General features: G+C 42.9%; 5 protein-coding genes and 8 pseudogenes across 5 annotated transcripts; 2 read left to right on the top strand and 11 right to left on the bottom strand.

The window, feature by feature from the left end:
- Window positions 1-2,733: 2,733 nt before the first annotated feature.
- LOC121436093 (vomeronasal type-1 receptor 48-like) lies at window positions 2,734-3,669 on the bottom strand. Its single transcript, XM_041635751.1, has one exon. It carries the CDS (start codon window positions 3,667-3,669, stop codon window positions 2,734-2,736), a length of 936 nt encoding a protein of 311 aa, XP_041491685.1.
- Window positions 3,670-11,945: 8,276 nt separating this feature from the next.
- On the bottom strand, window positions 11,946-12,639 carry LOC121436088 (annotated as a pseudogene).
- A 578-nt stretch (window positions 12,640-13,217) lies between these two features.
- Window positions 13,218-14,153, bottom strand: LOC121436083 (vomeronasal type-1 receptor 48-like). The gene has a single exon (XM_041635725.1). It carries the CDS (start codon window positions 14,151-14,153, stop codon window positions 13,218-13,220), a length of 936 nt encoding a protein of 311 aa, XP_041491659.1.
- A 22,837-nt stretch (window positions 14,154-36,990) lies between these two features.
- Window positions 36,991-37,391, top strand: LOC121436079 (annotated as a pseudogene).
- Window positions 37,392-42,270: 4,879 nt separating this feature from the next.
- Window positions 42,271-43,826, bottom strand: LOC121436072 (annotated as a pseudogene).
- A 9,724-nt stretch (window positions 43,827-53,550) lies between these two features.
- Window positions 53,551-55,115, bottom strand: LOC121436067 (annotated as a pseudogene).
- A 9,327-nt stretch (window positions 55,116-64,442) lies between these two features.
- LOC121436062 lies at window positions 64,443-65,366 on the bottom strand (annotated as a pseudogene).
- Window positions 65,367-65,668: 302 nt separating this feature from the next.
- On the bottom strand, window positions 65,669-66,607 carry LOC121436056 (vomeronasal type-1 receptor 48-like). Its single transcript, XM_041635660.1, has one exon. It carries the CDS (start codon window positions 66,605-66,607, stop codon window positions 65,669-65,671), a length of 939 nt encoding a protein of 312 aa, XP_041491594.1.
- Window positions 66,608-75,311: 8,704 nt separating this feature from the next.
- LOC121436050 lies at window positions 75,312-76,876 on the bottom strand (annotated as a pseudogene).
- Window positions 76,877-91,964: 15,088 nt separating this feature from the next.
- Window positions 91,965-94,131, bottom strand: LOC121436045 (annotated as a pseudogene).
- Window positions 94,132-100,714: 6,583 nt separating this feature from the next.
- LOC121440563 (vomeronasal type-1 receptor 44-like) lies at window positions 100,715-101,665 on the bottom strand. The gene has a single exon (XM_041641311.1). The coding sequence runs from the start codon at window positions 101,645-101,647 to the stop codon at window positions 100,715-100,717; it is 933 nt and encodes a 310-aa protein (XP_041497245.1). The 5' UTR covers window positions 101,648-101,665.
- A 24,260-nt stretch (window positions 101,666-125,925) lies between these two features.
- On the top strand, window positions 125,926-130,570 carry LOC121436043 (vomeronasal type-1 receptor 90-like). The gene is given in 3 exon segments (XM_041635619.1): window positions 125,926-125,967; window positions 125,969-126,874; window positions 130,319-130,570. Coding segments are annotated over 3 exon segments (1,200 nt in total).
- An 8,000-nt stretch (window positions 130,571-138,570) lies between these two features.
- LOC121465579 lies at window positions 138,571-139,765 on the bottom strand (annotated as a pseudogene).
- Between the last annotated feature and the right edge of the window lie 4,414 nt (window positions 139,766-144,179).

The following is a 144,179-nucleotide window of genomic DNA, read 5'->3' as shown; positions in this document are numbered from 1 at the left end:
CACAAAATATCCTGCTTTGCAAAAAAGGCTGTCGGATATGCTAGGGCTCTAGGCCAAAGATGGATGACCCAATATTACAGAGAAACTTTGGATGACTCTCCAGGCATCCAAATGACTGTTGTTTCAGTCATTACTAATATTTTTTGGAATTGGCCTGCTTGCACTTCCTGTTTACTCAGGTAATATTATTTCTTTCTCAGGTCTCTGAGGTAGTTGAAGACTAGATAGTTATAGTATCCTTGTTTATGAAGCTTAGACAAGAAATTCACTAAGGAAACATAAAGTATATAGGTTTGAGAGATAGTGAAAGTTAGTTTTGGATGGTAACACAAGTTTTGATAGAAATTAAATTATTTTTAGATTCACTAAGATAAGATAGATAATGGAGTATTTTCTCTGAATTTGTAATATGGATTAGACATTGTTGATGTAGTTATTGCCTGTTTATTTTGTATAAAGCTATCATACTTATTGTAAATAGTTTTTCTTATATTAGTTATATTCCTATTTTTTCTTTTAGGCAAAATGGGAAATGTAGTGACATTTTGTTTGTGTTTTAACAAATAAACTTTGCCTAAAGTTCAGAGTGCATAGAAAAGTAGACACTTCTTGAAGCCAAGAGCCATTTAGGTATTTTCTATTCACTGTCTTGTTCACACACCTGACTCTGAATTTTCTTTTTAAGAGGCTGCTTAGGAAAAATAGATGGAGCTAGAAAACATTTTGAGTGAGGTAACCCAGATACAGAAATACAATTATCACATGTACTCACTCACAGGTGGTTTTTAATCATAAAGCAAAGAAAACTAACCCACAAATCACAATCCCAGAGAACTAAGACAACAATGAGGACATTAATAGATCTAATCTACATGGGAAGTAGAAAAAGACAAGATCTCTTGAGTAAGTTGGAAACATGAGGTTCTTGGGGGAGGATTGAAATGGGGAGGGGAGAAGCAGGGAGGGGAGCTGAGAAAAGTATAGAGCTCAATAAAAAATCAATAAAAAGAAAAAAAGTTCAGAGTGCAGAGCTAAGCAATTAGCCACAGAGTCCAGGCAGAGGTGGTAAGCACATTTAATCCCTGATGTGGAATCTCCCTCTGTATACAATGAATATGTTTTCCTACCATTGGTAAATAAAGAAGCTGCTTTGGCTTATGGCAGGCAGAATATAGCTAAGTGGGAAATCTAAACTGAATGCATGGAGAAAGAAGGCAGAGTCAGATAGATACCATGTATCCACCGAAGAAGCAAGGTGTGAGGTAAAAAATACATGATCCTTTTAGTAAAATAATAAAAACAGATTAATTTAAAATGTAAGAACTTTCTAAGAATATACCCGAGCCATTGGCCAAACAGTGTTGTAATTAATATAGTTCTTTTTCTTTATTTTTTAAATTTATTTATTTATTAAGGATTTCTGCCTCGTCCCCACAACCACTTCCCATTCCCTCCCCCTCCCCCGATCAAGTCCCCCTCCCTCATCTGCTCGAAGAGCAATCAGGGTTCCCTGACCTGTGGGAAGCCCAAGGACTGCCCACCTCTATCCAGGTCTCGTAAGGTGAGCATTCAAACTGCCTAGGCTCCCACAAAGCCAGTACGTCCAGTAGGATCAAAAACCCACTGCAATTGTTCTTGAATTCTCAGTATTCCTCATTGTCCGCTATGTTCAGCTAGTCCGGATTTATCCCATGCTTTTTCAGACCTAGGCCAGCTGGCCTTGGTGAGATCCCAATAGAACATCCCCATTGTCTTAGTGTGTGGGTGCACCCCTCGTGGTCCTGAGTTCCTTGCTCGTGCTCCGTCTCCTTCTGCTCCTGATTTGGACCTTGAGATTTCTGTCCGGTGCTCCTGTGTGGGTCTCTGTCTCTGTCTCCTTTCATCGCCTGATGAAGGTTAATATTCCTGAGGATGCCTATGTGAGTGATTATTCGTATCTGGGTGTCTGGAAAACAGAAGTGCAATCTCCTTTCACAAATCCCAGCATTTCGGGTCTTATGCCTTTAATCCCAGGACGAGGAAGGTGGAGACAGGAGTGATATGGCTGGTTGGAGAAGGAAAATATAAGGCAGGAGAAGTCTGAGGGGCAGTGAAATTTGAGGTTTGATGAAGACAGATGCAGACTGGAGATGCAGTCTGACGACAGGATCGCCCCTTTGGTCTTAACATTGGTAGAGGTAAAAGAGCTCTCTAGTAGGGGGAGCAATGCTTCTCTGTTCTTCAGCATTAACCCCTATAAATGCCTCTGGGTTTTGATTACTGATACCAATTAGAATTCATGCTGCAGATGCACTTCTCTTTCCCTGTCTATCTTATCCATCTAGACAAATTCTCTCACTGATTGCAAATCCAGTCTCTTTACTAGCATAACCCGGGGATCCTCCTATCTGATTGTCCAGTTGCTATAGGTGCATATTCATGGCCAAACCCCATGTCTTTGTGTGAGCTTGGATAATGCATTCTGGTCATTGCTTTTGCATAGCAAGTCTTCTTAGCCACAAATTATCTCCTCAGCCTATAAATATGAAGTTTAACTAAACAGAAAAATGTTCATTTAAAAAACACAGTTCTGGAACCCTGAGGCAAGACTGGAAGTCTTCTATGAGTGAGTCACAGAGTGTGGTGTAAACTGAATTTTTGGGGGGAATTATTTGCCACAAAACATGTTAATAGAAATTTTTGAATCTGAATTAACATATCTCATTTTAAGGAAAATTACCCATCACTGAATAATCAAATACACACAGTTCTCTCAAACATGGACCATAAAAGGCCAAATATAACCTTTTCAGTGCTGATGAACACAAAAGGACTGACTGAGGCATAGCTATGGCCCACAAGCATCAGAATAAAATATAATATTCGATCATCTTTGAACATATGCCTTGAGAATATCATAAAGCTATCCAAGATGCACATGAGCACAAAGAAGCATAAGAGCAGCAGGATGGTCCGGGAGGCCCTTTGCTCTGGTGATACTTTTGGAGAAAAGCTGGTGATGTGAAGATGTTGGACCTGCTTTTTGTGTCTGCACAGGAGAATCAGCATGTACCCGCTGGAGAGGACCATGATACCCATAACGAAAACTTCCCTGAGAATGAACAATGTGGATATTATGTATTTCATTGGAAAGCTGAAATGTACAAGAGAGCAGGATTCAGTCATATAGAGTAGGTGCTCTGAGGTCACATTAGGGGTCTTAACCATGTAGATGAATAGGTAAGTGGAAATGGAAGAATAGACAGAACAAAGGGCAAACAAGGACCACAAGTTATGACATGGGGATAATTTTCTTTTGAACTTTGCTAAACAGGAGTTTCTGGGGCTGAGAGTGATGGCCTGGAGCACACTCAGCAAGCAGGTGGCACAAACAGAGAGACCCCTCAAAAATCTGTATAAGAAGAGAAGAGATTTACATGTGATGTCATCCCATCCTTGATGAAACATGAAAATATCAGTAGCTATGATGCTTGCAACCAGCAGCAACAGAAGGTGGATTACAGCCAAGAAGCCAATGGGCAAGTCAGTGAGTCTGGGCTTGTGCTCACTACTGAATGCGAGGACGTGGAAGAGGAGAAGGACACTGTTGCCTGAGATCCCAATGCTTATCTCAGAGAAGAAGGTGTTTCTAAAGTTAGTGTAAGTGTACAGGTTTCTGTTTTGATTCATCTTATGTGGTCAAGAAGCACAGAGTAAACCTTGTGGGAAAAAGCAAAAGACTCCTCATCTAAGACAGCCTTGGCCATGAATCTTAACCAATGCTATCACCTTGGGAATACATGACCAGTTGAGCTCAGTTCATCCTTCTCAATTGGAATCCTGTACATCAGCTCACCCCAACCTCAGAAGACTCCCGTTGTCCCTGTTGTTCTAGTGCTTTCCCAGTGTCATGTTTCTCTGTCCTTTGTGAGGCTCCCTTGCACATGGGCATTCATGGAAATCAACAACAGTGCATCACAGCACACACTGCCGTCCCCACAGCTGCAGTGAGAGCATCCCTATGAACTGTCCTGTTCACCCCTGCAGAGTTCTCATCGTCGGGGACACAAGCAGCTATTTTGTGGGAATATGAATTAGGAAGACTTCATAAACTAGAAATGCTACCTTCACTGGACAGAAATTCCATGGGCTTGACATGAACAGGGTCATTTATTTCATTGCCCTCGTTGTTCTGTTCCTTTACTACCAAATATTCTTTAAAGTTTTATTACAAATGTTGAGAATTGTGATCCCTAATAGACTACTTCAAATTCTCCCTGTGACCTGCCATTGTCACAGAGCATAGCTTTGAGGACTCTGAGGCTTAGTTCCAGTCACCTCCTCTAGATCATGTGGACAGCCATGTTTCTGTGTCTGGAATACTTTATGAGTGACATGCAAAAAAGTCTACACACCCATCATGAAGTGTGTCCAGCATATGATGGTCTCTGTGAAGTGTTGGCTGATGCCTTTCTCATGTATGCCTTATGCGTGTAGTATTGGAGAGTGAAGGCAGCTCTGTTAATGCCTGTTCAGCTCCATCCCTGCCTGAAATGAAAAAGACAGAAATGAGGGAAGAAAGCAAGGGCAATGTAACATCTGCACAAACCTCTACAGAGCTCCAATATGCTTTTCTTTTTTGAATCCTGCTGTTTCTCTGTTCACTGTGACCATGTTTCAGTACAAGCAAACTTTTGGACGCTATCAGATATTAGTCACACACAGGTTCTAATTTTTCCTCACATACTATGAGAATTCAGAATGACTCTATGTGAATTCAAACAAAACTACCATTACAGTAGCTTCAGGGTCATTCCATCATGTGGTTCCAGAGAAGGGAAAAGCACCAAAGCCAACATGAAAGGTGACCGAACTCCTTAGAATTCTGATATCATCTTTCCTGCAAGTGAGTGTTGTTATTTCTCCACACCCAAAGGTCATGAGTCTAAAATTTCTACTAGGAAGTTTGTCAAATGGTCTGCATGCAGATTGTTTCTAATAGAACACATGTGTTGGACTTCATGTAGCATCATCCATACAAAGCAGGTGATGCAACCAAGAACGACTTGTGTGGTGGTGCACGCTGGTGGGCTAGTCTTAAGGGGTAGAGACAGGAGGATCACAACTTTAGACAGTGGACATGAAAGCTTGATCCTGAGTCAATCCTAATATACATGGGAAGTAGAGAGAGAACCGACTCTACAGTGTTTTTCTAGCACACATGAGAGCACTAACATTTTATAGTTTGTCCAGTGAGATGGCATTGAGAGAAATGTCATTGTAAAATTAAAGTTATAGGATGATGCTATTGTATAATAATTTAGACCATGTGACCATAGCATTTGGTATTAAGGGAAAGAAAACATATTAAAATCCATAAACATACGTGTTTATTTAAGAATTCAGAATTGTGGTGAGTAATTGGTGAAAAAATTTTTAAAGACAATATCCAAATATAAAAATTCTATAGTATCACAAGAAGAGTTAATCGGTTAGCAGATAAATAGACTGGGTATTCTATATAGCAATAGAATCTTGGGTGAATAGTTAGATTAAATTATTTCCATTTAATAATGAATGTCCCAATAAAATATAAAGGTATTTCTCAGGTCTAAGTCAATGGGAGAGAAGGGAAGGAGGAGAAAGATCAATTTTCCCAAAGTAAAGAAAAGGAAAATAATTTTCTGCACACATGTATTGTGTTCAGAACGGATTCTCTTGTAATGATCCTGGGAAAATCACAGTGAAGTGGCAATAAAGGTTCTATGAGACTCCAAGTTCCATGTAACACACTGTCACAAGTCCATGATGACCTCTGTAGACTTACAGAATAGATGCTGAGTGTGCAAGCGTGTGTATGTATTTGTTTGTGTGTTGAAATACATGTAGTTCATGTTAAATAACACATTCACTGAAACACTCTAGCTAAAAAGAAAAAGTCTAGCTGGAATGGGCTGGGGAATTGCACCAAGGATAAGAGCAGTTGTTGAGGAAGCAGGAGATCTGAGTGTGGGTGTCAACAACCACATAAAAAGACAAAAAAGACTAGCATGGGAGCTGGACAGAAGGCTCAGCAGTTAAGAGCACATACTGCTCTCACAGGTAACTCAGCACTGGTTGCCAGTTACTGAAAACAACCAGCTTCCAACTGCTTCTAACTCACTCCAGCTTCAGGGAATCTGGTGCCCTATTGTGGACTCTGTGTACATCTGCACACATGTGTGAACACACACACACAAACACACATGCAATTATATTTAAACTAAAAATCTGGGCTGTAGAGATTGCTCAGCTGTTAAGAGCACTGCTGTTCTACTAGAGACCCTGACTTCAATGTCCAATATCCTCATCCTGGCTCACAACTGTCTTTAGCTGTAGCCCCATGGGATCTGATTCCTGTTTCTGATGTGCAGATGAACTTGCAGACAAAATATTCATTTACTGACAAAACATACATAAAGAAAACAAATAAGCAAATAAAATAAAAATCTAAAGTCAAGCTAATCTGAAACATACATTTTAGCCGTGGTATGAAGCATGTTATCACTATGGAATACCCAGGTTTTACTTAGCTCCTTTTAGTTCATGAAAAAAAATAAAGAGCAAAGAGAAGAGAGAAGTGAGAGAAAGAGAGGGGGACAGAGGGAACCTTTATTCTTATACAAATAACTCATTGTCAAACTCCTGTGTGCTATGTTTCATTACCTATAAAATCTCATGTTCACTGTCTCTTCAGGAACCACTGCCCTGAAACCTTAAGTTCTTCAGAAAGCAAGGCAGGTGCAGAGGCCTTGAATCCTCAGTGACATATTGACTTCAGCCAACCCTGCTTTGAAACAACAGGAAGAGCTTTTCTGGAGGTGGAATTCCACAGCACCAAGACAAAGTTCTCTTTTTTTCTACAAAGTACAGACCAAGGATGGGGACATGAATTCTTATAATAATGGGTACCAGTTTGTCAGGAGACACACAACTCCCTAAGTTACACACTACGTCCACATTTTGCAGGACACCCAATTGCATTGATTCAGTTACTACATCAAAGCATACATGGTGTCACAATCTCGACATATTACAAAGTAAGTCTTACAAGGAAAGGTGCAGCAGGCTTGGCTAATGTGTCACTGCTATAGAGAGCATTCTCAGAATTGTGCACGCTTCAGGAAACAAGCTACAGGGCCTCTCGTAGCGTGTCCTACCCTCTCAGATCAGGCACTTCAGTTTACATCTGCCCAGCTCAGCATGGTCTTTGTGGTCAGCAGACACAGCTGATATTCTATGACCCAGCAAGGTGATTTAAGAGGCACTTCTCAATATAGAACTGGAGAGGGAATATGCTGAGATGGCTCTGGGAAGGCCTCTTGTATCATGCAAAGAGAAATTGTTGGTGTTCTGAATATAAGCGCTTAAGTAACAGAGAAATGATGGGGCTTTGTGAAATAGGTACCATGACAGAGGCCACACTGGGGAAGAGAATGAAAAGGCTTAAAGGACAGAAGAGAAGAAAAAACCACACCTGGATGAAGAAATGTCCAGAAGAATCCTGAGCATTTTCTGCTAGAAACAGCTGTGAAGGCTTCAACTGCAAAGGGGAACAAAGCAAGAATCCCCTCCCTGTAGTGCACGGAGCCTGGAAGTCATAACTGTAGAAACCGCATCATTCTGAATTTACCCAAATCATAGACAATCTGAGGTCATTGACATCATTAAATAGTCCTCAAAAAGTGACCAGAGGTCAGGACAATGACCCGAACATGTCATCTCAAGGTAAGTGGAGAGTGGAAAGGAACAAAAAACCTTTGCAGTCCCCAGTGCATGCTGGGTGCCTACTGTATCCAGGGAGAAGACAGTCAGGAGTAATGGCTGCTTCCTCCTTTATATACATATACCGCCCACCCATCATCTGGTGCTGAAAGCAAATAGAGCATGGTTTATGTCAGGGATGAGGGATACCTGTCCACCCTTATTTTTATGGAATATGCCCTTGATTTTGCCATCTTCATACAGCTCACCTCTGCTGTTTTTATCTAGATTTAAATCTTCTGCTTTAGCCAGTGCTCTCACTCTTTGCCCTCTATGGCTAATTCCTGTCAACTAGCCACTGGTTCCACATCCTGACTTCAGGTTTTCATTTAATTAACACAATCTCAGGTTTATAATGTGATCAAAGTCCTGCATTGCACCCTTAGCATGTGATCATCATTCTCACCCCTGCTGTAAGAATATACAAAATGCATGGGGTGGTCTGGAAAGGGAAACTGCTCCTGCCTCCTACATGTGGGCTTAGGAGAAGGTGAGGCCAGTATCCTCTGTGTGTAGCACAGTTCAACCTGTAAAGTTGGAGCTATACTAGAGAGATGGTTGGTGTATCAAGACAGGCAAACCATCACCAAGCAGATACCAGCTCTGTGTTCAAACTGGCCATGAAGTAAATCAACATGAGTAATAGGATGAGCAAAATGACTAAGAAATGACAGCTATTTTTGCAAAACTGGTGAAATTAACCTTAATATAGATTTTTGTAATTGAAATGATTACAGGCCTTCCCAGGACTCAAGCTTGCAGCCAGAATGTTCACTAAGTGTTTGCATACTCCTCCAGAAACTGAAGTAGGGCAGCTTTCCTTTAGAGTGAGAGAGAGAACTCTGTGGAGCCTGGCGACAGATGCCACTCTCAGCTCTGGCAAACTCACATGGGCTGCAGAAGAACCTGCCGTCCTGACCCTCCCCACACCGCAGTCAAAGCTGAGACTGGCTTTCTCCCTAAGTGGCTTTGCCCTCCTTGTCACATGCACTGTGAGTAACAGTAAAAGTATGGAGGATTGAGTTTATCTCTAGAAAGATGCAGTTTGAAAAATATGAAAGCTATGCAAAGAGCAAAGGAAATGAATGAGATAGTCTGTCCCATCAGCTTCTCTGAAGAGAAGAAGGACCATGAATTTCTCCTATCAGCGGAATTGGAAGTGATTTTTATTTCAGTTAATAGAACATAAAGATTGTTTCCCCCAAGCTCTGCACTTACCAGTTCCTGGTTCCTCAGGGTCCAGAGAGATCATCATATTCTCTCTGTGCTGTATAGTTAGTTGTCTGCAGTTTCTCCATGGTCTCCTCCACTGACATTTCTTAACTTCTAAAGTCTGGGCAGGGACCAACACCACCAGTTGGCAACTTCTGAAGGTGAACTGAGGAAGAAAAATATATGAAAAATCTTGGTTATATACTTTGTTGTAGTGAGACAATATTCTCTAAGAGATGAAATTGGGGATAGACTCATTTCAAAAGATCCTGAAATTATTTTTAAATACCCTATCTACAGAAGTCACTTATAATACTCATATTTGGGATATGACAACCACACATGCTAAGAGGGTTTAATTGAAATGTAAAAAGAAAACATTGATTCTCTTATTTTACATATAAAGTGCACACATGGAACATGAATGCTGACACAGCTAGTCAATCTGAAATTTTACAATCAAAAAAGGAATACAGGCTTAAGATTAATGCAATGTAATTGGGAGATTCTAAATTACAGAGACAAACATCCTTCACTGCAAATCCCTCATTTGTGCAGTACACAGTCCCCTGTGCTGAGGGGCTGCCAGAGCTCAGCATCTCCTGCAGATGCTGAAAACCTCCCTGAACCCACTGCTCTTCCTCTACAGCCTGCTTAGGTCCCGAACACCTTCCGAGTCTGCACTGTGTGCAGAGCACTTACCCAGATGGACATGACAGGGGAGGTCTCTGCCTGAGGAGATCTGCACAGACTTGGGTTACTGGTGCCTTATTGCCTCTCTGAAACCTGCAATTCTAATGCCTGTGTGTGACTAAGATCCCGTTGGGGCCCTGAGGAACATGGCATCCCTGGTGGGAATTTTGTCTGTCTGTTAGTTTTACTCCATTGCATCCTAGAAAACATCAAACTGAGGTGGTGGGGCGGGTGCTGGGCTCAAACTTTCCCCATAAACTCCCATGACACATCTGTCAGAGGAGTGCCAGGGTCACATCACATAGGCGACCAAACTTGGCTCATTTTTAACCTCACAGGTAATTGGTCTCTACCAATTTCAGACTTTTTAATTTCTCTGCTTTAGCATGAGGGGTTTGGATGCTCCCATGAGTTGTCTGTGACTCTGAAATTCCCATACCTTTCCACAAAGCTCTTAGCATTTCCATTCCATCTGACACTCAGTGTCGGTGCTGCTCTGGTGTGGGATTGGGGTGTCTCATTGTGTGTTTCATGCTCTTCACCCAGGGGCATCAAGCAATACTAAACCTTTCCCTTGCATGTTGTACATATGTTTATTTTGGAATTTTTAATAAAAATATTCTTTCTTTTTGTTTTTGGTGTTGTAGCGTTGTGTGTTGGCTTAGACGCACTCCTGTCTCTCATGCTGTCTTTGCTCTCACCTCCCTCCTGTTTCCGCTTCAGGGCTACAGACTTGAGCCACCAGGACCCTCTGCTCACGTGTTTTATGCATCTTACTGCTGTGTGGTTTCTTTCTAGTCAACCACACTCTTGATATGTTAAATGTTCTCTCGCATCACCTTGCTAAACACCATTCTGTCAGGTAACATGCAGGGCTAGTCCAGACACTATGACTTACTCAAAGTGTACACAGGATATGGAACAGACCTCCGGTCTTTCTCTTCCCACTCAACTCTAGGTGTGAATGGGTTCTTGTTCTTGACAATGCCTCACATTTTTGCTGGGTGAATTGTGCCTCTGAGTGTGTGCTAAGCAGTGTAAATTGTATCACTGAGTGTATGTTCACTTGTGTGAAGTGTGCCTCTGAGAGGCTTATGAAATGTTTGGGTAAGTGTGTTCATCTGTGTGAAGTGTGCCTCTAAGTGTGTTTAGTTATGTGAACTGTGGCTAAGTGTGTTGATCTGTGTAAAGCATTCCTCTGAGTGTGTTCAGCTGTGTGTCTTTTTGCGGTCCCCTGCACGAAGTGTGTCTCGGAAGAGGTCCAGGATACAAATATGTAGACGCACTGGAATCTGACAGTTCTCGCTGACTTGTATTGATGTTGCAGCTGAGTCATTATCTATATCTAATTAACTATTTAAATTTGCATGTTTTAACCCCATAAAAAGTACTTTGTCTTTTGTCTCTATGAATTTGACTCCTTGAAGCTCTGTCTTTTGTTAATAATTCACTGAGATGTGGACTCCTGTCTCTCACTGGCATGGTAAGATGTTGAAGCTGTTCCTCGTGTACCAAAACTAACATTCTTTAGCATTGGGAGGCCATGTCCTGGCACCTCTAGACAGTGGCTTTCCTACCTTTGACTATGACTATTTTAAATCCAGTTATATGAGCATCATTGTGCAAATAACAGTATGGTCATCTGCATATAGTTTTTTTCTCCTTGTGGTTGTGTTCTTGATCATGTAATAATTTATTCTCAAAACAACATGTGGTTATGTAGCTTTTCAAAATATAAACAACTGCAGCAACTGAATTATTGAAGCTGTCATAAGCTCTCACGTGTTTAAAGTACTGGGCAGTGCCAGAGAGATGGCTCAGCAGGCGAGGAGACTGCTTCCTAGAACACTCAAATTTGATTGACTTCTCCTACATTCCCATAACCCTAGTTCCAGAGTATCTGATAACTATGACCTTATGGGCATCTGCATCCATGTGGACACACACACACACACACGCACACACACAGTTAAAACTTAAAAAAAAAATTTTTGTTTGCTAACTCAGGTCAAGTGAGAATCACCTCACAGGTCTCCTTGAAAAACCCATGGAGAAATAAAACTTCACATGATATCTGAGGGCTAGGCAGTTAATTTTCTTTATGTAACCTACCTTCCACACATAGCAAACAGATTCAACAGAAAAATGATGACTTTATATTTTAATTTAAGTCACAGATTGTTCCCACCATGCCACAATTCGCAGCTCTGATGACAGCATATTGTTTATATTAAGAGATCATACCCATCACTGAATAATCAAATATTTATTGTCCTCCCACACATTGATCTCAAAAGATTAATCATACGCTTTTCAGTACTAATCAGCACAAAAGGACTGACTGTGGCATAGCTATGGGACACAAGAATCTGGATACAGTAGAATATTGAGTCATCCCTGAACTTCATTCTTGAGTGGAAGATAACAATGTCCAAAATGTAGAAAACCACGAAGAAGCTCATGAGCAGCAGGATGGTCCGGGTGGTCCTTAGCTCCGGAGATGCTTTTGGAGAGAGGCTGGAGCTGTGAAGATTCTGGAACAGCTTCTTGTGCCTGCACAGGAGAGTCAGCATGTACCCACTGGAAAGGACTTGAGACTAATAAGAAAGGCTTCCCTGAGTACCAGAGGTGTGGAAAATGTACTTCCAATTACATAATTCATATAAAAGATACTAGAATTTGGTACCATACATATAGTTACCAAAGATCAAAATGTGTGTGGCCGTAATAGGCACTAAGAGGTGATTGCCAATGGCCTACAGGAGACACTCATGGATAGAAGAGCAATGAGATGGGATAGGAAGATTTGTGCATGACCTTTGCTAAGCAAGAGCTTCTGGGACTGAGGATGACAGCCTGGAGGACACCCAACAGGCAGGTTGAACACAGGGAGAGACAGGTAAAAATTCTGTAGAAGTAGACAAGAAATTTAACTATAATGTTCTTATCCATGCCAGGAAATAAAAATGTCTGTAGCTATGACTGCGGTGTTCAGAAGCAATAATATGTGGATTAGGGCCAAGAGATCAGTGGGCAGGTTATCAATTACTTGGATGCCATTTTGTTGATTCAAGTATAAATACTTTACAAAGAATTTTGATTATGCTTGCCTCTGTAGTAAAGTCTGTGGTTTGGTGAAGACAGAGGCAGTCTGGGGATGCAGTCTGAGGGCAGGATCACTCCTTCAGTTTGAGTACTGGTAGAGGTAAAAGAGCTCTCTAATGACTGGCACCCTGCTTCTCTGGTCTTCAGCATTAACCCCTATATACGCCTCTGGGTTTATATTATTAATACCAATTAGAATTCATACTGCAGGTGTTCTTCTCTTTCCCTGACTTTCTTATCCGTCTAGACGAATTCTCTCACTAACACCACAACCAGACTATTGAGTACCAGGACCCAAGGATCCTCCTATCTCTATATCCTGTTGTTATAGGTGCCTATGCATGGCCAAAGCCCACTTCTTTGTGTAAGCTGCAATAATATACTCTGGTCATTGCTTTTGCATAGCAAGTCTTTTTACCCACAAATCAAATAGTCACTGTCCCCTCACACGTGGACAAGAAAAGGCCAATGATATCCTTTTCAGTGCTAATGAACACAAAAGGACTGACTGAGGCATAGCTATGGCTCACAAACATCAGGATAAGGTAGAATATTGGATCATCTTTGAACATATGCCTTGAGAATATCATAATGCTTTCCAAGATACACATGAGCACAAAGAAGCACAAGAGCAGCAGGATGGTCCGGGAGGCCCTTTGCTCTGGTGATACTTTTGGAGAAAAGCTGGTGATGTGAAGATCCTGGACCTGCTTCTTGTGGCTGCACAGCAGAATCAGCATGTACCCGCTGGAGAGGACCATGATACCCAAAACTAAAACGTCCCTGAAGATGAACAATGTGGACATTATGTATTTCATTGGGAAACTGAAACGTATAAGGGAGCAGGATTCAGTCATATAGAGTAGGTGCTCTGAGGTCACATTAGGGGTCTTAACCATGTAGATGAATAGGTAAGTGGAAATAGAAGAATAGACAGAAAAAAGGGCAAACAAGGACCACAAGTTATGACATGGGGATAATTTTCTTTTGAACTTTGCTAAACAGGAGTTTCTGGGGCTGAGAGTGATGGCCTGGAGCACACTCAGCAAGCAGGTGGCACAAACAGAGAGACCCCTCAAAAATCTGTATAAGAAGAGAAGAGATTTACATGTGATGTCATCCCATCCTTGATGAAACATGAAAATATCAGTAGCTATGATGCTCGCAACCAGCAGCATCAGAAGGTGGATTACAGCCAAGAAGCCAATGGGCAAGTCAGTGAGTCTGGGCTTGTGCTCACTACTGAATGCGAGGACGTGGAAGAGGAGAAGGACACTGTTGCCTGAGATCCCAATGCTTATCTCAGAGAAGACCGTGTTTCTAAAGTTAGTGTAAGTGTACAGGTTTCTGTTTTGAATCATCTTATGTGGTCAAGAAGCACAGAGTAAACCTTGTGGGAAAAAGCAAGAGACTCCTCATCTAAGACAGCCTTGGCCATGATTCTGAACCAATGCTATCACCTTGGGAATACATGACCAGTTGAGCTCAATTCATGCTTCTCCATTGGAAATCTCTTTTTGTCAGCTACCCCAGCCTCAGAAGATACCCGTTTTCCTCATTGTCCTAGTGCTTTCCCAGTGTTGTATTTCCATGTCGTTTGTGAGGCTGCCTTGTACATGGACATTCATGGAAACCAACAACTGTACATCACAGCACATACTGACGTCCGCACTGCTGCTGCTCTGAGAGCATCCCTATGAACTGTCCTGTTCTTCCCTGCAGAGTTCTCATCATCGGGGTCACAAGCAGCTGTTTTGTGGGAATATGAATTAGGAAGACTACATAAAACTCAACATGCTACCTACCTGAGGACATAATGCCCATGGGCTTACATAGTCAGGGTCATTTATTTCAGTGCCCTCTTTGTTCTGTTCCTTTACTACCAAATATTCTTAATAAAGTTTTATTATAAATATTGGGAATTTTGATCCCTAATAGACTATTTCAAATTCTCCCCGTGACGTGCCATTGTCTCAGAGTGTAGCTTTGAGGACTCTGAGGCTGAGTTCAAGTCACCTCCTCTAGAGCATGTGGACAGCCATGTTCCTGTGATTGGAATACATCATGAGTGATATGCAATGAAGTCTACACACCAGTCATGAAGTGTGTCCAGCACATGATGGTCTCTGTGAAGTGTTGGCTGATGCCTTTCTCATGTATGCCTTATGCATGTAGTATTGGAGAGTGAAGGCAGCTCTGTTAGTGACTGTTCAGCTCCATCCCTTCCTGAAATGAAGAAGACAGAAATGAGGGAAGAAAGCAAGAGCAATGTCACATCTGCACAAAGCTCTACAGAGCTCCAATGTGCTCTCCCTTTTTGAATCCTCCTGTTTCTCTGTTCACCTTGACCATATTTCTGTACAAGCAAGATTTGGTCACTATCAAATATGAGCCACACACAGGTTCTAATTTTTTCTCATTTAGTATGAGAAATCCGAGTGACTTTAGGTGAATTCAAACAGAACTACCATTACAGTAGCTTCAGGGTCATTCCATCATGTGGTTCCAGAGAAAGGAAAAGCACCCAAGACAACATGAAAGGTGAACTCCTTAGGATTCTGACGTCATCTCTCCTGCAAGTGAGTGCTGTTATTTCTCCAGACTCAAAGGACATGAGTCTAAAATTTCTACTAGAAAGTTTATCAAATGATCTGCTTGCAGATTGTTTCTAATAGAACACATGTGTTTGATTTCATGTAGCATCATCCATACAAAGAGGTGATGCAACCAAGAAGAACATGTGTGGTGGTGCACGCTGGTAGGATAGTCTTAAGGGGTAGAGACAGCAGGATTACAACTTTAGACAGTGGATATGAAAGCTTGATCCCGAGTCATTCTCAGAACCCATGAAAGGTAGAGATAGAACCAACTCTACAATGTTTTTCTAGCACACATGAGAGCACTAACATTTTATAGTTTGTCCAGTGAGATGGTAGTAAGAGAAATGTCATTTTAAAATTAACCTTATCAGATTAAGCTATTGTATAATCATTTACCATGTGACCATAGCATTTGGTATTAAGGGGAAGAAACATATTAAAATAAATAAACATACATGTTTATTAAAAATTTAAAATTGTGATGTTAATCGATGGAAATATTTTTAAAGACAATATCAAAATATAAAAATTCTATAGTATCCCAAGAAGAGTTAATAGATTAGCAGATAAATAGACTGGGTATTCTATATAGCAATAGTATCTTGGGTGAATAGTTAGATTAAATTATTTCCATTTAATTCTAAATGTGGCTATAAAATATGAAGGTATTTCTCAGGTCTAAGTCAATGGGAGAGAAAGGAAGGAGGAGAAAGATCAACTTTTCCCAAAGGAAAGAAAAGGAAAATAATTTTCTGTACACATGTATTGTGTTCAGAATGGATTCTCTTGTAATGATCCTGGGAAATCACAGTGAAGTGGCAATAAAGGTTCTATGAGACTCCAAGTTCCATGTAACACACTGTCACCAGTCCATGATGACCTCTGTAGACTTACAGAATAGATGCTGAGTGTGTAAGTGAGTGCATGTGTGTGTTTGTGTGTTGAAATACATGCAGTTCATGTTAAATAACGCATGCACTGTAACGCTCTCAAAGATCGCTTGAAGGGGCCGGGAAATTGCGCCAAGGATAAGAGCAGTTGTTGAGGAAGCAGAAGATCTGAGTGTGGGTCTCAACAACCACATAAAAAGACTAACGTGGAGGCTGGAGAGAAGCCTCAGCAGTTAAGAGCACATACTGCTCTCACAGGTAACTCAGCACTGGTTGCCAGTTACCAAAAACAACCAGATTCCAACTGCTTCTAACTCACTCCAGCTTCAGGGAATCTGGTGCCCTATTGTGGACTCTGTGTACATCTGCACACAAGTGTGAACACACACACATACATATGCAATTATAAATAAACTAAGAATCTGGGCTGTTGAGATTGCTCAGCGGTTAAGAGCACTGCTGTTCTATCAGAGGTCCTGAGTTAAATTTCCAGTAGCCTCATGGTGGCCACAATTGTCTTTAGCTGTAGCCCCATGGCATCTGATACTTGTTTCTGATGTGCAGATGTACATGCATACAAAACATTCATTTACTGATGATACGTATATAAACAAAAACAAATGGCCGGGCCGTGGTGGCGCACGCCTTTAATCCCCGCACTCGGGAGGCAGAGGCAGGCAGATCTCTGTGAGTTCGAGGCCAGCCTGGTGTACAAGAGCTAGTTCCAGGACAGGCTCCAAAACCACAGAGAAACCCTGTCTCGAAAATCAAAAAAAAAAAAAAACAAATAAACAAATAAAATAAAAATCTAATGCCAGGCTAATCTGAAACATACATTTTAGCTTGGGTATGTAGCGTGTTATTACTGTGGAATATTACTTAGCTCTTTTTAGTTCATAAAAAAAATAAAGAGCATACAGAAGAGAAAAGAGAGAGAAAGAAAAGGGAACAGAGGGAACCTTTATTCTTTCACATATATCTCATTGTCAAACTCCTGTGTGCTTTGTTTCATTACCTATAAAACCTCATGTTCACTGTCTCTTCAGAAACCACAGTCCTGAAACCTTAAATTCTTCAGAAAGCAAGGCAGGTGCAGAGGCCTTGAACCCTCAGTGATAATCTCAACATCTTCTCTTCAGGGAACCCTGCTTTGAAACACTGGAAGAGCTTTCCTGGAGGTGGAATTCCACAGTACCAAAAGAAAGTTCTCATGCTTTCTACAAAGCACAGATCAAAGATGAGGACATAATTTTATATAATAATGGGGACCAGTTTGTCAGGAGACACCCAACTCCCTAAGTTACACACTACGTCCACATTTTGCATGACACACAATTGCATTCATTCAATTTCTACATCAAAGCATACATGGTGTCAAATTCTCTACATATTATACAGTAAGTCCTGCAAAGAAAGATGCTGAAGGCTTGGCTAATGTGTCACTGCTAAGGAGAGCATTCTCAGAATTGTGCACCCTTCAGGAAACAAACTATAGGGCCTCTCGTAGTCTGTCCTACCTTCCTAGATCAGGCAATTTAGTTCACATCTGCCCAGCTCAGCATGGACTTTGTGGTCAGCAGACACAACAGATATTCTATGACCTCAGCAAGGTGATTTAAGAGGCACTTCTCAACATAGAACTTGGGAGGGAATATGCTGAGATGGCTCTGGGAAGGCCTCTTGTATCATGCAAAGAGAAATTGTTGGTGTTCTGAATATAAGTGCTTAAGCAACAGAGAAATGATGGGGCTTTGTGAAATAGGTACCATGAAAGAGGACATATTGGGGAAGATATTAGAAAGGCTTAAAGGACAGAAGAGAAGAAAAAAACCACACCTGGATGGAAAAATGTCCAGAAGGATCCTGAGCATTTCCTGCTAGAAATTGCTGTGAAGGCTTCAACTGCTCAGGGCAACAGAACTACAATCCCCTCCCTGTAGTGCACGGAGCCTGGAAGTCATGACTGTAGAAACTGCATCATTCTCAATTTACCCAAATCATAGACAACGTGCGGTCAATGACATCATCAAATAGGCCTCAAACCAGTGACGAGAGGTCAGGACAATGACCTGAACATGTCATCTCTTGGGAAGTGGAGAGTGGAAGGGAAGAAAAAACCTTTGCAGTCCCTAGTGCATGCTGGGTGCCTACCGCCCTGTGGGTGCGCTGCATCCAGGGAGAAGACAGTCAGGAGTAATGGCTGCTTCTTCCTCTATAGCTATAGCATATATACAGCCCACCCATCATCTGGTGCTGAAAGCAAACAGAGCATGGTTTTTGTCAGGACTGAGGGATACCTTCCACCCTTATTTTTATAAAACTATGCTCTTGATTTTGCCATCTTCATACAGCTCACCTCTGCTGTTTTTATCAAGATTTAAATCTTCTGATTTAGCCAGTGCTCTCCCTCTTTGCCCTCTATGGCTAATTCCTGTCAACTAGCCACTGGTTCCACCTCCTGACTTCAGGTTTTCATTTAGTTAACACAATCTCAGCTTTATACTGTGATCAAAATCCAGCAATGCACCCTTAGCATGTGGTCATCATTCTCACTTCTGCAGTGAGACAATACGAAATGCATGGGGTGGTCTGGAAAGGGAAACTGCTCCTGCCTCCTACATGTGGGCTTAGGAGGAGGTTTGGCCAGTATCCTCTGTGTGTTGCACAGTTCAACCTGCAATGCTGGAGCTATACTAGAGAGATGGTTGGTGTATCAGGAGAGGCAAACCATCACGAAGCAGATGTCAGTTCTGTGTTCAGAGAGGCCATGAAGTAAATCAACATGAGTCATAGGATGAGCAAAATCACTAAGAGATGACAGCTATTTCTGCAAAACTGCCAAAATTAGCCTTCACGTTTGTTTTTGTAATTATAATGATTACAGGTCTTCCCAGGGCTAAAGCCTGCAGCCAGAATGTTCACTAAGTGTTTGCATACTCCTCCAGAAACTGAAGTAGGGCACCTTTCCTTTAGAGTGAGAGAGAGAACTCTGTGGAGCCTGGCCACAGATGCCACTCTCAGCTCTGGCAAACTCACATGGGCTGCAGAAGAACCTGCCGTCCTGACCCTCCCCACAGCACGGTCACAGCTGAGACTGGCTTTCTCCCTAAGTGGCTTTGCCCTCCTTGGCACATGCACTGTGAGTAACAGTAAAAGTACAGAGGTTTGAATATTTCTCTCTAGAAAAATGGTTCAGTTTGGGAAAATATGAAAGCTATGCAAAGAGCAAAGGAAATGAATGAGATAGTCTGTCCCGTCGGCTTCTCTGAAGAGAGGAAGGGCCATGAGTTTCCTCTAGCAGAGGAATTGGAAGTGATTTTTATTTCAGTTAATAAATCATAGAGATTGTTTTCCCCAAGCTCTGCCCCTACCAGTTCCCGGTTCCTCTGGGTCCAGAGAGATCATCACATTCTCTCTGTGTGTGTTCAGTGTTTTGTTGTCAGCAGCCTGATCTCCATGATCCCTCGCTGACATTTCTTAACTTCTAATGTTTGAGCAGGTACCAGCACCACCAGTTCCTACCTTCTAAAGATGAACTGAGAGACACAAATATAACAAGAAAGCATGGATAGCTGCTTTGTAGCAATCAGAGAGTATTCTCTAAGATGTAAAATTTGGGTGGGACTCACTTCAAAATATCCCAAAATTACTTTTAATACCCAATACTCAAATGTCACTTATAATACTCATACTTGGGATATGAGAATCACAGATGCTAAGAGGATTTATAATTAAAATGTGAAAAAGAAATGTCACTTCTCTGATGATATGCTTGTAAAAGTACACTCAAATAATATGAATACTGACAGAGTCAACATGAACCTTTACATTAAAAAATACAGGCTTAAAGTTAATGCAATATAAACAACAGGAGATTCTAAATCACAGAAACACATATCCTACGGTGCAAATCCTCACTTGTGCAGTACACTGTCCCCTGGGCTGAGGGGCTGTCAGAGTTCAGTGTCTCCTCTGCAGATGCTGAAAACCTCCCTGAGCCCCACTGCTCCTCCTCCCACAGCCTGCCTGGGACCCGACCACCTTCTGAGTCTGCACTTGGATGCAGAGCGCTTACCCAGATGGATGTAGCAGGGGAGGATTCTGCCTGAGGAGATCCTGAACAGACTTAGATAGTGAGGGTTTGAATGCATCTCTGCAGTTTGTAATTTTAGTGTGTGTGTAAGGTGACAAGTTCCCGCTGGGGAGCACGGAAATGTGGCATCCCGGTGGAGCACCATGCCTGCCTATCACAGTACTTCCTCTGTGCTGGATAACAGGCATCTGGGGATTGAGCTCCTTTGCCACACTTTAAGGATGGATCAGAAAATGGGCACCAAATCAACAACCCTAAGTTTTCTCACTTTACTCCTTAGACTAAATTTGGACCAATTGCATCACCATGATGTGTTCTGGGATGTTACCCTATTGGGCCTCCTATAAGTTCCCTGTCATAGGAGGATTCTATCTCTAAATAAATGACAGGCAGCCTCCCCATGAGTCAATTTTCCCATGGAGTAGAAAGTTGGCACCAAATAGACAAACCTAACTTTGCTCATTTTACTCCTTAGACTTAATTCAGACCAATTTCATCCACTGCGTTGTCTTTCTGGGAAGTGGAGCTATGGTTGTCACATGACTTCCCATGGCTTCGAGGGTTTCCTTGCATCATGTAGACTGAGAACCTATTGCTATCTCAGTCCTCCCATGGAGTACCTGGTTTCCAAGTATTGTTGATTCTTTGTTCCCTGATTTCTGAAGTCTATTTCAGAATTCAAGATGTGAGTAAAGTTTGGAAATGAGTCCTCTGTCAGATGATGATTTGCTGAAGTCTCTTCCCATTCTATGGCTGCTGTTTTGCCCTATCAAGGTGTCCTTTGCATTCCAAAACTTTTCAAGTTCATGAGGTTCCATTTACAAACTGTCCATCTTAGTGCCTATGCTCTTGGTATTCTGATGAGGAAATTGTCTCCTGTGCCAATGAGTTTGAGATTAGTTCTATCATGTTCATTGAGCTGATTCCCAAAATGTATAAAGAACTCAAGAAACTAGACATCAACAAACCAAGTAACCACATTAACAAATGGGTACAGATCTAAACAGAGAATCTCAACAGAAGAATCTCAAATGGCCAAGAAACACTTAGGGAGATGTTCAACATCCTTAGCCGTCAGGAAAACACAAATCAAAATGACTCTAAGATTCCTTCTTATACCTGTCAGAATGGCCAAGATTAGAATCTCAAGCGACAGCTCATGCTAGAGAAGATGTGGAGCAGGGGAACCCTCCTCCACTGCTGGTGGGAGCGCAAAGTTGTACAGCCATTTTGGAAGTCAGGGGTCATTCCTCAGAAAACCGAGAATCAACCTACCACAAGACCCAGCTCTACTACCTTTGGGCATATATCCAAAGGATGCTCATTGTACAACAAGGACACTTGCTCAACTATATTCATAGCAGCTTTATGTCTTGTAGCCATTACTTGGAAACAACCTAGGTGTCCCTAGTTTACTTAGTTGTTAAAAACAAGAACACCAGTAAACTTGAAGGCAACTAGATGTAACTAGAAAAAAATCATCCTGAATGAGGCAGCCCAGATGAAAAAAGAAAAACTTGGTATGTACTCACTCATAAGTGAACATTAGCTGTAAAATAAAGAATAACTGTTCTTCAATTCACAGACCCAGAGAGACTAGGTAACAAGGAGAATTCATGGGGGGACATCCAGATCTCCCTGAGAATGGGAAATAGAAGAGATTTCCTGAGTGGACTGGTAGCAGGTGGGGAAGGGAACATGAGCAATCATGATGGGGGTATGGTGAGAGAGAGTGCTGATGGGGATTGCCGGGGGGCATTTTGGGGTTGGGCAGAATCCTGGTGCAGGGAATCTCCCAGGAGTCTATGGGAAAGACCCCAAGTTATACTATTGCTAGTGTATTACTAGCAATAGTGGATAAGTAGCCTAAACTGGCTGAAGCCTGTAACCACAATGGTTCCTAGCCCATTTGCCATCCAAGAGACATCATCCCACAGATGAAGGAGGCAGATGGAGAGACCCACAGGCAAATATTAGGTATTGCTCAGAAGTCGTGTGGAGGAGGAAAAAAAAGTGTAGGAGCCAGAGGTGTCAAGAACACCTAGGACAGGGTCATAGGATCAACTAAGCTGGCTCATAGGGGCTCACAGAGACTGAACCGATAACCAGGGAGCCTGCGTGAGACTGACCTAGTCATCCCGCATATATGTTACAGTTGTGTAGCTTGGTCCTCTCATGAGAATCCTAACTCCAGAATCAGGGGCTGTCTCTGAGTCATGCATTGATTTTGGGACTCCACTCCCCATACTGGGTCACCTTCCTATATTAATAAACACTGTGGGGGTAGGTGCTTAGTCTTACTGCACCTTGATATGCCATGCTTTGTTGATACTCATAGGAGCCCTGCCCTATCCTAGATGGAGACAGAAGAGGAGGGAATTGAGGGTATGAGAGGGGAATGGGAGAGACAGACTGGGAGGGAAGAATGGGGAGGAAGGCTAGCACTAGGATATAAAATAAATAAGCTGATAAAAGTAAAGATGAGAGTAAATTTTAAATGTGAATCTAAAAAGTGAAATGAAAAACAGAAAAGTAGAGGCACAGCTCAGCGCTGAGGTGCTCTGGTGTAGGAGATCCTTCTGTATTAATGTAGCTTTCATTGGTTAAATAAAGAAGCTGCCTTGGCATTTTGATAGGGCAGTACTTAGATAGGCGGGAAGACAGAACAGAATGCTGGGAGAAAGGAGGCAGAGACAGAGAGCCATCATTATGAAGCTGCCAAGTCAGACATGCTGAATCTTTCCTGGTAAGCCACAACCTCGTGGTTCTACACAGATTATTAAAATGGGTTGAATCAAGATGTGAGAGTTAGCTAAGAAGAGGCTAGAGCTAACGGGCCAGGCAGAAATTTAATTAATACAATTTCCATGTGGTTATTTCAGGGGATAAGCTAGCCAGGTGGCAGGACACATACCGCTGCTCCACATTACTGCAGAGTGGCGTTCCAACATGGTAACTAACTCCACGTAAAACCTAAGAGGGCTTCAAAAGGAATTCTAGACACACAGGGGAAAAAACAGAGTTTAACACAGCATTTTGCTATTTTCTAGGGTGTGCTGCAGAGAGATTTCCTTACTCAACAGCCGTACCCAAAAAAAGCCATACTATTTTAAAATGTGGCTTCCTGGGCCCTGCTGCTAGTGCAATCTCCGGCTACAGAGCATTTCTAGGCCCAGACGTTTGTGTGCCCACTCAGGGTTGGGAACAAAGTAGCTGAGACCATGCCCATGGCTCTGCTCTTCCTGCCTGAGTAGGCAGCATGATCAGGTCTACTAGAAAGTGGCAGTGTTGAAATACCAGTTTCTGGGCTGTACCACCATCTCGATCTCTGTCTGGCTCCTGCAGGAAACAGAGCTTTTCAATGGGGTTTGTGAGTAAAATGCTATGGCTTGCTTGATGGCAAACTGGACTCACTGTGTGCCTGAATAGGGAGCACTATTCATGGCTCAGAGGCACAAGTGACTCAGAGGCACAAGCAGCTCTGCCATGTTAGCTGTGCCGTGCACATGGCTCAGAGGCATGAGTGGAGAGGCTCTGTCATGTTGAACTGTGCTGATCTCAGGTAGAAACTATCATAATTATCATAATAACAGCACAGTTAAGGTTTAGACTGGGCAGGAAACAGTTGGTAAACCATATTACCTCTACATGGCGCAACTTAAGTTTTTAAGAAGTGCTTAGCATTTTAAGAAGTGCTCCTGGATAGTAAAGAATTACAGATTCACAATAGGACAGATTCAGACATAAAAGACCTCTAAATGGGTCATAGTGTTGGATGGCTGTATGGAGGCTTGGGAGAGAAAAAAAAGAATATAGAGAAGAAAGTTGATGCCTTAAAATAAAGTTAATGCCTTAAAAATAAAGGGTAAAGTCTTAAAGAGACACAGTACAGATAGTTATAGATTAGAAAAATAAGCCACATAAAAATGGAAAATTCACAGAGTTTGGATTCTGTATACTATTGTGTTTTCTTTAAATTTTTTGACTGGGAAGGAGCTAAATACAGAGAGACATTTCATTGTGTGGTCTGCTAAGCTGAACCAGCATATATGTTCTAAAGTTATCATGACTTACAAATTTGGGTCTAAGGATATGATGATTTGGAAAAGAAGTTCTTCTTTTGCTTTCACAGAAGATGAGACCCTGTGGATAGCTTCTAGACCAATATGGTATGATAGACCATGCCCTCCTGGAAGGTTGCTATGAACACCCTCAAAAACTTACTTTGCTCAACTGCTGACTGAGATGAACCTGGCACACAGGATACACCATGAAAGACTGATTAACAGTGCCCCCATACAACACAAAGCAGTTTGGAGAAAAATAACTACGACCATATTCCCAAATATTGTTTATAAATGTTCTTTTACAATTAAAGGGGGATATGAAATAGATATGGACAATTTGCATTGATACGAATCTTGGTTTACTGATACTTGTTATATATATCAAGCTGATCTTGATTAAGGTATTGTGATTGTATAGTTCATTTTAAAAATGTAATGTATAATTAGGAAATATAGGTTGATAATGGATAATCATTGATAATAATCAAGCTTGTAGTCATGTTAGATTTTCTAGATATATAGAGATATACTTCAGTTAGATAGGCATTCTTCATATCTTTCAAAGACTACAGAATATGGCATTTAATGTTTTAATAACTTAGGGCTTTTCATGACAATGAGACATGGCTGCTCCTAGCAGCACCAACCAACTTCAAGAGAAAGATGAGCACTGAAGAGGCTCCTTATGGAATTGGTTAGCCATTTGGGCAAGAAACTTCTCTTGCTGAACTGTTGCATAAATTGGACACAAAGAACCTGCAGAGAGAAGACTTCTGAACTTGCCTAAAGGTGAGATGATCCTTCGGGGTTCCTGATTCACAAAAGAGTCTGTGAGACATTCTGCAGGATACAAAAGAAAGTGACTGAACTGTCCTTGAAATTTCCTACTTCATGGAAAAGTCTTCTGGATACTATGGGCCTGTAGGCCGAAGATGGATGCCCCAATGGTACAGAAGAACTTTGGGTGACTGTCCAGGCAGGGAGATGTCTCTGTCATTTCTAGAGTTTGTAAGTTGCTTACTTCTTGTTTACTTAGGTAATATTATATCCATCTGGAATATTTGATGGAGTTGAAAAATATATAGTTATTATTATAGTTTCCTTAGTTATGATAGAAGATAAAATAGATATAAATATTGTAACTGTAATTCTTGCTTGATAACTGTTTTGTTATATGTAATTTTACTATGTTAAAGTAAAAGCCTTTCTTTTTTGTTTAAACAGAAAAGGAGAAATGGTGTAGGAGGTCCTTCTGTATTTCTGTTGTTTTCATTGGTTAAATAAAGAAGCTGCCTTGGCCTTTTGATAGCGCAGTACTTAGATAGGCAGGGAAGACAGAACAGAATGCTGGGAGAAAGGAGGCAGAGACAGAGAGCTGCCGCCATGAAGCTGCTGAATCTTTCCCGGTAAGCCACGACCTCATGGTACTACACAGATTATTAGAAATGGGTTGAATCAGGATGTGAGAGTTATCCAAGAAGAGGCTAGAGCTAATGGGCCAGGCAGCAATTTAATTAATACAATTTCTGTGTGGTTATTTCAGGGGATAAGCTAGCTGGGTAGCAGGATGTGGACCCGCCATTCCCCCTACAACAGTGCTCATAGGCAGATGGAGCCTAGCTGAGGTTGAGACCATGCCTGAGCTGGACTCCAGTACCTGAGGAGCAGGAACGGCCAGCCTCATCCACATGGATAATGACAAGAAGAGGCTGAGCTTCGTCTGAGTGGAGCAATATGCACTGTGTGTCCATCTCCTGTGCAGACGTGGTGCCCACTCCTGCACTGTGGACTCAAGAGAGGGAGGCAGGAGCATAATTAGTTCAAGAGCAGCCAGAGACACAGCGACCTTGTCAAGAAAAGCAGCCATTTTAGGGAGACCTTCAAATAGTCAGGTATTAGAATGAGTTAATGATTGAGAGCAAATGTATTTAGTGCTGTTTCCATTCCGCGTCACCAGAAGGATCAACTGACCTTTTCTTTTACCTACATTAGACAAGCTGCTTACACAACTTGTCTAACTGCTTCACCCCAGCTTTGCACACTTTTCTTTCATCTCACCCAGCACTGCATCCTGTCTCCTGGACAATAAAGGATGGTGCAGGTTCCTCCCCGCTGCTGTGCACTGTTTCCTTGTGGGCTCATTCCTGTTCTGTCTCACAGCCTCTGGTTCCTTCATCTCAGTTTCCATCTTTGTTGAAAGCACTTTAACTGGTTTATAGGATGACACAATCTCAGCTTCAAGTTGTAGTCTTGTACACAATGCAGTTTTACTGAAGGAGACAATGCCTCTCCTAAAAACTCTAATTTACATCATTCCTTTTTCTTTTTTATGTAGAATTTTTAATATAATCTCTTCTCATTTTACATAGGCATCTATGTTTCATGGTATGGTCTGTAGAGGTCAGAGTTTAACCTGTTTTGCTGGTCCAGACTTTCCATTTGGTTGAAGGCTGAGACTCTTGTCATCTCAATGGTGTAAGCCAGCCTAGCTACAGTGGTGCGTCTGGGAATTCCATTCCCTTCTATCAGAGCCTGGTTTTCATCAGGGTACGAATTAGCACTGAGCAGCTGATGGTGCTACAGTCTCAGCACATTCCATCAGGGCCTCAGCGAGGATCCATGATTGGGTCCTCTAGTGTGACTACTAGAGGGGGAACAAGTGGCCCAGGCCCCGATTGATTCAATGAGTCCATAGCCCTAGCACACTCCCTGAGCATCCCGGCTCCGGGTTCAAAGCCAGGGAAAGAAACACAACCTGAAAATGGGGCTAGAGTCTGGGGAAAATCACTTATTGGCCCCAGTTGAGATTCCATACCTGGCTGTCCCTAAAATCTTCCTACAGGATCTTCTGTGTTGACCAGTTCAGAGTCCTGCTTCTTCCAATCTGTGACCCCCACATCTAGGCATGGAGGGGTTCAGAAATCAGAGCTCAAAGGCCTTTATAGGCAACCCAGACTTCATGAGCATCTGACTGTGACCAGCAGATTAACACCTGCCCATATGAAGCAATGTATGACATTCAGTCCCAAGCTCTATCTGTAACAGAAAACAGTACCTTTGAGAAGTGAAATTGGCTACAGCCAACACCAGCACTGGCCTGAGGAATGAGCATGGTGGGTATGATGTGCCTAAGCTGCCTGTGCTGCCTGTACTAGCTCACCAGACTCAGTCTGATATCTCTAATGCCAGCTCCTCCATTGGCTGATTGTCTCTGGATGGTGCTCCTACACCAAACTTAAATGAGGGTTCCCAAGTTTCTGAGCACCCCTAAACCATTCCCTTTGAGCACCAACTCTGAATGGAAAGCAAGTAGCTATGTGCAAGGTGGAGGTCCCACTGCTAACTTTGCTGCACTGCCCCTTCACCACAGCTCTCCAGGGATTAGAATTTTACATTTGCCACACTAGCACAGCAATTGTGGTTCTTCTGAGTGAGGGATGCGGGATTAACATGCAACACAACTTCAGGTCTACAGACAAGCCCTTTATTCCACTTTCTCACAAGTGTATATAGCCCTCAGTAGGGGAGGCCAAACCAACAAAAGCAGGAAGCTCATCACCGTAACTCAATGGCTTAGGGGTAAACATCCTTAGGAACATTGCGGAAAACAACAGAATGTTCCTGTTTTTGTTTCTGTTTTCAACCAACCTCAAGAGTGCAAAACAGATCAAGTGGGAGTGCAAAGGCCTGTCCTCTAGGAACCCAACAATAAAAAGGGGGAGTTGTTGTGATCCAGTTGCCCACACTCCCCCTAACTGACACTGGAACTTCCTTGTGGTCTTTAATTGACAAGGATGTTTGTATTCTTTCTGGCTTGTGGTCTCTACAAAAGGAGTAGAGGTATAAAAGATTGCTGGTCAAAATAAAGGTTGCTGTTCTTCCACCTGAAAAGAAGTCTCCATGTGTCAATCCCGGCACCCCCTGCCAGTCTCAGCATCCAGGTTGTGCTGGTTGTAGCCATTCTGACAGTACTTTTCCTTCACCAGCCTCTCAAGTAGAACCCCAGGTGTGGGACATCCAAACCCTCCTGCAATCATCAAACTATAAAGTCTGAACAAATGTATAACTAAGGCCCAATGCCCCTTCTCTCTTCAAGCTTCAGGGGACTTAAGCATATCCCAGACAGAAAACTGTTAATCTGTTAACCCAATGACTTACATTCCCTACTACAAAAGATGAATTTTTTAGGAACTTTCAGTTTCTTATGCTCTTCTAATCCTTCTTTCTCTTTTTCTGCACATTACCTATGTAAAGATGCCGTTGGCCCTCACACTGACCTCTTCTGATCTCTGTCAGCAAGCCATTCTGTAAACTTCAACAAGCCCTCCCCCAGGTTTCAGCCCTACGACTTCCAGAGTTAATTCGCTCCTTCTTTCTCTATATTACTGAAAAGGAGACAACACTACTTCAGGCCACTTTTATATGGCACACAGATGGCGGCTCTCCCCATATGAAAAAGTACTTTAGCAGGATATGCTATTGTTTCAGAAACAATAGTGGTTGTAGTGCAGGCCCTTCTAACCCAACTACAAATCAGCAAGTTGCATTGGTAGCTCGATTCCATGCCTGTCAACTAGCAGAGGTGAAATCCCTAAAATTATAGAGACTACCAGTCTGCCACTCATCCCAGAAGAATGAGGCTTCACATGCCCATCAAGACTCAAGCCCTGCTCTACTATGTCAGGCCCTACCTCTTCCCCTTCTCCCTACTCACCCCCATCACTAGCAGACTCTATGTATGGGAATTTGAGATTCAGGAAATGATGGAGGAGGGTCATCTGTCTATGTGTTACTCACATTGGTTAATTAATAAAGAAAACTGCTTGGCCTGATAGGTCAGAACATAGGTAGGTGGGGAAGACAGAACAGAATGCTGGGAGGAAGAAGGCAGTGAGGCAGGCGCCATAGCTCTCCTCTCCGAGATGGACATAGGTTAGAATCTTCCCAGTAAGCCGCCACCTCGTGGTGATATACAGATTACTAGATATGGGTTAAAGCAAGATATGAGAGTTAGCCAAGAAGAGGCTAGATATAATGGGCCAGACAGTGTTTAAATGAATACGGTTTGTGTGTTGTTATTTCGGGTGTAAAGCTAGCCATGTGGGAGCCAGGCAGGATGAAAAGCTGGCCTGCTCACCTCATCACTACAAATGGCTCCCAGACATGGATAACTGAATCCACAGAAAGCCTGAGAAAGCTTGGGAAAGAACAGAGTAAAGCATGTTTTCTTGGTAGCAGCAATTTCTCGGGTCTGCTCTGCTTGCTAGAGGCAAGCAAGCGCTCTCATCTAAGAGAGGCTTCCTGATTCAGTTTTAGCTGCAAAACCCTGCAGCTCTTTTAAGAGGTCCTGCCACAAAACACTTAAACGGTGTTGATGAAAAGCTGAACGCATGGTTTTTGGTTTTCAGCTGTAGCAGGAAAAAAGCTGCACCATTTTAAAATGCTGGCTTTCTGGGCCGTCTTGCAAGGGCAAACTCTAACTCTTTCAGGCAGGCAGTCCAACTGAGTGTGGTCTGTGATCAGAATACTGCAGCTTGCTTGCTGGCAGGGACCTTGAAACACCACAGAGTTGTGGCAATAAACATGGCTACAGCCGGTACCTCAACCATGAGGCTGAAATCTCAGAAAGCTAAGAAATGGGCTGAATCTAGCTGTCAAAGCCACAGCTTTAATTCTACCCATAGTACTTGGGAAATTAAAGACTCGTGTGGTCAGAAAAACAGAGATATACAGTAAAGAGAGATTCAAAGACAAAGAAAACCTCTAGATGGTTTTCAGTGTGTTAAAAATATATGCAGGCTAAAGGTTAAAGTTCTTAAAAATAAAAAAGAAAAAAAGGATTAGTTGGGTGTGGTGGTACACACCTTTAATCCCAACACTGGGGAGGTAGAGGTAGATTGACCTCTTGACTTCAAGTGGTACAGGTAGATTGACCTCTGTGACATCAAGTTGTGGTAGCCTGCACCTTTAATCCCAGAACTGGGGAGGCAGAGACAGACAGATCTCTGTGAGTTCAAGGACAGCCTTGTCTACAGAGTTATGCCAGGACAAAGATATACAGAGAACCTGTTTCAAAAAATAAAAGTAAATATAAACAAAATAGAGGTTAAAATAAAGCCACACAATGATGGAAAATACACAGAGAATCTTGATACTGTATGTTATTATGCTCTCTTTGAATTGTTTGAATGCTTAGGAAGTAGCAACAGCTGCTAAAAGATATTTGTTTATAAATGCTGCTGAACTAATCCAAGATAGATATTTTGAAAATACCTTGACTTCAAAATTTGGATCTAAGGTTACGATGCTTTGGAAAAGTTCTTTTGTTTTCACAGAGGATGTGACCCTGTGGATTGCTTCTATCCCAATATGGTATGACAGACCACGCCCTCCTGAAAGGTTGCTGTGAACACCCTCAAAAAATTACTTTACTCAACTGCCAACTGAAATGAACCTGGCACACAGGTTACACTGTGAAAGATCTGATTAACAGCGCCCCCATTCAGCACGAAGCAGTTTGGAAAGAAATAACTGCACCCATATTCCCAAATATTGTTTATAAAAGTTCTTTTACTTTTAAAGGGGGATATGACATAGATATGAATAATTTACATTGCTATAAATTTTACTTTATTGATATAAATTTAAGGTCAATTTTGTTATATGTATATGCATATTTCTCATCTTGATTAAGGTATTGTGATTGTGTAGTTCATTTAAAAATGTAATGTATAATTACGAAACATAGATTGTTAATGGATAATCATCAATAATAGGCTTGTAGTCATGTTACATTTTCTGGATATATATATAGAGAGAGAAATTTCAGTTAGAAAGGCATTTTTTTAAATCTTTCAAAGACTACAGAATATGGCATTTTAAATGTTTTAATAACTTAGGGCTTTTCATGACAATGAGACACAGCTGCGCCTAGCAGCACCAATCTACTTCAGGAGGAAGATGGGCATCGAAGAGGCTCCTTATAGAGTTGGTTAGCCATTTGGGTAAGAAACTGCTCTTGCCTGGACTGATGCATGAACTGGACACAAAGAACCCACAGAAAGAGGACTGCTGAACTTGCCTAATGGTGAGATGGTCTTTTGTGGTTCCTGTCTCATGAAAGTGTCTGTGAGACATTCTGCAGGACACAGAAAAACGTGACTGAACTGTCTTTGAATTTTTCTGCTTCATGGAAATGTCTGCTGGATACTATGGGCCTGTAGGCTAAAGATGGATGCCCAACGGTACAAAAGAACTTTTGGTGACTGTCCAGGCAGCGAGATGTCTCTGTCATTTCTAGAGTTTGAAAGTTTCTAGCTTCTTGTTTACTTAGGTAATATTATATCCTTCTGGAGTCTTTGATGGAGTTGAATAATAAATAGATGGTTATTGTTTTCCTTAGTTATGCTAAAAGATAAAATAGATATAAATATTGTAATTGTAATTCATTTTAAAAAATTTTTTTAGTTGTTGGAAAAAAATTTCTGCCTCCTCCCTGTTTCCCATTTCCCTCCCCCTCCTCCCATACATTGCCCCTTCCCTCCACTCCCCCCCTCCCCACAACATTCCTCCTCCCTCTCGAAACTGAAGAGCAGTCCAGATTCCCTGCCCTGCTGGAAGTCCAAGGTCCTCCCACTTCTATCCAGGTCCAGGAAGGTGAGCATCCAAACAGGATAGGCTTCCACAAAGTCAGTTCATGTATTAGGATCAAAACCTAGTGCCATTGTCCTTGGCTTCTCATCAGCCTTCATTGTCCGCCATATTCAGAGAGTCTGGTTTCATCCCATGCTTATTCAGTCCCAGTCCAGCTGGTCTTGGTGAGCTCCCAATTGATCAGTTCCACTGTCACAGTGGGTGGGTGCACGCCTCGTGGTACTGACTTCCTTGCTCATGTTCTCCCTCCTTCTGCTCTTCATTTGGATCTTAAGAGCTCAGTCCAGTGCTCCAATTTGGGTCTCTGTCTCTATCTTGATCCATCGCCAGATGAAGGTTCTAAGATGATATGCAAGATATTCATCAGTATGGCTATAGGATAGGATCATTTTCAGGTTCCCTCTCCTCAGTTGCCCAAGGTACTATCTGGGGACATCTCCCTGGATACCTGTGAGCCCCTCTAGAGTCAAGTCTCTTGCCAACCCTAAGATGGCTCCCTTAATTAGGATATATATTTCTCTGCTCCCGTATCTCCCCTTCCTTTACCCCAACCATCCCATTCCTCCAAGCTCCCCCTATCCTCCCCTTCTCACGTTTCTCACCCAATTTCCCCTTAGCCCCATGCCACCTCACCCCCAAGTTCCCAGTTTTTGCCTGGCAATCTTGTCTACTTCCCATATCCAGGCGGATGACTATCTGTTTTTCTTTGGGTTCACCTTATTATTTAGCTTCTCTAGGATCACAAATTATAGGCTCAATGTCCTTTATTTATGGCTAGAAACCAATTATGAGTGAGTACATCACATGTTCATCTTTTTGGGTCTGGGTTACCTCACTTAGTATAGTGTTTTCTATTTCCATTCATTTGCATGCAAAATTCAAGAAGTCATTGTTTTTTACTGCTGAGTAGTACTCTAATATGTATATATTCCACACTTTCTTCATCCATTCTTCCATTGAAGGGCATCTAGGATGTTTCCAGGTTCTGGCTATTACAAATAATGCTGCTATGAACATAGTTGAACAAATGCTTTTGTCATATGATAGGACATCTCTTGGGTATATTCCCAAGAGTGATATTACTGGATCTTGGAGTAGGTTGATCCCGAATTTCCTGAGAAATCAGTCCTGAGAAATCGCCACACTGATTTTCAAAGTGGTTGCACAAGTTTGCATTCCCACCAGCAATGGATGAGTATACCACTTACTCCAGCAAAGGCTATCATTGGTGTTTTTGATTTTAGCCATTCTGACAGGTATAAGATGGTATCTCAAAGTTGTTTTGATTTGCATTTCCCTGATTGCTAAGGAGGTTGGTCATGACCTTAAGTGTCTTTTGGCCATTTGAATTTCTTCTGTTGAGAATTCTCTGTTCAGTTCAGTGCCCCATTTTTTAATTGGGTTAATTAGCCTTTTAAGGTCTAGTTTCTTGAGTTCTCTATATATTTTGGAGATCAGACCTTTGTCTGTTGCGGGGTTGGTGAAGATCTTCTCCCAGTCAGTGGGTTGCCTTTTTGTCTTAGTGACAGTGTCCTTTGCTTTACAGAAGCTTCTCAGTTTCAGGAGGTCCCATTTATTCAATGTTGCCCTTAATGTCTGTGCTGCTGGGGATATACATAGGAAGTGATCTCCTGTGCCCATATGTTGTAGAGCACTTCCCACTTTCTCTTCTATCAGGTTCAGTGTGTTCAGATTGATATTGAGGTCTTTAATCCATTTGGACTTGAGTTTTGTGCATGGCGATAGATATGGATCTATTTTCATTCTTCTACAGGTTGACAACCATTTCTGCCAGCACCATTTGTTGACGATGCTTTCTTTCTTCCATTGAATACTTTTAGCTCCTTTATAAAAAATCAGGTGTTCATAGGATTGTGGGTTAAAATCCGGGTCTTCTACTCATTTCCATTGATCTTGCTTGATAACTGTTTTGTTATATGTAATTTTACTATGTTAAATTTAAAGCCTTTCTTTTTTGTTTAAACAGAAAAAGGGGAAATGATGGAGGAGGGTCATCTGTCTATGTGTTACTCACATTGGTTAATCAATAAAGAAAACTGCTTGGTGATAAACAGCAAGTGCACGCTTTTCTATCAACCGACAGCTCCTTACACAAGGTGCACGCGAAGTGTGTGCTCGGAACCTTCCCAACGCCACCCCAACTCTCAGCCATGCCTCCACCACTCAGCACCCAGACAGATGTTCAGTTTACAAACAACGGTTGGGTTCCAACCACTTCAGGACTTTAATTTTTTTTTTATTGAAAAAAAGGAAAAAAAGTTTCGCCTCCTCCCAGCCTCCCATTTCCCTCCCACCCTTCTCCCCTCCCCCGAATCCTCTCCCCCTCCCTCTCCAGTCCAAAGAGCAGTCAGGGTTCCCTGCCCTGTGGAAAGTCCAAGGTCCTCCCCGCTCTGTCCATATCTAGGAAGGTGAACATCCAAACTGGCTAGGCTCCCACAAAGCCAGAACTTTAAGTAGGATCAAAACCCCGTGCCATCGTCCTTGGCTTCTCATCAGCCCTCACTGTTCGCCATGTTCAGAGATTCCGGTTTTATCCCATGCTTTTTCAGTCACAGTCCTGCTGGCCTTGGTGAGCTCCCAATAGATCAGCCCCACTGTCTCGGTGGGTGGGTGCACCGCTCGTGGTCCTGACTTCCTTGCTCATGTTCTCCGTCCTTCTGCTCCTCACTGGGACCTTGGAAGCTCAGTCCAGTGCTCCAGTGTGGGTCTCTGTCTCTATCTCCATCCATCACCAGATGAAGGTTCTATGGTGATATGCAAGATATTCATCAGTATTGCTATAGGATAGGGTCATTTCAGGTTCTCTATCCTCAGCTGCCCAGGAAACTAACTGGGGACATCGCCTTGGGCTCCTGGGAGCCACTCTAGGTTCAAGTCTCTTGCCAACCCTAAGGTGGCTCCCTTAACTAAAAACTGTGCTTCCGTGTTCCCCTATCCAACCTTCCTTTATCCCAATCATCCTTTCCCCCACAGTTCCCCCTATCCTCCCCTTCTCCCTTTTCTCTCCCCTTCTCCCCTTACCCCCATCCCACCCCACCCCCAAGATCCCTATTTTTTCCCCGGCAATTTTGTCTACCTCCCATAGCCAAGAGGATAACTATATGTTTTTCCTTGGGTTCATCTTCTTACTTAGCTTCTTTAGGTTCACCAATTGTAGACTCTGTGACCCTTATTTATGGCTAGAAACCAATTATGAGTGAGTACATCACATGTTCATCTTTTTTGGGTCTGGTTTACCTCACTCAGTATAGTGTTTTCTATTTCCATCCATTTGCATGCAAAATTCGAGAAGTCATTGTTTTTTACCGCAGCATAGTACTCTAATGTGTATATATTCCATACTTTCTTCATCCATTCTTCCATTGAAGGGCATCTAGGTTGTTTCCAGGTTCTGGCTATTACAAATAATGCTGCTATGAACATAGTTGAACAAATGCTCTTGTCATATGATAGGGCATCTCTTGGGTATATTCCCAAGAGTGGTATTGCTGAGTCCAGGGGTAGGTTGTTCCCGAATTTCCTGAGAAACTGAAACACTGATTTCCAAAGTGGTTGCACAAGATTGCATTCCCACCAGCAATGGATGAGGGTACCCCTTCCTCCACAGCCTCTTCAGCAAAGGCTATCATTGGTGTTTTTGATTTTAGCCATTCTGACAGGTGTAAGATGATATCTCAAAGTTGTTTTGATTTGCATTTCCCTGATTGCTAAGGAGGTTGATCATGACCTTAAGTGTCTTTTGGCCATTTGAATTTCTTCTGTTGAGAATTCTCTGTTCAGTTCAGTGCCCCATTTTTTAATTGGGTTAATTAGCCTTTTAAGGTCTAGTTTCTTGAGTTCTCTATATATTTTGGAGATCAGACCTTTGTCTGTTGCGGGGTTGGTGAAGATCTTCTCCCAGTCAGTGGGTTGCCTTTTTGTCTTAGTAACAGTGTCCTTTGCTTTACAGAAGCTTCTCAGTTTCAGGAGGTCCCATTTATTCAATGTTGCCCTTAATGTCTGTGCTGCAGGGGTTATACATAGGAAGCAGTCTCCTGTTCCCATCTGTTGTCGGGTACTTCCCACTTTCTCTTCTATCAAGTTCAGTGTGTTCGGACTGATGTTGAGGTCTTTATTCCATTTGGACTTGAGTTTTGTGCATGGTGATAGATATGGGTCTATTTTCATTCTTCTATAGGTTGACATCCAGTTGTGCCAGCACCATTTGCTGAAGAGGCTTTCTTTCTTCCATTGTATCCTTTTAGCTCCTTTATCAAAAATGAGGTGATCATAGGTTTGTGGGTTAAAATTCGGGTCTTCTATATGATTCCATTGGTCGACTTCTCTGTTTTTATGCCAGTACCACACTGTTTTCATCCCCGAGCCATGAATGGGTGGGTGACAGCTTGGAAAGAATGCGTGTCACGCCTGGCGAAACTGGCAGAGTCCACGTTGCTGTGAGTAGTGGAACTGTTCAGAGCGCATTCCCCTCCTGAATGAGCCATCTTCGGATGAGAATCCAAACTTTTCCGAGCTTAGAGAAAATAAAGTAAATAGGCAAAGAAGGACGCTTCTAAAGGGTATTTGTAGACCACCAAGGAATATGGAATACTGCAAAGGGCTTCCTGCTCTTCGTCTCTCTCCTTTTTTGTGCATAGTTGTTTTCCTTTTACTCAATGTAAAAGAATGTTCTAAGCGGGGAATGCAAGTAAGCAAGGCTTGTGCTCCTGTGTGTCCTGGGACAGGAGATGCCTCTGCACCTCTCTGCTTCCGTTTGCATCCGGTGCTGGTGACCTAGCTGATATCCCCTGCCTTCTTTTTCACAGTGTCCACCCTGGCAAGACTTTCTAAATCTAGTCTGTGAAGCCAGGTAGGATACCTATATCCCCAGAAAAATGACTGAAGAACCTGTAAAAAGAGAACCTGGGATCCCCAAAGTCGCCTGCGCCCGTGAATATGGAGAAAAACCCTAAGAGTGAAGTTGTGATCACCACAGTCCCCTTGGTCACTGAGGTTCAGCTGATGGCCGCCACAGGGGGCGCGGAACTCTCCTGCTACCGCTGCATCATCCCCTTTGCTGTAGTGGTCTTCATCGCGGGGATCGTCGTCACCGCCGTGGCTTACAGCTTCAATTCTCACGGTTCCATCATCTCCATCTTCGGCCTGGTCCTTCTATCCTCCGGACTTATTAGTCTCTAGTGCCTTGTGCTGGAAGGTGAGACAAAGGAATAAGAAAGTCAAGAGACGGGAGAGTCAGACGGCTCTTGTGGTAAATCAGAGAAGCTTGTTCGTGTAAGACAGAGAGCAAAATGGAAATTTCACTCTAAAGTTCAGTTCCAACTGTTGAGTTTGTTCATACGGAATTAGCCCAGGAGGGAATGGGTTCAGTTTTGGAATGGACTACCAAAATCAAAATGAGGCAAAGAGAGGACTAAAAAGGAGGTATCAAGACGGTTCCCTTTGTAGGGAATAATATCTTTAATGACAAACTTAATCCTAAGGGCTATTGCTAAGACAAAAGAACCAGCTTTCTTTTTACCTTAAGCGTTTTGGGAGTATGGGATATGTGCACATTTGATTCGCTTTAGAGAGTACCCAAGGGATGATGGACAAATAACAAAAACCCTGGTGAACCAGTTCCACAAAAGAAATAGCCCACACTCTGGAAAGAGGGATTATAAAAATGTTTTACTACAGGCCTACATTGACTTGACATTCCCATGTCCCTAAAAAATTCTGTTATATATCTCTTTTCCAATAAGTTGGTTCTCTTTTAAAAAGATTTTCATTTTGAATAAACCATCACTAGTGGTACTTTATCTTGAAAAACAGACTAATATTTTTTATATTTTAACAATGGACAATTTTAGATGATTGTAATGATACAGAAGAAACCAGAAAGGTAGGAGATAACACGAATGGCATGGGGGGAGGTAAATTAATACCAAAATAATCCAATATAGCACCTTTGATGGTTTTTATACAAAAGTTTAATGTGCATTTCACTCAAAATAATACTTATGGCTGCTGAAACTTCAAAAAAAAAAGGAAACTGCTTGGCCTGATAGGTCAGAACATGGGTAGGTGGGGAAGACAGAACAGAATGCTGGGAGGAAGAAGGCAGTGAGGCAGGCGCCATAGCTCTCCTCTCCGAGATGGACATAGGTTAGAATCTTCCCAGTAAGCCACCTTCTCGTGGTGATACACAGATTACTAGATATGGGTTAAAGCAAGATATGAGAGTTAGCCAAGAAGAGGCTAGATATAATGGGCCAGGCAGTGTTTAAATGACTACAGTTTGTGTGTTGTTATTTCGGGTGTAATGCTAACTATGCAGCAGCCGGGTGGGATGAAAAGCAGGCCTGCTTGCCTCATCACTAGAAGGAAATACATACTCAGTAGTTCAACCAGGCCACTCACATGGTAGGGTCTGGGGACTGCTGGGAGACATCATGCCCACTCTGGAAAACACTCTGTCTTTAAGAAGAATGGGATCTTTTTCATCCTAACTAGGAACCCATGGTGCCCCAGATGGAAAATGGGTGTCAGTGGTAAGCTTTCCTACAGCATTTCTCACGGTCGCCCATCCACCAAACATGCTCAAAAACTGAGAATGCCCATCCCACTCTCTAGACCCTGTGGTGTAGACACAGTAGAAGTAATCCAAAGCTCCTCAAAGGTTCTTACAGCAGTGAAAAACAAGATCCACCAACTCCAAATGATCTTCAAAACCAGAAACAGCTTGATACCTCTAGCCAGTGGATCACTAAGGGTCAGATACGAAATTGGATTCTACCTTTCTTAACCCCTCTCTTCCTAATTTTTCTTAGTCTTACGAATTGCATCCTGTCTCATAAACATCTTGCCTAGATGTCTTCAACAACAGATCCAAAAGATTTCTAACCAGACTTTTGACCAGTTACTCTTACAGGGTTAAGAGCCCCTAGCTATGGAGCCAGAGATTTGCAGCATCTGGTTATGTCCTGAGGATAAAGATCAGCCAGCAGGAGCAGCCTACTTAAGTAGCCTGGGCAAAAAGAAGAAAAAAGAGGAAGGTACCTGTTTAATTTGTGCCTTTGAGACTCAGTGGAGGGTGGTCGTAGTAGGTGTTTGGGTTCCCACACAACACAGCAAAAGCTATGCCTGAATTCCACAACTAATCACTACCAGGAGGCCGACTCAGGTGCAAAAACAAAGAGTTCATGAGTTAACTTGGCTCCCTCTGCCTGTCCCAAAGTAGCAGCAGCAGCAGCAGCAGCAGCTATAGCAGTAGCAGCAACAGCCACAGTGAAGCCAACAGCAGCAACTGGAACACCATAGAGAGAGACCCAGAGCAGGGAAAAAACGGGGCTTTATTGTGATTGGCTGCCCCCTAGTGGCACGAGGGAGAATTCTAGAATTCCAGGCTTGGGATTGGCTGCCCTCTGATGAGGTAAAGGGGCTTTCCAGGCCTGAGGGGAATTTCCAACTGCCTTTGACTACCTGAGGCTCTGATTGGTCCATTTTCCCTGTTTAGGGACTGGCTGATTTCAAGTTAGGGGGAGAAATGGCTTCTTTTCTGTGGCCAAACTGTGTTTCTTCTTCAGGTTCTTTTTAGCTTTTTAACTGTAATCATGGGGCCAAGGCAAATATTTTTAGTATGCTCTTAATCTAGGAACTTGGTGTGTTGTTTTGGTACTAGTTTCAGGGTTCTGGGGTTTTTCTCTGACTCTAGGTTCAGGGACAAAGTGTTTCGTCCCCTGGTTCTAGTCCCGTTTTCAGGTTGTGTTTCTTTCCATGACTCTGAACCCAGAACCAGGCTGCTCGGGTTGTGTTAGGGCTACCGACTAAGTGAATCTGTGGGGGCCTGGGCCTCTCTCCGGAGAAGGCACTGAGAGTTGTATATCTTAATCCTCAGGAAGCAAGAAGAGACTGAAAGACTAGACCTGGCTTGAGCATCTGAGACCTCAAAGCCTGCCCCCAGCGACATACTTCCTCCAACAATACCACACCTCCTAAACAGGGTTGTTCACTATGGGCCTCTGGGAACCCTTTTTATTCAAACCACCACATTCCGTTCCCTGGCCTCCATAGGCTTAAAGTCATATCATAATACAAAGTGCATTCAGTCTAACTTCAGTAATTCCCATAGTCTAGAAAAGTCTCAGACTTGTTTAAAAGTCCAAAGTCCAAAATCTCTTCTGAGATGTATGAAATCTTTCAACTCTAATCCCCTGTAAAATCAAAATCAAAAAGCTTTCATCACATGCTTCCAACATATAATGGCACAGGATATACATTACCATTCCAAAACATTGAAGAAAGCATAGTGAGGAAACACTGGACCAAAGCAAGACCAAAAACCCTCTGGGCAAACTCCAAACTCTGCATCTCCAAGCAAGTCAAAAGTCAAAGTGCTCTCAGACCTCCAACTCCTTTCAGCTTTGTTGACTACAACACACTTCCTTTCCTCGAGCTGGTTCCACTCCCTGTTAGCAGCTTCCCTATCAGGTATCCCATGACTTTGGCATCTCCAATATTTTGAGTCTCCAAGTCAATTTAGCTTTCATCTTTGCAACTTCACACAATGGCCTCTCTAGGCCTCCATTCATGGACACCCCTGACATATACCTGGCCTCACAATTTCCTTAGTTGTAGAGGGAGATTCCATAACCCCTTTCTTGTGTCTTTGACTCTGAAGCCAGAACCATGTGAATGAGGCTGCCAAGTTCTGTTGCTTGCTGGAGCTGGAATATGGCCCCTTTGTTCAATCACATCTTCACCATCTTTCTGGTTTTGATGGTTTCCTTCGCTGCCTAAACTTGGCTGTCCTGAAATGTGATCTCATTTAAGCTTTCTTGAACCTCCAAAATGACATGATATTTTGTCACTCTGAATTTAAATACTGTGTGTTCCACCCTCTCTCGGTCAATCTACATAAGATTTGTTTTTCTCTCATGGAGTTATCTTACTTTGTGTAGCAACTTCATGGTTTGTCTATGTTCCAATATGGCAGAAAAATCAAAGGAAGAGACACCCAAGCTGAAGTTTGGTTATAATTATGTGTGTAATTTCTTTTCTTGTGAAACAATGACTATTTATGACAAGAAATGTTAAATAGATATAGCAGAGGAAGTTGAAATATTGAGACCTAATAGAAGTTCTCTACAGAGATAAATTTCTTTTTTTTATTTTTTAAATTTATTTATTTATTAAAGATTTCTGTCTCTTCCCAGCCACCGCCTCCCATTTCCCTCCCCCTCCCCCAATTAAGTCCCCCCCCCTCAGCCCGAAAAGCAGTCAGGGTTCCCTGTCCTGTGGGAAGTCCAAGGAACCCCCCACATCCATCCAGGTCTAGTAAGTTGAGCATTCAAACTGCCTAGGCTCCCACAAAGCCAGTACGTGCAGTAGGATCAGAAACCCATTGCCATTGTTCTTGAGTTCTCAGTAGTCCTCATTGTCCGCTATGTTCAGAAAGTGCCACAGTCATTCAGTCCCAAAGACATACAGAGTCTTATATTAATTATCAATTGTTTTGTCTGTTAGATCAGGCTTATTATTCTCTAGCTCTTACAACTTAAATTGAACCATAATTCTTATCTATCTTTAGTCATTTGGCTTGGTACTTTCTCTCACTCAGGCATTCTCGTCTTGTTTCTTCTACATCTGGCTGGTGAATGTATCTCTGTTCCTCTTCCCAGAATTCTCTAGTCTGGTATCCCTGCCTATACTTCCTGCCTGGCTACTGACCAATCAACATTTTATTAAACAAATACAAGTGATGGATCCATACAGTGTGCAAAAGCATTATCCAACAACAGTGGTCACATACTTAAAAGTAGAATGGGATATCCCTGGTCATGATATGTAAGAGCCTTCTCACAGGACTCACTTAAAGACTCATTGGTATGTATATATAAATTCATATATAGAGAAAGATAGATACAAAGCAATGTTATATATCATGTATCTTACATGTATAATATAAGATATACATCTTACCACATCTCCAAGGGCATGTGGTTTAATTTCCTGTTACATATTTGCCACCACATAGCATAAAGTAAATAATTATAATAGAAAATACACAACTTTATATTTTCATGTACACCAAAGCACATAGGTAGTATGCAATCATTGACAGCTCTAATGCCATCACATTGGCTCTTTATAAAATAACTGCAAACATTGAATATTTAGACATTTATCAGCCTCTCATACAAGGACATGAAAAATGATCTATATGTTTTTAAGTGCTCATAAATACCAAAGGACAGACAGTGGCATAGTTATGGACGACAAAGAGATGGATACAGTAAAATGTTGGATCATCCAGGAACATAGCTCTTGATGAGGAGACAATGCTGTCCAGAATGAACACCAGCACAAAGACACTCAGGAGCAGCAGGACGGTCCAGGTGGCCCTTGGCTCTGGAGATGCTTTTGGAGAAAAGTTTGTGATATGAAGATGCTGGACCTGCTTCTTGTGCCTGCACAAGAGAGTCGGCATGTACCCACTGGAGAGGGCCATAAGATTAATAAGAAAGGCTTTCTTGAGAGCCAGCAATGTGGAAAATGTACTTCGCATGATGTAACTCATTGGTAAAGATACTAGAATTTGGTATCATACATATAGTTACCCAAAGTCAAAATGTGTGTTGTCGTATTAGACGCTAAGAGGTGATTGCCAATGGACCTATAAGAGACACTCATGGGTAGAAGAGCAAAGAGATGTGAAAGAAAGATTTGTTCTTGACCTTTGCTAAACAGGAGCTTCTGGGACTGAGGATGATAGCCTGGAGCTGGTGGTACACAGAGCAAGACCCTGAAATTCTGTACAAGTAAACAAGGAATTGACATATAATGTTCCTGTCCCTGCCAGGAAATAAAAATGTCTATGGCTATGACTGCAGTGATCAGAAGCAATAATATGTGGATAAGGGCCACGAGATCAATAGGCAGGTCATCAATTACTTGGATGACATATTAGTTGACTCAAGTATACTTTACAAAGAATTTTGATTATGCTTGCCTCTGTAGTAAAGTCTGTGGTTTGGTGAAGACAGAGGCAGTCTGGGGATGCAGTCTGAGGGCAGGATCACCCCTTCAGTTTGAGTACTGGTAGAGGTAAAAGAGCTCTCTAATAACTGGCACCCTGCTTCTCTGGTCTTCAGCATTAACCCCTATATACGCCTCTGGGTTTATATTATTAATACCAATTAGAATTCATACTGCAGGTGTTCTTCTCTTTCCCTGTCTTTCTTATCCATCTAGACAAATTCTCTCACTAACACCACATCCAGCCTATTGAATACCAGAACCCGATGATCCTGCTATCTCTATATGCTGTTGTTATAGATGCTTATGCATGGTCAATACCCATTGCTTTGTGTAAGCTGAGATATTACACTGTGGTCACTGTCCTCTCACACATGGACAAGAAAAGGCCAATGATATCCTTTTCATTGCTGATGAACACAAAAGGACTGACTGTGGCATAGCTATGGCTCACATGCAGCAGAATAAAGTAGTATATTGGATCATCTTTGAACATATGGTTTGAAAATATCATAAAGCTATCGAAGATACACATGAGCACAAAGAAGCACAAGAGCAGCAGGATGGTCCGGGATGCCCTTTGCTCTGGTGATGCTTTTGGAGAAAAGTTTGTGATGTGAAGATGCTGGACCTGCTTCTTGTGCCTGCACAGCAGAATCAGCATGTACCCGCTGGAGAGGAACATGATACCCATAACGACAACTTCCCTGAAGAAGATCAATGAGGACATTACGTATGTCATTGGAAAACTGAAATGTACAAGAGAGCAGGATTCAGTAACATACAGTAGGTGGTCTGAGGTCACATTAGGGGTCTTAACCACGGAGATGAAAAGGTAAGTGGAAAAGGATGAATAGAAGGAACAAAGAGCAAACAAGGACCACAAATTGTGACATGGGGATAATTTTCTTTTGAACTTTGCTAAACAGGAGTTTCTGGCGCTGAGAGTGATGGCCTGGAGCACACTCAGCAAGCAGGTGCCACAAACAGAGAAACCCCTTAAAATTCTGAATAAGAAGAAAAGAGATTTACATGTGATGTCATCCCATCCATGATGAAACATGAAAATATCAGCAGCTATGATGCTCGCAACCAGCAGCAACAGAAGGTGGATTACAGCTAAGAAGCCAATGGGCAAGTCAATGAGTCTGGGCTTGTGCTCACTACTGAGTGTGAAGACATGGAAGAGGAGAAGGACACTGTTAGTGAGATCCCAATGCTTATCTCAGAGAAGACAGTGTTTCTAAAGTTAGTGTAAGTGTACAGCTTTCTGTTGTGACTCATCTTATGTGGTCAAGAAGCACAGAGTAAACCTTGTGGGAAAAAGCAAGAGACCCCTCATCCCAAAAGCCTTGACCATGAATCTGAACCCATGCTATCACCTTGGAAATACATGACCAGTTGAGCTCAGTTCATCCTTCTGAATTGGAATCCTCTATGTCAGCTCTCCCCAACCTCAGAAGACTCCCATTGTCCCCTTTGTCCTAGTGCTTTCCCTGTGTCGTGTTTCTCTGTCCTTTGTGAGGCTCCCTTGCACATGGGCATTCATGGAATCCAACAGCTGTACATCACAGCACACACTGCCGTCCCCACTGCTGCTGTGAGAGCATCCCCATGAACTGTCCTGTTCTCCCCTGCAGAGTTCTCATCGTCGGGGTCACAAGCAGCAGTTTTGTGTGAATATGAATTAGGAAGACTACATAAACTAGAAATGCTACCTACCTGAGGACAGAAATGCCCATGGGCTTGACATGGACAGGATCATTTATTTCAGTGCCCTCTTTGTTCTGTTCCTTTACTACCAAATATTCTTTTTTTTAAATTTATTTATTTATTAAAGATTTCTGTCTCTTCCCAGCCACCGCCTCCCATTTCCCTCCCCCTCCCCTAATTAAGTCCCCCCCCCTCAGCCCGAAAAGCAATCAGGGTTCCCTGTCCTGTGGGAAGTCCAAGGAACCCCCCACCTCCATCCAGGTCTAGTAAGTTGAGCATCCAAACTGCCTAGGCTCCCACAAAGCCAGTACGTGCAGTAGGATCAGAAACCCAGTGCCATTGTTCTTGAGTTCTCAGTAGTCCTCATTGTCCGTTATGTTCAGAGAGTCCTGTTTTATCCCAGGCTTTTCCAGACCCAGGCCAGCTGGTCTTGGTGAGTTCCCAGTAGAACATCCCCATTGTCTCAGTGTGTCTTAATAAAGTTTTATTACAAATGTTGTGAATTGTGATCCCTAATAGACTACTTCAAATTCTCCCTGTGACCTGCCATTGTCTCAGAGTGTAGCTTTGAGAACTCTGAGGCTGAGTTCCAGTCACCTCCTCTAGATCATGTGGACAGACATGTTCCTGTGTCTGGAATACTTCATGAGTGACATGCAATGAAGTCTACACCCCAGGCATGAAGTGTGTCCAGCACATGATGGTCTCCGTGAAGTGTTGGCTGATGCCTTTCTCATATATGCCTTATGCATGTAGTATTGGAGAATGAAGGCAGCTCTGTTAATGCCTGTTCAGCTCCGTCCCTACCTGAAGTGAAAAAGACAGAAATGAGGGAAGAAAGCGAGGGCAATGTAACATCTGCACAAACTTCGACAGAGCTCCAATGTGCTTTCCTTTTTTGAATCCTGCTGTTTCTCTGCTCTCCTTGACCATGTTTAGTACAAGCAAGTTTTTAGTCACTATCAAAATATTAGGCACACACAGATTCTAATTTTTTCACATTTAGTATGAGAATTCAGAGTGGCTCTAGGTGAATTCAAACAGAACTACGATTACAATACCATTCCATCATGTGGTTCCAGAGGAAAGAAAAACCCTTAGCATTCTGACATCATCTCTCTGGCAAGTGAGTGCTGTTATTTCTCCAGACTCAAAGGACATGAGTCTAAAATTTCTACCAAGCAGTTTGTGAAATGGTCTGCTGGCAGAATGTCTCTAATAGAACACATGTGTTTGATTTCATGTAGCATCATCCATACAGAGCAAGTGATGCAACAATAAAGGACATGTGTGGTGGTGCACGCTGGTAGGCTCGTCTTAAGGGATAGAGACAGGAGGATGACAACTTTAGACAGTGGATATGAAAGCTTGATCCCGAGTCAATCCTCAGAACCCATGCTAGGTAGAGAGAGAAACAACTCTACAATGTTTTTCTAGCACACATGAGGGCACTAACATTTTATAGTTTGTCCAGTGAGATGGCATTAAGAGAAATGTCATTTTAAAATTAAGGTTATAGGATGAAGCTATTGTATAATACTTTAGACCATGTGACCATAGCATTTGATATTAAGAGGAAGAAAACATATTATAATCCATAAACATACGTGTTCATTGAAGAATTCAGAATTGTGTTAATTGTCAAAAATATTTTTTAAAGACAATTTCCTAATATAAGAAGTTTATAGTATCACAAGAAAAGTTAATAGATTAGCAGATAAATAGACTGGGTATTCTATATAGCAATAGTATCTTGGGTGAATAGTTAGATTAAATTATTTCCATTCAATTGGGAATGGTCCTATACCATATAAAGGTATTTCTCAGGTCCCAGTCAATGGTGGAAAAGGGAAGGAGGAGAAATATCACTTTTCCCAAAGTAAAGAAAAATAATTTTTGTACACATATGTTGTGTACAGAATGGATTCTCTTTTGATGAACCTGGGGAAATCACAGTGAAGTGGTAATAAAGGTTCCATGAGCCTCCAAGTGGTGACACGTAACACACTGTCACCAGTCCATGATGACCTCTGTAGACTTACAGAATAAATGCTGTGAGTGCAAGCATGTGTGTTTGTGTGTTGAAATACATGCACTTCATGTTAAATAACGCATGCACTGAAACGCTCTTAAAGTCTAGCTTGAAGGGGCCAGGGAATGGCCGGGGAATGGCGCCAAGGATAAGAGCACTTATTAAGGAAGCAGAAGATCTGAGTGTGGGTGTCAACAACCACATAAAAAGACTAAAAAGACTAGCGTGGGAGCTGGAGAGAAGGGTCAGCAGTTAGGAGCACATACTGCTCTAGCAGAGAACACAGGATTAGTTCCCAAAATCTACATCAAGAAGCTGACAACTGCTTCTGACTTCATCTTCAGGTGATCTGATGCCCTACTGTAGACATCTGAACACATGTGAACACAGATGCACGTAATTAAAAGTGAAAAAATCTGGACTGCAGAGATTGCTCGGAGTTCAATTTTCAGTAGCTACATTGAGGCTCACAACTGTCTATAACTGTAGGCCCATTCGATCTGATGCCCACTTCTAATGTGCAGATGTACATGCAGACACCAATTCCATACACTTTAAAAACATACATAAGCAAAAATAAAAATCTAAAGAGAATCTTGTCTGAAACATACACATTTTAGCTTTGGTAAGTAGCATGTTATTCCTTTGAAATACCCAGGTTTCCTTAGTTCATTTTAGCTCATGAAAAGAAAGAGGAGAGAGAAGAGCGAAGAGACAGAAAGAGGCATGGGTGAGAGGAAACTTTATTCTTACACAAATATCTCATTGTCAAAGTCCTGTGTGCTGTGTTTCATTACTATACAACCTGAAGTCCATTGTCACTTCAGAAACCACATCCCTGAAACCTTAAGCTCTTCAGAAATCAAGGCAGGGGCAGAGGCCTTGAACCTTCAGTGATAATATCAACATCTTGTCTTCAAGGAACCCTGCTTTGAAACAACAAAGAGAGCTTTTCTGGAGGTGGAATTCCACAGCACCAAGACAAAGTTCTCTTCCTTCCTACAAAACACAGACTAAGGATGGGGAAAAGATATCTTATAATAATGGGTACCAGATTGCCAGGGACACACAACTCCCTCGAGTTACATCTACGTCCACATTTTGTGGGACACACAATTGCATTCATTCAATTTCTACATCAAAGCAACATGGTGTCAAATTCTCTACATATTACAAAGTAAGCACTGCAAAGAAAGATGATGGAAGCTTGGCTAATGTGTCACTGCTATAGAGAGCATTCTCAGAATTGTGCACCCTTCAGGAAACAAGCTATGGGGTCTCTCATAGCCTGTCCTCCCGTCCCAGACCAGGCACTTCAGTACACATCTGCCCAGCTCAGCATGGTCTTTGTGGTCAACCGAAAAAACAGATATTCTATGATCTCAGCAAGGTGATTTAAGAGGCACTTCTCAAAATAGAACTTGCAAGGAAATATGCTGAGATAGCTCTGGGAAGGCCTCTTCTATCATGCAAAGAGAAAGGGTTGGTGTTCTGAATATAAGCACTTAAGTAACAGAGAAATGATGGGGCTTTGTGAAATAGGTACCAGGAAAGAGGCCACATTGGGGAAGAGAATGGAGAGGCTTAAAGGACAGAAGAGAAGAAAAAAAACCACACCTGGATGAAGAAATGTCCAGAAGGATCCTGAGCATTTCCTGCTAGAAACAGCTGTGAAGACTTCAACTGCTAGGACAACAGAGCTAGAATTCCCTCCCTGTACTGCACAGAGTCAGGAAGTCATGACTGTAGAATCCGCATCATTCTGTCTTTACCCAAATCGTAGACAACCTGAGATCATTGACATCATTAAATAGACCTCAAACCAGTGACAACAGGTCAGGACAATGACCTGATATTGTGATCTGGAGAGAAGAGGAGATTGGAAGGGAAGGAAAAAATTTGGGATCCCTAGTGCATGATGGTGGCCTACTGCATCCAGGGAGAAGACAGTCAGGAGTAATGGCTGCTTCTTCCTCTATAGCTATAGCATATATACAGCCCACCCATCATCTGGTGCTGAAAGCAAACAGAGCATGGTTTATGTCAGGGCTGAGGGATACTTGTCCATCCTTATTTTTATGGAATATGCTCTTGATTTTGCCATCACATATAGCTCACCTCTGCTGTTTTTATCTAGATTTAAATCTTCTGATTTAGCCAGTGCTCTCCCTCTTTGCCATCTATGGCTAATTCCTAACAACTAGCCGCTAGTTCCACATCCTGACTTCAGGTTTTCATTTAATTAACACAATCTCAGGTTTACACTATGATCAAAATCCAGCAATGCACCCTTAGCATGTGGTCATCGTTCTCACCCCTGCTGTGAGACATTACAAAATGCATGGGGTGGTCTGGAAAGGGAAACTGCTCCTGCTTCATACATGTGGGCTTAGGAGGAGGTGAGGCCAGTATCCTCTGTGTGTTGCACAGTCGACCTGCAATGCTGGAGCTATACTAGAGAGATGGTTGGTGTATCAGGAGAGGCAAACCATCAAAAGAAGAATCCAGCTCTGTGTTCAGAGAGAACATGAAGTATATCAACATGAGTAATAGGATGAACAAAATCCTAAGAAGTGACAGCTATTTCTGCAAATCTGCTGAAATTAGCCTTCACATTTGTTTTTGTAATTAAAATGATTACAGGTCTTCCCAGGGCTAAAGCCAGCAGCCAGAATGTTCACTAAGTGTTTGCATACTCCTCCAGAAACTGAAGTAGGGCAGCTTTCCTTTAGAGTGAGAGAGAGAACTCTGCGGAGCCTGGCCACAGATGCCACTCTCAGCTCTGGGAAACTCACCTGGGCTGCAGAAGAACCTGCCGTCCTGACCCTCCACACAACGCAATCACCGCAGAGACTGGCTTTCTCCCTAAGTGGCTTTGACCTCCTTGTCACATGCACTGTGGGTAACAGTAAAAGTATGGAGGTATGACTTTATCTCTCTAGAAAAAAAGTGCAGTTTGAAAAATATGAAAGCTATGCAAAGAGCAAAGGAAATAAATGAGATAGTCTGTCCCATCGGCATCTCTGAAGAGAGGAAGGACCATGAATTTACCCTAGGAGAGAAATTGGAAGTGATTTTTATTTCAGTTAATAGAACATAAAGATTGATTCCCCCAAGCTCTGCACTTACCAGTTCCTGGTTCCTCAGGGTCCATAGAGATCATCATATTCTCTCTGTGCTGTATAGTTAGTTGTCTGCAGTTTCTCCATGGTCTCCTCCACTGACATTTTTTTAACTTCCAAAATCTGGACAGAGACCAACACCACCAGTTGGCAACTTCTGAAGGTGAACTGAGGAAGAAAAATATATGAGAAAACTTGGTTATATACTTTGTTGTAGTGAGACAATATTCTTTAAGACATTAAATTGGGGATAGATTCATTTCAAAAGATCCTGAAATTATTTTTAATTACCCTATCTACAGAAGTCACTTATAATACTCATATTTGGGATATGACAACCACACATGCTAAGAGGGTTTAATTGAAATGTAAAAAGAAAACATCGATTCTCTTTTTTTACATATAAAGTGCACACATGGAACATGCATGCTGACACAGCTAGTCAATCTGAAATTTTACAATAAGAAAAGGAATACAGGCTTAAGATTAATGCAATGTAATTGGAAGATTCTAAATTACAGAGACAAACATCCTTCACTGCAAATCCCTCATTTGTGCAGTACACAGTCCCCTGTGCTGAGGGGCTGCCAGAGCTCAGCATCTCCTGCAGATGCTGAAAACCTCCCTGAACCCACCGCTCTTCCTCTACAGCCTACTTAGGTCCCGAACAACTTCCGAGTCTGCACTGTGTGCAGAGCACTTACCCAGATGGACATGACAGGGGAGGTCTCTGCCTGAGGAGATCCTCTGTTCCGCGCAAAATAAATGCAATGCAGATATCAAAGAATATTTACCACTTTAATGTTAAACTTACAGAACCGAAGCTCCAGCGTAGTACAGGAGGGAGGGAGGGAAAAAAATGGCCGAGCTGCCTCTCAGCGCGCCCATTTATTGGCAGGCCTTTGCCCGAGGCAAACCTCCCCCCCCCCAAAGGGGGTAACTTAACCCTAAAATCCTCACAGGCTTGGGTTACTGGTGCCTTTAATGCCCCTCTGAAACCTGCAATTCTAATGCCTGTGTGTGAATAAGATCCCCTTGGGGCCCTGAGGAACATGGCATCCCTGGTGGGAATTTGTCTGTCTGTTAGTTTTACTCCATTGCATCCTAGAAAACATCAAACTGAGGTGGTGGGGCGGGTGCTGGGCTCAAACTTTCCTCATAAACTCCCATGACACATCTGTCAGAGGAGTGCCAGGGTCACATCACATAGGCGACCAAACTTGGCTCATTTTTAACTTCATATGTAATTGGTCTCTACCAATTTCAGACTTTTTAATTTCTCTGCATTAGCATGAGGGGTTTGGATGCTCCCATGAGTTGTCTGTGACTCTGAAATTCCCATACGTTTCCTCAAAGCTCTTAGCATTTGCCATTCCATCTGACACTCAGTGTCGGTGCTGCTCTGATGTGTGATTGTGGTGTCTCATTGTGTGTTTCATGCTCTTCACCCAGGGGCATGAAGTAATACTAAACCTTTCCCTTGCATATTTTCCATATGGTTATTTTGGGATTTTTTAATAAAAATATTCTTTCTTTTTGTTTTTGGTGTTGTAGTGTTGTGTGTTGGCCTGGACTCACTCCTGTCTCTCATGCTGTCTTTGCTCTCACCTCCCTCCTGTTTCCGCTTCAGGGCTACAGACAATGGTCCGAACGCTGTGACTCACTCAAAGTGTACACAGGATATGGAACAGACCTCCGGTCTTTCTCCTCCCACTCAACTCTAGGTTTGAATGGGTGCCTCACACTTTTGCTGGGTGAATTGTTCCTCTGAGTGTGTGCTAAGCAGTGTGACTTGTTTCACTGAGTGTATGTTCACCTGTGTGAAGTGTTCCTATGTATGTGTAAGCTGTGTGAAATGTTTGGGTAAGTGTGTCCATCTGTGTGAAGGATGTTCTGAGTGTGTGCTGGGTTGTGTGATGTGTGCCTCTATGTGTGTTAAGTTATGTGAACTGTGTTTAAGTGTGTTGGTCTGTTTGAAGTGTGTCTCTGAGGGCGTTGATCGTGTGAAGCGTGCCTCACATGATAAACTTTGTTTATGACTCTTTATACTCTTTATGATCTCCTCCCAAACCTACGTTTATCTAACAGTATGACCCATTTAGAAGTCTTTTGTTTCAGAATCTGTCTTATTGTGAATCTGTAAATCTTTACTATCCAGGAACATTATTGGTTTTGCAGTTTTAAATCACTAAGCATGTTAGAATTTAAGCTATGACATTCACAGGTCAAAAACAGATATTGCAGGCAGAGCCGCTTGTGACTGAATCAGATGTGCCTCTGAAATGCAGAGTGACAGGCTGCTCTGGATGTTGGCTCCAACTCTCTCCAATTCCAAAATGGAGAACGTACAATTTTCCACTAGCTCAGGGGCCGCTAGGTAGGAGCCACACTCAGCACTTTAACTCTGAGACTGAGTGTGCAGCTCAGAAACTCTTTTCATCCAAGTTACAGACAAATCTGACAGGCAGAGCACTGTGCAGCCTGGAAACATCTCTCTGTAGGGCAGAAGAAATCTGCCATGCTCTCCCAACTGCCTAAGCCTGATCCCACAGTCTGCCTTGGCGGAAAGCACAGGCATGGTCTCAGAGTACTTTCTTCACGATTCGGTCAAATAAAAGCCATTGAAATGTTTTATAGCCAGAGTTCACGCTGGCAGCACAACCCAGGAAGCTGTATTTTAAAATTGCACAGTTTTTTTTTCCTATTGAGGCAGAGTCAGTAAAAATTGTCTGCAGCACACTCTAGCAAACAGCAAAAAGCTGTGTTAACCTCTCTCTCCTTTTTTTAAAGCCCTCTCAGGTTTTTAAGTGGATTTAGTCCATCATGTTGGGTGCCAATTTGTAGAAGGAACAGCAGGCTGCCTTCCTGCTGCCCAGCTCTCGGCTGCCTGGCTAGCTTATGCTCTGAAATACAAACACACAAATTGTATTTTTTTAAACACTGCTTGGCTCATTAGTTTTTATTTATTAATTAACCAATGAAAGCAAAAGATAGAAAGAAGACCCACCTATATCATTGGCCAGAGAGATTGCTCAGTAGGCAAGGATACTGCTTTCTAGAACACTCAGATTTGATTTCCTTCTCCTACAATGGGTGGCCCACAATGGCCCATTACTCTAGCTCTAGAATATATGATAACTCTGACAACTATGGACATCCACATCCATGTAGACACACAGAAACACACACACATGTACTCACATGCACGCAAACACACACACACACACAAACACACACAAAGAGTTAAAACTTAAAAATAAATTTTTATTTAAAAATTTAAAAGCAATGTATTAACTCAGGTCAAGTGAGAATAACCTCACAGGTCTCCTTGAAACACCCATGAAGAAATAAAAACTTCACATGATATCTGAGGGCGAGGCAGTTAATTTTCTTTATATAACCAGCCATCCACACATAGTAAACAGATACAACAGAAAAACGATGATTTCATATTTTAATTTAAGGCACAGTTTGTTCCCACCATGCCACAATTCACAGCTCTGATGACAGCATATTGTTTATATTAAGGGATCATACCTATCACTGAATAATCAAATATTTATTGTGCTCCCACACATTGATCTCAAAAGGTTAATTATATGATTTTCAGTACTAATCAGCACAAAAGGACTGACTGTGGCATAGTTATGGGACACAAGAATCTTGATACAGTAGAATATTCAGCTATCCTTGAAGTTCATTATTGAGTGGAAGATAACAATGTCCAAAATATAGAAAACCACGAAGAAGCTCATGAGCAGCAGGATGATCCAGGTGGCCCATAGCTCTGGAGATGCTTTTGGAAAGAGGCTGGTATTGTGAAGATCCTGGGACAGCCTCTTATGCCTGCACAGGAGAGTCAGCATGTACCCGCTGGAGTGGGCCATGAGACTAATAAGAAAGGCTTTCCTGAGGGACAGCAGTGTGGAAAATGTACTTCAAATTACATACCTCTTAGATAAAAGACACTAGAATTGGGTACCATACGTATAGTTACCCAAGGTCAAAATGTTTGTGGTCGTAATAGACACTAAGAAGTGATTGCCAATGGCCCTACAGGAGACACTCATGGGTAGAAGAGCAATAAGATGTGAAAGAGAGATTTGTGCTTGAACTTTGCTAAACAGGAGCTTCTGGGACTGAGGATGACATCCTGGAGGACACTCAACAGGCTGGTGGTACACAGGGAGAGACACCTAAAAATTCTGTATGAGTAGACAAGGAATTTACATATAATGTTTTTATCTCCACCAGAAAAAAAAGTCTGTAACTATGACTGCGGTGATCAGAAACAATAATAAGTGGATTAGGGCCACAAGATCAATGGGCAGGTCATCAATTGCTTGGATGACATATTAGTTGACTCAAGTATAAATACTTTACAAAGAATTTTGATTATGCTTGCCTCTGTAGTAAAGTCTGTGGTTTGGTAAAGACAGAGGCAGTCTGGGGATGCAGTCTGAGGACAGGATCACCCCTTCAGTTTGAGTACTGCTAAAGGTAAAAGAGCTCTCTAATGATTGGCACCTTGCTTCTCTGGTCTTCAGCATTAACCCCGATATATGCCTCTGGGTTTATATTATTAATACCAATTAGAATTCATACTGCAGGTGTTCTTCTCTTTCCCTGTCTTTCTTATCCGTCTAGACAACTTCTCTCACTAACACCACAACCAGACTATAGAGTACCAGGACCCAAGGATCCTCCTATCTCTATATCCCGTAGTTATAGGTATTTATGCATTGCCAAAACGCACTTCTTTGTTTAAGCTGAGATATTACACTCTGGTCACTGTCCTCTCACACATGGACAAGAAAAGGCCAATGATATCCTTTTCATTGCTGATGAACACAAAAGGACTGACTGTGGCATAGCTATGGCTCACAAGCAGCAGGATAGAGTAAAATATTGGATCATCTTTGAACATATGCCTTGAGAATATCATAATTCTATCCAAGATACACATGAACACAAAGAAGCACAAGAGCAGCAGGATGGTCCAGGAGGCCCTTTGCTCTGGTGATGCTTTTGAAGAAAAGTTGGTGATGTGAAGGTGATGGACCTGCTTCTTGTGCCTGCACAGCAGAATCAGCATGTACCCGCTGGAGAGGACCATGATACCCATAATGAAAACGTCCCAGAGGATAAACAATGTGGACATTATGTATTTCATTGGGACACTGAATTGTACAAGAGAGCAAGATTCAGTCATATAGAGTAGGTGGTCTGAGGTCACATTAGGGGTCTTAACCATGGAGATGAAAAGGTAAGTGGAAAAAGATGAATAGAAGGAACAAAGAGCAAACAAGGACCCTAAGTTGTGACATGGGGATAATTTTCTTTTGAACTTTGCTAAACAGGAGTTTCTGGGGCTGAGAGTGATGGCCTGAAACACACTCAGCAAGCAGGTGCCACAAACAGAGAGACACCTCAAAAATCTGTATAAGAAGAGAAGAGATTTACATGTGATGTCGTCCCATCCTTGACGAAACATGAAAATATCAGCAGCTATGATGCTCGCAACCAGCAGCAACAGAAGGTGAATTACAGCTAAGAAGCCAATGGGCAAGTCAGTGAGTCTAGGCTTGTGCTCACTACTGAGTGTGAGGATGTGGAAGAGGAGAAGGACACTGTTGCCTGAGATCCCAATGCTTATCTCACAGAAGAAAGTGTTTCTAAAGTTAGTGTAAGTGTCCAGCTTTCTGTTGTGACTCATCTTATATGGTTAAGAAGCACAGAGTAAACCTTGTGGGGGAAAAGCAAGAGACCCCTCATCTTAGACAGCCTTGACCGTGAATCTTAACCAATGCTATCACCTTGAGAATACATGACAAGTTGAGCTCAGTTCATCTTTCTCTATTGGAATCCTCAATGTCAGCTCACCCCAACCTCAGAAGACACCCGCTGTCCCCATTGTCCTAGTGCTTTCCCAGTGTCGTGTTTCTCTGTCCTTTGTGAGGCTCCCTTGCACATGGGCATTCATAGAATCCAACAGCTGTGCATCACAGCACACACTGCCGTCCCCACTGCTGCTGTGAGAGAGTCCCCATGAACTGTCCTGTTCTTCCCTGCAGAGTTCTCATCGTCGAGTACACAAGCAGCTGGTTGTGGTGAATTCGAATTAGGAAGACTGCAAAAACTAGAAATGCCACCTTCACAGGACAGAACTTCCATGGGCTTGCCACGGACAGGGTCCTTTATTTTAGTGCCCTTTTGTTCTGTTCCTCTACTACCAAATATTCTTAATAATGTTTTATTACAAATGTTGAGAATTGTGATCCCTAATAGACTACTTCAATTTCTCCCTGTGACCTGCCATTGTCTCAGAGTGTAGCTTTGAGAACTCTGAGGCTGAGTTCCAGTCACCTCCTCTAAATCATGTGGACAGCCATGTTCCTGTGTCTGGAGTACATCATGAGTGACATACAATGAAGTCTACACACCCATCATGAAGTTTGTCCAGCACATGATGGTCTCGATTAAGTGTTGGCTGATGCCTTTCTCACGTATGCCTTATGCGTGTAGTATTGGACAGTGAAGGCAGCTCTGTTAATGACTGTTCAGCTCCATCCCTGCCGGAAATGAAAAAGTCAGAAATGAGGGAAGAAAGCAAGGGCAGTGTAACATTTGCACAAACCTCTACAGAGCTCTAATGTGCTTTTCTTTTTTGAATCCTGCTGTTTCTCTCTTCACCTTGACCATTTTCAATACAAGCAAGTTGTTGGTCGCTATCAAATATTAGTCACGCATAGGTTCTAATTTTTCCTTATATAGTATGAGAATTCAGAGTGACTCTGTGTGAATTCAAACAGAACTACCATTACAGTAGCATTCCTTCATGTGGTTCCAGAGGAAGGAAAAGCACACAAGCCAACGTGAAAGGTGAACTCCTTAGGATTCTGACGTCATCTCTCCTGCAAGTGAGTGCTGTTATTTCTCCTGACTCAAAGTTCATGAGTCTAAAATTTCTACTAGGAAGTTTGTGAAATCTTAGGCTGGCAGAATGTCTCTAATAGAACAAATGTGTTTGATTTCATGTAGCATCACCATACAGACCAGATGATGCAACCAACAAAGACATGTGTGGTGGTGCACGCTGGTAGGCTAGTCTTAAGAGGTAGAGACAGGAGGATCACAACATTAGACAGTGGAAATGAAAGCTTGATCCTGAGTCAATCCTCAGAACCCATGGGAAGTAGAGAGAGAACCGACTCTACAGTGTTTTTCTAGCACACATGAGAGCACTAACATTTTATAGTTTGTCCAGTGAGATGGCATTAAGAGATATGTCATTGTAAAATTAAGGTTATAAGATAATGCTATTGTATAATAATTTAGACCATGTGACTGTAGTATCTGATATTGAGAGAAAGAAAACCTATTAAAGTCTATAAATATATGTGTTTATTTTAGAATTCACAATTTTGATGAGTAATTGGCCAAAATATTTTTAAAGACAATATCCAAATATAAAAATTCTATAGTATCACAAGAAGAGTTAATCGATTTGCCTGATAAAGAGACTGGGTATTTTATATAGCAATAGCATTTTGGGTGAATAGTTTTATTAAACTATTTCCACTTAATTGTGAATGTTTCTATAACATAAAAAGGTATTTCTCAGGTCCCAGTCAATGAGGGAAAAAGGAAGGAGAAAGATCAATTTTCCCAAAGTAAAGAAAAGAAAAATAATTTTCGGTACACATATGTTGTGTACAGAATGGATTCTCTTAATGAACCTGGGGAAATCACAGTGAAGTGGCAATAAAGGTTCCATGAGCCTCCAAGTGGTGACACGTAACACACTGTCACCAGTCCATGATGACCTCTGTAGACTTACAGAATAAATGCTGTGAGTGCAAGCATGTGTGTGTTTGTGTGTTGAAATACATGCAGTTCATGTTAAATAACGCATGCACTGACACGCTCTAAAAGACTAGCTTGAAGGGGCTGGGAATGGCACCAAGGATAAGAGCACTTGTTAAGGAAGCAGAAGAACTGAGCGTGGGTGTCAACACCACATAAAAAGACTAAAAAGACTAGCGTGGGAGCTGGAGAGAAGGGTCAGCAGTTAGGAGCACATACTGCTCTAGCAGAGAACACAGGATTAGTTCCCAGTATCTACATCAAGAAGCTGACAACTGCTTCTGACTTCATCTTCAGGTGATCTGATGCCCTACTGTGGACATCTGCACACATGTAAACACAGATGAACGTAATTAAAAATGAAAAAATCTGGGCTGCAGAGACTGCTCAGAGTTCAATTTTCAGTAGCTACATCGAGGATCATAACTGTCTGGAACTGTAGCCCCATGAGATCTGCTGCCAACTTCTAATGTGCAGATGTACATGCAGACACAAATTCCATACATTTTAAATACATACATCACCAAAAATAAAAATAATTAAAAATCCTAAGAGAAGCTTGTCTGAAATATACATTTTAGCTTTGGTAAGTAGCATGTTATTCCTTTGGAATACCCAGGTTTCCTTAGTTCTTTTTAGCTCATGAAAAGAAAGAGGAGAAAGAAGAGACAGAAAGTGGAATGGGTGAGAGGAAACTTTATTCTTACACAAATATCTCATTGTCAAAGTCCTGTGTGCTGTGTTTCATTACCTATAAAATCTCATGTTCTCTGTCACTTCAGAAACCACAGTCCTGAAAACTTAAACTCTTCAGAAAGCAAGGCAGGGGCAGAGGCCTTGAACCTTCTGTGATATCCTCAACATCTTATCTTCAGGGAACTCTGCTTTGAAACAATAGGAAGAGCTTTACTGGAGGTGGAATTCCACAGCACCAAGACAAAGTTCTCTTTCTTTCTACAGAACACAGACCAAGGATGGGGACATGATTTCATATATTAATGGGTACCAGTTTGCCAGGGACAAACAACTCCCTAAGTTACACACTACGTCCACATTTTTCAGGACACCCAATTGCATTCATTCAATTTCTACATCCAAATATACATGGTGTCAAATTCTTTATGTATTACAAAGTAAGTCCAGCAATGAAAGATGCTACCGTCTTGGCTAGTGTGTCACTGCTATAGAGAGCAACTCAGAATTGTGCACCCTTCAGGAAACAAACTATAGGGCCTCTCGTAGCCTGTCCTACCTTCCTAGATAAGGCAATTCAGTTCATATCTGCCCAGCTAAGCATGGACTTTGTTGTCAGCAGACACAACAGATATTCTATGACCTCAGCAAGGTGATTTAAGAGGCACTTCTCAAAATAGAACTTGCAAGGGAATATGCTGAGATAGCTCTGGGAAGGCCTCTTCAATCGTGCAAAGAGAAAAAGTTGGTGTTCTGAATGAATATAAGCACTTAAGTAACAGAGAAATGATGGGGCTTTGTGAAATAGGTACCAGGAAAGAGGCCACAATGGGGAAGAGAATGGAAAGGCTCAAACAACAGAAGAGAAGAAAAAACCACACCAGGATGAAGAAATATCCAGAAGGATGCTGAGCATTTACTGCTAGAAACAGCTGTGAAGGCTTCAACTGCTAGGACAAGAGAGCAAGAATCCCCTCCGTGGACTGCACAGAGTCAGGAAGCCATGACTGTAGAATCCGCATCATTCTGTCTTTACCCAAATCGTAGAAAACATGAGATCATTGACATCATTAAATAGACCTCAAACCAGTGACAACAGGTCAGGACAATGACCTGAATTTGTGATCTGGAGAGAAGAGGAGATTGGAAGGGAAGGAAAAATTTGCGGTCCCTAGTGCATGCTGGTGGCCTACTGCATCCAGGGAGAAGACAGTCAGGAGTAATGGCTGCTTCCTCCTCTATAGCTAGAGCACATATACAGCCCACGCATCATCTAGTGCTGAAAGCAAACAGAGCATGGTTTACGTCAGGGCTGAAGATTACCTGTCCACCCTTATTATTATGAAATATGCTCTTGATTTTGGCATCTTCATACAGCTCACCTCTGCTGTTTTTATCTAGATTTAACTCTTCTGATTTAGCCAGTGCTCTCCCTCTTTGCCCTCTATGGCTAATTCCTAACAATTAGCCACTAGTTCCACATCCTGACTTCAGGTTTTCATTTAATTAACACGATCTCAGCTTTAAACTGTGATCAAAATCCAGCAATGCAACCTTAGCATGTGGTCATTGTTCTCACCCCTGCTGTGAGACATTACAAAATGCATGGGGTGGTCTGGAAAGGGAAACTGCTCCTGCCTCCTACATGTGGGCTTAGGAGGAGGTGAGGCCAGTATCCCCTGTGTGTTGCACAGTTCGACCTGCTTGCTGGAGCTATACTAGAGAGATGGTTGGTGTATCAGAAGAGGCAAAGCATCACCAAGCAGAGGTCAGCTCTCTGTTCAGAGGCCACGAAGCTAATCAACGTGAGTAATAGGATGAGCAAAATCACTAAGAAATGACAACTATTTCTGCAAAACTGCTGAAATTAGCCTTCACGTTTGTTTTTGTAATTAAAATGATTACAGGTCTTCCCAGGGCTAAAGCCTGCAGCCAGAATTATCACTAAGTGTTTGCATACTCCTCCAGAAACTGAAGTAGGGCAGCTTTCCTTTTGGGTGAGAGAGAGAAATCTGCAGAGCCTGGTCACAGATGCCACTCTCAGCTCTGGGAAACTCACATGAGCTGCAGAAGAACCTGCCGTCCTGACCCTCAACACACCGCAGTCACAGCTAAGACTGGCTTTCTCCCTAAGTGGCTTTGCCCTTTTTGTCACATGCACTGTGAGTAACAGTAAAAGTACGGAGGTTTGAGTTTATCTCTCTACAAAAGAAGGTGCAGTTTGAAAAATATGAAAGCTATGCAAAGAGCAAAGGAAATAAATGAGATAGTCTGTCCCATCGGCTTCTCTGAAGAGAGGAAGGACCATGAATTTCCCCTATCAGAGGAATTGGAAGTGATTTTTATTCCAGTTAATAGAACATAAAGATTGTTTCCCCCTAGCTCTGCACTTACCAGTTCCTGGTTCCTCAGGGTCCAGAGAGATCATCATATTCTCTCTGTGCTGTATAGTTAGTTGTCTGCAGTTTCTCCATGGTCTCCTCCACTGACATTTCTTAACTTCTAAAGTCTGGGCAGAGACCAACACCACCAGTTGGCAACTTCTGAAGGTGAACTGAGGAAGAAAAATGTATGAGAAAACTTGGTTATATACTTTGTTGTAGTGAGACAATATTCTCTAAGAAATGAAAATGGGGTGGGACTTATTTCAAAAGATCCTAAAATTATTTTTAATTACCCTATCTACAGAAGTCACTTATAATACTCATATTTGGGATATGACAACCACACATGCTAAGAGGGTTTAATTGAAATGTAAAAAGAAAACATCAATTCCCTTATTTACATCTTAAAAGTACACACATGGAACATGCATTCTGACACAACTAGTCAATCTGAAATTTTACAATCAAAAAAAGGAATACAGGCTTAAGATTAATGCAATGTAATTGGAAGATTCTAAATTACAGAGACAAACATCCTTCACTGCAAATCCATCGTTCATGCAATACACAGTCCCCTGTGCTGAGGGGCTGCCAGAGCTCAGCATCTCCTGCAGATGCTGAAAACCTCCCTGAACCCACTGCTCTTTCTATACAGCCTGCCTTGGACCAGACAACCTTCTGAATCTTCACTGTGCAGAGCACTTACCCAGATGGACATGACAGGGGAATTCTCTGCCTGAGGAGATCTGCACAGACTTGGGTTACTGGTGCCTTTAATGCCTCTCTGAAACCTGCAATTCTAATGCCTGTGTGTGAATAAGATCCCCTTGGGGCCCTGAGGAACATGGCATCCCTGGTGGGAATTTTATCTGTCTGTTAGTTTTACTCCATTGCATCCTAGAAAACATCAAACTGAGGTGGTGGGGCGGGTGCTGGGCTCAAACTTTCCTCATTAACTCCCATGACACATCTATCAGAGAAGTACCAGGGTCACATCACATAGGCGACCAAACTTGGCTCATTTTGAACTTCATAGGTAATTGGTCTCTACCAATTTCAGACTTTTTAATTTCTCTGCTTTAGGATGAGGGGTTTGGATGCTCCCATGAGTTGTCTGCGACTCTGAAATTCCCATACGTTTCCTCAAAGCTCTTAGCATTTGCCTTTCCATCTGACACTCAGTGTCGGTGCTGCTCTGATGTGTGATTGTGGTGTCTCATTGTGTGTTTCATGCTCTTCACCCAGGGGCATCAAGCAATACTAAACCTTTCCCTTGCATGTTGTACATATGTTTATTTTGGAATTTTTAATAAAAATATTCTTTCTTTTTGTTTTTGGTGTTGTAGCCTTGTGTGTTGGCCTGGACTCACTCCTGTCTCTCATGCTGTCTTTGCTCTCACCTCCCTCCTGTTTCCGCTTCAGGGCTACAGACTTGAGCCACCAGGACCCTCTGCTCACGTGTTTTATGCATCTTACTGCTGTGTGGTTTCTTTCTTGTCAACCACACTCTTGATATTTTAAAGGTTCTCTCGCATCACCTTGCTAAACACCATTCCATCAGGTAACATGCAGGCTGATCTGAACGCTGTGACTCACTCAAAGAGTACACAGGACATGGAACAGACCTCCGGTCTTTCTCTTCCCACTCAACTCTAGGTGTGAATGGGTTCATGTTCGTGATAGTCCCTCACACATTTGCTGGGTGAAGGGTGCCTCTGAGTGTGTGCTAAGCAGTGTGAATTGTTTCACTGAGTGTATGTTCACCTGTGTGATGTGTTCCTATGAGTCTATAAGCTGTGTGAAATGTTTGGGTAAGTGTGTCCATCTGTGTGAAGGATGTTCTGAGTGTGTGTTGCGTTGTGTGATGTGTGCCTCTAAGTGTGTTAAGTTATGTGAACTGTGTCTAAGTGTGTTGGTCTGTATGAAGTGTGCCTCTGAGGGCTTTGATCGTGTGAAGCATGCCTCACATAATAAACTTTGTTTATGACTCTTTATATGCTTTCTGTTCTCTCTCCCAAGCCTACGTTTATCTAATAGTATGACCCATTTAGAAGTCTTTTGTTTCAGAATCTGTCTTATTGTGAATCTGTAATTCTTTACTATCCAGGAGCATTATTTGCTTTGCAGTTTTAAATCACTAAGCATGTAAGAATCTAAGCTGTGACATTCACAGGTCAAAAACAGATATTGCGGGCAGAGCCGCTTGTGACTGAATCAGTTGTGACTCTGAACTGCAGAGTGACAGGCTGCTCTGGATGTTGGCTCCAACTCTCTCCAATTCCAAAATGGAGAACGTACAATTTTCCACTAGCTCAGGGGCCGCTAGGTAGGAGCCACACTCAGCACTTTAACTCTGAGACTGAGTGTGCAACCCAGAAATTCTTTTCATCCAAGTTACAGACAAATCTGACAGGCAGAGCACTGTGCAGCCTGGAAACATCTCTCTGTAGGGCAGAAGAAATCTGCCATGCTCTCCCAACTGCCTAAGCTTGATCCCACAGTTTGCCTAGGCAGGAAGCACAGGCATGGTCTCAGAGTACTTTCTTCCCGATTAGGTCCCATAAAAGCCATTGAAATGTTTTATAGCTAGCATTCACGCTGGCGGGACAGCACAGGAAGCTGCATTTTAAAACGGCGCAGCTTTTTTCCTGCTGAGGCAGAGTCAGGAAAAATTCTCTGCAGCACACTCTAGCAAACAGCAAAAAGCTGTGTTAAACTCTCTCTCCTTTTTTTTAAAGCCCTATCAGGTTTTTAAGTGGATTTAGTCCATCACGTTGGGTGCCACTTGGTATTAGGAACAGCAGGCTGTGTTCCTGCTGCCCTGCTCTCGACGGCCTGGGTAGCTTATGCCGCAAAATACCAACACACAAATTGTATTCTTTTAATCTCTGCTTGGCTCATTAGTTTTCTTTATTAATTAACCAATGAAAGCAAAAGATAGAAAGAAGACCCACCTACATCATTGTGCCAGAGAGATGGCTCAGCAGGCAAGGATACTGCTTCCTAGAACACTCAAATTTAATTGCCTTCTCCTACATTGGGTGGCCCACAATGGCCCATAACTCTAGCTCTAGAGTATATGATAACACTGACAACTATGGACATCCACATCCATGTAGACACACAGAAACACACACACATGTACTCACATGCATGCAAACACACACACAGACACATACACACACACAAAGAGTTAAAACTTAAAAAGAAATTTTTATTTAAAAATTAAAAGCAATGTGTTAACTCAGGTCAAGTGAGAATAACCTCACAGGTCTCCTTGAAACACCCATGAAGAAATAAAAACTTCACATGATATCTGAGGGCGAGGCAGTTAATTTTCATTATATAACCAGCCATCCACACATAGTAAACAAGTTGAACAGAAAAATGATGATTTCATATTTTAATTTAAGGCACAGATTGTTCCCACCATGCCACAATTCAGAGCTCTGATGACAGCATATTGTTTATATGAAGAGATCATACCCATCACTGAATAATCAAATATTTATTGTCCTCCCACACATTGATCTCAAAAACTTAATTATATGATTTTCAGTACTAATCAGCACAAAAGGACTGACTGTGGCATAGTTATGGGACACAAGAATCTGGATACAGTAGAATATTGAGCAATCCTTGAACTTCATTCTTGAGTGGAAGATAACAATGTCCAAAATGTAGAAAAACACGAAGAAGTTCATGAGCAGCAGGATGGTCAGGGTGGCCCATAGCTCTGGAGATGCTTTTGGAAAGAAGCTGGTATTGTGAAGATCCTGGGACAGCCTCTTATGCCTGCACAGGAGAGTCTGCATGTACCCGCTGGAGTGGGCCATGAGACTAATAAGAAAGGCTTCCCTGAGGGACAGCAGTGTGGAAAATGTACTTCAAATTACATAACTCTTAGATAAAAGATGCTAGAATTGGGTACCATACGTATAGTTACCCAAGGTCAAAATGTTTGTGGTCGTAATAGACACTAAGAAGTGATTGCCAATGGCCCTACAGGAGACACTCATGGGTAGAAGAGCAAAGAGATGGGATAGGGAGATTTGTGCTTGAACTTTGCTAAACAGGAGCTTCTGGGACTGAGGATGACAGTCTAGAGGACACTCAACAGGCTGGTGGTACACAGGGAGAGACACCTAAAAATTCTGTATGAGTAGACAAGGAATTTACATATAATGTTCTTATCTCCACCAGAAAAAAAAGTCTGTAACTATGACTGCGGTGATCAGAAACAATAATATGTGGATTAGGGCCAAGAGATCAATGGGCAGGTCATCAATTGTTTGGATGACATATTAGTTGACTCAAGTATAAATACTTTACAAAGAATTTTGATTATGCTTGCCTCTGTAGTAAAGTCTGTGGTTTGGTGAAGACAGAGGCAGTCTGGGGATGCAGTCTGAGGGCAGGATCATCCCTTCAGTTTGAGTGCTGGTAGAGGTAAAAGAGCTCTCTAATGACTGGCACCCTGCTTCTCTGGTCTTCAGCATTAACCCCGATATATGCCTCTGGGTTTATATTATTAATACCAGTTAGAATTCATGCTACAGGCGTTCTTCTCTTTCCCTGTCTTTCTTATCCGTCTAGACGAATTCTCTCACTAACACCACAACCAGACTATAGAGTACCAGGACCCAAGGATCCTCCTATCTCTATATCCCGTTGTTATAGGTGTTTATGCATGGCCAAAACCCACTTCTTTGTGTAAGCTGAGATATTACACTCTGGTCACTGTCCTCTCACACATGGACAAGAAAAGGCCAATGATATCCTTTTCAGTGCTGATGAACACAAAAGGACTGACTGTGGCATAGCTATGGCTCACAAGCAGCCGGATAAAGTAAAATATTGGATCATCTTCGAACATATGCCTTGAGAATATCATAATGCTATCCAAGATACACATGAGCACAAAGAAGCACAAGAGCAGCAGGATGGTCCGGGAGGCCCTTTGCTCTGGTGATGCTTTTGAAGTAAAGTTGGTTATGTAAAGATGCTGGACCTGCTTCTTGTGCCTGCACAGCAGAATCAGCATGTACCCGCTGGAGAGAAACATGATACCCATAACGAAAACGTCCCTGAAGATGAACAATGTGGATATTACGTATGTCATTGGGAAACTGAAATGTACAAGAGAGCAGGATTCAGTAACATACAATAGGTAGTCTGAGGTCACATTAGGGGTCTTAACCATGGAGATGAATAGGTAAGTGGAAAAGGATGAATAGAAGGAACAAAGGACAAACAAGGACCCTAAGTTGTGACTTGGGGATAATTTTCTTTTGAACTTTGCTAAACAGGAGTTTCTGGGGCTGAGAGTGATGGCCTGGAGCACACTCAGCAAGCAGGTGCCACAAACAGAGAGACCCCTCAAAAATCTGTATAAGAAGAAAAGAGATTTACATGTGATGTCGTCCCATCCTTGATGAAACATAAAAATATCAGTAGCTATGATGCTCGCAACCAGCAGCAACAGAAGGTGGATTACAGCCAAGAAGCCAACAGGTAAGTCAGTGAGTCTGGGCTTGTGCTCACTACTGAGTGTGAGGACATGGAAGAAGAGAAGGACACTGTTGCCAGAGATCCCAATGCTTATCTCAGAGAAGACAGTATTTCTAAAGTTAGAGTAAGTGTACAGCTTTCTGTTCTGACTCATCTTATGTGGTCAAGAAGCACAGAGTAAATCTTGTGAGGTAAAGCAAGAGACCCCTCATCTCAGACAGCCTTGATTTTGAATCTTAACCCATGCTATCACCTTGGAAATACATGACCAGTTGAGGTCAGTTCATCTGTCTATATTGGAATCCTCAATGTCAGGTCACCCCAACCTCAGAAGGCACCCGTTGTCCCCATTGTCCTAGTGCTTTCCCTCTATCGTGTTTCTCTGTCCTTTGTGAGCCTCCCTTGCACATGGGCATTCATGGAAAACAAAAACTGTGCATCACAGCACACACTGCCGTCCCCACTGCTGCTGTGAGAGCATCCCCATGAACTGTCCTCTTCTCCCTTGCAGAGTTCTCATCGTCGGGGACACAAGCAGCTGGTTGTGGTGAATTCAAATTAGGAAGACTGCAAAAACTAGAAATGCCACCTTCACAGGACAGAACCTCCATGCGCTTGCCACGGACAGGGTCCTTTATTTCAATGCCCTCTTTGTTCTGTTCCTTTACTATCAAATATTCTTAATAATGTTTTATTACAAATGTTGAGAATTGTGATCCCTAATAGACTCATTCAAATTCTCCTTGTGACCTGCCATTGTCTCAGAGAGTAGCTTTGAGAACTCTGAGGCTGAGTTCCAGTCACCTCCTCTAGATCATGTGGAAAGCCATGTTCCTGTGTCTGGAATACTTCATAAGTGACATGCAATGAAGTCTACACACCAGGCATGAAGTGTGCCCAGCATATGATGGTCTCTGTGAAGTGTTGGCTGATGCCTTTCTCACGTATGCCTTATGCGTGTAGTATTGGAGAGTGAAGGCAGCTCTGTTAATGACTGTTCAGCCTCATCCCTGCCTGAAATGAAAAAGACAAAAATGAGGGAAGAAAGCAAGGGCAGTGTAACATCTGCACAAACCTCTACAGAGCCCCAATGTCCTTTCCTTTTTTGAATCCTGCTGTTTCTCTGTTCACTGTGACCTTTTTCAGTACAAGCAAGCTGTTGGTAGAAAACAATATTAGCCACAGACAGGTTCTAATTTTTCCTTATATAGTATGAGAATTCAGAGTTACTCTGTGTGAATTCAAACAGAACTACAATTACAGTAGCATTCCTTCATGTGGTTCCAGAGGAAGGAAAAGCACACAAGCCAACATGAAAGGTGAACTCCTTAGGATTCTGACGTCATCTCTCCTGCAAGTGAGTGCTTTTATTTCTCCAGACTCAAAGGTCATGAGTCTAAAATTTCTACCAGGAAGTTTGAGAAATGGTAGGCTGGCAGAATGTCTCTAATAGAACAAATGTGTTTGATTTCATGTAGCATCACCCATACAGACCAGATGATGCAACCAACAAAGACATGTGTGGTGGTGCACGCTGGTAGGCTAGTCTTAAGAGGTAGAGACAGGAGGATCACAACATTAGACAGTGGACATGAAAGCTTGATCCTGAGACAATCCTAATATACATGAGAAGTAGAGAGAGAACCGACTCTACAGTGTTTTTCTAGCACACATGAGAGCACTAACATTTTATAGTTTGTCCAGTGAGATGGCATTAAGAGATATCATTGTAAAATTAAGGTTATAAGATGATGCTATTGTATAATAATTTAGACCATGTGACCATAGTATCAAATATTGAGGGAAAAAAACATATTAAAGTCTATAAATATACGTGTTTGCTTTAGAATTCAAAATTCTCATTGGCAAAAATATTTTTAAAGACAATATCCAAATATATAGTATCACAAGAAGAGTTAATCGATTTGCCTGATAAAGAGACTGGGTATTTTATATAACAATAGTATTTTGGGTGAATAGTTTTATTAAATTATTTCTACTTAATTGTGAATGTTTCCAAAACATATAAAGGTATTTCTCAGGTCCCAGTCAATGGGGAGAAGGGAAGGAGAAAGATCAATTTTCCCAAAGTAAAGAAAAGAAAAATAATTTTCTGTACACATATGTTGTGTACAGAATGGATTCTCTTGATGAACCTGGGGAAATCTCAGTGAAGTGGCAATAAAGGTTCCATGAGCCTCCAAGTGGTGACACGTAACACACTGTCACCAGTCCATGATGACCTCTGTAGACTTACAGAATAAATGCTGTGAGTGCAAGCATGTGTGTGTTTGTGTGTTGAAATACATGCACTTCATGTTAAATAACACATGCACTGAAACGCTCTTAAAGTCTAGCTTGAAAGGGCCGGGGAATGGCACCAAGGATAAGAGCACTTGTTAAGGAAGAAGAAGATCTGGGTGTAGGTGTCAACACCACATAAAAAGACTAAAAAGACTAGCATGGGAGCTGGAGAGAAGGGTCAGCAGTTAGGAGCACATACTGCTCTAGCAGAGAACACAGGATTAGTTCCCAGTATCTACATCAAGAAGCTGACAACTGCTTCTGACTTCATCTTCAGGGGATCTGATGCCCTACTGTGGACATCTGCACACATGTGAACACAGATGCACGTAATTAAAAATGAAAAAATCTGGGCTGCAGAGATTGCTCAGAGTTCAATTTTCAGTAGCTACATTGAGGCTCACAACTGTCTATAACTGTAGGCCCATTCGATCTGATGCCCACTTCTAATGTGCAGATGTACATGCAGACACCAATTCCATACACTTTAAAAACATACATAAGCAAAAATAAAAATCTAAGGAGAAGCCAGTATGAAACATATACTTTAGCTTTGGTAAGTAGCATGTTATTCCTTTGGAATACCCAGGTTTCCTTAGTTCTTTTTAGCTCATGAAAAGAAAGAGGACAGAGAGAAGAGAATAGACAGAAAGAGGCATGGGTGAGAGGAAACTTTATTCTTACACAAATATCTCATTGTCAAAGTCCTGTGTGCTGTGTTTCACTACCTATAAAATCTCATATTCTCTGTCACTTCAGAAACCACAGTCCTGAAAACTTAAACTCTTCAGAAAGCAAGGCAGGGGCAGAGGCCTTGAACCTTCTGTGATATTCTCAACATCTTGGCTTCAGGGAACTCTGCTTTGAAACAATAGGAAGAGCTTTACTGGAGGTGGAATTCCACAGCACCAAGACAAAGTTCTCTTTCTTTCTACAGAACACAGACCAAGGATGGGGACATGATTTCATATATTAATGGGTACCAGTTTGCCAGGGACAAACAACTCCCTAAATTACACACTGCGTCCATATTTTGCAGGACACCCAATTTCATTTCTGAAATTTCTACATCCGAATATACATGGTGTCAAATTGTTTACATATTACAAAGTAAGTCCTGCAATGAAAGATGCTACCGTTTTGGCGAGTGTGTCACTGCTATAGAGAGCATTCTCAGAATTGTGCACCCTTCAGGAAACAAGCTATAGGGCCTCTCATAGCCTGTCCTACCTTCCTAGATCAGGCAATTTAGTTCACATCTGCCCAGCTAAGCATGGACTTTGTGGTCAGCAGACACAACAGATATTCTATGACCTCAGCAAGGTGATTTAAGAGGCACTTCTCAAAATAGAACTTGCAAGGGAATATGATGAGATAGCTCTGGGAAGGCCTCTTCAATCGTGCAAAGAGAAAAAGTTGGTGTTCTGAATGAATATAAGCACTTAAGTAACAGAGAAATGATGGGGCTGTGTGAAATAGGTACCAGGAAAGAGGCCACAATGGGGAAGAGAATGGAAAGGCTCAAACAACAGAAGAGAAGAAAAAACCACACCAGGATGAAGAAATATCCAGAAGGATGCTGAGCATTTACTGCTAGAAACAGCTGTGAAGGCTTCAACTGCTAGGACAAGAGAGCAAGAATCCCCTCCGTGGACTGCACAGAGTCAGGAAGCCATGACTGTAGAATCCGCATCATTCTGTCTTTACCCAAATCGTAGAAAACATGAGATCATTGACATCATTAAATAGACCTCAAACCAGTGACAACAGGTCAGGACAATGACCTGAATTTGTGATCTGGAGAGAAGAGGAGATTGGAAGGGAAGGAAAAAATTTGTGGTCCCTAGTGCATGCTGGTGGCCTACTGCATCCAGGGAGAAGACAGTCAGGAGTAATGTCTGCTTCTTCCTCTATAGCTATAGCACATATACAGCCCACCCATCATCTGGTGCTGAAAGCAAACAGAGCATGGTTTACGTCAGGGCTGAGGGATACCTGTCCACCCTTATTATTATGAAATATGGTCTTGATTTTGGCATCTTCATATCACTCACCTCTGCTGTTTTTATCTAGATTTAACTCTTCTGATTTAGCCAGTGCTCTCTCTCTTTGCCCTCTATGGCTAATTCCTGTCAACTAGCCACTGGTTCCATTTCCTGACTTCAGGTTTTCATTTAATTAACACGATCTCAGCTTTATAATGTGATCAAAATCCAGCAATGCACCCTTAGCATGTGGTCATCGTTCTCACCCCTGCTGTGAGACATTACAAAATGCATGGGGTGGTCTGGAAAGGGAAACTGCTCCTGCCTCCTACATGTGGGCTTAGGAGGAGGTGAAGCCAGTATCCTCTGTGTGTTGCACAGTTCGACCTGCTTGCTGGAGCTATACTAGAGAGATGGTTGGTGTATCAGGAGAGGCAAACCATCACCAAGCAGAGGCCAGCTCTGTGTTCAGAGGCCACGAAGCTAATCAACGTGAATAATAGGATGAGCAAAATCACAAAGAAATGACAACTATTTCTGCAAAACTGCTGAAATTAGCCTTCACGTTTGTTTTTGTAATTAAAATGATTACAGGTCTTCTCAGGGCTAAAGCCTGCAGCCAGCATGTTCACTAAGTGTTTGCATACTCCTCCAGAAACTGAAGTAGGGCAGCTTCCCTTTAGGGTGAGAGAGAGAAATCTGCAGAGCCTGGCCACAGATGCCACTCTCAGCTGTGGGAAACTCACATGAGCTGCAGAAGAACCTGCCGTCCTGAACCTCCCCACACCGCAGTCACAGCTGAGACTGGCTTTCTCCCTAAGTGACTTTACCCTCCTTGTCACATGCATTGTGAATAACAGTAAAAGTACGGAGGTTTGAGTTTATCTCTCTAGAAAAGAAGGTGCAGTTTGGAAAAATATGAAAGCTATGCAAAGAGCAAAGGAAATAAATGAGATAGTCTGTCCCATCAGCTTCTCTGTAGAGAGGAAGGTCCATGAATTTCCCCTATCAGAGGAATTGGAAGTGATTTTTATTTCAGTTAATAGAACATAAAGATTGATTCCCCCAAGCTCTGCACTTACCAGTTCCTGGTTCCTCAGGGTCCAGAGAGATCATCATATTCGCTCTGTGTTGTATATTTAGATGTCTGCAGTTTCTCCATGGTCTCCTCCACTGACATTTCTTAACTTCTAAAGTCTGGGCAGGGACCAACACCACCAGTTGGCAACTTCTGAAGGTGAACTGAGGAAGAAAAATATATGAGAAAACTTGGTTATATACTTTGTTGTAGTGAGACAATATTCTCTAAGACATTAAATTGGGGATAGACTCATTTCAGAAGATCCTGAAATTATTTTTAATTACCCTATCTGCAGAAGTCACTTATAATACTCATATTTGGGATATGACAACCACACATGCTAAGAGGGTTTAATTGAAATGTAAAAAGAAAACATCGATTCCCTTATTTACATCTTAAAAGTACACACATGGAACATGCATTCTGACACAGCTAGTCAATCTGAAATTTTACAATCAAAAAAGGAATACAGGCTTAAGATTAATGCAATGTAATTGGAAGATTCTAAATTACAGAGACAAACATCCTTCACTGCAAATCCCTCATTTGTGCAGTACACAGTCCCCTGTGCTGAGGGGCTGCCAGAGCTCAGCATCTCCTGCAGATGCTGAAAACCTCCCTGAACCCACCGCTCTTCCTCTACAGCCTGCTTAGGTCCCGAACACCTTCCGAGTCTGCACTGTGTGCAGAGCACTTACCCAGATGGACATGACAGGGGAATTCTCTGCCTAGGAGATCTGCACAGACTTGGGTTACTGGTGCCTTTAATGCCTCTCTGAAACCTGCAATTCTAATGCCTGTGTGTGACTAAGATCCCGTTGGGGCCCTGAGGAACATGGCATCCCTGGTGGGAAATTTGTCTGTCTGTTAGTTTTACTCCATTGCATCCTAGAAAACATCAAACTGAGGTGGTGGGGCGGGTGCTGGGCTCAAACTTTCCCCATAAACTCCCATGACACATCTATCAGAGCAGTACCAGGGTCACATCACATAGGCGACCAAACTTGGCTCATTTTTAACCTCATAGGTAATTGGTCTCTACCAATTTCAGACTTTTTAATTTCTCTGCTTTAGGATGAGGGGTTTGGATGCTCCCATGAGTTGTCTGCGACTCTGAAATTCCCATACGTTTCCTCAAAGCTCTTAGCATTTGCCTTTCCATCTGACACTCAGTGTCGGTGCTGCTCTGATGTGTGATTGTGGTGTCTCATTGTGTGTTTCATGCTCTTCACCCAGGGGCATCAAGCAATACTAAACCTTTCCCTTGCATGTTGTACATATGTTTATTTTGGAATTTTTAATAAAAATATTCTTTCCTTTTGTTTTTGGTGTTGTAGCGTTGTGTGTTGGCCTGGACTCACTCCTGTCTCTCATGCTGTCTTTGCTCTCACCTCCCTCCTGTTTCCGCTTCAGGGCTACAGACTTGAGCCACCAGGACCCTCTGCTCACGTGTTTTATGCATCTTACTGCTGTGTGGTTTCTTTCTTGTCAACCACACTCTTGATATTTTAAAGGTTCTCTCGCATCACCTTGCTAAACACCATTCTGTCGGGTAACATGCAGGCTGATCTGAACGCTGTGACTCACTCAAAGAGTACACAGGATATGGAACAGACCTCTGGTCTTTCTCTTCCCACTCAACTCTAGGTGTGAATGGGTTCATGTTCGTGATAGTGCCTCACACATTTGCTGGGTGAAGGGTGCCTCTGAGTGTGTGCCAAGCAGTGTGAATTGTTTCACTGAGTGTATGTTCACCTGTGTGATGTGTTCCTATGAGTCTGTAAGCTGTGTGAAATGTTTGGGGAAGTGTGTCCATCTGTGTGAAGGATGTTCTGAGTGTGTGTTGGGTTGTGTGATGTGTGCCTCTATGTGTGTTAAGTTATGTGAACTGTGTCTCAGTATGTTGGTCTGTATGAAGTTGCCTCTGAGGGCGTTGATCGTGTGAAGCGTGCCTCACATGATAAACTTTGTTTATGACTCTTTATACTCTTTATGATCTCTCTCCCAAGCCTACGTTTATCTAACAGTATGACCCATTTAGAAGTCTTTTGTGTCAGAATCTGTCTTATTGTGAATCTGCAATTCTTTACTATCCAGGAGCATTATTGGTTTTGCAGTTTTAAATCACTAAGCATGTAAGAATTTAAGCTGTGACATTCACAGGTCAAAAATAGATATTGCTGGCAGAGTCGCTTGTGACTGAATCAGTTGTGACTCTGAACTGCAGAGTGACAGGCTGCTCTGGATGTTGGCTCCAACTTTCTCCAATTCCAAAATGGAGAACGTACAAATTTCCACTAGCTCAGGGGCCGCTAGGTAGGAGCCACACTCAGCACTTTAACTCTGAGACTGTGCAACCCAGAAACTCTTTTCATCCAAGTTACAGACAAATCTGACAGGCAGAGCACTGTGCAGCCTGGAAACATCTTTCTGTATGGTGCCAGAAATCTGCCATGCACTCCTGCCTGCCTAAACCTGATCCCACAGTCTGCCTAGGCAGGAAGCACAGGCATAGTCTCAGAGTACTTTCTTCCCGATTAGGTCCAATAAAGACCATTGAAATGTTTTATAGACAGAGTTCGCGCTGGCAGCACAGCCCAGGAAGCTGCATTTTAAAACGGTGCAGCTTTTTTCCTGCTGAGGCAGAGTCAGGAAAAATTCTCTGCAGCACACTTCTAGCAAACAGCAAAAAGCTGTGTTAACCTCTCTCTCCTTTTTTTTAAAGCCCTCTCGGGTTTTTAAGTGGATTTAGTCCATCACATTGGATGCCACTTGGTATTAGGAACAGCAGGCTGTGTTCCTGCTGCCCAGCTCCCGGCCGCCTGGCTAGTTTATGCCGCGAAATACCAACACACAAATTGTATTCTTTTAATCTCTGCTTGGCTCATTAGTTTTCTTTATTAATTAACCAATGAAAGCAAAAGATAGAAAGAAGACCCACCTACATCATTGTGCCAGAGAGATGGCTCAGCAGGCAAGGATACTGCTTCCTAGAACACTCAAATTTAATTGCCTTCTCCTACATTGGGTGGCCCACAATGGCCCATAACTCTAGGTCTAGTGTATATGATAACTCTGACAACTATGGACATCCACATCCATGTAGACACACAGAAACACACACACATGTACTCACATGCACGCAAACACACACACAGACACATACACACACACAAAGAGTTAAAACTTAAAAAGAAATTTTTATTTAAAAAATTAAAAGCAATGTGTTAACTCAGGTCAAGTGAGAATAACCTCACAGGTCTCCATGAAACACCCATGAAGAAATAAAAACTTCACATGATATCTGAGGGCGAGGCAGTTAATTTTCATTATATAACCAGCCATCCACACATAGTAAACAGATACAACAGAAAAATGATGATTTCATATTTTAATTTAAGGCACAGTTTGTTCCCACCATGCCACAATTCACAGCTCTGATGACAGCATATTGTTTATATTAAGGGATCATACCTATCACTGAATAATCAAATATTTATTGTGCTCCCACACATTGATCTCAAAAACTTAATTATATGATTTTCAGTACTAATCAGCACAAAAGGACTGACTGTGGCATAGCTATGGGACACAAGAATCCGGATACAGTAGAATATTCAGCTATCCTTGGAGTTCATTCTTGAGTGGAAGATAACAATGTCCAAAATATAGAAAACCACAAAGAAGCTCATGAGCAGAAGGATGGTCGGGGTGGCCCTTAGCTCTGGAGATGCTTTTGGAAAGAGGCTGGTATTGTGAAGATCCTGGGACAGCCTCTTATACCTGCACAGGAGAGTCAGCATGTACCCGCTGGAGTGGGCCATGAGACTAATAAAAAAAGCTTCCCTGAGGGACAGCAGTGTGGAAAATGTACTTCAAATTACATACCTCTTAGATAAAAGACACTAGAATTGGGTACCATACGTATAGTTACCCAAGGTCAAAATGTTTGTGGTCGTAATAGACACTAAGAAGTGATTGCCAATGGCCCTACAGGAGACACTCATGGGTAGAAGAGCAAAGAGATGGGATAGGGAGATTTGTGCTTGAACTTTGCTAAACAGGAGCTTCTGGGACTGAGGATGACAGCCTGGAGGACACCCAACAGGCTGGTGGTACACAGGGAGAGACACCTAAAAATTCTGTATGAGTAGACAAGGAATTTACATATAATGTTTTTATCTCCACCAGAAAAAAAAGTCTGTAACTATGACTGCAGGGATTAGAAACAATAATAAGTGGATTAGGGCCACGAGATCAATGGGCAGGTCATCAATTGCTTGGGTGATATATTAGTTGACTCAAGTATAAATACTTTACAAAGAATTTTGATTATGCTTGCCTCTGTAGTAAAGTCTGTGGTTTGGTGAAGACAGAGGCAGTCTGGGGATGCAGTCTGAGGGCAGGATCACCCCTTCAGTTTGAGTACTGCTAAAGGTAAAAGAGCTCTCTAATGATTGGCACCCTGCTTCTCTGGTCTTCAGCATTAACCCCGATATATGCCTTTGGGTTTATATTATTAATACCAATTAGAATTCATACTGCAGGTGTTCTTCTCTTTCCCTGTCTTTTTTATCCGTCTAGACGAATTCTCTCACTAACACCACAACCAGACTATAGAGTACCAGGACCCAAGGATCCTCCTATCTCTATATCCCGTTGTTATAGGTGTTTATGCATGGCCAAAACCCACTTCTTTGTGTAAGCTGAGATATTACACTCTGGTCACTGTCCTCTCACACATGGACAAGAAAAGGCCAATGATATCCTTTTCATTGCTGATGAACACAAAAGGACTGACTGTGGCATAGCTATGGCTCACAAGCAGCCGGATAAAGTAAAATATTGGATCATCTTCGAACATATGCCTTGAGAATATCATAATGCTATCCAAGATACACATGAGCACAAAGAAGCACAAGAGCAGCAGGATGGTCCGGGAGGCTCTTTGCTCTGGTGATGCTTTTGAAGAAAAGTTTGTGATGTGAAGATGCTGGACCAGCTTCTTGTGCCTGCACAGCAGAATCAGCATGTACCCGCTGGAGAGGAACATGATACCCATAATGAAAACATCCCTGAGGATGAACAATGTGGACATTATGTATTTCATTGGGAAACTGAAATGTACAAGAGAGCAAGATTCAGTCATATAGAGTAGGTGGTCTGAGGTCACATTAGGGGTCTTAACCATGGAGATGAATAGGTAATTGGAAAAGGATGAATAGAAGGAACAAAGAGCAAACAAGGACCCTAAGTTGTGACTTGGGGATAATTTTCTTTTGAACTTTGCCAAACATGAGTTTCTGGGGCTGAGAGTGATGGCCTGAAACACACTCAGCAAGCAGGTGCCACAAACAGAGAGACCCCTCAAAAATCTGTATAAGAAGAAAAGAGATTTACATGTGATGTCGTCCCATTCTTGATGAAACATAAAAATATCAGCAGCTATGATGCTCGCAACCAGCAGCACCAGAAGGTGGATTACAGCCAAGAAGCCAATGGGCAAGTCAGTGAGTCTGGGCTTGTGCTCACTACTGAGTGTGAGGATGTGGAGGAGGAGAAGGACACTGTTGCCTGAGATCCCAATGCTTATCTCACAGAAGAAAGTGTTTCTAAAGTTAGTGTAAGTGTCCAGCTTTTTGTTGTGACTCATCTTATATGGTTAGGAAGCACAGAGTAAACCTTGTGGGGGAAAAGCAAGAGACCCCTCATCTTAGACAGCCTTCACCGTGAACCTTAACCAATGCTATCACCTTGGCAATACATGACAAGTTGAGCTTAGTTCATCTTTCTCTATTGGAATCCTCAATGTCAGCTCACCCCAACCTCAGAAGACACCCGCTGTCCCCATTGTCCTAGTGCTTTCCCAGTGTCGTGTTTCTCTGTCCTTTGTGAGGCTCCCTTGCACATGGGCATTCATGGAATCCAACAGCTGTGCATCACAGCACACACTGCCGTCCCCACTGCTGCTGTGAGAGCATCCCCATGAACTGTCCTCTTCTTCCCTGCAGAGTTCTCATCATCGAGTACACAAGTAGCTGGTTGTGGTGAATTCAAATTAGGAAGACTGCAAAAACTAGAAATGCCACCTTCACAGGACAGAACTTCCATGGGCTTGCCACGGACAGGGTCCTTTATTTTAGTGCCCTCTTTCTTCTGTTCCTCTACTACCAAATATTCTTAATAATGTTTTATTACAAATGTTGAGAATTGTGATCCCTTATAGACTACTTCAAATTCTCCCTGTGACCTGCCATTGTCTCAGAGTGTTGCTTTGAGAACTCTGAGGCTGAGTTCCAGTCACCTCCTCTAGATCATGTGGACAGCCATGTTCCTGTGTCTGGAGTACATCATGAGTGACATGCAATGAAGACTACACACCAGGCATGAAGTGTGTCCAGCACATGATGGTCTCGATTAAGTGTTGGCTGATGCCTTTCTCACGTATGCCTTATGCGTGTAGTATTGGACAGTGAAGGCAGCTCTGTTAATGACTGTTCAGCCTCATCCCTGCCTGAAATGAAAAAGACAGAAATGAGGGAAGAAAGCAAGGACAGTGTAACATTTGCACAAGCCTCTACAGAACTCCAATGTGCTTTTCTTTTTTGAATCCTGCTGTTTCTCTCTTCACCTTGACCATTTTCACTACAAGCAAGTTGTTGGTCGCTATCAAATATTAGCCACACATAGGTTCTAATTTTTCCTTATATAGTATGAGAATTCAGAGTTACTCTGTGAGAATTCAAACAGAACTACCATTACAGTAGCATTCCTTCATGTGGTTCCAGAGGAAGGAAAAGCACACAAGCCAACATGAAAGGTGAACTCCTTAGGATTCTGACGTCATCTCTCCTGCAAGTGAGTGCTGTTATTTCTCCTGACTCAAAGGACATGAGTCTAAAATTTCTACCAGGAAGTTTGTGAAATGGTAGGCTGGCAGAATGTCTCTAATAGAACAAATGTGTTTGATTTCATGTAGCATCACCCATACAGACAAGATGATGCAACCAACAAAGACATGTGTGCTGGTGCACGCTGGTAGGTTAGTCTTAAGTGGTAGAGACAGGAGGATCACAACCCTGGACAGTGGACATGAAAGCTTGATCCTTAGTCAATCCTCAGAACCCATGGGAAGTAGAGAGAGAACCGACTCTACAGTGTTTTTCTAGCACACATGAGAGCACTAACATTTTATAGTTTGTCCAGTGAGATGGCATTAAGAGATATGTCATTGTAAAATTAAGGTTATAAAATGATGCTCTTGTATAATAATTTAGACCATGTGACTGTAGTATCTGATATTGAGAGAAAGAAAACATATTAAAGTCTATAAATATATGTGTTTATTTTAGAATTCACAATTTTGATGAGTAATTGGCCAAAATATTTTTTTTGGTGTTAAATATTTTTTTATAATTTTTTTTATTAAGAAAAGAAGAAAAAAACATAAACAAAAAACAAGTTTCCACCTCCTCCCAGCCTCCCATTTCCCTCCCCCTCCTCCCACCCTTCTCCCCCTCCTCCCACCCTTCTACCCCTCCCCCCACTCCTCTCCCCCTCCCTCTCCAGTCCACAGAGCAGTCCAGGTTCCCTGCCCTGTGGTAAGTCCTAGGTCCTCCCCCCTCCGTCCATATCTAGGAAGGTGAACATCCAAACTGGCTAGGCTTCCACAAAGCCAGCACATTAAGTAGGATCAAAACCCCGTGCCATTGTCCTTGGCGTCTCATCAGCCCTCATTGTTCGCCATGTTCAGAGAGTCCGGTTTTATCCCATGCTTTTTCGGTCACAGTCCAGCTGGCCTTGGTGAGCTCCCAGTAGATCAGCTCCACTGTCTCAGTGGGTGGGTGCACGCCTCGTGGTCCCGACTTCTTTGCTCATGTTCTCCCTTCTTCTGCTCCTCATTGGGACCTTGGGAGCTCAGTCCAGTGCTCCAGTGTGGGTCTCTGTCTCTGTCTCCATCCATGATCATTTCATTAGATGCTGAAAAAGCATTTGACAAAATTCAACATCCATTTATGTTAAAAGTCTTGGAGAGATTAGGGATACAAGGGTCATACCTAAATATAATAAAAGCTATATACAGCAAGCCGACAGCTAACATCAAATTAAACGGAGAGAAACTCAAAGCCATCCCACTTAACTCAGGAACATGACAAGGCTGTCCACTCTCCCCATACCTCTTCAATATAGTGCTTGAAGTTCTAGCAATAGCAATAAGACAACATAATGGAATCAAGGGGATTCGAATTGGAAAGGAAGAAGTTAAACTTTCGTTATTTGCAGATGATATGATAGTGTACATAAGCGACCCCAAAAACTCCACCAAAGAACTCCTACAGCTGATAAACAGCTTTAGTAATGTGGCAGGATACAAGATCAACTCCAAAAAATCAGTCGCCCTCTTATACACAAAGGATATGGAAGCAGAGAGGGTAATCAGAGAAGCTTCACCATTCACAATAGCCAAAAACAGCATAAAATATCTTGGGGTACATCTAACCAAGGAAGTGAAAGATCTATTTGACAAGAACTTTAAGGCATTGAAGAAAGAAATTGAAGAGGATACCAAAAAATGGATGGACCTCCCTTGCTCTTGGATTGGGAGGATCAACATAGTAAAAATGGCAATTCTACCAAAGGCTATTTATAGATTCAATGCAATCCCCATCAAGATCCCATCAAAATTCTTCACAGATCTGGAGAGGACAATAATCAACTTTATATGGAAAAACAAAAAACCCAGGATAGCCAAAACAATCCTATACAATAAAGGATCTTCTGGAGGCATTACCATCCCTGACTTCAAACTCTATTACAGAGCTACAGTAATGAAAACAGTGTGGTACTGGCATAAAAACAGAGAAGTCGACCAATGGAATCGTATAGAAGACCCGGATTTTATCCCACAAACCTATGAACACCTGATTTTCGATAAAGGAGCTAAAAGTATAAAATGGAAGAAAGAAAGCATCTTCAACAAATGGTGCTGGCACAACTGGATGTCATCTTGTAGAAGAATGAAAATAGACCCTTATCTATCACCGTGCACAAAACTCAAGTCCAAATGGATTAAAGACCTCAATATCAGCCCGAACACACTGAACCTGATAGAAGAGAAAGTGGGAAGTACCCTACAGGAGCTGGGCACAGGAGATCGCTTCCTATGTATAACCCCAGAAGCACAGACATTAAGGGCAACATTGAATAAATGGGACCTACTTAAACTGAGAAGCTTCTGTAAAGCAAAGGACATAGTCAATAAGACACAAAGGCAACCTACTGATTGGGAGAAGATCTTCACCAACCCCACAACAGACAAAGGTCTGATCTCCAAAATATATAAAGAACTCAAGAAACTAGACTTTAAAATGCTAATTAACCCAATTAAAAAATGGGGCACTGAACTGAACAGAGAATTCTCAGCAGAGGAAGTTCAAATGGCCAAAAGACACTTAAAGTCGTGCTCAACTTCCTTAGCAATCAGGGAAATGCAAATCAAAACAACTTTGAGATATCATCTTACACCTGTCAGAATGGCTAAAGTCAAAAACACCAAGGATAACCTTTGCTGGAGAGGCTGTGGAGGAACGGGTACCCTCATCCATTGCTGGTGGGAATGCCATCTTGTGCAACCACTGTGGAAGTCAGTGTTTCGGTTTCTCAGGAAATTCGGGATCAACTTACCCCTGGACCCAGCAATACCACTCCTGGGAATATACCCAAGAGATGCTCTATCATATGACAAAAGCATTTGTTCAACTATGTTCATAGCAGTATTATTTGTAATAGCCAGAACCTGGAAACAACCTAGATGCCCTTCAATGGAAGAATGGATGAAGAAAGTATGGAATATATACACGCTAGAGTACTACGCTGCGGTAAAAAACAATGACTTCTCGAATTTTGCAGGCAAATGGATGGAAATAGAAAACACTATCCTGAGTGAGGTGTCCCAGACCCAAAAAGATGAACATGGGATGTACTCGCTCATAATTGGTTTCTAGCCATAAATTAGGGCCACGGAGTCTACAATAGGTGAACCTAAAGAAGCTAAGTAAGAAGGTGAACCCAAGGAAAAACATATAGTTATCCTCTTGGCTAAGGGAAGTAGACCCAATTGCCGGGGAGAAAATTAGGATCTTGGGGGTGGGGTGGGATGGGGGTAAGGGGAGATGGGGAGAGAAAAGGTAGAAGGGAAGGAGGGGGGACTTGGGGAATCAGGAGAATTGGGATAAAGGAAAGGTGGATAGGGGAGCACGGAACCACAATTCTTAGTTAAGGGAACCACTTTAGGGTGAGGAAGAGATTTGACCCTAGAGGGGCTCCCAAATGCCCAACATGAGGTTCCCAGTTAGTTCCTTGGGCATCTGAGGATTGGGAACCTGAAATGACCCTATCCGAGAGCAATACTGACGAATATCTTGCATATCATCATAGAACCTTCATCTGGTGATGGATGGCCAAAATATTTTTAAAGACAATATCCAAATATAAAAATTCTATAGTATCACAAGAAGAGTTAATCGATTTGCCTGATAAAGAGACTGGGTATTTTATATAGCAATAGTATTTTGGGTGAATAGTTTTATTAAATTATTTCTACTTAATTGTGAATGTTTCTATAACATAAAAAGGTATTTCTCAGGTCCCAGTCAATGAGGGAAAAAGGAAGAAGAAAGATCAATTTTCCCAAAGTAAAGAAAAGAAAAATAATTTTCTGTACACATATGTTGTGTACAGAATGGATTCTCTTAATGAACCTGGGGAAATCACAATGCAGTGGCAATAAAGGTTCCATGATCCTCCAAGTGCTGACACGTAACACACTGTCACCAGTCCATGATGACCTCTGTAGACTTACAGAATAAATGCTGTGAGTGCAAGCATGTGTGTGTTTGTGTGTTGAAATACATGCAGTTCATGTTAAATAACGCATGCACTGACACGCTCTAAAAGACTAGCTTGAAAGGGCTTGGAATGGCACCAAGGATAAGAGCACTTGTTAAGGAAGCAGAAGATCTGAGCGTGGGTGTCAACACCACATAAAAAGACTAAAAAGACTAGCGTGGGAGCTGGAGAGAAGGGTCAGCAGTTAGGAGAACATACTGCTCTAGCAGAGAACACAGGATTAGTTCCCAGTATCTACATCAAGAAGCTGACAACTGCTTCTGACTTCATCTTCAGGTGATCTGATGCCCTACTGTGGACATCTGCACACATGTAAACACAGATGCATGTAATTAAAAATGAAAAAATCTGGGCTGCAGAGACTGCTCAGAGTTCAATTTTCAGTAGCTACATCGAGGTTCATAACTGTCTAGAACTGTAGCCCCATGAAGTCTGCTGCCAACTTCTAATGTGCAGATGTACATGCAGACACAAATTCCATACATTTTAAATACATACATCACCAAAAATAAAAATAATTAAAAATCCTAAGAGAAGCTTGTCTGAAACATACATTTTAGCTTTGCTAAGTAGCATGTTATTCCTTTGGAATACCCAGGTTTCCTTAGTTCTTTTTAGCTCATGAAAAGAAAGAGGACAGAGAGAAGAGAATAGACAGAAAGAGGCATGGGTGAGAGGAAACTTTATTCTTACACAAATATCTCATTGTCAAAGTCCTGTGTGCTGTGTTTCACTACCTATAAAATCTCATATTCTCTGTCACTTCAGAAACCACAGTCCTGAAAACTTAAACTCTTCAGAAAGCAAGGCAGGGGCAGAGGCCTTGAACCTTCTGTGATATTCTCAACATCTTGGCTTCAGGGAACTCTGCTTTGAAACAATAGGAAGAGCTTTACTGGAGGTGGAATTCCACAGCACCAAGACAAAGTTCTCTTTCTTTCTACAGAACACAGACCAAGGATGGGGACATGATTTCATATAATAATGGGTACCAGTTTGCCAGGGACAAACAACTCCCTAAGTTACACACTACGTCCACATTTTTCAGGACACCCAATTGCATTCATTCAATTTCTACATCCAAATATACATGGTGTCAAATTCTTTATGTATTACAAAGTAAGTCCTGCAATGAAAGATGCTACCGTCTTGGCTAGTGTGTCATTGCTATAGAGAGCATTCTCAGAATTGTGCACCCTTCAGGAAACAAGCTATAGGGCCTCTCATAGCCTGTCCTACCTTCCTAGATCAGGCAATTTAGTTCACATCTGCCCAGCTAAGCATGGACTTTGTGGTCAGCAGACACAACAGATATTCTATGACCTCAGCAAGGTGATTTAAGAGGCACTTCTCAAAATAGAACTTGCAAGGGAATATGCTGAGATAGCTACGGGAAGACCTCTTGTATCATGCAAAGAGAAAGGGTTGGTGTTTTGTTTCTTTTATTTTTTTATTTATTTATTATGTATACAATATTCTGTCTGTGCGTATGTCTGCAGGCCAGAAGAGGGCACCAGACCTCATTCCAGATGGTTATGAGCCACCATGTGGTTGCCGGGAATTGAACTCAGGACCTTTGGAAGAGCAGGCAATAGTCTTAACCACTGAGCCATCTCTCCAGCCCAAGGGGTTGGTGTTTTGATATAAGCGCTTAAGTAACAGAGAAATGATGGGGCTTTGTGAAATAGGTACCAGGAAAGAGGCCACATTGGGGAAGAGAATGAAAAGGTTTAAAGGACAGAAGAGAAGAAAAAACCACACCAGGATGAAGAAATATCCAGAAGGATCCTGAGCATTTCCTGCTAGAAACAGCTGTGAAGGCTTCAACTGCTCAGGGCAACAGAGCTAGAATTCCCTCCCTGGACTGCACAGAGTCAGGAAGTCATGACTGTAGAAACCGCATCATTCAGTCTTTACCCAAATCGTAGACAACCTGAGATCATTGACATCATTAAATACACGTCAACGCAGTCACAACAGGTCAGGAAAATGACCTGCATTTGTGATCTGGAGAGTTGTGGAAATTGGAAGGAAAGGAAAAAAATTTGCGTTCTCTAGTGCACGCTGGTTGCCTACTGCATCTGGGAGGAAGAAAATGAGGAGTAATGTCTGCTTCCTCCTCTATAGCTATAGCACATATACAGCCCACCCATCATCTGGTGCTGAAAGCAAACAGAGCATGGTTTATGTCAGGGCTGAGGGATACCTGTCCACGCTTATTATTATGAAATATGCTCTTGGTTTTGGCATCTTCATACCACTCACCTCTGCTGTTTTTTATCTAGATTTAAATCTTCTGATTTTGCCAGTGCTCTCCCTCTTTGCCCTATATGGCTAATTCCTGTCAACTAGCTGCTGGTTCCACTTCCTGACTTCAGGTTTTCATTTAATTAACACAATCTCCAGTTTACACTATGATCAAAATCCAGCAATGCACCCTTAGCATGTGGTCATCGTTCTCACCCCTGCTGTGAGACATTACAAAATGCATGGGGTGGTCTGGAAAGGGAAACTGCTCCTGCCTCCTACATGTGGGCTTAGGAGGAGGTAAGGCCAGTATCCTCTGTATGTTGCACAGTTCGACCTGCAATGCTGGAGCTATACTAGAGAGATGGTTGGTGTATCAGGAGAGGCAAACCATCAAAAGAAGAATCCAGCTCTGTGTTCAGAGAGACCATGAAGCTAATCAACATGAGTAATATGATGAAGAAAATCACTAAGAAATGACAGCTATTTCTGCAAAACTGCTGAAATTACCCTTCATGTTTGTTTTTGTAATTAAAATGATTACAGGTCTTCTCAGGGCTAAAGCCAGCAGCCAGAATGTTCACTAAGTGTTTGCATACTCCTCCAGAAACTGAAGTAGGGCAGCTTTCCTTTAGAGTGAGAGAGAGAACTCTGTGGAGCCTGGCCACAGATGCCACTCTCAGCTCTGGCAAACTCACATGGGCTGCAGAAGAACCTGCCGTCCTGACGCTCCCCACACCGCAGTCACAGCTGAGACTGGCTTTCTCCCTAAGTGACTTTGCCCTCCTTGTCACATGCACTGTGAGTAACAGTAAAAGTACGGAGGTTTGAGTTTATCTCTCTAGAAAAAGAGGTGCAGTTTGGAAAAATATGAAAGCTATGCAAAGAGCAAAGGAAATGAATGAGATAGTCTGTCCCATCGGCTTCTCTGAAGAGAGGAAGGTCCATGAATTTCCCCTATCAGAGGAATTGGAAGTGATTTTTATTCCAGTTAATAGAACATAAAGATTGATTCCCCCAAGCTCTGCACTTACCAGTTCCTGGTTCCTCAGGGTCCAGAGAGATCATCATATTCTCTCTGTGCTGTATAGTTAGTTGTCTGCTGTTTCTTCTCCATGGTCTACTCCACTGACTTTTCAAAACTTTTAAAGTCTGGGCAGAGACCAACACCACCAGTTGGCAACTTCTGAAGGTGAACTGAGGAAGAAAAATATATGAGAAATCTTGGTTATATACTTTGTTGTAGTGAGACAATATTCTCTAAGAGATGAAATTGGGGATAGACTCATTTCAAAAGATCCTGAAATTATTTTTAATTACCCTATCTACAGAAGTCACTTATAATACTCATATTTGGGATATGACAACCACACATGCTAAGAGGGTTTAATTGAAATGTAAAAAGAAAACATCGATTCTCTTATTTTATATATTAAAAGTACACACATGGAACATGCATTCTGACACAGCTAGTCAATCTGAAATTTTACAATCAAAAAAGGAATACAGGCTTAAGGTTAATGCAATGTAATTGGAAGATTCTAAATTACAGAGACAAACATCCTTCACTGCAAATCCCTCATTTGTGCGGTACACAGTCCCCTGTGCTGAGGGGCTGCCAGAGCTCAGCATCTCCTGCAGATGCTGAAAACCTCCCTGAACCCACCGCTCTTCCTCTATAGCCTACTTAGGTCCCGAACACCTTCCGAGTCTGCACTGTGTGCAGAGCACTTACCCAGATGGACATGACAGGGGAGGTCTCTGCCTGAGGAGATCCTCACAGACTTGGGTTACTGGTGCCTTATTGCCTCTCTGAAACCTGCAATTCTAATGCCTGTGTGTGACTAAGATCCCGTTGGGGCCCTGAGGAACATGGCATCCCTGGTGGGAATTTTGTCTGTCTGTTAGTTTTACTCCATTGCATCCTAGAAAACATCAAACTGAGGTGGTGGGGCGGGTGCTGGGCTCAAACTTTCCTCATTAACTCCCATGACACATCTGTCAGAGGAGTGCCAGGGTCACATCATATAGGCGACCAAACTTGGCTCATTTTTAACCTCATAGGTAATTGGTCTCTACCAATTTCAGACTTTTTAATTTCTCTGCTTTAGCATGAGGGGTTTGGATGCTCCCATGAGTTGTCTGCGACTCTGAAATTCCCATACCTTTCCACAAAGCTCTTAGCATTTGCCATTCCATCTGACACTCAGTGTCGGTGCTGCTCTGATGTGTGATTGTGGTGTCTCATTGTGTGTTTCATGCTCTTCACCCAGGGGCATCAAGCAATACTAAACCTTTCCCTTGCATGTTGTACATATGTTTATTTTGGAATTTTTAATAAAAATATTCTTTCTTTTTGTTTTTGGTGTTGTAGCCTTGTGTGTTGGCCTGGACTCACTCCTGTCTCTCATGCTGTCTTTGCTCTCACCTCCCTCCTGTTTCCGCTTCAGGGCTACAGACTTGAGCCACAAGGACCCTCTGCTCACGTGTTTTATGCATCTTACTGCTGTGTGGTTTCTTTCTAGTCAACCACACTCTTGATATTTTAAAGGTTCTCTCGCATCACCTTGCTAAACACCATTCTGTCGGGTAACATGCAGGCTGATCTGAACGCTGTGACTCACTCAAAGAGTACACAGGATATGGAACAGACCTCCGGTCTTTCTCTTTCCACTCAACTCTAGGTGTGAATGGGTTCATGTTCGTGACAGTGCCTCACACTTTTGCTGGGTGAAGGGTGCCTCTGAGTGTGTGCTAAGCAGTGTGAATTGTTTCACTGAGTGTATGTTCACCTGTGTGATGTGTTCCTATGAGTGTGTAAGCTGTGTGAAATGTTTGGGTAAATGTGTCCATCTGTGTGAAGGATGTCTCTGAGTGTGTGTTGCATTGTGTGATGTGTGCCTCTAAGTGTGTTAAGTTATGTGAACTGTGTCTAAGTATGTTGGTGTGTATGAAGTTGCCTCCCAGAGCGTTGATCGTGTGAAGCGTGCCTCTGAGTCTGTTCAGCTGTGTGTGACTGTTTGTGTTCCCCTGCATTAAGTGTGTCTCTGAAGAGGTCCTAGATACAAATATGTAGGCACACCAGAATCTGACAGTTCTCGCTGACTTGTATTGATGTTGCAGCTAAGTAATTATCTATGTCTAGTCCACTATTTAAATTTGTATGTTTTGACCCCATAAAAAGTACTTTGTTCTTTATCTCTATCAATTTGACTCCTTTAAGCTCTGTCTTTTTTAGTAATTCACTGAGGTGTGGACTCCTGTCTCTCACTGGCATGGTAAGATGTTGAATGTGTTCCTTGTGTACCAAAACTAACATTCTTTAGCATTGGGAAACCATGTTCTGGCACCATAGACAGTGGCTCTTTTACCTTTGATTATGACTATTTTAAATAAAGTTATAGGAGCATCATTGTGCAAATAACAGTATGGTCGTCTGTATATAGTTTTTTTTCTCCATGCACATGTGTTTACTTGATCATGTAATAATTTATTCTAAAAACAATATGTGGTTATGTAGCTTTTCAAAATATAAACAATGGCAGCAACTGAATTATTGAAACTGTCATAAGCGCTCACATATTTAAAGTGTTGGACTGTGCTGTAGAAGGATGGGGGCTGCCTTCCTGCCACCCATCTCATGACTAGCTTTACCCAAAATAATGACACGGAAACTGTATTCTTTTAAACATTGTATGTTCTATCGGTTCCAGCCTCTTATTGGCTAATTTTCACAGCTTGCTTTAACCCATATTTAGTAATCTGTGTAGCACCACGAGGTGGTGGCTTCCCGGGGAAAGATCTTAACCTGTGTCCTTCACAGAGAGGAGAGCTTTGGCATTTACCTCATTGCCTTCTTCCCAGCATTCTGTTCTGTCTACTTTGCCTACCTATGTTCTGACCTATCAGGCCAAGCAGTTTTCTTTATTAATTAACCAGTGAAAGCAACAGATAGATAGAAGAACCAGCTACATCATTTCCCATTTTTCTGATTAAACAAAAAAGAAAGGCTTTCACTTTAACATAGTAAAATAACAAATCAGTTATCAAGAAAGAATTACAGTTACAATATTTATATATACTTTGTCTTTTATCATAACTAAGGAAAAATATAACTATCTATCCATTCTTCAACTCCATTAAAGACTCCAGATGGATATAATATTACCTAAGTAAACAAGAAATAAGCAACTTCCAAACTCTAGAAAGGACAGAGACATCTCGTCGTCTGGACAGTTATCCAAAGTTTTTTGTATCATTGGGGAATCCATCTTCAGCCTTCATGCCCACAGTATCCAGAAGACATTTTCATGAAGCAGGAAAATTCAAAGGCAGTTAGTCATTATCTGCTGTGTTCTTCAGAATGTCTCACAGACTCTTTTATGAATCAGGAACCCGGAAAGGCCATCTCACCTTTAGGAAAGTTCAGCAGTCCTCTCTCTGCAGGTTCTTTGTGTCCAGTTTATGCAAGAGTCCAGGCAAGTGCAGTTTCTTGATCAAATGGTACCAAATTCCATAAGGAGCCTCTTCAATGCCCATCTTCCTCTTTAAGTAGCTAGTGTTGTCAGTAGCAGATGTGTCTCATTGTCATGAAAAGCCCTAAGTTATTAAAACATTTAAAATGCCATCTTCTACAGTCTTTGAAAGCTATGAAGAATGCCTATCTGAAATATATCTATGTACATCTAGAAAATCTAACTAAAATGACTACAAACTTGACTATTATCGATGATTATGTATTAACCTATATTTCTTAATTATACATTACATTTTTAAATGAACTATACAATCACATACCTTAATCAAGATCAGAAAAACATATACATATAACAAAATCGACCTTAAAATCCATACCAATGCAAATTATTCATATCTATATCATATCCCCCTTTAAATGTAAAAGAACATTTAGAAACAATATTTGGGAATATGGGGGCAGTTATTTCTCTCAAAAATGCTTTGTGCTGAATAGGGACACTGTTAATCAGATCTTTTATGGTGTAACCTGTATGCCAGGTTCATCTAAGTCAGCAGTTGAGTGAAATATTTTTTAAGGGTGTTCACAGCAACCTTTCAGGAGGCTGTGGTCTATCATAGCATATTAAGATAGAAGCAATCCACAGGGTCTCATCCTCTGTGAAAACAAAAGAAGACCCTTTCCAAAGCATGATATCCTTAGATCCAAATTCTGAAGTCAAGATACATTTAGAACATATATGCAGGTTCAGCTTAGCAGCTCATTTAATGAAATGGTTTTTGTACTTAGCTCCTTCCCAGTCAAAAATTTTAAAGAAAACACAATAAAATACATAATCCAGACACTCTGCTAATTTTCAATTTTTACGTGGCTTATTTTTCTTTATTTCTTTTAGTCTATAACTATCTTTACTCTGTCTCTTTAAAGACTTTACCCTCTTTTTTAACATAACTTTGTTTATGACTCTTTATACTCTTTATGTTCTCTCTCCCAAACCTACGTTTATCTAACAGTATGCCCCATTTAGAAGTATTTTATGTCAGAATCTGCCCTATTGTGAATCTGTAATTTTTTACTATCCAGGAGCATTATATGCTTTGCAGTGTTAAATCACTAAGCATGTAAGAATCTAAGCTATGACATTCACAGGTCAAAAATAGATATTGCGGGCAGAGCCACTTGTGACTGAATCAGTTGTGCCACTGAAATGCAGAGTGACAGGCTGCTCTGGATGTTGGCTCCAACTTTCTCCAATTTCAAAATGGAGGACGTACAATTTTCCACTAGCTCAGGGGTCACTAGGTAGGAGCCACACTCAGCACTTTAACTCTGAGACTGAGTGTGTAGCCCAGAAACTCTTTTCATCCAAGTTACAGACAAATCTGACAGGCAGAGCACTGTGCAGCCTGGAAACATCTCTCTGTAGGGCAGAAGAAATCTGCCATGCTCTCCCAACTGCCTAAGCCTGATCCCACAGTCTGCCTAGGAAGGAAGCACAGGCATGGTCTCAGAGTACTTTCTTCACTATTCAGTCCCTTAAAAGCCATTGAAATGCTTTATAGCCAGAGTTCACGCTGGCAGCACAACCCAGGAAGCTTCACTTTAAAATGGCATGGCTTTTTTCCTGCTGAGGCAGAGTCAGGAAAAATTCTATGGAGCACACTCTAGCAAACAGCAAAAAGCTGTGTTACACTCACTCTCCTTTTTTTAAAAGCCCTCTCAGGTTTTTAAGTGGATTTAGTCCATCACGTTGGGTGCCACTTGGTATTAGGAACAGCAGGCTGTGCTCCTGCTGCCCAGCTCCCGGCCACTTGGCTAGCTTATACCGCAAAATACCAACATACAAATTGTATTCTTTTTTTTTAAATTGTATTCTTTTAAACACTGCTTGGCTCATTAGTTTTCTTTATTAATTAACCAATGAAAGCAAAAGATAGAAAGAAGACCCACCTACATCATTGTGCCATAGAGATGGCTCAGCAGGCAAGGATACTGCTTCGTAGAACACTCAAATTGGATTGCCTTCTCCTACATTGGGTGGCCCACAATGGCCCATAACTCTAGCTCTAGAGTATATGATAACTCTGACAACTATGGACATCCACATCCATGTAGACACACAGAAACACACACACATGTACTCACATGTACGCAAACACACACACAGACACACACACACACACAACACACACACACAAAGAGTTAAAACTTAAAAATAAATTTTTATTTAAAAAATTAAAAGCAATGTGTTAACAGGTCAAGTGAGAATAACCTCACAGGTCTCCATGAAACACCCATGAAGAAATAAAAACTTCACATGATATGTGAGGGCAAGGCAATTAATTTTCTTTATATAACCTGCCATCCACACATAGTAAACAGATTCAACAAAAAAAATGATGATTTCATATTTTAATTTAAGGCACAGATTGTTCCCACCATGACACAATTCACAGCTCTGATGACAGCATATTGTTTATGTGAAGAGATCATACCCATCACTGAATAATCAAATATTTATTGTCCTCCCACACATTGATTTCAAAAATTTCATTATATACTTTTCAGTACTAATCAGCACAAAAGGACTGACTGTAGCATAGCTATGGGACACAAGATCTGGATACAGTAGAATATTGAGCCATCCTTGAACTTCATTCTTGAGTGGAAGATAACAATGTCCAAAATGTAGAAAACCACGAAGAAGTTCATGAGTAGCAGGATGGTCCGGGTGGCCCTTAGCTCTGGAGATGCTTTTGGAGAGAGGCTGGTGCTGTGAAGATGCTGAAATAGCCTCTTATGCCTGCACAGGAGAGTCAGCATGTACCCGCTGGAGTGAGCAATGAGACTAATAAGAAAGGCTTCCTTGAGGGCCAAGCAGTGTGGAAAATGTACTTCAAATTACATAACTCTTAGATAAAAAAAATACTAGAATTGGGTACCATACGTATAGTTACCCAAGGTCAAAATGTTTGTGGTCGTAATAGACACTAAGAAGTAATTGCCAATGGCCCTAGAGGAGACACTCATGGGTAGAAGAGCAATGAGATGTGATAGGGAGATTTGTGCTTGAACTTTGCAAAACAGGAGTTTCTGGGACTGAGGATGACAGTCTGGAGGACACTCAACAGGCTGGTGGTACACAGGGAGAGACACCTAAAAATTCTGTATGAGTAGACAAGGAATTTACATATAATGTTCTTATCTCAACCAGAAAAAAAAGTCTGTAACTATAACTGTGGTGGTCAGAAACAATAATATGTGGATTAGGGCCACGAGATCAATGGGCAGGTCATCAATTGTTTGGATGCCATATTGGTTGACTCAAGTATAAATGCTTTACAAAGAATTTTGATTATGCTTGCCTCTGTAGTAAAGTCTGTGGTTTGGTGAAGACAGAGGCAGTCTGGGGATGCAGTCTGAGGGCAGGATCACCCCTTCAGTTTGAGTACTGGTAGAGGTAAAAGAGCTCTCTAATGACTGGCACCCTGCTTCTCTGGTCTTCAGTGTTAACCCCTATATAAGCCTCTGGGTTTATATTATTAACACCAATTAGAATTCATACTGCAGGTGTTCTTCTCTTTCCCAGTCTTTCTTATCCGTCTAGACAAATTCTCTCAGTAACACCACAACCAGACTATTGAATATCAGGACCCAAGGATCCTCCTATCTCTATATCCTGTTATTATAGGTGTTTATGCATGGCCAAAACCCACTTCTTTGTGTAAGCTGAGATATTACACTCTGGTCACTGTCCTCTAACACATTGACAAGAAAAGACCAATGATATCCTTTTCAGTGCTGATGAACACAAAAGGACTGACTGTGGCATAGCTATGGCTCACAAGCAGCAGGATAAAGTAAAATATTAGATCATCTTTGAACATATGCCTTGAGAATATCATAATGCTATCCAAGACACACATGAGCACAAAGAAGCACAAGAGCAGCAGGATGGTCCGGGAGGCCCTTTGCTCTGGTGATGCTTTTGAAGAAAAGTTGGTGATGTGAAGATGATGGACCTGCTTCTTGTGCCTGCACAGCAGAATCAGCATGTACCCGCTGGAGAGGACCATGATACCCATAACGAAAACGTCCCTGAAGATGAACAATGTGGACATTATGTATTTCATTGGGAAACTGAAATGTACAAGAGAGCAAGATTCAGTCATATAGAGTAGGTGGTCTGAGGTCACATTAGGGGTCTTAACCATGGAGATGAAAAGGTAAGTGGAAAAAGATGAATAGAAGGAACAAAGGACAAACAAGGACCCTAAGTTGTGACTTGGGGATAATTTTCTTTTGAACTTTGCTAAACAGGAGTTTCTAGGGCTGAGAGTGATGGCCTGGAGCACACTCAGCAAGCAGGTGCCACAAACAGAGAGACCCCTCAAAAATCTGTATAAGAAGAAAAGAGATTTACATGTGATGTCGTCCCATCCTTGAGGAAACATGAAAATATCAGCAGCTATGATGCTCGCAACCAGCAGCAACAGAAGGTGGATTACAGCTAAGAAGCCAACAGGTAAGTCAGTGAGTCTGGGCTTGTGCTCACTACTGAGTGTGAGGACATGGAAGAGGAGAAGGACACTGTTGCCAGAGATCCCAATGCTTATCTCAGAGAAGACAGTGTTTCTAAAGTTAGTGTAAGTGTACAGCTTTCTGTTCTGACTCATCTTATGTGGTCAAGAATAGAGAGTAAACATTGTGGGGGAAAAGCAAGAGACCCCTCATCTCAGACAGCCTTGACTGTGAATCTTAACAATGCTATCACCTTGGCAATACATGACAAGTTGAGCTCAGTTCATCATTTTCCATTGGAATCCTCTATGTCAGTTCACCCCAACCTCAGAAGACACCCGTTGTCCCCTTTGTCCTAGTGCTTTCATAGTGTCATGTTTCTCTGTCCTTTGTGAGGCTCCCTTGCACATGGGCATTCATGGAATCCAACATCTGTGCATCACAGCACACACTGCCGTCCCCACTGCTGCTGTGAGAGAGTCCCCATGAACTGTCCTGTTCTCTCCTGCAGAGTTCTCATCGTTGGGGACACAAGCAGCTGGTGTGGTGAATTCGAATTAGGAAGACTGCAAAAACTAGAAATGCCACCTTCACAGGACAGAACTTCCATGGGCTTGCCACGGACAGGGTCCTTTATTTCAATGCCCTCTTTGTTCTGTTCCTTTACTATCAAATATTCTTAATAATGTTTTATTAAAAATGTTGAGAATTGTGATCCCTAATAGACTACTTCAATTTCTCCCTGTGACCTGCCATTGTTTCAGAGAGTAGCTTTGAGAACTCTGAGGCTGAGTTCCAGTCACCTCCTCTAGATCATGTGGACAGCCATGTTCCTGTGTCTGGAATACTTCATGAGTGATATGCAATGAAGTCTACACACCAGGCATGAAGTGTGCCCAGCATATGATGGTCTCTGTGAAGTGTTGGCTGATGCCTTTCTCACGTATGCCTTATGCGTGTAGTATTGGAGAGTGAAGGCAGCTCTGTTAATGACTGTTCAGCTCCATTCCTGCCTGAAATGAAAAAGACAGAAATGAGGGAAGAAAGCGAGGGCAATGTAACATCTGCACAAACCTCTACAGAGCTCCAATGTCCTTTCCTTTTTTGAATGCTGCTGTTTCTCTGTTCACTGTGACCTTTTTCAGTACAAGCAAGCTGTTGGTCCCTATCAAATATTAGCCACACGCAGAATCTAATTTTTCCTTATTTAGTATGAGAATTCAGAGTGACTCTGTGTGAATTCAAACAGAACTACAATTACAGTAGCATTCCTTCATGTGGTTCCAGAGGAAGGAAAAGCACACAAGCCAACATGAAAGGTGAACTCCTTAGGATTCTGACGTCATCTCTCCTGCAAGTGAGTGCTTTTATTTCTCCAGACTCAAAGGTCATGAGTCTAAAATTTCTACCAGGAAGTTTGTGAAATGGTAGGCTGGCAGAATGTCTCTAATAGAACAAATGTGTTTGATTTCATGTAGCATCACCCATACAGACCATATGATGCAACAAACAAAGACATGTGTGCTGGTGCACGCTGGTAGGTTAGTCTTAAGGGGTAGAGACAGGAGGATCGCAACACTGGACAGTGGGCATGAAAGCTTGATCCTGAGTCAATCCTCAGAACCCATGGGAAGTAGAGAGAGAACCGACTCTACAATGTTTTTCTAGCACACATGAGAGCACTAACATTTTATAGTTTGTCCAGTGAGATGGCATTAAGAGATATGTCATTGTAAAATTAAGGTTATAAAATGATGGTATTGTATAATAATTTAGACCATGTTACCGTAGTATCTGATATTGAGGGAAAGAAAACACATTAAAGTCTATAAATATACGTGTTTGTTTTAGAATTCATAATTGTGATGAGTAATTGGTGAAAATATTTTTAAAGACAATATCCAAATATAAAAATTCTATAGTATCACAAGAAGAGTTAATCGATTTGCCTGATAAAGAGACTGGGTATTTTATATAGTAATAGTATTTTGGGTGAATAGTTTTATTAAATTATTTCTACTTAATTGTGAATGTTTCTATAACATATAAAGGTATTTCTCAGGTCCCAGTCAATGGGGAGAAGGGAAGGAGAAAGATCAATTTTCCCAAAGTAAAGAAAAGAAAAATAATTTTCGGTAAACATATGTTGTGTACAGAATGGATTCTCTTGATGAACCTGTGCCCTACTGTGGACATCTGCACACATGTGAACACAGACGCACGTAATTAAAAATGAAAAAATCTGGGCTGCAGAGACTGCTCAGAGTTCAATTTTCAGTAGCTACATCGAGGTTCATAACTGTCTAGAACTGTAGCCCCATGAGGTCTGCTGCCAACTTCTAATGTGCAAATGTACATGCAGACACAAATTCCATACATTTTAAATACATACATCACCAAAAATAAAAATAATTAAAAATCCTAAGAGAAGCTTGTCTGAAACATACATTTTAGCTTTGCTAAGTAGCATGTTATTCCTTTGGAATACCCAGGTTTCCTTAGTTCTTTTTAGCTCATGAAAACAAGAGAAGAGAGAAGGGAGAAGAGACAGAAAGAGGCATGGGTGAGAGGAAACTTTATTCTTACACAAATATCTCATTGTCAAAGTCCTGTGTGCTGTGTTTCATTACCTATAAAATCTCATGTTTTCTGTCACTTCAGAAACCACAGTCCTGAAAACTTTAAACTCTTCAGAAAGCAAGGCAGGGGCAGAGGCCTTGAACCTTCTGTGATATCCTCAACATCTTATCTTCAGGGAACTCTGCTTTGAAACAATAGGAAGAGCTTTACTGGAGGTGGAATTCCACAGCACCAAGACAAAGTTCTCTTTCTTTCTACAGAACACAGGCCAAGGATGGGGACATGATTTTATATAATAATGGGTACCAGTTTGCCAGGGACACACAACTCCCTAAGTTACACACTACGTCCACATTTTTCAGGACACCCAATTGCATTCATTCAATTTCTACATCCAAATATACATGGTGTCAAATTCTTTATGTATTACAAAGTAAGTCCTGCAATGAAAGATGCCACCGTCTTGGCTAGTGTGTCACTGCTATAGAGAGCATTCTCAGAATTGTGCACCCTTCAGGAAACAAGCTATAGGGCCTCTCGTAGTCTGTCCTACCTTCCTAGATAAGGCAATTTAGTTCACATCTGCCCAGCTCAGCATGGACTTTGTGGTCAGCAGACACAACAGATATTCTATGACCTCAGCAAGGTGAATTAAGAGGCACTACTCAAAATAGAACTTGCAAGGGAATATGCTGAGATAGCTCCTGGAAGACCTCTAGTATCATGCAAAGAGAAAGGGTTGGTGTTCTGAATATAAGCACTTAAGTAACAGAGAAATGATGAGGCTTGGTGAAATAGGTACCAGGAAAGAGGGCACACTGGGGAAGAGAGTGGAAAGGCTTAACGGACAGAAGAGAAGAAAAAAACACACCTGGATGAAGAAATGTCCAGAAGGATCCTGAGCATTTCCTGCTAGAAACAGCTGTGAAGGCTTCAACTGCTAGGACAAGAGAGCAAGAATTCCCTCCGTGGACTGCACAGAGTCAGGAAGTCATGACTGTAGAATCCGCATCATTCTGTCTTTACCCAAATCGTAGAAAACCTGAGATCATTGACATCATTAAATAGACCTCAAACCAGTGACAACAGGTCAGGACAATGACCTGATATTGTGATCTGGAGAGAAGAGGAGATTGGAAGGGAAGGAAAAAAATTTGCGATCCCTAGTGCATGATGGTGGCCTACTGCATCCAGGGAGAAGACAGTCAGGAGTAATGTCTGCTTCTTCCTCTATAGCTATAGCATATATACAGCCCACCCATCATCTGGTGCTGAAAGCAAACAGAGCATGGTTTATGTCAGGTCTGAGGGATACCTGTCCACCCTTATTATTATGAAATATGCTCTTGATTTTGGCATTTTCATACCACTCACCTCTGCTGTTTTTATCTAGATTTAAATCTTCTGATTTAGCCAGTGCTCTCCCTCTTTGCCATCTATGGCTAATTCTCATCAGCTAGCCACTGGTTCCACTTCCTGACTTCAGGTTTTTATTTAATTAACACAATCTCCAGTTTACACTATGATCAAAATCCAGCAATGCACCCTTAGCCTGTGGTCATCATTCTCACCCCTGCTGTGAGACATTACAAAATGCATGGGGTGGTCTGGAAAGGGAAACTGCTCCTGCCTCCTACATGTGAGCTTAGGAGAAGGTGAGGCCAGTATCCTCTGTATGTTGCACTGTTCGACCTGCAATGCTGGAGCTATACTAGAGAGATGGTTGGTGTATCAGGAGAGGCAAACTATCACCAAGAAGAATCCAGCTCTGTTTTCAGAGAGGCCATGAAGTAAATAAACATCAGTAATAAGATGAGCAAAATCCTAAGAAATGACAGCTATTTCTGCAAAACTGATGAAATAGCCTTCACGTTTGTTTTTGTAATTAAAATGATTACAGGTCTTCCCAGGGCTAAAGCCAGCAGCCAGAATGTTCACTAAGTGTTTGCATACTCCTCCAGAAACTGAAGTAGGGCAGCTTTCCTTTAGAGTGAGAGAGAGAACTCTGCGGAGCCTGGCCACAGATGCCACTCTCAGCTCTGGCAAACTCACATGGGCTGCAGAAGGACCTGCCGTCCTGACCCTCAACACACCGCAGTCACAGTTTAGACTGGCTTTCTCCCTAAGTGACTTTGCCCTCCTTGTCACATGCACTGTGAGTAACAGTAAAAGAACGGAGGTTTGAGTTTATCTCTCTAGAAAAGAAGGTGCAGTTTGGAAAAATATGAAAGCTATGCAAAGAGCAAAGGAAATAAATGAGATAGTCTGTCCCATCGGCATCTCTGAAGAGAGGAAGGTCCATGAATTTCCCCTATCAGAGGAATTGGAAGTGATTTTTATTTCAGTTAATAGAACATAAAGATTGTATTCCCCAAGCTCTGCACTTACCAGTTCCTGGTTCCTCAGGGTCCAGAGAGATCATCATATTCTCTCTGTGCTGTATAGTTAGTTGTCTGCAGTTTCTCCATGGTCTCCTCCACTGACATTTTTTTCACTTCTAAAGTCTGGGCAGAGACCAACACCACCAGTTGGCAACTTCTGAAGGTGAACTGAGGAAGAAAAATATATGAGAAAACTTGGTTATATACTTTGTTGTAGTGAGACAATATTCTCTAAGACATTAAATTGGGGATAGACTCATTTCAGAAGATCCTGAAATTATTTTTAATTACCCTATCTGCAGAAGTCACTTATAATACTCATATTTTGGATATGACAACCACACATGCTAAGAGGGTTTAATTGAAATGTAAAAAGAAAACATCGATTCTCTTATTTTACATATTAAAAGTACACACATGGAACATGCATTCTGACACAACTAGTCAATCTGAAATTTTACAATCAAAAAAGGAATACAGGCTTAAGATTAATGCAATGTAATTGGAAGATTCTAAATTACAGAGACAAACATCCTTCACTGCAAATCCCTCATTTGTGCAGTACACAGTCCCCTGTGCTGAGGGGCTGCCAGAGCTCAGCATCTCCTGAAGATGCTGAAAACCTCCCTGAACCCACTGCTCTTCCTCTACAGCCTGCTTAGGTCCCGAACACCTTGCGAGTCTGCATTGTGTGCAGAGCACTTACCCAGATGGACATGACAGGGGAATTCTCTGCCTGAGGAGATCTGCACAGACTTGGGTTACTGGTGCCTTTAATGCCTCTCTGAAACCTGCAATTCTAATGCCTGTGTGTGACTAAGATCCCATTGGGGCCCTGAGGAACATGGCATCCCTGGTGGGAATTTTGTCTGTCTGTTAGTTTTACTCCATTGCATCCTAGAAAACATCAAACTGAGGTGGTGGGGTGGGTGCTGGGCTCAAACTTTCCCCGTAAACTCCCATGACACATCTGTCAGAGGAGTGCCAGGGTCACATCACATAGGCGACCAAACTTGGCTCATTTTTAACCTCATATGTAATTGGTCTCTACCAATTTCAGACTTTTTAATTTCTCTCCTTTAGCATGAGGGGTTTGGATGCTCCCATGAGTTGTCTGCGACTCTGAAATTCCCATACCTTTCCACAAAGCTCTTAGCATTTGCCATTCCATCTGACACTCAGTGTCGGTGCTGCTCTGATGTGTGATTGTGGTGTCTCATTGTGTGTTTCATGCTCTTCACCCAGGGGCATCAAGCAATACTAAACCTTTCCCTTGCATGTTGTACATATGTTTATTTTGGGATTTATTAATAAAAATATTCTTTCTTTTTGTTTTTGGTGTTGTAGCGTTGTGTGTTGGCCTGGACTCACTCCTGTCTCTCATGCTGTCTTTGCTCTCACCTCCCTCCTGTTTCCGCTTCAGGGCTACACACTTGAGCCACCAGGACCCTCTGCTCACGTGTTTTATGCATCTTACTGCTGTGTGGTTTCTTTCTAGTCAACCACACTCTTGATATTTTAAAGGTTCTCTCGCATCACCTTGCTAAACACCATTCTGTCGGGTAACATGCAGGCTGATCTGAACGCTGTGACTCACTCAAAGTGTACACAGGACATGGAACAGACCTCCGGTCTTTCTCTTCCCACTCAACTCTAGGTGTGAATGGGTTCATGTTCGTGACAGTTCCTCACACAGATTGTTCCCACCATGCCACAATTCACAGCTCTGATGACAGCATATTGTTTATATGAAGAGATCATACCCATCACTGAATAATCAAATATTTATTGTCCTTCCACACATTGATCTCAAAAGATTAATCATACGCTTTTCAGTACTCATCAGCACAAAAGGACTGACTGTAGCATAGCTATGGGACACAAGAATCTGGATACAGTAGAATATTGAGTCATCCCTGAACTTCATTCTTGAGTGGAAGATAACAATGTCCAAAATGTAGAAAACCACGAAGAAGCTCATGAGTAGCAGGATGGTCCAGGTGGCCCTTAGCTCTGGAGATGCTTTTGGAGAGAGGCTGGTGCTGTGAAGATGCTGGGACAGCTTCTTGTGCCTGCACAGGAGAGTCAGCATGTACCTGCTGGAGAGGGCCATGAGACTGATCAGGAAGGCTTCCCTGAGGGCCAGCACTATGGAAACTGCACTTTGTCGGGAGTAGCTCATGGGTAGAAGTGAGCAAGACTGAGTAACATACATAAAGTGTTCCGAGGTCAAATTGAGGGTGTCAGTGATTGATACTAAGAAGTGACAGCTAAGAGACATATAGAGGATACAGAGGAAAAGAAGGCCGCAGAAGACATGATAGGGAGATTTATGTTTGAACTTTCCCAAACAGGAGCTTCTAGGACTGAGTGTGATGGCCCAAAGGACATTCAGCAGGCAGGTAGCACAAAGTGATAGGCCCCTCAAAAACCTGTGCAAATAGATAAGGGATTGGCATGTGGTGGAATCCCATCTCTGCTTAGGTATAAACATGTCCACAGCTATAAGGCCCATAGTGATGAGCATTGTTAGTTGGAATAGGGATAAGAAATCAATGGAGAGATCAGTGGGCTTAGGTCTGTGCCCACCAAAGAGCATGCAGAGGTGGAAAAGAAAGAGGATGCTATTAGCTGAGATTCCAACACTCACTTCGGAGAACACGGTGACTTTTAGGATTGTGCTAGTGTGGAGTGTGTTAGCTTTATTCATTGTAGGTGGATAGAGAGCAAATAGTCAAAATCTGTGGAAAAAAAGAAAATTATTCCTTACAGATACCATACACAAATACTGCCTTGTTCACAAATGCCAAACAACATCGAGCTGGACCAAGATGTCAGTTCATCCCAATTCTGCATCATCCAATTAGAACTCAGCTCCAGCTCACTGCCCCTCGAAGCATCCTCACAGTCCCCATGGCCCTAATGCATCCCAATCAAGGCTGGATTTGTATTGGGGGGCTACTTCAGAATATAAGCTTTCTTGTACATTAATCATTTCCATGAGTTATAAGAAACATTTCCTCTCCCAATCCATGTCTTTGGTTTATTCTGGGTACAGAGCTGCATATTTCTTGGTTTTCATCTGCATCATCTTGATTGTCAAACAAACAATAGCTCTACCTGTTTGCTGGATTTTAGTGGAGACTATTGCAAAAAACCCCGGAAGATGACCTTCCCAGAGAAAGTGTGCCATGGGGTCCACGTGAACAGGGTCACTTTCTTTCGATGCCCTCCTTATTTTCTCCTTCACTGCCAGTCCAAATCTTGTTCATAAATCTCAAGAACAAATGATTAACTCTGAATCAAGTTCCACCCACCATCTGCCACTTCCTCAGAGTGCGACCCTGAGGCCAAGTTCTCGTCACTTCCTCTGGAACATATGAACAGTCGTGTGCCTGCGTCAAGAAGACCCTAGGTATGGAGGAGGATGTTGCATACACACCAACCATGGAAGTGTTTCTGGTGCAGGCATGTCAGCTGCTGGATTTCTTGGACAGTTCCTGTACATGTGGCCCCGGGCAACTTAATGCAGTTCTGTTCAGGACTGATCAGCTCTTTCCCAGCCTGAGACAGAAAAGACAAAAATTACCAGTAGAATGCTGGAGCAGAGTTCCCTTCCCAAAGAGTTTGAAATCTAGGTCTTTCTTTGAATTCTATGTGACTCTGCGACAGGCCTATGACTTTAATCTCCTGCACAACGAGCGGCCTCTGGGAAGAGACCCAAGAATCTGATAGCAGTGTGAACATACTCTTACTTTTTTCTCTTCTGAGATGTAAAATCAGGGTGATAAATAAAACTACAATTATAATAGACTCAGGGCCATCCCATTCTAAGGTCATAGTTAAATGAGAAATGTTCACCCTGTCGTGAAGGATTGGCTCCATGGGACTCTTAAGTTTTCATCTCTTTCAGGGAGCCCTGGAGTTCTCCTGATCTCAGATAAGCCAGCGCAAAGTAAGTGCTAAAACTCAGTGAGTATTTTTTGTAATAATAACTCATCCTTTCCTTTAATGAACTATCATACATATGAGGTACACAATACTGCAAAAAAATCCCAAGAAGCATAATAAAACATTATCAACTGAATATCAAGGGTATAGGGTGAAATAATTTTGTAATTATTCATACCATTTGGTACTGTAATGTAATAAATTAACAAGAAACAAAGATGTTTAAAATGTTCTAAATATTTGTTCTGATATCTGCAGATAAGTATACTTCTCACCTCTCATCAAGAAAACTTCTCTGTGCAACAGACCGAGGCCATTACAGAAAAACTTGACCTATCAACATGTATTGTTGTGGTTCCCTGTCTCAGTGGAACCATCCACCAAAGAACTCCTGGAATCAAGGCTCAGAGAACACTGCAGAAGAGGGGTTGGAGAGAGCAAAGAGGTCAGGGAGAAGAGGGAGTGCAAAGACTAAAGAGCCAGGGGATCAGAGCTTGGAGGGGTGAGAAGATTGAAAAGCAGGGCATCAGGGAGTGTGTTGTGAGATTGTGCCTCTTGGTAGTGTTAAGATGCTACAGCAATAAAATCTTACCAACATAACTGTCAAAACATGAGTTTAACAAGAACAACAATAGTTAGGCATGCCAAAGTACAGGAAAGTCTACTCCTCAGCCCTACACAGAGAACTATGGGAAACTAAGGAGTGCTAAGAGCAGGAGAAATAGTCTTCTCCAGGGAAGAGCACACCAAATGGTTGTCCAAATGATTAGCCCTGAAAACATACATAAAAGTAACATTATACAGACTAATCAGGTTGTATTTATGTATTAAGAATATATATGTATGTAATAACAGTCATGAAAATGAAAGACAGCAAGGAGGACTATTTGGAAGGGTTTGGGAGGAGGAAAGGGAAGGGAGAAATCATATAATTATAATCTCAAAATAACAAAGAAATATTTTTGAAAGCAAAAGGAATAAATATTAAAATTCATAAACACTGGACATGATTTAAGAATTTAGGGTAGAGATGTATAGTTGGTAAAAATATTTAATAATTTGGGATTCCCAAAACAAAAATTCTATAGTATCAGCACAAAAAGCTAGTCTTTCAAAAGATCAATGGCCATCAGTCCCAGAGAGTGAGAATCCTAAGTTCTACTGAATTTTACTCCTGTGAACTCTAAAATTCCCTATAATATAAGGGCTTGTCCCTGACCTCAGTCTCAACAAAGAGAAGTCATGGGGCTGGGGAGAAGTATGGACAAAGGAAAAAAGAGAATGGGACAGAAGTTCAGTTCTAGCAATAAGGTGAAATAACAGCTTATAGCACACAGACCATAGGCTTGAGTTTGTGCCGTGGTAATCCCAAGATGAGAAACAGTAATCGAGGCTCTAGCTACCTTCAAGATGCAAGAATAATGATGCTCATTGGCACTCACCCTGGATGTCAGCTTATGACCTCTGCACACTCGTAAGGGGAGGCACGTTTTTACACACAAATTTCATGGAAGATTAAGTACACACTGGTAAAGTTTTAAAATCTAAAAAACGTGAAATATATACATTCACTAGTGGATATTTAAAAATTAGGGGTTTATTTATTTATTTATTAAAGATTTCTGCCTCCTCCCCACCACTGCCTCCCATTTCCCTTCCCCTCCCCCAATTAAGTCCCCCTCCCTCGTCAGGCCGAAGAGCAATCAGGGTTCCCTGCCCTATGGGCAGTCCAAGGACCACCCACCTCCATCCAGGTCTAGTAAGGTGAGCATCCAAACTGCCTAGGCTCCCACAAAGCCAGTATGTGCAGTAGGATCAAAAACCCATTGCCATTGTTCTTGAGTTCTCAGTAGTCCTCATTGTCCACTATGTTCAACAAGTCCGGTTTTATCCCATGCTTTTTCAGACCCAGGCCAGCTGGCCTTGGTGAGTTTCCAAAATGGAAGAATGGATGAAGAAAGTATGGAATATATACATATTAGAGTACTACTCAGCAGTAAAAATTAGTTTTAAAATACGTTTCTCTCCAACCATTTTTTGAAGTGCAGGTCTTTTTTATAAATATAAAATAAATAGCTGAATTCAGAGAGAGAGACAGAGACAGAGAGACCGACAGACATGCACACAAAGACATCACACTGTCAAACTCCCCGGGTTGGGTATTGTCTTCTTCTGTAGCATGGGGTGCAGGCTGTGCTACTTTTAGGGTCACTTCAGCAACTAAAGCCCTGAAAACTGTATATCACTTAGGGAACCCAGGCATTTTCAGGGTCCAGGGATCTTCAGCAATATTCATGGCATCATGACTTCAGAAGATCGTTGCTTTGCAGTCACTCAAGAACCTTCTGAGTATGGACGTGAAACTTCACAGTCTCTTCTTCTGCGGAAAAGGCCAAGGACAGCGACACAATTTCATGTAACTGTGAGCGCTTGTCAGGAGAAGCACAGCAACAGCCTTGAACGGCTTGCCAGCTCCAGCCTTCACAGCGCACCCACCGGTGCCTGTGTAAAAGGATGCAGAAGATTCTGGGCTAATGCATCTTCCATATACAAAGAATTCTGTGACTATGGACCCTTTGCAGAAATTAGCTGAAAGTGGTTGCCTCCCTGTCTTTCTAGTTGTTCCCTGTCACACTTATAAGCACCTAGCACAGCATAGGAGGTCAGACAATAAGAGAACAATTTTTCACTATCAGCAAAACCACTTACGAGATGTCCAGGTTGCAACAACCGTGTGTATCCCTGGGATCCAACTGTACCATGCCCTGACATTTCCTTTTACATCCTGGTCCATCCGGGTGCCTCTAGAGAGACTTGATGCTGTGGAACATAAGGAAATGGTATGGATTCATAAATTAGGTCCGATATGAAGAGGCCACATTTGGGGAAGAGGAAGGAAAGGCTTAGATGGCAGAAAACACACCTGGAGCAAAACCTGTCCAGAAGATTCCTGAGTATTCCTTGTTAGAATTGCCTGTGGAGCTTCAGCTGCTCGGGACAACAGAGCTAGAGGCCCTTGTACTGCAGGGAGCCGAGAAGTCATGTAGACACTGTATCATCCTGCAGTTACCAATCAATCATGCTCAACCTGAAACCTATGGTATCACTAAATAGGCCTCAAACAATGGCAGGTGCTCAGGACAAAGCCCTGGCCTTGTGATCGGGAGGGAAGTAGAGAGTAGAATGGAAGAAGGAAACCCCTCTGCACATGGCACTGAGAGTGCTGGGAGCTCATAGCCTATGGGTGCACTGCATCCACGGAGAAGAAAGGGGGAATGATGCCTGTTTCCTCCTCTGCACCATGGAGTCACCTGCCCATGTGCTGCTGTTGAGATGTGTAAAGAACACGGATTCTGTCAGGGCTGAAAGATACCGGCCCATGCTTATGTTTATGAAACTGTGCTTGTGTTCGTCATTTTTACACAACTCACCTTTACCAAGTTGGGATAACTCTCATCCCTTGCTGTGTGTTCAAGTACAATGAACACAGGGGTGTGGAGGGTGGAACTGGTTCTGCTTCTTGAAAGTAGGTTGTGTTTATAATTGAGTTACAATGGGCAGTAGTCTCTATTGTGTTTAGAACTGAGTTACTATGGACGGTATTCTTTGTCAATTCTACTTGGCAAAATCAGAAGACAGTGGGGAGAGGCTACTAGTGCCTGCTGGCAGGAAAACCATCAAGTATGTGTCAGTCCTGTGTGCAGAGTAGCTGTGACACAAAGGAAATGTAGGAGTTGGGGGGGGGGGAGCATGAAGAATATTTGGGCTAAGGAATGGCTGAAACCCTTTTTGTTGTTCTCAGGGCTTGTCCTTTCAGCTAGACTGTTGCTGTTCAAAACACATCTTCAAAACAGCACGAGAAAATAATGCACGTTGGCTGTGAAGGGACAGGAAGTCCCAGAGGAGCCTTATCACAGAAAGCTAACAAGAGTTTTGTCACAGGTACCTGCAGTTACTACAGAGACCCCCAACTGTCGGGCAGGAGTTTTGCCTTCCTGATGGGCCTGTGATGGGACACGGATTTGGGATTTCTTGCCCTCCTGCTTTAGTAATTCCTTTGTAATAAAAAGGGATGCAGATTTCCATTTATCTATTCCTATCTCCATGAGAAGATACAGTTTGAGGAATTCTGAGAGCTAAGAACAGAGACCAGGTCTAGAGAAAGAACCAAAATCCAAGTATTCTCAATATCTGAGTGTTTTTCAAATGTTTCTCCCAAGTCCCAGGAGTAATGGGTTCCTGCACTTAGGACCTAGGGAGGGGAAGCCACCACAAAGTTGACATGAATGTGATATGTCATCACTGGCAAGCACAGCCCTCAGCTGAGATACCACAGCGGGCAGAGCCAGACTAAGCAAACTCTGAACATTTTAGTATCTAAAGATGACCAGGGAGTAAACATAGCCCAGTGTGGCACTTTGAACCCACAACCTTATTTCCTTGTAAAGATTCAAATCTCCTAATTATGCAAACCACAAAAGTAGTGTCCATCAAATAACAGTTCCATACAGATACAGAGACAAGGGCACTGCATTAAGTTGTGGGTTTAAGCTTTGCTTAATCACATGAGAACGTGTATAATAGGAAAGGATAAATTAGAAAAATACAGTGCAAGTTCAGTGCTAATGCACAAAGTCCTTTACTTTAGAAATAATAAATGAAAACCAGAGTGATCTGTTGCTATTCCCTATGCAAAACTGATGCATTTTAGGAGCTTAAGGAAATGAATATCCTAAGAAAAAACGCACCCTTTGTCCACGCAGAACACAGTCCCTGTACCGAGGGGCTGAGCTCAGCGTCTCCTCTGAAGATACTGAAAACCTCCCTGAGCCCCACTTTTCCTTCTCCCACCGCCTACTTGGGACCCGACCACCTTCTGAGCCTGCACTGTGTGCAGAGCACTTACCCAGATGGACACGACGGGGAGGGCTCTGCCTGAGGAGATCTGTACAGGCTTAGGTAGAGGGGGTTTTAATACACGTCTCTAGTTTTAAGTTTAGTGTCTGTTGTATTCCCACTGGGGAACACAGAAATGTGGCATCCCAGTGCATCATCTTCCCTTCCTGTCTACCTCACTCCCTGCATCCTGGATAATAGCCACCTGGGGAGAGCTGAGCACAAACTATCTGAATTCTCTTGCCACAGCCGCTGGACGGATCAGAAAGTTTACACCAAATAGACAGTTCTAACTTGGCTCATTTTGAACTTGGATGTGATCAGTCCCAAACCATTTCATACGTTTTAATGAGTCTGATCTGGGGCAGAGACTCCTGGTGCTCATGGCTCTAAGGATCTCTCCATACAGTGTTAACAGGCAGCCTCTCCCTGGGTGGGTCCTCACATGGAGCACCTAGTTCCCATGTAGTGTTGTTCTGTGTGCCTCAGTTTCAGGACTCGAGTTGTGAGTGGCGTTTATAAGTAAATTTAAAAAGAAATAATATGAAAAGTTAGAGGAAGAGGTGCAAATCTGGAGGTTTTGGTGAGGCCATCATTGGCAGATGAAGCCTGCTGAAGACCGTTTAGACGAACATCCTCCCACCATTCCCAGTTAACTCTCTCTGTTTTATGTGATTTCCTTGTTCCAGCTGCCATCCTTTCCCACCATAATGGTGCCATTAATCCAGATGAATGGAGTGTTCCCTAGAGGTCAAGAAAGAGGTGACTAATAAGTGGTTCTGTAGGAAGGCAGCGAAGTCCTAAGCGAATGCTTATTATTTGACCTTGGCTTGTCTGTGTCAAGGTCCAATGCTTGAGACCCATGGTAGGAGCAAAACCCTCTCTGCGGCACAGTGGGATGGCACAGCCTTCCTCTGAACCAAGTAGGAATGTTGTGTGTACAGAAAAATGTCTGTCCCTGAGATAAGACTGTTCCCCTACAGAAACCACTCCTGCTGTGATTAGCTACAATTGACTCCTTGTTCCACTGTATGCAATAACTTGCATCTTTTCGTCTGCAATAACACCACTTCCTTGTTCAACTAAATATAAAAAAACACACTGAGCTTCTGGGGTGCGGTGGCTTCTCCATCAGAGATCTCAATCCACCTAGACCCAGATTTTCTGAATTTGTGTGTGTGTGTGTGTGTCTGTCTGTCTGTCTGTCTGTCTGTCTGTCTGTTTGTCATTTCCTCACACCCCTAGTCTTCTACAACCCAAGCTGTATAATGATGAGGCCCGGGATGAGGTTCAGCATCAGCAGAAGATGAGGATTCACTACACACAGCAACCTTTAAGCATTTGGTTATCAAACCTAGGGATGAAAGCAAAGTCACAATGAAAAAGAGTCAGGCAACTCCCCACCTAGTTAGAGATGCTGAGGCTGCGTCTAGTAAGTAACTAGTCAGAGATCACAGGTCTGAAAGTCACTAAGGATGAGCCCTCCATCATAATCAACAGTTTGTAAAGATCCAGAACTGAACCTGAAGGATGTTAAGTTGCCAAGCCATGGAATTTCCACTAAGAAACAAACCAGAAGACAGAGACCATAGTGGGGAGTTTTGTTAGAGCCCAGGGTTGGGATGATAGGATAAAGAATGTCTGTCTCAACCGACAGGAATCCACTTTACCTAAGGGAAATGTTTCAGTGGGTTTATGGGGGTAAGAGGTAGAATATTCCAGCACTTGGCATCATGTATGTCCTCACCCTTTCTTTCAAAACCAGTTTTGAATCTCACGGCATGTGCCCTTGTTAGCACACTAATTTTAAGGAAGGGAAGAATACCAAACCTTTTCCTACACAGAATTAAACACACACAGGCACGCATGCGCATACATGCGCGCACGCTCACACACACACACACACACACACAGGAAAAGATAGACACAGAGCAGATAAAATGAAGGATGATGAAGGTATCAGGGCTTCACTGAAGCCCAGCAAATGTAGGTTGTTTCCAGCTGGTGCAGTTGCCTGTTTTGTATATGTATTTTTACTTCCTTTCTGTAATTATTTTCAAGATGCTATTACACATCATTATTTCAAAATAGTGAGCTACGAGAGGCACATCTGGCCCTGCATGGAGACGTGTGTTTCTGAACAGCTAGTAACTGTCATCTTGATAGATTCCTAACTACCTAAAAGGAAGTAATCTGCTAAGGAACAAAGACGTACTATGATCCCCTTCCTTAAGAGTAGATACAAGTGGGCATGTCAGCACCATGAACAGAAAAGAACCCTCAGGAAAGCATTCTGTTGCAGACACTTTGGGAAAGTATAAAGCCTACCTCAATATGTAGAGCCTAATGATGAGCATCCTGGACAGATTTCCTCCACGATGGACTCTGGCCTTTGCTCACTGTTGCCCTTGAGAATGCCTCATGGTATTCTGTAATAAACTCTTGCTGTCTTCTACACTATGCTCTGTGTGAGGTCACTCAACTGAAGTCACAAGGTTCAGGGAGCCCAAAGAAAACCACAGTGAGATCCTGGAAACACATGCTCCACAGTATGTACGGCAACCAGACAAAAGATGAAAGACAAAGCATGGAGCCTTTGAACAACGTGAGATGCCAGAGAGCACTAACTGACAGGACTTTATGCACACTTAGGAAAATGCATTTTTCCAGAGGATACAGCTTTCTCTAAGACAAACATTCGACGGGGCTGCAATTTACATCTCCATAGATTTTTAAGGAACATATATCACACTCTATGTCTTCACTGACCACTACTGAACAAAATGAGGAATCAAAAATGGCAGAAACTCTTAAAACTCCACAGGGATGAAAAACAGTAACACAAGCTTGAAGGACCAATGATGAGCTGGATTGATGGCTCAGTGCTTAAGGCGATAGCTGCCCTTGCAGACTTCCCAGTTTCGATTCCCAGCACCCATGTTGCAGCAATGAACTGTCTGTAACTCCAGGTCCAGGATATCCTATGCCCTCTTTTGGCCTCTGTTGGTGTCAAGAGTGTATGTGGTACCTAGCCATACATGCAGGTAAAATACTCATACATGTATTCTTTTAAAAAGGAAGGAAGGAAAGAAGGAAGGAAGGAAGGAAGGAAGGAAGGCCAATGTTTCCAGTAAAAAAAAAAATTCTGTTTCGTACGAAGGTCAGCACAGACATAACTTTAGTTTTTCTGCATTTCAAAATAAATTAGACCACACATAGGAAAGGGAAATGTATTTACTGGCAGGCTGAGCAGAACTGGGAATAGTTATTCGCAGCTTCTCTCTCCCTTTCCTGTGGCATGTTACAATTTTAAGCAACCAAGACTTCAGACGAAAAGAAATGGCTTCTAGCAACTATGACCTGTGACTTAACTGTCTGCTGTCTTTGAAAAGAACCTTCTCTTCTTTCCTGCCTGCATTTAAATCTTTTCTCATCTCTATGAAGGTGTTGGGCTCATGGTTGTTCTGGAACAATAGCCCATTCTGTAGCCCAGAGTGGTCTTGCTTCTGCCAGTCCTCCTGGCTCAGCATCACCTGGCTAGGATCACAGGCTTGCAACACCATACTAGGGTAAGAGCATTTAAAGTTCTTTTTACCACAGCCATTATTTTCCCCCAGTATATTTTTCCAGTGTTTACTTTGGTCATTGCCTTCCACAATAGACATTTTGACCCAGAAAGAAGGGAACAAAATTAAACACAAATGTGCGCCCCCACCATCTCACACAGAGCCCCACCTGGCTTTCAGTTTTGACATTGCACACTGAAAGATTCTAGGATGCATTTCTGTATTACAGTGGGTTTTTATCACAAAGGGGTTTCTATGGAAATATTTCCTTCAACGGTAAAGGTCAGTGTTAATTCTTCCGACATCTTTTCTGGGTGCAGTATTGTCTGTGGAAAGCAAATGGAGACCTCCAGCATCATTCAGGTCACCCCTGTACAACTGCTTTTCTGTTGCTGTGAGAAAGCGCTGTGCCCAAGGCAACGTGGAGAGGAAATCGCTTGTGTCAGCTTACAAGCTACAGCCCATTCGTGAGGGAAACCACGGCAGCAGCCCAGGCAGGGACTAAAGAAGAAATCACAGAGGAAGGCTACCTACCAGCTTTCTGCCCTGGCTTTCTCTGCTACCTTTCTTATTGAGACTCCTTCAGATGACGCTGTCTAGACTGTCTCCACTTAACAACTGATGCTAACTAGCAGATTTCCTTTGCATCTTTTCAGAGCGTTCTGCAAGGTCCCCTTAGAGTATGCAGTGGCATGTTGCATTGTTCTGCTGGTTGATTTTTATCAGCATGACACATGCTAGAGACATCCAGGAAGCGAGAACCTCAATCCGACATCAGATTGGCTTGTGAGCAAGACTGTGGTACATTTTCTTGATTAATTATTGATGTGCATGGTGCCATACTTGGGCTGGTGGTACTAGGACAGTGGTTCTCAACCTTCCTAATGCTGTGACCCTTTAACAGTTCCGCATACGGTGTTTCCCAGCCATAAAATTATTTTCATTGCTGCTTTATAATAACAATTTGCGACCGTTATGAATTGTAAATATTTGATATGCAGGACAGCTGATTCAGGACCCTGTGAGAGGTTCAAGACCCACAACAAGCCATCAGAAGCAAGCAGTAAGCAGTGTTCCTCCATGGCCTTTGCTTTGATCCCTGCCTTGAGTTCTGGCCTAATTTTCTTCAATGATGGGCTGTGATGTGCAAGGATAGGCTGAAAAAACCTTTATCTCCCCAAGATGCATTCATCACAATAGAAACCAAACTAGGGCACCTGTCAACTGCAGCAGCTGACCAGGCACGGAGGTGTGGAAGGGATCTGTCATTCTGTCTTCTCGGTCCATTCCTTTTCCTGAGTGAGATGTGGGCCATAGACTCACAAGGCACCAAAGTCACAGCCAGGGAGGGCCTCAAAGGGACATGGGTGCCTCACCGGGGTTCCTCTTCTCTTCCTGCTAACAATCACTTTCCATCTCTGGAATTTAAGCCAAACCCACTGTCCTGGCCCATAGTGAAAAGCCATGGTTTTTACTAAGCCACGTTGTGTACACTTTTCCTCCAATAAAAAGCAACATGGTATTCACAGAAAAGGTAGTGGTTAAAACCCCTCAGGTTGTAAGCTGCTTGACTGTTTTTGTGTTCATGTTGTGGGGTACTCAATCACTCACTCAATCAGCCACCAGGGTTAATTCCAGAGAGCATTTGTGGTGTGTTAAATGCACTTCCAAACAGTCTAGCACCTTTAGCCAGTCACCCTCGTGGTTTGCATTGGTGCCCGCTGTAGTAGGTGCTAAGATGGGGCCTTTCCTAGCTTGTTACTGGGTATGTACAGTTCATGCCACAGACAGCCTTGTTGGCATGGGGCAAACAAAATACAGCGCAGAACTGAGCCTGTAGATGCCAAGGAATCTTGTGATCTGTTTTTACAACGGATCTGCAACCAGGTTTGCGTAGGACTGGCCTCGGCATGTTTGTTGTAAGAGGGGAATTCCTACACCCTAGACTCTAGAATATTCCAGGATTGAGCAGGAAGCATTTCCCACAGGTGAGAAAATCCGAAGTAGCAGGACCTGGAGGCAGGGGTGAAATCGCTAAGTATATCCTCCATGACACTTAGGATCCACTAGGTCAGCTGGGGACTCCCTTGGGCCGCTATTCCCTGCAGTGTCCTGCTCCACCCACTAACCTCTTCCCGACTCAAATCTAGTGCCTTAATTTCTCTTCTTCATCTGCCTTCTAAGATGGCTAAGGAGTAAAGAAGAACCAAGAGTTAGATTCAAAAGGCAGGAGTCCTAGCACAGGGCTGTCAACCCTGTACTCTGGAAACCGGGTCAGGAGGATTTATACGTGTTCTAGACAACAGTGGTTCTCAAACAAAGAGAGCGTGTAGGCTTATGGAAGAAAGGGAACGTGCAAGACACCTTTCATTCCTTTCTTCGTTCCCTGAAATATGTTTGTAACACATACGGAACTTGTGACGCAAGAAAAAAAGTCTTTACAAGTTTTCGAGGAAAGCTTGGTGGGTGCGGACCCCGCACTCTCCCACACCGTCACTTCCCCAGGTCTCTGCTGTGGCACCTGAGCTCTGGAGGAGCTCGAGTACAAACCGCCTACAGGGCGCGAGCCGGAAACCTCTGGCCTTTAGACCTGGAGAGTTAATGCGACAGCGTAGGACAGTGCAGGACAGGTTCCGCCATTCACGTCACGCCGCGACGCTGACTTCTCCGGCGCGGCACAGAGACGTCATTGCTTTCCAGCCTTTCCCTCAGGTTTCCTGCGCTCTGGAACAGCGAGGGCCCTGTACGTCACCAAAACGCGCAAGGCGCAGGGCATTGTGGGAGGTACGCGATCCTATCAGGGCAATTCCTGGATACGCCCTGGAGTAGGTGAGGAGAACCTGTCTGTCAAGAAACTTTGTCACATACATGCCTAGAACTCAGGCTCCTAGTGGATGTGGGGTCCTATGAAATTGGCAGTATTCGCCATTACACCCATGCCCAGTACACGGCTGCTGGGCTGTGGCAACAAAGACAAATCTTGTCATCCTGAACAGCATTTGTGGGATCTAGATACTGTACTCAGTAGAGCCCCAGGAGCCCATGGATCTTGGTCTTGGGCGTTTGTACAAGAGATTCACTTTCTGCACGTGAACCTTCTGAGGAGTTAAGAGCACCCTGCATAGGCTCATGGCTTGGGAGAGAACAGAGCAGGTGTGGTTCCTCTATCCCAGCCTCAGGGATCCAAGGAGGGAATTAGTGAGACAGATTTTTCCAGTGCCTGAGCACAAAGAACAGGAAAAAAGGGCGATGAGGAAATCGAATGCCTGGTAACCTTTCACTGGGGGTGGTGGGGAGGTCGTATGCTAAAACTTAGAGGTTTTCTTTGCCCTGTTAGAATAATCCCTGAGGTGGGCAGTGTGGACTGCCATGGTGCACACCAGGCCTCCATGGACCAGAATCCTCTGGTTCTATTCCAAGTTCTTACTCAACACAGCTCTACAAGTGGAGGGAAAAGAGGTTAAACCAAATGTTGGCTTCCATAGAATTCTCAAGGACAAGAACCATCATGGCTACTTCAGCCTGTAGAGAATGGTGGTAAATGTAGTTTTATGCACAGACAGAGAATAGCTCTTCACAGTAACTGGTATTTGCTCCTTGCAGCTTTGTTTGCTTTGACATCAGCATTCACTCACAGATGTCTATTTGAGCTGTCATGGCCAAGCACACAGCTTCCTTCTGGGTGTCCTCTGGTGAAAATACACAAGGTCTATCTTCCCTTGGCTTCCTTAGGGAGCATTCATTGTGTGCAAAATACAGTCTACTACTTCCTTAATTCCCTGGGAAGTAAGCATTTCCCTCCCAGTTTGACAAGCCAGTAACAAAGGTTCTCTGAGGTTAACAGTGTTCTCAGTCCTATCAGCACATAACAGAGCCAGACCTAACATCCATCCTGCCCTATTCTGGACCACTGGCCATTGAAGAGAATTCCAGACTAGTGGCTACACCCTAGTTTCTAGGAGACATTAAATATCCTCAGGATATCTTAGTTATTGTACAGAGGTGGAGCCCAGGAATCTCTGTGCAGCACATAAGTCTCAAAAGGAGAAATCACGATCAATCAATAGATACAGACAAGACCTTCATGAAGGTCTAACAACTCTTCATGATAGAAGCCGTAAAGAGACATGAAGACATGAACATACCTTGATTTAAAAATTGCTATATTTGACAGACCTATAGTCAACGTTATACTATATTGAGAAATACAAGCATTTCCACTAAATTCAAGAGTGACAAAGGGGTGCCTCTTTCTCTACTATTATTTACTACAGTCCTTCAAGTATTAGTAAGATTTGAGAATGAAATAGGGGATACAAATGGGAAAGTCAATCTATTTGCAGATAACATGACCCTCTATGTGCATATGAGACCCTACAGAACCTTTTTGGTGACAAAAATCTCAACAAAGTAGCAGGATGCACAGTGTTGGGGGAGCTCTTCTGTACAGCCATAACAATGTGTTGAGAAAGAAACAATCCCATTCACAAGAACCCCAAGTAAATGAATAAGGAAACAAGTAACTGACCTTGAAGTAAACCTAACCAAAGAAGTGAAAGACTTAACACAATGAAAATTTTACAACTGAGTAAAGAAAGTGCAAGAAGAAAAGGAAATCCTGCGTGTGCCTGGACTGGCAGAACTAATACTGTGAAAATGGTTATGCTATCAAAAGCAATCCACAGGTTCGATGCAATCCCCATGAAGATTCTAAAGACATAACTCACAGAAATAGGAAAAATATTCAGAATTTATATAGAAACACAAAATACTATGCACAGTGAATATGTAGCATAAAATGTTTGGATGCCAGGGATTGTAGATAAATTTCAGCAGTTGGGAGCACTGGATGCTCTTTTGGGGAACCCAAGTTTGGTTCCTAGCACACTTTTGGGTGATCTTAAACATTCATGGCTCCAGTGGATCCACTACCTGGTTTAGACCTCATTGGACACCAAATGAGCATGCGATGCACTTTCATACATGCAGGCAAAACACTCATAAAATAAAAATCTGCATTTAAAAACTCAGAGAAATGAAAAGTCGATAAGGCGAACTCACACTAGTTTACGGTGTGTCTGGAATGTGTGTCTGTATCTCTTCCCCTCTCCATGAGGAGTCTTCTATAGAACAGTGGCTTTCATAAAGTAGGGGAGACAAGGGCCACATCATCTGCCAGGCCAAGCCCTCTGACACTCCAGCCCCAGAAGACTTCAGGGAACAAGATGACAAGTGGGTGGCGAGAGAATAGGACAGAAGCCCAGTGTACTCGGGACAGAGGAGGAGCATTGGATGCACGTTTTCCAGTGCTCTCCATCTGTGGGCTTCCTCCTCTGTCGGAGCCTGCGCCAGCAAAGTCAGGTGGGGTGTCAGGAAGGAGGCACAAGGTTGAGGAAATGGCAGATTGAAAGAAATCAAGACAGAAAACACAGGACAGATTCGGGAGGTCTGTTGGTGAATACCAACCAGCCCCGAGTTTATTTCTCAGCCAGCAAATATACTAATTACAGGCAAAAACAGATCAAAGAACAGTATAATCAGTTAACCACCTCCCTGCATGGTCCCTGAAAGAAAGAAGCAAGTAGCCTCATTATCTATCCCGTTAGTTCTGCCAGCAGCAAAGTTTCTATTTTTTTTAAAAAAAAAAAACTGGAAGTGCCTTTGGCTGCTATTCAACAGCCTCTTCTTACTAGGTAATGTGTTATTTCTCGTGGGCAAAATTCTCTTTCCCATGGGCTTAGTCAGAACTTTTTCACAGCCTTCAAGAATACTGGAACAAGCAAAGCAGGCAAGTTTGAACTCAAATTACTTCTTGAAATCAGAACTGACCCCAGATAGAAACTGAGTGTGCTCCCACGCTCCTCTCCAGCTGAACTCTGCCTGTGGTGTCATTAAAGTACTCATGGAACCACTGTGACGGCATCTGGATGCCCCCCGCATGAGTTGAGCATCTGTTAGAGGGCTCCACCCCCGCCCCGGTACCTCGTGTGGTATCTTAGACAGTAGATGTTACAGTGCTTGCTTATTTGTGTCTGCTTAGTTCCTGGAGTCTCCAGTCCTCTCTGGAAACAGCGAAGCTTTCATCCTTTGCTCCCGTGTGACCTCTGACATGTTGAGCAGTTATTACAAAGAGCTGTCTTCTAACTCTGAGACCCAGAACAGGAGGATGTCAGCCTTGATGACGAGACTCTCTTCTAACTATGGGTCTGGGCTCTGTCTTGTCTGGAACTTTATATTACCGAATTTAAAGTATGTAGGGGAACCAAGAATGATTGCATGTCATTTCTATCACAACATGTAAAGACTTCCTGCCTCCATCAGTGAGGCGGAAGCTGGCCATTCAAAATCCAGCTCGGGGTTGGCCTCAGCCACAGCCACTGTTCTGTTCAAGGTGCCTGGGATTACCTCAGCTCCAAACTCCACAATTCTTCCTTTACTTTTGTTCTTTCTTAAAATTCATTTTTCATGTTTACTGAGGCTGAAAATCTGGAAGCCATAGGGCACAGATCCAAGATTTCCTGGAAACAGGAGCTATAGTTGGTTTTGTTTAACTCTTTCACCCAGCTCCCAAATAAACACATGGGGTCTTATTCTTACTTATGAATGCCTGGCCTTATGTTGGCTTAATTCTTGCCAGCTTTTATTTAACTGGAATTTTCCTGTCTACCTTTTGCCTCTGGGCTGTTACCTTTCTCCATTCTATGTATCTGTGTTTCCTGCTTACTCCCTGTCCAGCTGTCTGCCGCTGGAGTCCTCCTCTCTTCATTTTTTCACTCCTTCCACTCATCTCCCTTCTTCTCTTATTTTTCTCTCTGCCTGCCAGCCCCACCTATCTCTCTCTCTCCTGCCTAGCTATTGGCCATTCAGCTCTTTATTAGACCAATCAGGTGTTTTTTTATTTATACTTTTTTATTGATTTTTATTGAGCTTTACATTTTTCTCTGCTCCCCTCCCTGCCTCTCCCCTATTCTCTTCAACCATCTCCCGAGGTCCCCATGCTCCCAATTTACTCTGGAGATCTTGTCTTTTTCTACTTCCCATGTAGATTAGATCTATGTAAGTCTTTCTTAGTGTCCTCATTGTTGTCTAGGTTCTCTGGGATTGTGGTTTGTAGGCTGGGTCTCTTTGCTTTATGTTTAAAAACCACCTATGAGTGAGTACATGTGATAATTGTCCTTCTGTGTCTGGGTTACCTCACTCAAAATAATGTTTTCTAGCTCCATCCATTTTCCTACAAAATTCAAGATGTCATTTTTTTCTGTTGTGTAGTACTCCATTGTGTAAATGTACCACATTTTCCTTATCCATTCTTCAGTCAAGGAGCATTTATGTTGTTTCCAGGTTCTGGCTATGACAAACAAAGCTGCTATGAACATAGCTGAGAACATGTCCTTGTGGTACAATTGAGCATCCTTTGGATATATACCCAAAAGTGGTATTATTGGGTCTTGAGGAAGGTTGTTTCCTAATTTTCTGAGAAATTGCCATTCTGATATCCAAAGGAGCTGTACCAGCTTGCATCCCCACTAGCAATGCAGAAGTGTTCCCTTTACCCCACAACCTCTCCAGCATAAGTTGTCATCAGTGCTTTTGGTCTTGGCCATTCTTACAGGTGTAAAATCTGAGTTGTTTTGATTTGCATTTTTCTGATGACTAAGGATGTTGAACATTTCCTTAAGTGTCTTTCAGCCATTTGAGATTTCTATGTTGAGAGTTCTCTGTTTAGGTCTGTACTCCATTTTTTATGGAATTATGTGTTCTTTTGGTGTCCAATTTCTTGAATTCTTTGTATATTCTGTAGATTAGACCTCTGTCTGATGTAAGGTTAGTGAAGATCTTTTCCCATTCTGTAGGCTGTTGTTTTGTCTTGTTGACCGTGTCCTTTGCTTTACAGAAGCTTTTCAGTTTCAGGAGGTCCCATTTATTAATTGTTTCTCTCAGTGTCTGTGCTGCTGGGTTCTATTTAGGAAGTGGTCTCCTGTGCCAATGAGTTCAAATGTATTTCCCACTTTCTCTTCTATGAGGTTCAGTGTGGCTGGCTTTATGTTGAGGTCTTTGATCCATTTGGACTTGAGTTTTTGCATGGTGATAGATATGGGTCTATCTTCATTCTTCTACATGTTGATATCCAGTTGTTGGCACACCACTTGTTAAATATGCTTTCTTTTTTCCATTTGATATTTTTTACTTCTTTGTCAAAAATCAGGTGTTCAAAGATGTGTGGATTGATATCTGCATCTTCTGTTCAGTTCCATCGGTCCTTCTGTCTGTTCTTATGCCAGTACCAGGCTGTTTTCAGTACTGTAGCTCTGTAGTAGAGTTTGAAGTCAGGGATTGTGATGTCTCCAGAAATTCTTTTATTGTACAGGATTGTTTGGGCTATCCTGGGTTTTTTGCTTTTCCATATGAAATTGAGTACTGTTCTTTCAAGGTCTTTGAAGAATTTTGCTGGGATTTTGATGGGCATTGCTTGAATCTGGAGACTGCTTCAATCACATGTTTCACAGAGGTAAAGTAACATAACTTTCCAAAGTTAAACAAATGGTACATAAAAGAATGCAACACATCTTTACATCATCAAACAAATACTCCACAGCATAAACCAATGCAACCCGTCTTTAACTAATGCTACACAACAGGGCGTTCTGTGTCTTGAAGGATCTATGGACAAGCAGCCTGTGCCTCACTGTAGACATGTTGTCAGAAACAAGGAAGCTCAAGTAAGACATCCAAGTCTCTTTTAAGCAGAGAACTATGGAGCAGGGGATTAGTTTGGACTCATTTGTTCCCAGGGCAAATAAGTAAGTTTGGGTTTTCTACGTGGTGTGACCTGACCCCTCCTGCAGATGTGTCAAGGGAGCTCAGATAAAGTTTGCGTTCAGCCCTCCCCAGATGCCTGTTATCCAGCACAGAGAACGTACTGTGACAGGCAGGCATGGTGCTCCACCGGGATGCCACATTTCCGTGCTCCCCAGCGGGAACTTGTCACCTTCAACAGACACTAAAATTACAAACTGCAGAGATGCATTAAAAACTCCCTGTACCTGAGCCTGGGCAGATCTCCTCAGGCAGAGTCCTCACCTCCCACGTCCATCTGGGTAAGTGCTCTGCACCCAAGTGCAGACTCGGAAGGTGGTTGGGTCCCAGGCAGGCTGTAGGAGGAGGAGCAGTGGGGCTCAGGGAGGTTTTCAGCATCTGCAGAGGAGACGCTGAGCTCTGACAGCCCCTCGGCACAGGGACGGTGTGCTGCAGGGCAATGGGGGTGTTAAACTCCTACAATTACTTAATTTTTTCATAGAATGCTAGTTAAAGTCATGCTTGATTTATTTTTCTGAACTAAACTACCAAATTTACTCTGTCATCCACATGTTGTATTATATCATTCTAGACTTTTCAAGAATTGCTCATTTGTATGCAACTTCTCGAGGAAGTGATGCTGTAATTTCATATTTTAAACAAATAACTTAATTTTGCTTCTGGTGGCTATGCCCCTCACATGGAATGATTGCTGATGTACTGACCTTGATAGTGTGACTATTGAGATGTTCTAAAAGTCTTTTAAAAGAAATGGGCTGTGTGTCCAAAATTCATCTCACAAAGAGCTCCTCACTGACCTGTATCTACTAGAATTTTCTTAAGTGCCTTTGAATTCCCTGTTTAATTTCACAAATTACACATTAGTGGTGTCAGCCCTTAGTCTTACTCTGCCTGCTGAGAATTGTCCCGAGCCACTGCAATGTTGAGGTTCCAGGACACTGATTAATACACAGTGAACATGATTCTAAAGGAGGTGATACTTACGTCCATTAATCTGTTCTGTGTTCTATTCATTAAATAAATATTCCTTACAAAATTTTAAGATAATAGAAATTCCCAAATATAATTTTGTTTGAATAAAGTTTTGGACAACTGAACCCCATCCTGTCCTACTGTCTCTACTTGGTTTTTAGATTTTCCCCAAATTTTGTCCTTTCATAAATCTTTGTGAAGAGATGAAGGAAAGATGCTCACTTCTCTTGTCACCGAGCCAACAGCACACTGGCAGGGAGGTCAGAGGTGCTTAGTAGAAAACCAAAGCTCTCTTATCAATCATCCCTGGGTCATCAGGTCGTGCCACAGCGTTGTACAGGATCCAGTGTTGATGGCTGGAGACTGCAGAGAACTCCTCTAGGGCTTCTTGTTTCTCTACTTAAAATATATATTTCTTTCTACTGAATTTATGGAGAGAATTTTGATAGTGGCTATTATAAATATTCTAACTGCAGATGTGACCCTACGCTGAACTCCACCATTCTGTCCATGCACCACTCAGTGGACAATCCCTAGCTGTTTTCAGAGCCAGCATCCAGTCCTCACGGACCCTCCTGTTCATTCACAGCAGTCCTGGACAGCAGCTGCTTCACTGCATGCCTGCATAGAGCATCTGCACCTAGCTGATGCCTGCATAGAGCATCTGCACCTAGCTGATGCCTGCGTAGAGCATCTGCACCTAGCTGATGCCTGCGTAGAGCATCTGCACCTAGCTGATGCCTGCGTAGAGCATCTGCACCTAGCTGATGCCTGCGTAGAGCATCTGCACCTAGCTGATGCCTGCGTAGAGCATCTGCACCTAGCTGATGCCTGCGTAGAGCATCTGCACCTAGCTGATGCCTGCGTAGAGCATCTGCACCTAGCTGATGCCTGCGTAGAGCATCTGCACCTAGCTGATGCCTGCGTAGAGCATCTGCACCTAGCTGATGCCTCGTAGAGCATCTGCACCTAGCTGATGCCTCGTAGAGCATCTGCACCTAGCTGATGCCTGCGTAGAGCATCTATACCTAGCTGATGCCTGCATAGAGCATCTGCACCTAGCTGATGCCTGCATAGAGCATCTACACCTAATGGATGCCTGTTTTGCCCTCAACATGGTGCAGCCATGTCTCCCTAGTGCCCCTACTTTTTCAAGCAGAATGGCACCATAGGCAGGGCAGGCCACATTGAACTGCAGTTCAAACCCAACCACATAAAAAGCAGCACCAAGTTGCTCCTGAGGTCCAGCCTTCGCTGCTGACTCTCAATGAAGAATGTGCAAATTTTCTTTGCTACTTCTTTCTACTTTCTTTGCTACTACAGATTTTCCATGTTGGGCATGCTTTATAATCTGCCTGCATGGAACCCCCACCCCTGTGCCAGTACATGAAATTCCCAGACATGGATTACCCAAACGTGACATTTCAGAAACCCGTGCTCTGTCCCCATGATCTGCTTCCCTGCCTTCAGAGCAGCAAAAGCAGAAGAGTGAGATTTTCCAATGTGTAAAATGTCGTCTTAGCCCAGGGCATGTGGCTATGCAAGGGCCGGCTCAACAATTCATCAAGCAAGTGACACATACACATAAAATAAAGTTTTAAGTCATTTTTTAAATTGATGAATTAGCTCAGAAATCATTATATGCCTTTCCTTTAATGATCCATGATATTTGCATAAATGAGCCGTGTTTGCTTGAGGGACATGATTGCTGACCATTTATCTGTGTTGGACGACTGGTAGGATGCCAGTCTGTAGCCTCTCCTGGTGCTGTATCGAGGAAGGCAACTTGGTGCCCACAGTGGCATCAGAGTATGTCTGAACTTTACTCCAGAAAAAAAGGGCTAGTTTTTTCCCTTATTGTCTCTATAAATTTAACTTGGAGGAAAAGCTTTGCAGTGGTTTTAAAGCAATTACAAAATAAATCCACAGACAATGGTCATTATGGTAAGATCACAGAACCCACGAAACCCTTTCCCTTAAGTTAATCACATCACACAGAAAATGACAGCATTCAGCCCCTTTGATTCATAAGAAATTAAAGCTTGGTGTTGGGTAAGGTTTGTATTGCTTGGTCTGTAAATCTCGTGTATTTAAAATAAGGCAAAATGCAGAGAGCCTGTTTTTCTCAGAAGTAATATGAGTAGAGGAAGTATTAGAATTAAACATTGGTTATATTTTACAGACTCAAAGTTACTCTCAAGATATTATCAGTGTATAATATATACAATCAAGATGTTATCAATATATATTTACCTTTTATTAAACTAATATACTAAAATAGATGTATGCTATATATATATATATATATATATATATATATATATATATATATATATATCAGTGTCACAGAGTAAGAGATGGGCCCGTGCCCTACTGATCAACCATGCCCCATTGAAGAGTGGACACAGATGAACATCTTTGATTGACATCTTTGCTGGGCTTTTCATGGGAGCAAACCCACTGCACTGAGCCAGTGGCTGGAGAAGACAGTGTCCTGTTGCTAATGCTATTACTGTGGAAAGATAAGCTTTTCTTCACTGAGATGCACATTGTCACTTTCAGACAAATACTGTCTGTTCTCAGTCAGTGTGGGAAATGAAGTTGATTACACAACAGTAGCGAGAAGAATGGTGATCAGTCAAGGCCAGAAAGAATGTGGGGCTGGACAGAAGTTAGATGCAGAACAGAAGGCACATTGGCACAGGGTCATGACATTCATGCCTTGTAGCACCGCAGCATGACTGTAGCCCACAACTGCTTGTACATTTTAAAGGAGTCTGAAGGACTGAATAATGCAGAATGTGTCAAATGGGGGAAACGCGAGTCAGATAATCCCACACTAGCTCCAAATAGGGTCTATTAAGGTTTTTCTTTATTAAAAGGGAAAATTCATGGAACAGGAATGGAGTCCAACATCCATGTGTGGAGCACGGGAAGAAAGGGGTGAGTGGGCGGGACCGTGGCTTTTTGATACCCCAAAGCCTTGCCTCAGCCTGGTCCAGCATCTCAAAGGCCATTGGATGAAGGAGGTTCCCCATAAACTGAGGTTACACACAAAGGTGACAGTATTTGGGAAGGTGGACACTGTCCTGACTGTAGTCAGAACAGGATGCAGAGATGTGTTGAACTATGATACAACTGCACCCCGCTTGAAAGTATTAGTCAATGCTAATAACAATGGGCTGAAAAGACACAGTTCAAGGTTTTCACCATGCATCCACCCAGTTCTGAAACATGTAACATGTTCATGAGTAGTAAACACATCCCTCTTCTCTGAGGGATTTATGGGTCTCTAAGTACAAGGGCATAGCATGAGCTATGGGACAGCAGCCATACAAACCTTAACTTTATGATACATTCCTTCTCTATATGTGACTGGGAAAATTACAGCAACATGCTCTTCCTGCTCAAGAGGTTTCATAATTCTATTATAATAATTCTGTTAGCTGGGCAGTGGTGGCACACGCCTTTAATCCCAGCACTCGGGAGGCAGAGGCAGGTGAATCTCTGTGAGTTCGAGGCCAGCCTGGTCTACAAGAGCTAATTCCAGGACAGGCTCCAAAAGCTACAGAGAAACCTTGTCTCAATAAAACCAAAAAAAATCTGTTATAAGAACATAAACATGTATCTTGAATTGTTTTGAACTTATTTATTTTAAGTGTGTGGGTGCTTTGCCTGCATGTATGTCAGTGGAACCTGTGTATGAAGTACCCACCAAGGGCAGAAGAGGGCATATAAACTTGTTTTTAAAAAATTTTTTAAACTTATTTTGAACGGTTTACTGGCTTTATCTCTGTGTGCTACATGCATGCGGTGCCCATAGAAGCCAGAGGGGGCATCAGATTCCCTGGGACTGAGTTACAGACAATTGTCTCTGCAAAACCCAGTCTTCTGCAAAAACAGCCAGGGCTCTTAGCCACGGGACCATCTTCCCAGCCCCAACATGTATTTTATAGGAAATATTTCATCAAACATCTTCATCAAAATTTCTGGTATAAATTAAAATTTGCTTACTTTAATTTTTAAAGTATATAGGTGTAGGCATTATATGCACATGAGTGCAGGTACCACAGAGGCCAGAAGAGGGCATCAGACTTCCTGGAGCTGGAGCTTCATGTGGTTGTGAGCCACTGGACTTAGGGGCTGGGAACTGAACTGCACTGCAAGAGCAGCAAGTGCTCTTAACCTCTGAATCATCTCTCCAACCCTGTCTCCCTGCCTTTGACTGCAGATGTGACCTTACTAGCTATTTTGGGTTCCTAACTTCACTTCTCCTTAATGATGGACTTTAACCTGAGAATATAAGCCAAATGAACCCTTTCCTCCCCTATGCTGTTTTGGATAGGGTATTAAATCTCAGCAACAGAAACTAAACAAGAAACCGTTTCATGATGCTTCAGTAAAAGCTTTTACTTTTACTAAGAATACTTTTAGTAAAAGTATACCTGGCAGGATGACAAAGACCAAAATCATGTATCACAATGTCCCTGAAAATCTCTAAACAAGGCAATAGTAAGAAGCATTTCTATAATATGTGATTGTTTTAATGCCAAGGAACTTTAGGCAAGAAGGGAGCCCATCAATGTGCCCATACTCCAGCCATGACTGAAAATGATGAGACATTGGGCTGCAGGGAGACTTGAGTACTGAGGGGGGTACTGGGCTGGGTTTATCGGTTTTCTTAATGGCAATAGTGTTGGGTACCAATGATGCTGCTATCATTTGTGATGAAAACTTTCTCTTGGTTTCTTCCTCAGATACTTACTCTAACTCCATGTCCCATACAATGAGAAGAATCAACACACACCATGGAGTTGTTAACATACAAAACACACTTTTTCTCTGAATTAGGCTTTGGGATTTCATTCAACAGCATCCTCCTTCTCTTCCATATCCTCGAGTTTCTTCTTGAACACAGGCCCCGGACCACAGACTTGTTCATCGGTCTCTTGGCCCTCATTCACCTTGGGATGCTAACGATCATGGGATTCACAGCTGCGGACACTTTCGCACCTCAGAATACATGGAATGACATCACGTGTCGATCCCTTGTCCACTTGCACAGGTTTTTGAGGGGCCTCTCTCTTTGTGCTACCTGCCTGCTAAGCATCCTTCAGGCTGTCACCCTCAGCCCCAGAAGCTCCTGTTTGGCGAAGTTCAAACATAAACCCCCACAGCACAAGCTGTGTCTCCTTGTCGTGCTGTGGGTCTTCTACATGTCCTGGAGTGCTCACTTCTGGTTCTCCTCTGTTGCCGACTACAACAACACCTCACATGGACTCTTATTTGTCACCGAATCCTGCGTTATTTTACCCATGAGCCATATCAGCAGGCACTTGTTTACCGTGATGAGGATATTTCGAGATGTGTCCTTTATAGGTCTCATGGCCCTCTCCAGCGGGTACATGCTGACTCTCCTGTGCAGGCACAAGAAGCTGTCCCAGCATCTCCACAGCACCAGCCTCTCTCCAAAAGCATCTCCAGAGCCAAGGGCCACCCGGACCATCCTGCTGCTCCTGAGCTTCTTTGTGCTGCTGTACTGTTTGGACTGCATCATGTCTGCCTCCAGACTGATGCACAGCAGCCCCCCGATCCACCACAGTGTTCGGATGCTGGTCTCCAATAGCTACGCCACCATCAGTCCTTTGCTGTTAATTTGTACTGAAAACCGAATTACTACCTTTTTGAAATCCTTTGTACGGGGGAATAGTAAATGTTTAATTATTGAGGCAAAGGTGGGTTCACTTAAGGAGCCAACATGATAGCTGCCAGATGGATGGTAAATCCTGGCCTAGTGCTCATGTGTTTCCGGATAAATTAACATATGACTCACACTTCGTTAAAGCAGCTTCCTTTGAAATATGGATGACCAACACCTCTAGATATTTTAGTAAAATTCTTTCTGTGCATTTCCGCTTGATGTCAATAGGGAAACCTGTGAAACTTTAGCAGCTTAGGGTAACCTGTGCACTTATCAATAAGCTAAAGTATATAGCAGTTTTTAATAAGTCAATCATCTCAACACTTTGAATTTTGCTTAATTAAATATGTAAACATTGCCATAAACTAGCATATTATCCATGAAAAATTCTAATAATTATACAAAGTAATGATTCAGAGTCTCAGATACTTGTTGTTCATACTAACAGCACCTGACCAACGTCAGGTGGGAAATGTCAGCCACAAAATGACAAGCGTTCTGTAAATCTGCACCTAGAGGGTGGAACTCAGAGTCCTGTAATGTCTCAAGACAGAAAAATGCAGTGGTGTTTGCCAGGGGCTGAGAAAGCTCAAAGCCAGGGATTCTTAATTGGTATAGAATGACCCTTTAAAAGCAAAAAACACTAGGCATCTGAAACCAAATAAAAGGCAGAAGTGGTGGGGAGGTGTGGGGGGAGGGGATGAGAGCGCTTGCCACACAGGCATGAGGACAGAAATTGAATCTTCAATGACTATGTAAAAGCCAAGCAGGATGTGAGTTCTTGTAATCCCAGCACCAAGGGGCAGAGACAGGTAGGACCCTAGACTCACTGACCATCCAGCCTAACCAAATTGATGAGGCCCAGGTTTGGTGGGGGCTTTTCCTCTGAGAGTAGGGTGGGAAGATGGTTTGGTGGGTAAAGCACCTGCGGGGCAAGCATGAGGCCCTGAGCTTGAGTGCCAGGCGCAGTAGTGAACCTGTTCTGGGTGCTCCTTGACGAGGGGAGAAACCGAGAAAGGAGAATCCTGAGAGTCTCTCGGACCAAGTAGCCTGAAGTACACAACAGAGAAAAGCAAAGACATCTGTCTCACAGAAGGTAAAAGGTAAGAATTGACACCTGAGCTTAACCTCTGACCTCCACAGACATGCTCTCTCATACACACGCACACACGCGCGCGCGCGCACACACACACACACACACAGAGAGAGAGAGAGAGAGAGAGAGAGACAGAGACAGAGACAGAGACAGAGAGAGAGACAGAGAGAGACAGAGAGAGACAGAGAAAGAGAGAGAAGAGGGAAAGAGAGAGAGAGAGAGAATAAATGCTTGAATAAATAAGGTAGGGGTGATATAGGAAGACAGTTAATGTCCATTTCCAGCTTCTACATTCAAGGACATGATGGGATAGAAAGAAAGGAACTTGGCTGTCTTTCACCAGAAAGGAAGTGCCCTCCCCCAACAACACAGATGCTCAACAAAGGACTTGGAGTGAAGAAGAGAGATCACTGAAGAACCCACACTGGAAACTGACTCTATAACAAGTTAGGCTCAGCAGCAGGCTGGACAGGGAGGTGCAAACAAAACACGTCACTCCATGTGGACAGGCTGAGTGACTGCACACCGTCAGTGAGAGGGAGAGGAAACTTCCCCAGAAAGAATTCACTTGAGGTGCATAAGGCACACCTTCAGGGAGGTGATGCTTGGAAGCTTGTACCTTCCGTTTTTAATGGTGGGCAGGCACAGTGATTTACTTCCAAAGAATAAAGCAGGAAGAGGGAGAAAATGAAACCGTGGAGAATGAACCAGGCAAAGACAACCTTGACCAAATGATGGATGATGATCACAGAAATGACAAGTGGATGTTGCATGATCCCTGTTATGACTTCACTCCTGCTTGTTCTTTGAAGACATCTAATAGTCTACACACACACATACACACATACATACATACATACACACACACACACACACACACACACACACACACACCCCACCCACTACTGTCGAGATACTAAAAAATAAGGAAAGGTTGAGTTGCTGCTATAGGACAGAAAACACTGGAGTGTGTGTGCTCCCCTGCATTGGACCTAGAGACAAAAGAAAGGACTAGTGAACCCAAAGGAAGAACAAGAGTCAAGAAAGAATCAAAAGAGAAGCTAAAATTCCAAGAGAAAAGTGAAAATGAAAACAAAATACCAAGACACAGGGTGATCCAGCAACCTCTTCTGGCCTCTAAAGACACTGCAAGCAGGTGGTATACAGACATACTTGCAGGTAAAGCACTCATACACATAAGATTTAAAAATTAAATTAAAAACTTTAGAAACAAACAAAAACCCACAATGATGCTGGGTCACCTGTATCTGAAAGCCAAAGAATTGTTTAACTCTGGCTTAATGTCACACACAGGATTAAACTGATCAACCACTTAATAAAAAAAAATTGGGAGAGGATTTCCCTGTAGGTTTGGAGCCTGTCCTGGAACTAGCTCTTGTAGACCAGATTAGCCTTGAACTCACAGAGATTCACCTACCTCTGACTTCCATGTGCTGGCATTAAGGACATGTGCCACCACCACCCAGCACACATAAATCTCTTAAAAGAAAACTCACTAGTGAATACTCATGACATTCACCTTGACAAAGGATTCTTAGGTCTGAAGCACACGCACAAACACAAACACAAACTTGTACAATAAAACAAAAAATAACTTTTGTGCTCCAGAGGTCATTATCAAGAAAGTAAAAGATGATTATATATAATGCACAATATATGTAATGGATGATATATGTAATGGATGGTATATATACATATAATGGACAACATATATGGTGGATGACATATATTATGGACAGCATATAGAATGGACGACATATATAATGGACGTTGCATGTCCATTCCAGGCTGGAATCTCCTATCATCTCCACAGACCTTCTTGTCTCTCACACACCCTCACCTCACCCCTGAGGTCTGGTTCTCTCTGAAGCAGCAATAGGCTTATGGAGGGAGGAGCAATGTAAAAGTGTCAGTCCTGGCCAGGGCCTATTGGCACAAGCATCTCTGTCCACGGCTAAAGGCCCCCAGGTTCCCCAAACCGTGCTGCACACAAGTCACTTTCTAAGTACAAGGGGAGACACTGCACAATGCAGCATAAGCAGCATCCCGAGCCTTCCACTTTCTAGAAGGATGCTGCCTGACCCACTCCTAAAACGCCAGGTGAAGCCCCAGGGGTTCTCCGCTTCCACCCCAGCGACCCCAAAGTCGGACTGTCTTCCTTCTCTTTGGTGGTGGCTAGACAGCATCTCTCCCAGGTGGCTCTAACCATCCATTGTCTATCTCTGGTCTTCCGATTTGGTTCTGATTATTAAGAGTGCTGTCCTCCTGGCTTGAGAAGAGGGTCTGAGAGGTTCGCTGGAAGGGAACGGTGCCAGGCTCTAAGGTGGGTTATACTTTTGTCATGGAATATCCCTGCTTCAGTGGCAAAGAGTCATGTGTGCAAAGGGGCTGTGCCCTCACGCCGGCGCAGAGTTTCTGCCAGGAGCTGAGCTCTTTGGGAGCAGCTGTGGTCCTGGGTTGGTGATCCTGCTGAACCTACTGTGCTTATGGCCTTCGGCTTCCCTGGGAGAAGCTGACATCATCCCCAGCTTAGCCTCCTCCAACCTGGCAGTGCGCAAGATCTCACCAAATCCGGAGGTGGACCCACCCAAGCTGAGCATGTTGCTAAGCTGATCCTCACTGGTCCCCACCGAGTGGAGTCTTTCTGGGAGTAGCATCAGGTGCCCCAAGTCCGTCCGTCTTGGGTGCGATGGGTGCCAGGGACTCGCTGTAGTGGTAGCCTCTGCATAGAGGCACGGGCAGTACAAACCCACTGCAGCCACCGCTGTCCTGCGAAGAGCACCCCCCCCCCAGCTCTCCACCCCAGTCTAATAATGTGGGGCTCCCTCCGTGGAGCTCTGGAGCAGCGTGGGGTCTGGGTGAGTGTCCCCCTCACTCCGCATAGGAGACAAACTCTCAGGTTGGGGTGAACGAGTGAACTGGGGTGGGTGAGAGAGGCAGGCCCCTCTCCCTGTGGCACTGGACTTTGAGTTGTTAAAAACACTGTTATGGTCAAGTTCTTACTGTAAGCTCTGCCTTCTGGCGTTGGGTTTCTATGAATCCGTAAAAGAGTCCAGGAATGTACAGAATGGGAAAAGATCTTCACCCACCCCACATCAGACAGAGGTCTGATCTCCAAAATATACAAAGAACTCAAAAAGTTGCTCATCAAAAGAACAAATAATCCAACAACAACAAAAAATTAGGGTATGGACCTAAACAAGGAACTCTCAACAGAGGAATCTCAAATGACTGGAAGACACTTAAGGAAATGTTCAACATCCTTAGCCTTCAGAGAAATGCAAATAAAAACAACTCTGATATTCCATCTTACACTCCTCTATTGCTGGTGGGAGTGCATACTGGTACAGTCTCTTTGGATATCAGTACTGCGATTTCTCAGAAAATTAGGAAACATACTTCCTCAAGACCAGCATACCTAAAGAATGCTCAATCATACCACAAGAACATGTGCTAACTATGTTCATAGCAGCATTATTTGTCATAGCCAGAACCTGAAAACAACCTAGATGCCCCTCAACCAAAAAAAAAATGAATAAAGAAGAAGTGGTACATTTACACAATGGAGTACTACACAGTGGAAAAAATAATGACATCTTGAAATGTCTGGCCAAACGGACGGATCTAGAAAACATCAGACCCAGAAAGATAAATATAATATGTACTCACTCAGAAGTGGCTTTTAGACATAAAGCAAAGAAAAACCAGCCTACAATTCACAATCCCAGAGAACCTAGACAACAATGAGAGCCATACATAGATCTAATCGACATAGGAAGTAGAAAAAGACAAGATCTCCTGAGTAAATTGGGAGCGTGGGGATCACAAGAGGGTAAAAGGGAAAGGGGGAAGGAATGGAGGAAAGCAGAGAAAAATATATAGCTTAATAAATTTAAAAACAAGAGTCTTGGGATGGGGTGACTGCTGTACTCTGCCTGGATCCTCTGCCCAGGCCAGTCAATCGCATGAGCTTATTCCGGCACCAGCTACTGGAAACACATGTGTGCGTGCACAAACTTGTTGGGCGCTGCTACTAGTAACTTTGTTCAAGTCACTTCTTCCCTCAGAGGCTGGGGAAGTAACTGAGTCTGATCCACCCTAATATCCAGAGCCACGTGATATGTGATCAGCTGTTCCGGAACTGACTGAAGAGGTTCTTTTTGGCAGATACGCGCTAGCACTCTCTCCCATTTGCAACTTCTTTTTTATTGAGAAAAGGAAAAAAAAGTTTCCGCCTCCTCCCAGCCTCCCATTTCCCTCCCCCCTCCTCCCACCCTTCTATTTGGGTCCAGGAAAGGGGCATCTCCCGCGACAAAAGTGCCTGTTACATCATATATATATATATATATATATATATATATATAATTTATTTATTTATTAAAGATTTCTGTCTCTTCCCCGCCACCGCCTCCCATTTCCCTCCCCCTCCCCCAATTAAGTCCCCCCCACTCAGCCCGAAAAGCAATCAGGGTTCCCTGTCCTGTGGGAAGTCCAAGGAACCCCCACCTCCATCCAGGTCTGTTACATCTTAAGGCAAACCAAACATTACACAAGGGCAGGAGCACGCATAGCTCTATGCTTTGTCGCCACCTGCTGGAGACAGAAAGAAAGATCACCTCAATCCCAAGGCAACACTAGCTATTAAATAACTAATAAATAACTACTAAGTCATTGTAGTAGTAGTTGCTACTAAGGGGTGCTAAGCGGGCAGCAACTGACCACGCCTCTAAGACCCCACCCACTCTGCGAACTCGGCACTAATGCCTCAAATTTGGGCATTAATTATCTCTGTAGTCTTGACAAAGTGACTCGCCTCTCTCTTCCTGCTCATTCGTAAACTGGAATAACATGGTTCTGACCTCCTTAGGCTGCCACAGTGAGGCATCTGAAGAGGGAGGTTATGGGATCCACAGCTGCCTCGCTGTGCGACCACTGACCTAGAAAATCGTGTTCAAGGCTGTACTTGTCAGGTCGCCAGCATAGGCTGTACTTCCCACTTGTGTTTGGTTGTGTGCATGATCTTTAGAAAAACACAGATTACAGGAGAAAAAAATTTACTGAAGTACCTGGAGCTGCTGGAAATCCTGGGCTGGGCAAATGAATGAATGAATGAGGGAGACACACCTCCCCCAAGGGCAGTGTCGGGAAAATCACAGGAAGTGAGGCACAGTGAGTCCAGGCCTCCTTGAGGAGGACATGAGGTAAGTCTAGAAGCTGTAAAAACTCCATGAATTTACTACGTCTATTTTGGAAGCCACATTCCCCAAGCCTCTTGCAGACCCTAGGTTTCCTACAGCGCATACCCTGATCTCTGGTGCCACCATGTGGTACAAAGTGGGAACAACAGGAGGTGTGGATAGGCTCAGGTGTCCAAGCTCCTCCGGCAAGACATCATTTTGGGTGGCTGTCAGCAGCTTGACATCCTGACCATCAGACGATGGGGCAGCCGAGAAGTCCTAGGTCCTGAACTTCCCTAGGTTCTTCTGTGCTGGAGTGGTGTCTGGGTAAGCAGGCTTGCCCTCACTTCTCTGGCATGTTCCTCCTGGCACCGAGGCAGGAGCTTCTGACACAGTGGGTCTGCATCCTTCATGAGCATGCACAACAGAACGCTGTTCGTCCTGCCCAGTCTTTAACTTTACAGTCTTCTGAACTGGCTGTGAATTGGGGCCCTGCCTAGATATCTGGGATAATTATCGCCCCCCTCCCACCATATCCAAGGCTACAGGAAAGGTAGGGAGTGTCCCTTGAGGCACCCAAGGACTTTAAAAATGTAATCATGGGCCTGTGGGTGTGTTAAGAGGAAACTCACACGTGTTGCCTGACTGTGTTGCTGGAAGATGGAGGAACTGGTTCACTATGAAACTGTTCATTTTTAAAACATCTAGTCTTTAAAATAAGTATGCTGAAATGGTATGTTAGCCAACATTCACCTTACATGACAGTCCAGTATGTGTGACTTCACACCACACAAGTTTGCTAGGAATATTTCCTAATGCGAGCTCTCTGCCGATGCAAAAATCCCAATCAAGCCAAATCACAAAAAGCCGGATTAAAGGATATCCAGGGGTTTTTTGTTGTTGTTGTTTTGTTTTGTTTTCGAGACAGGGTTTCTCTGTGGTTTTAGAGCCTGTCCTGGAACTAGCTCTTGTAGACCAGGCTGGTCTCGAACTCACAGAGATCCGCCTGCCTCTGCCTCCCAAGTGCTGGGATTAAAGGTGTGTGCCACCACCGCCCGGCAAGGATATCCAGGTTTAATGGGATTCCTGTGCACTCGGATGGCCCCCCTTGAGGGGGGGGGGGGGGAGACCGGGAAGCCACCAATGCGACCACAGGGGGGGCATGAAGGGACTCTCTGGGGGAGCTGATTAAATAGACTGAGGGGTCAAAGTTTGGCGGGCTGCCTTGACACTTCTCAGGGGAGGGGTTAAGGTTTGGTGGGCACAGGAGCAAGGCCTCCAAAGATGGAGGCCAGAGACCTGAGCTTACAAAGCTGACATCTTCCTGTCTAGGAAAGATGAATGGCCCATGAGGGTGAGTGCCCAGTGAGAGGGGACCAGCCCACACAAGGCCTTGGGAGCAGGAAGATGGAGGCAGACTCCGCTCATGGCCTCATCAGCTGCGTAAGACCCAGACACACTCCCTCCTTAGCCATTGGGGGTCTGGTTATCTTCAGATGTCAGTTGGGACAGTAGAAAGCCCTGCTTCATGGCACTGCCCAGAGCCTCCCCTTGTCCTTCATCATTCATGGAGATTTTCTCCTGACTTTTATCGTTTATCACAAGCCATTCCAATACCAAGGAGTTCCTGGCTGTCACGGGAAGCCGAAGCCAGGTCTCGACAGTGACGCTCTAGAGATTATCTCCTTGGGCACAGAGCAGCAGGAGGGCAGAGGATGGAGCTGGAGGGTCACATGGAACCAGAGTTCAATCCCCAGAATCCACACAGTGGAAGGGTATAACTGGCTCCCACAATAAATAAACAAATGCAATTAGAACACACAAAAAATAAATCCAATTAAAATTTAACTATAGACTAGTGTGGCCTACTCTTTCTTTTACCATGAAAAATATAAATTCCACACCCCTTTACTGGGTGAGATAGCTTGGGTCCAGAAACGATCGCCAAGGGTTGTAGGCCCCGGGTCTACCCCTGCTCCTGGGGTTCATCTTGAGGACAGTTTCTGGTCAGCCAGCTAAAACATTATGTTTGTTTTTGTGCTTCCTCTGCCCCGCCTGGTGATTAGCTGTAGGGCATTGTTGACTCCATCTTGGGTATGGCAATTTCCCACCTGCCTGAGTGGAAATCCTTGTGCAGCAGCGAGGTATATAAGGATTTCCCCAAGGTTGAATAAACGGCATTCGGCTGATCTCCTTTCAGATGACCCAGGTCTCTTTGTCTATTCTTTCAATCTCCAGGCCCTTGCCTGGCTCACGTATGGTACAGTGGCGTGTGAACTGTACCCAGGGGGTAACACAGAATCAGGTGTTACAAAGGGTGTCCTCTGGTTACTCCTTAGAAAGGGACATGGACCCCAGAGAAGTAAAGTGCTATTGACAGGCAGTTGGCAAGTTACAGCTCCAAGGCTTTGCTGTCCCACACAGTAAGTAATTTATGTAAATCAGGACACATTTTGTGGAATGTTTGTCAAACAGAGAAAGTCTGGAGAGGTCACCAATTCTACTCCAGAGGCAGGAACTCTACTTATGCTCCAGGAGTGAGTGTTTGAGAGAGCCAAGGTCACAATCAAGGGCAAACCTAACTCAAAAGCATTCTGCAAAGTGAGGAACCTTCTAGAAGAGATCCAAAAGCTGCTTTCCTGCAGGCAAAGTAGTGGAAGGCAGCAGGGCCACCAAAGGTGGGAAGGAGAGGCCAGTCACACTACCCAGAGCCCTGGGTTAAGGGTGGAGTGTAGCCAACTTTCCATCAGAGAAAAGCAACTTCGCAGGGGAAGGTGTATTTTAGAATTTAATTGGCTCCGAGGGTCTCTCAGCTCCTCCTCACTGGGCTCTACTGCCTCTGGATCAATATGACTGAGACAGAACTCCATGGCCGGGAGCATGTGGCAGAACAAAACAACTTATACAATGGCAGACAGTGGAGATGTGGACAGGAAAAAAAGGTGGAAGCGGGGAGAGGAAAAAAGGAGAGGAAGCAGGGACAAGATGCGTCCTTCCAAAGCACACAACAACCTTCCTGGCTCCACCATCTCTCAGTGATGCCATCAATTCTTGATCCATCTGTGGATTAATCATCTATTCACTAGGAACCCTCAGAATGCAATCCCACCCTGATGGCTGCATCTACCAGCTGGAGGCCAGGCCCTTGGCTTTAGGGGTGTGGAGCACTGGTATCCATTCTGGCACAGAAAGGCTATGAAAGGGCTGGGGCAGAGGTGAGTGACATCCTTCCAAGGCGCCCTGGGCTTTTGCAAAATGCCCTGGAGTGACCCAATGATGGCTCAGGCCATGTAGCTGGGGGGGAAAGGCTACCAGGTCCTACAATATCAGAGGCAGGACTGGGGAGGAAAACCAATTCAGTAATCACCACGAGGCATGGAGAGCTCTGTCATCGGAAAGCAGGGTTCAGCTGGCAGCACAGAGGTCACTAGGGTTCCCCAGACCCTAAGTTCTATTGTACCCACAAAATATGGAGGGCAGGAATGGTGGCTCTAACCAGAGCCTCAGTGGGCACAGCTCTGCCTGACTGTATCAGGATGGACTGAGCCACCCACACATTTGTGTGCAGACAGGAGAATATGAGCATTGTCTTCTGAACACAGCCAAGCATCACACCTGCACACGGACTTAGGAAGTGTGCAAAGACACAAGAAAAAGTAACTCGTTGAGAGTAGAATTCAATAAAAGTCAGGCGGGGACAGCCCAGCTCTGGGAAATAGATGGAGGCCTTTAAATTATAAACACGCCAGATGGCCTGAGAGAAAGGGTGGATGCTATATGAGAATAGATGGGGAACCTGAACAGAAAGATGGAAATATAAAAAAAGAACCACAGTGGTTCTACCAGTGAAAACCCAAAGCCACAGATACCACACAGAAATCTATGCAAGGGGTTTAGGTGCAGATGGGATATAGCAGGGGAAAGAGACAGGGCTCCCTGGGGTGAGATGTGGAAACAGAAGTAAATGGGATACGTGGAACAGTAAGTTCAAGGCATCTAAGGCTGCAAGTCTACAAGGAGAAATCATATGAAGAAATATTTGAGAAAGTAATGACTGCGAATTTTCCCAAACTGGTGTGAGACTGATCCAAGAAGCCCAGTAAAGTGCAGAAAGGAGGAGAACGAAGAAACATCCACCATGATTCCCGTGTGAGTTGCCCGGGTTTCAGTTACTCCCCAACTGCAGTCTGAAAATATTAACTAGAAGACCAGAGATACACAGTTCATTGGTTCAAATCACGCTCCCAGCGGGTGTGTAAGGGCACTCCCACTACCCCGCTCCTTCCCACCTGTGATGTGGCTCCTCCCTTCCCACAGGGTATCCCCAGTAGATTCTACCTTCCCATTCATCAGATGGGCTGCTGAGGGGTCACTGTGCCTGTTCTCAAGCGACCTTGTCTTACTATTGTCCAGAAGCAGTGACCCTGGAGAGTCACACTTGCCTCAGAGCGGCATTTTCCAGAGAGATGTAGAAGTTATCAATAAGGGAAGAAAAGTGTCATATGCCGGGATTGCTGTGGTGTCCTGTGAGAATCCTCACTAACTGTGGAGGAGGAGCAGAAGTTGGAGAGGCTTGTGATCACACCAACTGCTCAGCCGTGGTAAAGTAGAAGCTTGCATAAGATGGAAAGGGCATCTGTGTGTGCACGGGACAAAATCTGGTCCCATCTCTGGATTCAGGTAGCCACTGGGGACCCTGGGACAAGGCCCTTCCCTTCCAGGCAAGAGGGAGCCCAACTGTGACAGCCCAAACTGTCTCAAGGGCAGCTAAAAAGCAATGGAGAAAGGCAAACACAGGAGAAAATCAACAAGGTGGCATGATACAGCCACATAGTGATGGATAAGATGACCAGAGAACTTGATCCTTACAGTGCTGACAGGAAGCATAAGCTGGAGTCCCTATCCTTCAGAAATGAAGGTGAACACAGACCTGTGCAGAATGGTAACAGCCAAGGCAATAGGTCCACCCAGAAGAGATGGGTGGAGCTCCAGATAAACTGGCTGATTGTTCTTCTCACTTACTCTACATATGGGCAATGGAAGTCAAACAGGAAAACACGGGTCCCAGAAAGCTGTGTAAAGAGGTGCAGGGCCTTCACCTAGCTCTAGGAGAGATGAGGGCAGCCAGAGCAATGGGGATGAGGCGCCTGGGAGAAGCGAGCATGGTGACCATTGCAAGAAAAGGTAGCTGACATCACTACTACCTGTCCAGCTCAGCTGTGGAGTTTAGTTAGTCCCTTGATCACCATCTTTTAAAGTCATCATAGGCTTCAACTGCTTTTGCTTTTGAAGAGATGAGCCAAGTTCAACTACAAAGAAGTCTTTTACATGGTGGATAGGCCACCTCCAGAAAGTTTTTTGGTTTTTTGTTTTTGTTTTTGGGTTTTTTTTTTTTTTGGTCAAAAAGCCATTTATTTTCCCACATTCCAGATCTTCTTTTTTTGTAATAGGTCTCCTAAGCTCAAAAGTAGGCCCAAGAATTTGATCTTTACCTGAGAACAGAGGGAGGGGCAGGCCGGTGCCCTCAAAGCCATGTTCGAGACCAGTGGAAATCTGGGTGCAGATGGAAGCACATAGCAGCAACACAGCAGAGCAAACCACAGAAGAGAAGCAGGACCAAGCCCAGGACCAGAATGATACGGGAGAGTCTTTTGTTTTGTGTTGATTTCATTGGTTAAATAAAGAAATTGCCTTGGCCCTTTAATAGGACAGAAAATTAGGTAGGCGGAGTAAACAGAACAGGATGCTGGGAAGAAGGCACTGAGGGCAGTCTCCATAGCTCTCCTCTCCAAAATGATGCAGGTTAAGAATATTCCCGGTAAGACACCACCTCGTGGTGATACACTCATTAGAAATGGGTTAATCAAGATGTGAGAGTTAGCCAGTAAGAGGCTAGAGCTAATGGGCAAAACAGTGTTTAAAAGAATACAGTTTGTGTGTTGTTATTTCGGGTAAAGCTAGCCAGGTGGCGGGAAGCGGCCCTCCACTCCTATTTCTATACCAGCAGTCTGGTGCCACAGAAAGGAGCTTGGTGAGCAGGAGGCGTTCGTGGCTCCAGACCCTGCCACTATTCACCCATCACTGGGCTCAGGGCAGCATTTCCAGCTCCCTCCTCTGAGCAGGATATAGGTGGTCAGCCAGAGGGCAGGATCTCTGGAATAGCACTGAAATAGAAGCAGGCCTCTGGAGTTCTTCCTGAGGTCACTCTGGCTGTGACGAGGATAGACTCTCCTGCAAAGGACCCTTTCAATCCTCACTACCATGGATCTTGGCTTGGAATGTTTGGGTTTTGTTTCTATCTGGACCATCTCTGAAGTTCAAAGTAATACATAAGCCGACGACGTGAGGCCCTAGCCACTTCCCTGTGACTGTCCTATTCACAGGACACAGGCTCAGCTGGCCAAAAGACCTCAAGAAGGAAACCCAATCCTGGGGAATGTCAGGGCTACGCAAGCCAGATGTATGGGTGAGGAGGAAGCCACCAAGGCCCAGACCAGAGAGGCCAAGGAGCAGCAGGATCAAAGTGGCACAGACCAAAGGTGGGTGATGAGCCAGACAGAGATGCAGGTTGTGTCCTGCCTGGCAGCTGCCCATGGGGAGCAGAAGGGTCTGGGCCTCCACGGAGTGCCGTTTGCAGCTGGGCGGAGGCCGGCACCCCATCCAGAAAGTTTTGATTTCGTCATTCTTGGTCACTAGCCACTCAAAGCAGACATGCTGAAGAAACAGTCACACTTTAAGAAGACAATTGGGAGATGGAGAGATGGTTCCGTGATTAAGAGCACTGGCTGCTCTTGCAGAGCAGAGTCTGTTCACAGTAGCTCCATGGTGGCTCCCAATCATCTGTAACGCCCTCTTCTGGCTTCTGCAGGTGCCAGGCATGCAAGCAGTACACAGGATATGTGAAGCAAGATACCCATACACATGAAGCAGATCAAAAAGACAACCATCTGGGCACTAGTCAGTGTGTTTACCTCACCCAGTACCTTCACTCCCACACCTCTGGCTGCATGGTCTCCCTGACTGGTGGGAGTGACTGGACGGAGACATACATCACCTAGCAAGCAGCTGGAGAAACGTCAGTGCATGTTCCCAGATTAAATCTCCTCTGGAGAAAGCAACAATAAAGTTAACACTGCCCACATTTTAGTAAGCATTCTGAACTCATCGTCCCAAAGGGCAACAACCATGTACCACCTTTGAATTAGGAGAAATGATCCTGGTGGCCTTGGGTATGAGTGACCTGGCACAACCCATAGGAGCCAACAGCAGGTGCTTCCAATAAGCGAGAGAACAGCCAACAGACCCAGCAGCTAATTCCCACATGGGCCCTTCTAGATGCAAGACAAAGGCACACAAAGACTGCCAGTACATGACACTGGTAAACAGAAGTTTTGAGTCAGGACAGTCAGACCCCTCAGTACAGACCTGAGCATCACACCTTGCCCCCTCCTCCTCCCACACACCTGCCCTTCTTTCCTCCCTCCCATCTGGCCAGTTCTCAGACACAGCAGCTGGAACAGACTTCCCTCCTAGCTACACACATCTTCTTACCTGGTCAGGCCTGTCATGTAGTCAGTGGTTCAGTCCAGTATTTGGAATATTGGTTAAAATTCCACTCTAAAGTATGATTGGCTTACAGCAAAATGTGCTGTTAGTCAGTTCACAATGCCTGAGATGGTGAACTTGTAAAGAGTAAGGAGTGCCTTCCTGGTGGTGCATGCCTGCAATCCCAGCATTTGGGAGGCTAAGGCAGGAGGATTTTGAGTTCCCAGACCCTGCCTCAAAAACAAAACAAAATAGATGCTTTTAAAATTTTAGTAAAATATTTTTTAATGGATCATGATTTCTGTAGAAAAGGAATCTCTGTCTACCCCCAAATGGTGAGATCATACTGCCTCTTAGTCTAGAAATCCTTCTCTTCTCTCCACCCAAATATCACTACTTCCCTTAAAGTTGGTTCAGTTCCCTGCCCCACAATGTCCAGTAGGAGACACGTATCTCCACTTCCCAAGGTACTGCCACCACTCACAGAGAGGCCAACTCCCTGCTGTTCTCCTTCCTTAGGAGTTTTTTTTCTCTCCAATAAAAAGCAACTGGTTAATGGACATTGTGTTAGTTTCTGTGGGCTCTCATCCTTACTTCACTCCTGCTGGACAATTGTAACCTCAGCATTCAGGCTAAGGAAAGAAGATCAGAAGTTCAAGGACAGCCTGAGCTACAGAGCAGACCTTGTCTCAAAAGCATAAATAAAACAGAGCACTTATACCTAGAAATTCTGACCACAGAACCATACAAATGCTCAAATGTCTAGTGACAGTCAAAGTGAGTAGGTGGCTTCGAGTAGCACAGCACTGGGTCACCGTGTTCCTCAGAAGTTTCCCAGAAAGACCAGAGAGACACCCACCCTCTTCCAAGGCCTGCTCAATGCTGCCATATAATTCAAATGAAATTCTCAAGGTTACCTGTTCATTTACTACCCTATCATTAGACACAACACGACAAAACCATGCGTAACAAGTTGAAATTAGATCACACAGAATGTAATAAAATCTTTTTAACAATAGAAATTTAGTGGTATATTATTTGTGTTTTAATAAATAAAGCTTGCCTGAATATCTGAGGGCAAAGCAACCATACTAGTCAGTCATACAGGCCAGGGAGTAGTGGCACACACCATTAATCCTAGGAATTAGGAGACAGAGACAGATGGATCTCTGTGAGTTCAAGGCCACCCTGGGCTACACAAGATTGAGGCTGTCTAAAAGAGACACACAGCTCACACAACGGTGATCCCAGCAGTTGGGAATTCTAGAAATGGAAAAATGGATATATGATCAGGAACTACAGATGCAAGCATAACCAACAGAAAACAAGAGATGGAAGAGAGAGTCTCAGGTGTTGAAGATATGATAGAGAAAATAGATTCATCGGTCAAAGAAAATGTTAAATCCAAAAAAATCTTAACATAAAATATCCAGGAAATCTGGGACACCATGAAAAGAACAAACCTAAGAATAATAGGAATAGAAGAAAAAGAAGTCCAGCTCAAAGGCATATAAAATATATTCAACAAAATCATAGAAGAAATCTTTCTCAACCGAAAGAAGGACATGCCTATGAAGGTACAAGAAGCTTACAGAATACCACATAGAAAGAGAAGAAGAAGAAGAAGAAGAAGAAGAAGAAGAAGAAGAAGAAGAAGAAGAAGAAGAAGAAGAAGAAGAATGCTCGCTTAGTACATAATGTAATCAAAACACTATACATACAGAATAAAGAAAGACTACTAATATCTGCAAAGGGGAAAAAAAGGTCAAGTAACATATAAAGTCAGACCTATCAGAATTACATCTGACTTCTCAATGGAAATAATGAGAGCCGGAAATTCCTGGGTAGACATTCTGTAGACACTAAGAGACCACAGATGCCAGCCCAGACTACTATATCCAACAAAGCTATCAATCACCATAGACAATGATTGAAAAACCAGAGAAAACCAGATTTAAACAATACCTATCCACAAATTCAGCCCTACAGAAAGTACTAGAAGGAAGGCTGTCCACTCTCCCCATACCTATTCAATATAGAACTCAAAGTTCTTGCTAGAGCAATAAGACAACAAAAGGGGATCAAGGGGATACAAATTGGAAAGGAAGAAATCAAACTCTCACTTTTCAGAGATGATATGATAGTATATATAAGTGACCCTCAAAACTCTACCAGGGAGCTCCTATAGCTGATAAACACCTTCAGTAATGTAAACATCTTCAGTAACTTGGCAGGATACAAGATTTACTCAAAAATCATCAGTAGCTTTCCTACATACAAATGATAAACAGGTTGAGAAAGAAATCAGAAAAACATCAGCCTTTACAATAGCCACAAACAACATAAAATATTGTGGGGTAACTCTAACCAAAGAAGTGAAAGACCTATATGACAAGAACTTTAAGTCTTTGAAGAAAAAAATTAAAGAAGATATCAAAAATGGAAAGATCTCCCATACTCTTAGATAGGTAGGATCAACATAGAAAAAATGGCAGTCCTACCAAAAGCAATCTACAGATTCAGTGGAATCCCCATCAATATCCCAGCACAATTCTTCACACAAACCTTGAAAGAACAATACTCTACTTTATATGGAAAAACAAAAAGCCCAGAATAGCCAAAATTATCTTCTACAATAAATGAACTTCTGGAGGCATCACCATCCCTGACTTTAAACTCTACTATAGAGCTACAGTATTGAAAACAGCTTGGTATTGGCACAAAAACAGATAGGTGGAGCAATGGAATCAAATTGAAGACCCTGAGAAGCTAAAATTATACAATAGAAAAAAAGAAAGCACTGGTGCAGGAGAATTGTCTGTATTCTGTCAATCATGTTATAAATAAACACTAATTGGCCAGGCAGGAAATATAGGCAGGAAAACCAGACAGGAAGTAGAAATGATGTAATGAGAACAGGAGAATTCTCGGAAGGAGGAAGTTTATTCCCCCTTCTCCTGCCTAGACCACTGAAGCAGCAGGATGTGATCTGCCCCACTGAAAAAGGTACTGAGCCACATGGCTAACAGATCAGAAAAATGGGTTAATCAAGATGTGAGAGTTAGCCAGTGAGAGGCTAGAGTTAATGGGCTAATCAGCTTATAATTTATGGAGACCTATTTTCTTTGGGGCTAAACAGTTGTGGGGTACCGGGTGGGACAGAAAAACCACAACAAGCTGGCCCCCCTCATGTTACAAAGCACATTCAACAAATGGTGCTGGCATAACTGGATGTCAACATGCAAAAGAATGTAAATATATTGATATCATTCCTCATGCACAAAACTCAAGTCCAAATGGATCAAAGACCTCAACATAAATCCAGCAACACTGAACCTCATAGAAGAGAAAGTGGGAAGCAGCCTTAAATGCATTGGCACAGAAGACCACTTCCTGAATACCAGCAGCACAGACAGTGAAATCAACAATTAATAAATGGGGTCCTCCTAAAACTGAAAAACTTCTGTAAAGCAAAAGACACCGTCCACAAGATAAAATGG

This window comes from Microtus oregoni, unplaced genomic scaffold, assembly GCF_018167655.1.
Source record: "Microtus oregoni isolate MIOR12 unplaced genomic scaffold, Mior012 000002F_ref0000024, whole genome shotgun sequence".
In the NCBI taxonomy this organism is placed as follows: domain Eukaryota; kingdom Metazoa; phylum Chordata; class Mammalia; order Rodentia; family Cricetidae; genus Microtus; species Microtus oregoni.
This window is presented reverse-complemented; position numbering and strand designations above follow the sequence as displayed.

Bases quoted from the DNA above. Each gene is read 5' to 3' on its own strand.
- LOC121436056 (XM_041635660.1), bottom strand. From the start codon at position 66,607: ATGAGTCAGAACAGAAAGCTGTACACTTACTCTAACTTTAGAAATACT.
- LOC121440563 (XM_041641311.1), bottom strand. From the start codon at position 101,647: ATGAATAAAGCTAACACACTCCACACTAGCACAATCCTAAAAGTCACC.
- LOC121436093 (XM_041635751.1), bottom strand. From the start codon at position 3,669: ATGAATCAAAACAGAAACCTGTACACTTACACTAACTTTAGAAACACC.
- LOC121436083 (XM_041635725.1), bottom strand. From the start codon at position 14,153: ATGATTCAAAACAGAAACCTGTACACTTACACTAACTTTAGAAACACG.